The 131356-nt window shown below is 35.7% G+C and overlaps 1 protein-coding gene across 1 annotated transcript; it reads right to left on the reverse strand.

Moving 5' to 3' along the window:
- Positions 1-26008: 26008 nt before the first annotated feature.
- Positions 26009-121659, reverse strand: CUL3 (cullin 3). The gene is made up of 16 exons (XM_063096059.1): positions 121160-121659; positions 100435-100632; positions 81661-81774; positions 61742-61902; positions 60666-60780; positions 58310-58538; positions 54311-54456; positions 53524-53700; positions 52097-52267; positions 51247-51354; positions 47604-47728; positions 46898-46994; positions 45290-45424; positions 34031-34217; positions 29731-29876; positions 26009-26482 (listed from the first exon to the last, which is right to left on the reverse strand). The coding sequence occupies exons 1-16, from the start codon at positions 121223-121225 to the stop codon at positions 26351-26353; spliced, it is 2307 nt and encodes a 768-aa protein (XP_062952129.1). The 5' UTR covers positions 121226-121659; the 3' UTR covers positions 26009-26350.
- Between the last annotated feature and the right edge of the window lie 9697 nt (positions 121660-131356).

Below are 131356 nucleotides of genomic sequence, written 5' to 3' on the forward strand. Positions count from 1 at the left end.
TCCCTACTTTTCAGTAAATTTCTTCAACTTTATCTTCCAATCCTCCTATGGAGTCTTTCACTTCTATGACTATATTTTTAATTTCTAAGAGCTCTTCTTTACTCTCTAAATAACCTTTTTTTTTTTTTTTTAGCACATCCTGTTCTTGCTTCATTTATACCATATCTTCTCATAGCCCGCAGAAGATATTGATAGTTTTTCTGAGATTTTCTTTTCCCCGAAGACTCCCTCTGTGCCTTCCAAGTAACTTTGCTCTGTTTTTCTTGGTCTCTCATATTCCATACTTTCCCCTTAGGCTGCTAGAATATGTAACCAGAACGCAAACTGGAAGTTCTGAATATGTCTATGAGGTTTATCGACTGATCTTCACTTTGAGAATCTCTGGCTGAGCCATTTCTCCAGGACACCCTTGACATCAACATCTTTGTATCTCTTCTCTTGGAGGAATCCAGTCCATCTGCCTAGAAGGTATTTGGCTGGCTACCAGCATTCTGGGAGCTCTGTTGGGGAAGAGCTTTGCAAGTCTCACATTCAATGTGCCAACTTTCATTTACTTCTTCTATTTCAAGCAAAATATCCCCACCCTCAACTCGTTCTGGTGTTCTGTTTTATTCTCTCCAGGAAAGCCAATAACTCCAGTGCAATTTTGGAGATGGGAGAGAAGCAGGTAAAGGACTCTGTGGAGACCGTGAAGGGGATACTAATGTTATAACTTCTTAAGCAGACTAGCAACCAGTCCTCTCTGGTTTTTAGCTTCATCTTTCCTTCCACTTTCACAGGTTCCTGAAACGTCCAATCGCTGAGACTTTGAAAGGTTCTGTAGTGTAAATCAGGTTGCAGTTTGATTTTCTCCCCTGCCAGTTGAGGAGTCAGCTTTCTGGGCTCTGCTCTGCAGATCCTAACTTTGGTTACTGATTTCTTCTGCTCTCTGTGTCCTTGAGAATTATGCAGAAAGCAAACAAACAAATAAAATTCCTTTACTCTTATTTTTGTAGGATTTCAGGAGAGAGTGGAAGTTAAGTGCATGTTTTCATTTAGATCTCTTCAACCAGTGGTCTCCATTTACTCTTTCAGATGAACGTGAGAACCAATTTGTTTTGCTAATAATGTATCTGTTGACCACTCCCACCCAAGGCCACTTTATTGTGGTTTTATTCATCACTTCTACTTTTGCTTGCTGTCCATAAATCTCTAGCTTTATATTTATTACATCACTTTTCTTTCTTCTGTTTTGTTTTGTGGTTGTTCTATTACATGCTCGAATTAAATGCCGAGTCTCTTTCTTATTTAATCATGAAAACGTTTAATCCTGAATTTCCTTTATTGTATGGCTGTGGCCAAATCCCATAGTTATTGATATCTAATATTCCCATTGACATTCAATTCTAACCAGTAATTTCAATTTTGATTTCCTTTCTGACAGGAGTTTTTCAGAAAAGCAATCTTAAACTTCCAAATGGGTTTAATTTTTGTCATCTTTTTATTTATTAATGTCTCACCTCGCTTCACTCCTATCAAGAGAAAGTAGGCCTGTAAAAATTTTACTAAAATTTTTACTGTTTTATATTATGCCATTCTTATTTTTAAAATTCTTTTTTACCACCTATAAATTTCATAACTACATTATAAAAATTGTTTAGACTTAACCATGAAGTTTAAGTAGCATAGGGCAGATACCATTTTAAAAAAATACTTAATGCTTTTCTCTTCTGTCTTTCCACATATATGAGTCTAAGGTGTTCATCTGCTATCAAGAGATGTTGGAAAATGAGAATTATTAAGATTCCTTTGCAGAGAAGTACAATGACGAACAAAGAGTTTTCAGTTTCTGACATTTAAATGGCCTTTTGCAGTAAGACAATAGGCGAATATGCTTGAAAGTCAGTTGACAACAAAGAAATGCCTACATTCCTTTGCTTCCTCTTAATATATCAAATGCTAGGCCCGGACCAGAAAGATGTAAAATTTCTTCCAGAGTTCACAGAAAACCATCTTGTCTGTTCTTAGGGTTTGACCGGGAGGCTGGAATCAGAAAGGTGGAGGATAATAAACAGAGGACATAAATGAGGAGTTGGGCCCTTCTGCTCCTGGGAGTGGTTGAAAAAGCAAGACAGAGGCAAGGGGAGACTGAGGCATGGGAAGAGGAAGGCAAACGGGTGTCCCAAGTCCTCTTCTTGGAGCCTCAGCTCAGCAAGGAACACGTGTGTTAAAATAACGATGAGGCTCTGTTCCCACCTGGGATATGCAAGGAGACCGCCGAGCAGAGCAGCCCTGTTCTGACAAGGGAGGGTGGGCAGTGTAATTACATTTGTGGCCCCAATCTTTGTTCACATCTTGAGACGTGAGGACACTGAACTGACAGGCAGCAGGTAAGACTGTGGCTGGATGGCATGAGCTAAAGCTGGGATGGAGGATGTGCGTGAAGGTTTGCAGCCTTATTGAAAATCGAGGGGAGGCTGATGGGGCATAGGGAGGGGCAACTGGGCCCTGCTGCAGCCTAGAAAGAATAAACTATGAATTCATCTCTTCTAGAGGTCAGATGCAAACACAGCAGGATGCCTGGACTAGGATGGGACTGTCCATCTCAGCAGATTCCAGCCAGTGCACACCCAAGGACCAACTTGAGCTCAGGGGTCTCCTCTTACCCCCAAATGACATGAGGTTCCATGGGCCCCACCCCATGTTTCAGATCTCACGCTAGTAAGGAACAAGAGAGGTGGAATGAAACCAGGAGATTGCACGGTCATGCCACCTTAAACTGAGTTAAGCCTAGAGATTGCATTAATTATTGTTTTCAGCCAAATTGGCATAAAACTAAATTGGATTCAAATTTAGAATTTTAAATTTGTCTCACCACTCAGCAGGTGGGGATCGGAAGAGCACTCAGAGTTGTTTTAAGAGTGGAGCATCTTGCCTGGGAATTGCGTTTAATCAGAGATTCTGATTCAGTAGGTCTGGGGCAGAGAATGAGTTCTGTTGTTCATTATCGTTGGTTACATGTTATACTTTTCTCTTGCTTGAGTTTTTCAGGTCTGAATTCAGATTCAAATTTACTTTTGGCTGGAGAATTTTAAAGTAATTCTTTCTAGAGGAGTTGTGTGGCTGGTCTGTAAATGTCTTTCTTTGGCCCCCAGAGATAACCCATAGCTTGTCTGGTATAGAACTCCCAGCAAATGTTTTTTCCCCAGAAATTTGCCAACGTCCTCCACACTGTGTTTGGCATTTGGCATTGCAAATGAGAATTCTGATGTCAGTCTGATTCTCTTTCCTTCGTAGACAAATTGTTTATTGTGTTTGCTCGTTTGGAAAACACTTATTTTATCCTGAGAAATCAAATGTATGTCTTTCGACTTGTTTTAGTTTTTTTCAATAATCCTGCTGACATTTGTGCGGCATTGTGAGTTGGAGTTCGTGTCATTCTTAAACTTGGGAAATTGTCTTTGGGTGTTTGTTTATTGCTTCTCTTTCACCTGCTTGATCGTTCCCTGGAGCTCCGATCTCATGAAAATGGGGCTGCTTTGATCTAATCATTATGTCTTATCTTTTCTTTCATAAATTCTCTTTCTTGGTTGTTTTGCCAATTTGCACTCTGGAAATTTCTTTAACCTTCAAAATCATTATTTCCATTTTTGGGAATGTTTTCCCATTTACTGCTTCTAATGAGTTAAGCTTTTTTTTTTTTTTTTTTTTTTTTGACAGTAATGTTTTTTTTTTTTTTTGACAGTAATGTTTTTATTTTGAAGGAGTCATTCTCATTTTTGTAGTTAGTGTTTTTTTCTGACAATACTAATTTATTGTTGCAATATCCCTGAAATCAGTGTGAAGACACATGTTTAAATATTGTTAAATTGTCTTCTGCTCTCTGCATTAACTCTGTCATGCTGAGGCCATTTATTGACGATTCAGTTTGGCGTCATATTTTCAAGTGGCTGATCCTGCTCAAGATCCATTGATGGTGGCTGTCCCCATCCTCACCTGTGATGACAGAGCCTAATTGTATTGTTGGAGACACAGGTTCTGTCAGTACCCGTGTTGGTCTGACTGCAGGAGGCCCCAGCTTAGGTTTTACTCCATGTCAGAGAGTATGTTGGAGCAGTTTTATCTCTTGTGAACGAGAGGTGATTCGTCCTGAGTTTAGGAAGATTGTGGGGATTATTTTCTTCCCACTTTGGTCGGAAGGAAATTACTTGATCACTGAGCTCACCCTACAAGATAACCGATGGCAAATATGTCAGTCTTTTTTGTGTCATCTCATCTCAGTTGACGCCTGTGGCACCAGGATTGTAGACGGTACCCATCTCTAGTTTTCAGTGGTGAGAGAACATTTTCTTCCCACATTAGCTGAGACCCCTGGATGAAAAACTAGAAGAGGGATGGAGATCACGATAGCATGTTCTCAGGCTGAACTCTTGGTCACATCTACCTAATAATTAACCATTCGGGGTGGGAGGGTCTTAAGGCATACTACACTCAGCATAATAATCCATTTTATGCAAACAATCATAGTTTAGAAAGAGGACTTCCTTGTTTTGCTTACTAGGTGATAATCTTTTCCTATTCAAAGTTTATTGATGCAGGTAGAATTATTCAGCATGCAAATGAGGTTGGAAGAAAAAATCTCTTGGAATCTGGAGCTACGATAAATTGTAATAAGGTGGTGTTCATGATATAAAATAATTTTTTTTAATTTTCAAGAAAGAACGCTATCTAAACAGGCATATTTCATAGAAACATGTAAGAGCTGTATTAAAAATTACACATTCTTGTTAGAGGCCTGACACTACCTGACTTGAAGATTTATTGTCAGCTATAATAATCAAGACAGCATGGTGTGGGCCAAAGAACAGACAAATCTATGAATGGAACAAAATAGAAAGCCCAGAAATATACCCACACAAACATACTCAACTGATTTTGTGATAAAGGAATAAAGGCAATTCAATTGGAAAAGGGTCATCTTTTCAACATCTTTTTCCACATGCAAAAAAGAAAAAAAAAAATGAATCTAGACACAGACCTTGCACCTTTCACAAAAATTCACGCAAATGGACTATATAACTATATATATAAAATACAAAACCATAAAACTTTTGGAAAATTACTTGTAAGAAAACCTATTTGACCTTGGATCTGGCAAAGAGTGTTTTGATTCAACACCAAAAGCATGATCCATGAGAGAAACAAATGGAAGTTGGACTTGACTAAAATGTATAACTTGTGCTCTGGAAGATGCTCTGTTAAACAAATGAAAAGACAAGCACAGAGTAGGAGGAAATATTTGCAAAACACTTATATCCAAAGTATATAAAGAACTCTTAAAACTTAACAGTAAGAAAGCCACCCAATTTTTAAATAGGCAAAATATCTGGACAGATAATTCACACACACACACACACACACACAAACACACAAATGGCAAAAAAGCATATGAAAAGATGCTCAACATCATATGTTTTAGGGAACTACAAATTAAAAATAACAATGAGCTACCATTACATGCCTATTAGAATAGACAGAATCTAAAAACTGATGATAACAAATGCCAGCTGGGAAATGGAGCAACAGGAATTCTCATTTGTTGCTAGTGGGGAATACAATATGGTACAGCCACTTCGGAAGACATTTCGCAATTTTTTATAAAGCTAAAGATAGTCTTACCATATGATCCAGGAATCACACTCCTCTGTATTTACCCTAATGAGTTGAAAATTATGTTCTCCATGCAAAATTTGCACACTAATAGTTATGGGAGCTTTAGCCATAATTGCAAAACACTGGAAGCAATGAAGATGTCTTTTAATGGGTGAATCGATAAACAAACCATGGTACATCCATTCAATGGAATACTATTGAGCAATAAGAAAGAAATGTGCTATCAAGGCATGAGGAGACATGGAGGAACTTTAAATGCATATTGCTAAGTGAGCAAAGCCAGTGAAAAAAGGCTACATGATTTTTATATAGCATGTAGTCAACTGTATGACTTTTTTGAAAAAAGGAAAACTATGCGGACACTAAAAAGATCAGTGGCTGTTTGAGGGGAGGAGAAAGGGAGTGAAAAGACGGAGCACAGGGAATTTTTAGGACAGTGAAACGATTCTGTATTATGCTGTAATGTGGGCACATGACATTATGCATTTGTCAAACCCAAGCAGGAAATAGAAGGAGGATGTGGGAACTCTGTACTTTCTGCTAAATTTTCTATAAACCTAAAAATTCTCTTAAAAAAAAAAGGCAAATAACTATACCTTTCTATCCACTCTCTACACCTCAGGTTTTCCCAAGTGAAAGTAGGTTAAAAAGAAATATTGTAGGAGCAGGAAAAACGCGAAGTCTTTCTGGACTTACTGGCCCTTTCCTCAGTATCCCTGCCCGTCCCCCATCACTATGTGATCATGCCATTTGTCTTGCTTCTCCATTTGGACGGTATATTCTTTAAAGTGGTTAGTTAGGTATTTTGCATGCAGTGGATTCTTGATAGTTACTGCCTAAATCAACCTAATTACACCAAGTTTTCACATTTCTTTTGATATTTCAAACCCAAGCAGATAAATTGTGAAATATGTTGCCATCAGCATGAAAAGAATTAAGATATAAAGTTACGGTGTTGATCTCAACTTTACATATGTTTTCCACTGGCAAAACACCTTTACACAGCCTTCTTCAAATGAATTGCACAACCATATTAAAGGATGGCCTTCTGATAATTCAGGAATAATATTCTATGTTGTAAAGTAACAGAAGAAAGGAAACTGGTCAATATGAGAAAAAACAAAGGGACTCTACATGCTGATCTCAAAGTGATGTCTGTTGATCTTACTCTAGTCAACTCTCATCACATTACTGTATAGCTTCTATCCATAAAGAAAATAAACTTTGACCTATGGTTCATTAAACTAGTTATGATTTTTATTTTGCAGAAGAAGGGAAAATAATTTGTGGCCTTGGTGTGGTAGGCTGAATAATGACGCCCCAAGATGTCTCTATCCTAATCCCCAGAATCTGTGAATATGTTACTTTATATGGCAAAAGAGACTTAGCAGGTGCGATTAAATTAAAAATCTTGAGAGGAGAGATTATCCTGGGTTATCCAAGTTGGCCTGGTATAACTACAGGGTCCTTGAAAATGGAACACAGGAGGAGTCAGAGAGGAAGTGGTGTTACATCAGAGGCAGTGGAAGAGGAGACACACGTGGAGATGCTACATTACTGGCTTTGAAGATGAAGGAAGGGGCCATGAGCCGAGGAATGCAGGCAGCCTCTAGAAGCTGATGAAAGCAAAGAAAAGGATTCTCTCCTAGTGCCTCCAAGAGGAACCAACCCAACTGATGCTTTGATTTTAGACTAGTAAGACTGATTTGGACTTCTAACCTCCAGAACTGTAAGAGAATAAATTTAAGCCACTAAGTTTGTGGTAATTTGTTTACAGCAACAATAGGAAACTTACACACTAGGCAAAGACAACCCATTTAGTAGTAGTAGTAGCTTTTATTCTGGAACAGATTCAAATTTAAGAAAACGTCAATAAACAACAAGTGGATTTGTTGAGGGGGTGGGGGTGTATGAAAATACGTCCAGTCAATCCAGAGACTCTAGGAAATTGAAAGTCTATTTGGGGAGGACTAACAGATGTCTAGGAGTCTTGGGTTCTACATCACAAAACAACTCATACCTAGCCACAAGGAGTTGATTTATAGTGGTTAGACTTCCATTTGAATCAAGAAAAATGCAAATGTTTGTGACTATTTGTAGATCAAAATTTTCAAAGGAAAATGCTAATTAGTGGATGAATTGAATATGGCTAGTGAGTCAAATTTCATGGACTGAAGGCAAGGAGAATACACCTGGCAGTTGTGCCCTTTGGACTGTGGTCAAGTCCCAAGTTCTTTTCTGTATGAGGAGAGCATGTCATAGTCTGTTCACACTGCTATAACAAAAATATCAACTAGGTGGTTTATAAACAACAGAAGATTTTTTTCTCATAGTTCTATAGGCTGGGAAGTCCAGGGTCGAGGAACTGGTAGATTCAGTGTCTGGCAAGGGCTCACTCTCTGCTTCATAGACTTTCACCCTATGAGGATGTCCTCTTCCTGCATTCTCATGGAAGGAGCTTGTTAGCTCTTTTATAATCCATTCATGAGGGTTCTGCCTCATGACTTAATCATCACCCAAAGGCCCTATCTTCTACTCCTATCATCTCGGGAACTAGGTTTCAGCATATAAATTTAGAGGGGACACAAACATTCAAACCATAGCAGAATAGATTTATCCAGTGAGCAGGCAAGTTTTGCAAAGGAATTCTCTCCCTTAAGAAGCATCGACTCAGTTGGATACAAGAGGAATATACATTACCACAAGTTAAACAGGTAGAAGAAAGGAGTGTAGGAGTGAGACAATGTTTAAGTCTGGAAGAAACCTATAATGGGAGAGTGTTGTGATTTGAATTGTGCCCCCAAGCTCATGTTGGAGCTTAACCTGCAATATGGTGGTGTAAGGTGGGGCCTTCAAGAGGTGATTGGATCTGAGGACTGTGCCCTTGTGAATGGATTGATCCATACATGGAGTAATGGGTTGATTGTTTAATAGGTTGTCATGGTCATGGCTCTGATGGCTTTATAAGGAAACCAAGTGAGAAGGTGAGCTCTCTTCCACTCTTGTGATTCTCTCACCATGTGATACCATGCATTGCCACAGGACTTTACAGGGAGTCCCTATACGGAAGAAGGCCCTTGCCAGATGTGCCCTCTGATCCATGGATTTCCCAGCCTTCAAAACTGTAAGAAATAAATTTCATTTTCTTATAAGTTGCCCAGTTTCAGATATTCTGTTATAAGCAAAAGAAAATGGCCTAATACAGAGAGTTAAATGCAGATGTGTGGTTGGGGCAAACCTCATAAGATGAAGGGACTAATGAAACTCAGAAGAGGAACAGAAGGGGTCAAGCTAGAAGCTGGTCTAAGATGAACCCCACACACCCGTTCAGTCACAGGCATTGACTTCAGGTGACCTGTTTCTGCCAGACACCAACAGTTTGGAGCTAATTTTCTTGGTCCTGTTTTGCTTCACTTATGTGTGTGACCATAGCCTGAGAAAGCACAGGTAAAGAGATGAATGTGTTTGCAGGGAGGAGAAAAAAGATAATGTTGAGTAGAAAGGCAGGATTCATCTTCAAAGAGCAAAAATATACAGGAGAGGACTTCCAGTCAAGATGGAGGAATAGATGGTTCGCAGCATCACCCTGTCCCACAACCAACCAATTTACAACTATTAAAAAGCAATGACCACCAAGCTGGGGCTGCGAGAGCTCAGGGGAAGAGGAGGAGAGACCTACAGAGTTCATGAAAGTGGGAGAAGCCACGATGAGAGAAAGAAAGGATTGCTCTGACCATTTTGAGCCCTGGCCTTTTCAAGGCTGGCCCTGGTCAGCACACAGAGCAAGAGCTGGCAAAACACACAGTTGTCCCCTTTGTATGAAGTTGCTTGGAGGCTGTAGGGGAGAAGAGGGTCTTGGTGGCCCCCAGGCCAGCTAGACCACTAATAGGGTTCCTGTGGATCCACATAGGAGCAAGGAGCCACAAACAACAGACAAAAGGAGCCACTCAGAGGCTGGTGAGTCACTGCAAGGGACCAGCACACGGCCCATCCCATGGGAAGTGTTTGGAGTGTGGGAGGTGAGAAAGATGGGTACACAGGAGGAACACTGGGGCACAGCATGGACAGCTGATCTGCCCCCCAATCAGCACAGGCCCACTCAGTGTAGACTGGTCAGGAATATAGAACTGCAGGGGGTGCAGTTTGCTGAAAAGACTCAGGCCCAGACCAGTTTCCACAACCCACATGTATCAGACCTCACAAGACCTGGAAGTGCTTACAAGGTCAACAATTTAAATCTGAACTGCACAGAAAGCTTTCCCCAGAGAACCAGCAGCAAAGCAGCAATTTAGCTCAACCACAGGGCTCAAGTGCTGGTTCCCTTAGGAAGTTCCCCCGTTTTAGATGTAACCAAAAGACAACAAATTAGTTGCAGTGCAGAATTTAAGTGGTGGGAATGGCAAATAATCCAACACAGAACTGAAAGAAAAAACACAGTACCCACAATCACAGACAAAGTTTTGATATTATCCAGTAAAGATCTAACACCACCAAAGAACACCTATAAAACCTCGAAGGACTGGAAGCCCCTGGGCTGCCAAGCCAGGAAGTGGGGAGGGTCGTGGGCTCCAGCCATGCCCCCCACCCCAGACCACATCCAATCCAGCCCCTGTGATGTCTTCACCCAGCTCAGTGATGACCATCAAGCCGCAGACAGAAATGCCCCAGGCTCCTGAGTCTGGTCTCCCTTGTAGGAATGAGGGGGTGCCGTGGGCCTTGACCATGTCCCCCCATCCTCCTCCTTCCACCATATCCCTCTTTCCCTTCCCCTCTCCCCCTCTCCACCAACTGCTCCACAATAACATCTTAGAATGTAAAAAACAATAATTATTATAAATAAATACATTTTTAAAAAGAAAAAATATATATATGTATATATAGAAGAGGCCCCTCTAAATAGTAAGCACTTAATTTGCTAGTATTATCTTTACTTGATAAGGTCAAAATCATGAATAATTAATAAAATATATACTATACAATTAGCTCATCAGAAAATTCTTTTTATGATTAAAAAATAAAAAGGACAGATTGGGTGTATCAGTCTGTTTCTGCTGCTTAGAAAAAAATACTTGAAACTGGGTGATTTATAAAAAACGAAATTTCCTTTATAAATCTTTGGACTTTGGAAAGTCCAGAGTCCATCTGGTGGTGGTGACAGTGACCCAGAGGTCTCACATTGCAAGATGGTGGAAGCAGAGAGAGCAAGACAGACTCTCCTCTTCTTTTGAAGTCCTCAGAACCACGCCCCTGACCACCATTTTTAATCCATTCACTACTGCATGGTCCTACAATCCAATCACCTCTTCAAGGCTCCATGTTTCAATTACCATAATAGGATTTCCCACCCTTTTAACAGTCACAGTGGGAGCTAAGTTTCTAATACATAAAAGTTGGGGCACACAGTTCAAGCTTCAGTGAGTTTGGGGGACATAATTCAATTCATTATGCCATTAAAGAAAATGAGCATGTGAATGGTACAGTTTATCAGAATCTTTATGGTAATAAGGCATTTTGGGAAATAAGGGGACTGAAGGAATGGAAAGGGAAGTGACTGGTGAGGATTAACACAATATAATTATTTTATTTAACCTCCTTACTGATTATTTTTATGAGTGAAGTTGCCATTCAAAATGCTTTCTCACTCACTGTATATTAATTTTTAAATTTCTCATGAGAGGAAGAATTAGGCAAGAGTTGACAGTGAAAAACTAGATCTAAAAGAGTAATAATTTATTTTTTATATGACATTCAATTGTCAAAATGCTGATTTCTCATTAAAAACATCAGACAATAATGAGAGTGAACTTTATCTTATTACTAATTTAGTCATGCCTGACTTCAACTGCCATAACAAAAGGATTATTTGTACAAAACATTGTAATTTATCTTAAATACACCCAGCCAAATGAGATTTGGTTTTCACATTCTGGACTTTGCCTTTCTCCCCAGTCTTTCCCATCCCAGTACAGAGCACGACTGCCCACCTACTTGTCCAAGCCCCAGTCCTGGAAGTTACGTCTGGTACCTGCCTTGGCCACCACATCCAATCAGTCAGCAAGTTCGTTGATTCTACCTCAGAAACAAATCCCAAACCCATCTAATTCTGTTTTTACTGTCATCCTAATTCAAAAGCCACCATCATATCTCAAAGAAAATACTGCAAAAGCCTTTAAATCAGACTCTTATCCCTCATTCATGGCACCTTTGCCAGAGTGGCCATTTAAAAAGTAATAAATAAATAAGAAAGAAACAACAGTTACAATAATACATTGAACTTTCAAAAGGAGAGAATAGAACTGTGGTTATTAGAGGTGGGGGGAGGGGAGTTATCAAGCTCTTGGTTAAGGGTCATAAAGAATGATTACTTTTTGCAAAGATGAATCTACCAATTATCCTGATTTGATCATTATGTATTGTACACAGGTATTGATACTCAACTCTGTACCCCACAAATACATATAATCAATCATGTTTCAATTAAAAAAACAAAACTTCTAAATCAAATTGTCCGTCTTCTGATTAAAACTCTCCATTGACTTCTCACCGGTTACATTGAAATGAAAGTCAAACTCCTTCCTTATCAAGGCCTAGAAGATGTTGAAGTAGCCCTTACCTATCATATTTTTTTAAAATTAGCTGTACTAAAGTACAATTGACAACAACAAAATTTACCAATTTTAAGGGTGCAATTCAATGAGTTTTGAGAAATATGTACTATCGTGTGATGACCACCACAGTCATGACATAGGACATATGAGCAACCCAAAAAGCTCCCTACTTGCCCTCTCTTCCCTCATTCCCAAACTCTTCTGTAAAAGGCTACATAGCAAGTCTTTTAGTCTTTGCAGACTATACAGTTTCTGTCAAAACAGAAGCCATAGGAAATACATACCTAAGCATAGCTGTGTTTCAGTAGAACTTTATTTACAAATTTGGCCCATGCGACATAGTTTTCCAATCCCTGATTTATTGTTGTCATAAAATTATGAAAAAAAACTTTGTTCATTTTTTCAAATATGTTTTCTGTTTTCTCCTCCCTTCCTCTCCTACTGGGATTTCAATTACAAGTATGTTAACACCACTTAATATTGTCTCACAAGTCGCTCATGCTCTGTTCTTTTTTTTTTTTTTTTAATATATTTATGCTTCCCTTTGGATAGTTTCTATTGCTATGTCTTCAAGTTGTCTGGTCTTTTCTTCATGGTGTCTAATCTGCTTTAATCTCATCCAGTATGTTTTTCATTTCAGATGTTGTATTTTTCATCTCTAAATGTTCCATGTGGGTCTTTCCATATCCCATATTTCTCTCCTCATTATGATACTGTTTTTCTCTCCTTTTTGAATGTGTGCAGTGTATTTATGTATTTATAATAGCTGTTTTAATGTCCTTGTCTGCCAGTTCCATTATCTCCATATTCTGGCTCTTTCGTTTGTTTGTTTTTTTACTTATTTGGGGTCATATTCCACTTCTTTGCATACCTAGCAAATTTTCTTATTGGATGTTGGATATTGTGAATTTTATGCACTGATTGTGAGATTTTGTAGTATTCCTTTAAATACTGTGGGATTTTTTTTTTTCTGATGCAGTTAAGTTACTTGGAATCAGTTGGATCCTTTTGAGGTTTGCTTTTAATTGTTATTAGTGTAGGTCTAGAGCAACCTTTAGTCTAGAGCTAATTTTGCTTTGCACATGATATCCTTCTGAAGATTCTACACAATGCCCTGTGTTTTAAAAGACTTTTCCATTTTGTTGATGGGAACACAAAGTATGCCCAGACTTGTGTGGGCTCAGAGAACTGTTCTGCTTCCTCCTTTCTGATGGATCTTTCTGATGGAATTACCTTTAGGTAATTTCCTCTCACAAATGCTCAAATCAATGCTCAGTCAAAGACTGAGAAGACACCTCTGCAGATGTCTTGAGCTCTCCCTAGATGCAGCCCTCTCCTCTTTGGATTATGATCATTTTGACACTCCCCACACTCCGCATGCCCCCCCCAGCCCCCGCAATTCTGATTCCTGACTTTTCAACTCAGAAAGACTTCCAGGCTCTGTTCGAGTTTCTGCCTCTCTGCACTGCAGCCTGAAAACTGTCTCCCCATAGTTAGCTGGTGCATATGTAAGGATTGCTTATTTTCCCCTATTTCTCAAGGATCACAGTTCTGAGCTGCATGTTGTCCAAAATCTGAAAACCATTACTTTATATACTTTGTCCAGTTTTCTAATTGCTTAAGACAAGAGGGTTAATCTCACCCGTTACTCCATCTTGCTGAAATTGGAAGTTTGCTATCTTCGTACCTCATCTTTCAGTTCTCTCCCAGATTTTACACTGTGCTTCAGTTGTTTGCTCTCTTGGTGTCCCTTGAATCCACAAAGCTGCTTCTCTCTGATCCTTTTTATTTGCTACATGCTCTACCTAGAAAGCTTTTCTCCCAGATTTTTGCTCTGCTCTCTCCACATTTAGCTATCAGCTCAAATGCTACCTGTTCAGAGAGGACTTCTCTAACCACTGATAAAATTCTAGTGTAGTTCCCTCCTATTCCTGTCACTCACTCTATTTTTTTCCTTCATTGTACATTTCACTCCAAAACCACAGTAGTTTATGTGTTTGTTTACTAGTTTATTACCTTTCTCCCACCAAAATGTGAGCTTCACGATGGCAAGCTCTTTGCTTCCCTATTTCACTACTGTATCCCAGTTCTTAGAATAATTAGTAACATAATAGATGCTCAATAAATATTAGTTAAATTAATACATATGGAGAAGTCTTGGAAGACATCCCAGTATTCTGTGCTTTCTATATTTACAATAATTGATCTTCAATTGTTTTAAAATCATATTAAGCCCTAAAGTTTGCAAATACAATGACTTACCTAAATAGTAATATTCTGAGAAGATGTGGGTGTTTGTATACATGAGGAATGATCTGTCAAGAGTGTGTGGAGCAGTATTGCTTTGGATAGAAGGTTGGTAGACAATCTCCATATTACTTCTAACTTCTCGTCCACTTTTGTGAAGGTTACTGATGATCCCACGTTGCTAAATCCCACATTTAATCCTGAATTCTCATCATATATGACTCATTAGCAGCTTTTGACACAGTCAATCACTTCCTTTTTTTCTTTACTTGGCTTCTGTGATACAATGCCATATTCTTTTGGTTTTCCCCTTTCCCTGGCCACTTTTCTAGAGTCTGTCTTCCTAGTCACTCTTCCCAACCTCTTAACAATGAGGTGCCCCAGAATGCAGTCCTTAAATCTCTCTCTCTCTTTTTTTTTTTTTTTTTTTGTCTTTACTCTTAACTTTTGTGTTGTCTGGGTCCAATCAGGGGAAAGGTACCACACAGTAATTTAAACAGAACTTTAAAATAAGAAAATATTTTTTAAACTATTTAAAATAAGTAATTATTATTCCTATTATGGGAGAGTAACCGTGAGATGGCGGGAGAACTCCACTGGGTACCCTGGGGCTGAGGCAGAGTACTTAGAAGAGGACTAACTTGGAAGGGGTGTTAAACCTCACTGAAGAAGGCAGGCTGTGTGCAACACATTGGATGAGGAGAGATTTGCTGATGCATAGTCACAAGCAAGCAGGACCAAATCTCTGGGATGCAGGGAAGCTAAGGCTGGCAGGAGGGTGTGCAGAGGGAGATGGGATGCCACTGTGGGAGCAAGGCCTGGACACACAGTGTGCATGTTGGGAAGGCTGTGGGAAACATCTGCTCATGGTGCAGTGAGCCCAGGCTGGTGGGTGAGACAACAGAGGGAGCAGGGTATGCAGGAGGGGTTGGGGCACCACAGCAGATACTGCTGGAACCAGGAGTTAAGAGAGGTATCACTGGGCCTAACCTACTGAACTTCTGTGCATGGCTTGGCCCAAGTGGCTCCAGAATGCTATGAGGGATGGTCAGGTGGCCAGTTTCTACAGCCCCCCAGCATGTGCTGGGGTGGGGGGAAGGTTGCTGAGGATAGTATGAGGTAGCAGCAGTCTTGGCTAGAGCCCAGGTCCACACTGTCTGTGGTTCCCAGCTAAGCTGTTGAATCTGAGTCAAGGGCCTAAGAAGTCACCGGGGGTTGTCGCTAGATGCCTCAGAGAGCTACGCCCTGCAGGCACCTAGCACTGGAGGAGCTGCCCAAGTGGAGCAGTGGACCAAAAGTAAAAGTGCATTCTGCGGAGTGCTGGTGGACAAACACCAGGACAGAAAACCATTCTGCCTGTAGTGTCCCATCAGCTCCTTCTACTGATGAAGCTGAGCATCATGTCAGCAGGCAAAGGAAAACTTTTTAAAGGACCCAGATCCATTTGCACAGATGAAGGGTGCTTTTGGAGCTGAGAGGCAACATTCATACATTGATACCTGGAACAACGTCCTTGGTGAGTTCCTCCAGTCTCACAGCTTTAAATACCATCTACATAGTGACAATGCCTAAAGCTGTATTTCCAGCCCATATCCTGCCCCTGAACTCCAGACACGTATATCCAACTATTAATGTCCACACTTGGTTGCCTACTAGACACTGAAACATAACAGTCTCTAAACTGAACCCCTCAACTCTCCTCTATCTCAAAGTGAAATAACCAATTTTGCTGCAAATCTAAACCTGCTCCAAAAAATAAAGGCTATAAATAAATAAATAAATCCAAACTAAAAATGAAATTCAACAAAACTGTTCTACTAACCATCTTAGGTAATGACAACTCTATCTTTTTAGTTTCAAAAGGCTTCGTGTCATCTCTCTCACACCCCACATACTATGAGTCATAGTCTACTTTCAAATATGTGCAGAATCTGATGTTTTTCAGCATAGCCGTTCCCCCACCATGTCCACACTGTCATTGTCTTTCACCCCGGGATTGCTGTAGAAGCCCTACGACATAGCCGCTGTACTAGTCCTTTTTGTGTCGCTATAACAAAATACATGGAACTGGGTAATTGATAAGAAAACAAAATTTATTGCTTACAGTTACTGAGGCTGGCAAGTCCAAAATCCATCTGGTGGTGGCGACAGTGACCCAGGGGTCTCACATTGCAAGATGGTGGAAGCAGAGAGGGAGAGAGAGCAAGACAGACTCTCCTCTTCTTTTAAAGCCTTAAAACCACACTCCTTGGCCACCATTTTTAACCCATTCACTACTGCATGGTCCTACAGTCCAATCACCTCTTTAAGGCCCCACCTTTCAATTATCATATACGATTTCCCACCCTCTTAACAGTCACAGGGGGGCCTAAGTTTCTAATACATAAAACTTGGTGGACACAATTCAAGCTTCAGGGACTTTTGGGGGACATAATTCAATCCACCACAGCTGCCTTATAACATAGCCACTAGAGTGATCTTTCTAAAGCCTGTGTTAGGTTGCGTTATTCCTCTGCTCAGTCCCCTGCAATGGTTTGCCATTCCGCCTGGAGTAAGCCAGAGTCTTCTCAGTGGCCTACAAAGCCCTGCGTCACCTGGCCCCTCTTCCCTCTGGTGTTTCCTGCTTCTCTCTTCCCCTGCCTGACTCTGCACCAGTGATGTCAGCCTCCTTGCTGTGCTTGAACGCTCCAGGCAGACGTTTGGACCGTCTGTCTCATTTCTCTGCCGAGACCATGCTTCCTTTGGTAGTGGCATGGCTCACTCCTTCAAGTCCTAGCTCAAATGTCACTTTGTAACTAAGGTCTACATTGATCATTCTATTTAAAACGATGACTTAACTCTCTTTCACCGTGCCACTCCTCTTTCTCTTGAGCTGCTTTATTTTTCTTCCTGGCATTTACCACATTCTGCATGTTATGTAATTGATTATACCTGGCTATTATCTCCCATATAATCTTCTTGTACAAGGCTTTTTTCCTATTTTGCTCAGTGCTGAGTCTCCAGTGCCTATAATTCTATCTGGTACATACAAGTGTACTTCAAAAAGCTCATGGAAAAATGGAATTAAAGATAATATGAATTCTTCCATGAACTTTTTGAAGTACCTTCATAGAAGGTGCTCAACAAATATGGTAAAATGAATGAATCCCATGAAAAGCAAAATGTTACTCAGTATAGTTAAATAAATTTCGCTACATTCACGTTCTTTAAAAATTAGTAGGTTATGTATGAGACATGAATTAGGTAACCAATTGGGAATATTCATGCAGCGACATAACCCCAATTCCACCTGTGGATGGATGTGGGAGTTCACATCAATACAGGTAACTTTTGAAAGTATACATATCTTATAAATATGTTTGCACACACTCTGTCTTGAGTTAATCAAAGAATACACTAGAACCCTTTATGGAACTTGGTATTTTCATCCTGCCCTTCATGGACCCCTTTCAACTTCTTCCCTCCTTCTTAAAGGCGCTTTCCCTAGTAAACCTGGGCTGAAACTTATCTTAAAGTATTAGGATTCAATGTGGAGAGGCAGTTTTAAATTATACAGTAACACATTCTTAATCTAGAGGTTAGATTTCCTCTATATTTCAGAATCCAAACCCAAATTGCCTTGCCACAGCTAAACAAACTCATAAAAACCCAAGCCCTTCCTTCCTCCCTTCCTTTTGTTTCAGACTCATTGACTCCTGAATAGCAATTTTGCCACATTAGTTACTTTGTTTCCTAGTCTAGCACAGGAGAAGCAAGGAGGCTGTTAGAGGCAAGCACAATGAGGAAAGGGGGAAACTCACAGCCAGACTTGGAAGGAGGAGATAGAAAAGCCAAAAGTCACAGGACTTCTAATTGCTAGTTGACACCTGGGGACCCCCAAGTCATCAGAGACAGGTCAGGCTATACATGCATTCACCAGTTTTCAAAAAGATGTAGACGTGTAACACAGTTACAGAAAACTGACATCAGAAATTATGAAATGAATATAGATCATGTAAATATTTGGCTGCACTGGATAAATGTAACATTTTTTGTATACATGCAGACATCTTCATCTACTTATGCTGTTGTAGCATATTTTTTGCCAAAGGAGAAGGTAGGTATTTAGAACATAATATCTGATATTGATACACTTAACAATAAGAAATTAGCATATAAACTTTATCAGTAAACAAAGTTTCTAAAAAGTTCCATATATGTGGGCTTTTATGTATGTGTACATTTTTTGCCTAACATAGAATTTTATTGATATTTAATAATATACTATTATTAAAGGCAGTGAAATAAAACTAGGTTTTATAATCATCTCATTACTATGTGGTTTGCCATTTGATGAACAATATATCTGGTCATTTATAACAGAAATTATTTATCTACCCTTCAACTACCTACTACTTTCACGATCTAACGTCACTCACAAATGTGCACACCCATATCCATGTGCACACATACATATACACACACATGCAAAAACATTTACACAAAACTGGATTTTAATAATGTCGTTGTTTTATAACTGTTTTAGTAACTCATTTTTTGGTCATATTGACTGCAAAAAATAATTGGGGGAAAATGGGATTTTTAAAAAAAGACTGTGGGCAGTTCATAGTGATTACGTATATTTCAGGAAGATAGATTAGCTCAAAGGAGAGGGGAGAATATAATGATCTGGTTGAGTTTATAAATCAAATTTTCTAGGGTGATAAACTCAGTTGAGGCTAATGGGACCACCTGGGTTCATATGCAGTGCTCTTCACTCTACAGAAGTGGGGGGACTCCACCCTTTGTCTCACAAATGAGTGTTGTTGTCATTAATGAGTCAGAATGTAGTTAGCTTTTACTGAGAATTTACCGAGCGACAGGTACCATGCTAAGAGCTGTTACAGTGAGAGCATGCCACCGGCTGCTCCTTTGGTAAATTAAACTCCAATCTTCTAAGAGAGGCTTCAGAGGGGAAAATCTCCCGTGAGAGTGGCAATGCCATCTGTCACCCAGATCTGCCATTGGATTCATAGTTGAGTCGTACGGAGAAGGAAGAGTTATATAGAGAAGTAAACGTAAATAGGCTGTGTATCCTCACCCAGAATGAAGCAGCACGTGTGGCCAGGGATCTGAGAACGGCAATAATTAGTGAGAGCTCCGAAGGGAAGGTCCATCTTTAGGGTTCAAAGTACAGGCTGGCAGTGGGGCCCTCCCTGCTTTTCCAAGCTTGAGAATTGAGCTTGATTGTGTTGAAGAGTTTGTAGATTTTCTTACACACTTAGACTTTAATCCATGCATCAATCTGATGAGGGAGTTAGTTTTATGAGTCTCATTTTTGTTTCCAAGAATGAGAGTTTTAAAAATATTTATTTTGTGTAATTACCGATTTAAGAGAATATGGATCATTCTGTGAAAGCTCATTACTGAGAAATAATTCAAAGTTACATTTGGGTATCAGGGCGTGCGGAGTATCACGTTCTTAAGGGAGTCATCTTATGTCAGATTAAGTGAATGATCATCAAACCAAACACAGTCTCACTAGAAACACTTTGTGACATCTGGATTACATTGATAATAACCAAGATTATGGTCTAAGATTATTATATTATCTTACAAAGCTGGCAGCACAAACATCTCAATTTTTGTCACTCAGACCTCACTAAGTCGCTTCACAACCAATGTTCTAAGATTTGAGGATAAAAATTCAGAGCTGTTCAGTAGGCACTTTCTCTTAGAATCACTCTTTTAGTGTAATTATCTAAACTCACACTAATGGGATAGAGGTCACTGAGCTTTGAACACCTGGTTTCTAGACTTGATTTCTCCCAGTGGGAATGCCTAATTAAAATTGTAAAATCACAATTGCCCCTTGGCTGTGAAGATACTATTACTGATTCTCCCCTACCCCCCACTTGGACCCACTAATGACAATTACTTGGCTATGATTAATACTGTGATCTGTGACCATGACTAGCTTGAAATTAACTGGCCCACTTTGTAATCAAACCTCTTGACTCAATCAACATGTTGCCTTAACCAGCTAAGGCGTAATAAACGCACGTAAAGTATGTTAAAGAAAATCTCAGCATGTCATATCCATGTTCTTATCTACTTAGTGAAATTGGGAGTTTATATGTTTTATCCTAACACGTATAATCACCTCAGACCTATTAAATCCTAATCTCCCAAAGAGGCATTTTTTTTCTTTTCAAAGCATCCCTAGGAAATTCTGATGTGCAGTTAAGTTGGAAAGCACCAAGTCACATGCCACTCCCCTTTAGGAATTGCTTTTTAGTCTGTAGCACTCTTGCATAACCTTAATAGTTATAAACCTTCATTTCTTTGAGAATGGATTGCATTATTTTTTAATCAGCTCAAGGCAAGTCTGGTGAATAGAGATGCCTTATTACAAACTTGGATAATACTAATTTTGGTCAAAAAATAGTAAGGATGCTTTCCTTAGGAGTATTGCAAAATGGTTTTGCAGGCAAACTTAAGAGGGGAGTTTTTAAAATGTGATGAACATACCATGTATGGACTTTCTTGCTTTGAAGGGTACTCTCCTTAGCCTGCAATAGGGTTGTGACAGTCTCACTAGTTTATAATCACACATATACACGTTTCCTATTGCTATCTGCACTGTAACGAAATGCAGATTTTGTCCTTTTCCCCACTTGATTCCACACTCTTTAGGTAAGTTTTCTCCATCTCTTTCAAACTACAATTCCATTCCATCTAAAAAATCATGAGAGCACAGCTTTGTAACACTAAGATCAAGGGTTCAGATCCCTGTGCCAGCCAACCACTGACGGGGAGGAGGGCAGAACCAGTCGAGTGGTTATTTTTTAAATTCAGAGAATGGCATTATATAGGAAATAAAACAAGATTAAGTCTACAGGTATTGATACCTGAAATCAGTTCTATAAACTTGTTACAAACAAAATAGTCCACATTTGCCATATCCACTAACATGCACGGCTCATATCAATTTTCTCTTGTGCAGGATCCATAAAAGTTTCACATATTCAGGTTTCCCAGAAACAATTCCAAACAAACCAACACAAACTTCCACCAAAATATTTACCAAGAAAATCTACCTTCAGACCCAAATTCAACTTATAAAGTTCTGTCCAGTTTGTGAAACAACCAGTTACTAGGGACACATTAACAGTCATTAAAATCGGTTTTTGGAATCAGAGACTTGGGCCCAAATTCCTGCACCCCATTAATTAGGGGGATCTTGCATGAGTGTTTATGTCATTAGGCCTGACTTTTTTCACGGGATCTTGGAAGGATCAAATGAGCTAATACTAGTAAAGTGCTTATCATAGTGATGGTATGTCAAGAGGGCTTCAAAATCATCACTTAATGCCATCAGGAACAACCCAGCAGCTGGTCTACATTTTTCACTTTTTATCTAGTTGAAAATGAAAGATCAAATAATTTCTTCTTATAAAAGTCAAAAATATAATCCTCATACCACGAATATTATGTCATAACCCCAATAATGTGGTACAAATTTTGTCTTCTAAAGTTCAATTCTTTTAGGACTTTCAGAACACTTAGTGATCGTTAAGCACATTCATCTGAGACTTACTGAGTGCCTACACCCACCGCATTCCAGACATTGCACAACTGCAGAAAGAATCCTGAGACTTAGAATTTTAATTTTCCCACACTGCAAGAATTCTTGATATGCAATAGTTTTATACATTATTTAAACTGTAGTTTGTTATTGGAATATTGAAGTTTGATGATTTTTCATTGTTTTTAAAAATATGGAAGTTCACTCTGAGCTCTTCACGCATAATTCTAAAGCTATTTTTGCATGGCTCATTCGAGGTCAACTTAGACCCTAATACTGAGGACCAAATTACTTAAATGACATGTTTACAAACTTGCCATTTCTAAAATTATTAAATGAATGGGGTTTCAAGACGTCCTACTTGTGCATGTTCCCAAGAGTTAGCTTCATGATCAATCTTTGTACTATTTTTTGTTAAATTTACTGTCATTCTTAGGTCTTCTCTTCCTTCTGGCTAAAAATTGATTTGGTATAGGAAAAGCACACAATAAAGAAAACATTTTTTTAAAACTGTAGACTTAAATTTAAATTAAGCATTTGTCCGTGTTACCCACTTATATAAAACTAGTGAAAGTTTTATAAAAGTGGGTAACATATTTTCTTTCAGATGGATATATTTCTAGAATAGCAGCCATCACCTTCCCTGCTTTCCTTTCAACCAAAGTTGGTATCAGCAATTAATATAAAGCCAACAAAAATATGCAAAATTCCAAATTGAGGTGCTTCATGTATTACCTTTAACTGTAGTTTGCCATATTATTCATGTGAATAAGGCACAAAATAAATGATATTTTTAAAAACGGAATATGTCAATTTGCAGCATGGAATATAGACAGGCTCAGGAACCAGAACCTAGGATCAAACCTAGGTCCAACTCCTGGCTCTGCCATTTCCTAGCAGTAATCTTGGGAAAACACTAGTATAATAATGATTATTTTAAAAAGCTGATGATTCAACTAAATGAATATATGTAAAGTACTCAGTATCTAGCACATGGTGAACACTTATGTGTCATTAACATTTCTAATTATTTCTGCTTTGGGGACTAGAAATGACTTATAATTTTGCTAAGCTGAAACGTTTTAACATTCATATCAACAGAATACCAATGCACGATACAGTAAAATACATGAATTACAATTGATATGTAACAGATTCTTCTTCCAAGATTGAGACAATCTAGTAATAGTATACATCATGTAATAAATGAAAATTTTAGGCTATAAAAATAGTCTTAAAAGCTATAGCAGACAGGCAAAGAAAATCTTGTAATACTAGTCAGTTACTCAAAGCAAATGTTTAAAACTGTAAACATTATTTTCCAAATTGAGGAAGTAAATAATAATTAGAAGCCTGAGATGATGCCAGTGTACTAGTCTTAGAGATACAGGCATTATCTTAAGATCACTGGTTCTCACCTAAACCTTTCCTGCAACCCAACACAGTGGGTGAACAGAACATCAACAGTGCTTCACTATAACAAAGACTCTTATTGAGAAGGCATATCAGCATCCTGGGGGCTTGGTAGTGGGACATGTCAGTTTCCAACACTACACAGGTGACTCTAGGGTATCCTTAGAGAACCATGCATCCCTTCCCCCATCCCCTTTTTAAATTCACTGACATAAAGAATCCTTGCAATCACAACCACTTTTTATTTTGTGAGGCTGTGTGTTTCCTAATTGCAATGAATTTTTTATCTTTAAATAACATAACAATTCAAAATAAACACTGTCCTGGATTTGAAAATGATAGCAGGGAATCACAATTTAACAATTACTGAACAGTTTACATTATTTTTGCAGTTGAAAACTGCGCATCCACCCTCCTTAAAATTCTTCAAGACACCAAAATTTATTCACACCAACAGGATTGAATGAATGGTTAGAATGCTTCAATCTTCATTAAAAGCTGAGAAAAATACCATCAATGACTTCTTGCTGACAAAAAAGCAATGTCAAGTGAATCTTATATGAGCTTTATGAGCTAAAGTAATACTTATGAGCTAAAACATACATTTTAGGTGACCTAATTTTTTCAACGCAGGATCACGAGCAATCCCCAACCATTCCACTCAACTGCAATTCAGAAATGTGTTTTAATATATTTATAAGCATTTAATAGCATATCAAACCTGTGCTCCAAAACGTTATACAAGTATGTCTCTAAAAGCCTAGATCTGATTTGTACAGCCACACTCGAGACAATGACATAAACTTGACTGATTTTTAATTATTTATACTAGCACTTAAATTCTTGTTTAAATGTCTCATTTAGGATTTTTAATAAATGAAGTTTTTACATCTTTCATGTTTATTAATTCGACAATCTGAGTTGTCCTACTTCCGAAGGTGTTATATATATATCATTTGGGAACTGAGAACAATAAAAACATTCTCAAACCTGAAATACCCACACCTTCCTGCAGATAAACATCTAACCATTACAGAAAATTTCCATTAAGTAAAAATCAGAACGTGAAACCCTTCTGCTCTCCATGTTGCACCTGACTTACCACCACTTATGTATGGAAAAAGTGTCCTGAGAATAACGTTCATATTTTTCAATGGCATGTAAAAGTGGAAAATGTAGAGATTAAGAGCATAAGGCTTTTAATTCTACAGTACGGATGGAGACAAAATTAAGTGCAATAAAAGCATATTTGCAAGACTTAAAAGGAAAATTATAACCCAAGACGCATGGGGAAAAATATTTATGTGGAGTTTTTAATCCATATTAGAATTCAGTTGTTGTAACTTGACCATAAATTTTAAACAGAAACCAGCTTCTGAGACATACATTCTAATAAATGTATCAACAGTATTGATAATCAAAGAAGGGTAGGTTATTTAACCTTATTAGTAACATTTCACTTTCCTATCCAACAAAAATCTATAGTGGTTTGCCCCAATTACACATCTGAAACATTGTCTTATGAAAACAAAATTAAATAAAATTGAAGATAAAAATACTTTAAAGTTAAAATAAAGCAAACTATAATCCTTGGCAGATCAACCAGGTAAAAAACACTGGTGTAAGTTGGAAGCACAGGATAACTGACAAGAATCATCAGCAACAAAGCACATCTTTGAAAATGTGAAATGATGACTCTTTGGAGGACAACAGCTAATATCCAAGAATCATCAGGTTTGAAAAATATTGCTTGATCACTTTCCAAAACACAGCTGCATGAACTGAAGATTTCGTTGAAACTATCAATGTAATCATATTTATTGCATCTTTAGATTGCATTTTGAAACAAATTAATAGTGCACCACAGCTTCACCAAAATATATATTTAAAGGGGTGGGGGTGGGGGTGGGGGGAACCTAAGATATTTATAAACAAAGTATAAACTGTATGTGCTTTTCAAAGGGGCTGAATTAAATATAACCAGCTGCCAACTTTGTGCTCTGACATACTTGAATTAGTGGGGTATGTGTATACTAAATTCATTTGTTTGTCTACAACAAATGAAATAAAAACACCACCCTATACAATCCACTATTAGCAGTAAGTACAACAGCAAAAAATTATCATACAATTTATACATACTAAAATATTTTCTTTCTCTAGAAATAACTCAGAACAAAGCCTAATCATGATAAGACTTAATTTGGGAAATCTCAAATTACAATAGGGAAAAACCAAATCAGCGTGTGTAATGAGCCCAAAACAAAGGTTCCTGGTCATAAGGCTATAAGATTAGTAAGTGCAAGTGGTAGAATAAAGCATGCTCAAATTGTATGCTTGGGTCTTTGTATATTTACCAAACCTTTAAATTAAACAAGACTAGCTAAAGAAATGTCTTAAGCAGAGCAAGATAACTGGGAATTCTGCATTTCTTTTGCCATTTTTGTTACCCAACTTACACAATGTGCAAATGCTAAGCAACACTACAGAAACACATTTACATCAACACTGAAGACCTGGGGAAATGAAATTCAACAATTTTATTTTAATGAGCTGTATTTTCTAAATTTTTGTTTTATTTTTTCCTGTTTTCATACAGTATTGAAAACAAAACGCGGCACATTCACATTTTCCCGAGGAACTGTAAAGATGATCTCTACACGGATAAACGTTGTAAAGCCTGAAGCTCAATCAACTGATGTTGAAAACTCTCAAAGGGAGTAAAGGCTTGATCTGAATGGTCTAGAACATGTACTGTAATTTAATAGAAGAGATGGTCGTCTTAATATTTAATGATTTAAAAGAACTTCCCAGTCCATGCGAAGAGTACAGTCCAAGAATAAATCAAATTCCTGAACGCATTTTATGCTACATATGTGTATACTTTGCGATCCTCAGGTGTTCGTGCCAAATATTCTCTCTCAATAAGTCCTTCGATACGTTTCTTAATAACAACTGGACTTGGTAAGAATCGAGCCTTCAACTGCTGAGTTACCTGAAAAAGAAAATAGAAAAACTAATTCCTACCAGAAAAAAATTTTAACTATAACATTTCCATATAAACACACAAAAATTCTTATCTTTGCACAGAACCAATGTATCATTTTAAGACTCAGAGATTAAACTTTAGTAACTGAGTTACCAAAGTTAGAAGTACAGAAAATTTTAAAAGGTTTTATTTGAAAATGTAACGCATGGCTAGAATGCACTTCCTCATACCAGAATGAATGCTAAAATGGATTAGTAGTTGACAGCTAAATTAGTTGGAATACATTAGTACAAATATATACCACCCTATGGTTTAACCATTTTGATGCTATCATCTGCTGACTTTTGGGTTACTCTCCTAATTCATAGAACTTGAGCAGTATAATGTGACTAAAAACACAAACTCTGAACCTAGACTACCTGGGTTCAAACTTACTAGTTTTGGGGACTTCTGAATTGGCTGTAAATAGATGTAATGCCTTAGAATAATGCCCATCCATAGTAATAAGTTCTACTGCTGTTATTCTTTTTTTCAGCTGCTGTTAGGAGCCTAAGTATTGTGATGTCACTAAATAATAAAACAGTAATTACAGCAATAGCCAGTCTGACTGCACTATTTATCAATCATTTTGTATATATTAGTTTATTTAACCCTCTTAACCTTGTAAAGTAGGTTGTCTCATTTCACAAATGAGGAAAATAAACCAGAGACGAAAACTGAAATGGACAAGTAGTATAAATCACAGAGCCGGCAGAGACCTAAATACTCCTGACCTCCAAGTCCATGATTTTCCCACTAATCCACCCTCCCTCTCTTGTAGATCAACCAGCTATCCATAAGCCAGCTTTTCTTTTATCTTGTTGATCAGTTCATCCCCAAAGCCACAATGGACTGATAATTCTTTGAAATCTGAAACTTCAGCACCACTCTGCAACTGAAATCTATCACCCTTCCAGGATTACCACTCCAATATACACAAACTTGCTCTCAACCCATCTGGGATCTCCAAACCTCTGACCCTCTTTCCTCCCAGGCTCTTAACAGCTTCTTCTGACCTTACCTCCTTCCTTATGAGTCCTAGACTGTATTCAAGATCACTTCATCAGCTATCCTCTCAACAATACCTTCAACTCCCTGATTCCTTTGGTCCTTTTCTATAAACACCCTTTGATCAAATCTACACTCTACATCTACTACATAATTCTAAACCTACTACAGTGTTCCTTGCTCTGGTAAAGCTGTAGTTCTTACACCATTTGTGTAGACCAGGCCTCAGCAGGCTATAGCCACAGGCCAAATATAGCCACTCAGTGCCTGTTTTTGTAAAATTTTACTTAAACACAGCCACTCTTACTTGTTTATGTATTACTATGGCTGCTTTCATGCTATAACTGGCTGTTTACAAAAACGTTTGCCAATCTTTGGTATAGACCGGTAACACAAACATCACATTCAAGTTCAGTAAGTTCCTAAGCACCATTCTTTGAAAGATGATATTTCAAATTTCTGACAAGGTCCTTAAGCCCTGTACCATAACCTACAGAGGAAAAGAGGCCATTTCAGTTCAAAATTCCTTAAATTCCCACCCTACATATATACATTTATCCATACTTGTATCCTTGTTTTAGCGCACACTTGCACCCTGCCCTGGCTTCTCAGGAAGAGGCATATTCAGTAATACCCACATTAATATGTTTACCACCCACTTGTATTCTCTATACAATCTTCAGCTTTCCTTTTCTAGACTTTGGTATTATTTCCTCAACCCCTTATCTTTCCTTTTGTTTTAAGCATCCCATCCTTATCCTTAGGATATAAACATGCTCAGTATCTTTCCACCTAGGGGGAAAAAAAAAAAAAAATCCTATACTCTTCAATTCAACACTTAATCCTCTAGTACTGCCCTCTTCTTTGCCATTTCCCATGAGCCAATACCTCAAAGTACAAGTGCTCTTGGTGGTTTCCACCTCGATTTACTTCTCAAGGCTCTGCCATTGAATATCCACTCTCACCAGTCCAATGAAAATTTCTGGGAAAGTTTCCCAGTCATCTAACTGACAATATCCCTTAGTGTTTATTCTACTTGGTCTTTTTATGATTTCTGAAATCAGTTACTCCTTGTAATTCTCTTCCCTTGCCATACTATCTTTTTGTTTTGTTTTGTTTTGTTTTTCCTCTATAGCAGTGTTCTCAGATTTGAACATACCTCAGAATCACCTAGAGTGCTTTATAAAGCCAGATTGCTGGCCCTACCCCAAGTTTCTGAATCAACAGGTCTGAGAGGATCCTGAGAGTGTATTTCTAAAAAGTTCCCAAGTGATGCTGATGCTGATGCTGTTGGTCTAGGAACCACACTTTGAAAACCAGTGCTCAAAAGGCTTTTCTTTTCCTCAATGTCATTTGCTATTCTCACTGCTCTTTAAATGGCAAGGAGGGGGTCTACCCTATAGTTCTTTCTCTCACTCCCTCCATGCTATCCGTGAGCAATTTAATCCAAACCCACGGTTTTAACTACATCCTCACATAGTAACTTCCCAATTCAACTTGTAGCCCTCACTTTTCTCCATTCAGCTGGCCTAAGGATACCTGCCCCTGGATATGCCAAAATACAATAGTCAATTTATACAAAATGCTATCAACTGACATCTGGAGCACAGCAGCACATTACCCTTCCCTTTTTGGTTAAAAGGACCATCCTCTGTCTAGTCACTCGAGCCAAAACCTAAGAGGCATCCTCAACTGCTCCCTCTCATATCCCATTATTGGACAGTCAACAGATCCGGTCAATTCTACTTCCTAATTATCTTGATTCAGCTCTCTACCCGCTACCAATACTTTAACCCAGGCCCTAATCATCTCTTATCTATTTTAATGACCTCTTAATGAATCATCTCCTCTTTAGTTTCCTAATTTTTAAAATGGAAGCACTCAATAAATGCTGTTATTAATTTTTAGAAATAAAGGTAGTTTGTTTACACAATGGTTTTAAATAGCAGTAAAGTTATTTTCTTTGTTAACAATATTTTACTATTTTCATTAAAAAATATATTAGTTCTTAAAGTGTGGACATATTTTCATATATCATTATGTTTAATTATCAAGTGCTATGCTTCTAAATGAGAAGTGTTACATGACTATAATTTCCTAATTTTAAAATTATTTTTTAAATTAGCTGAATATATTTCCTAAATTTAAATAGTAACTAGAACTTTTATTCTATTTTTTCTACATTAACCCACTCGAAGTATCCTCACCTCTGCTACTAAAACATTGTGCTGCATCTTCTTTCTAGATTTCATTATTCTCACTATAGCAGCTTCTATCTCGTGTTTTCTGTCGTCGTCTACTTTCTGCCTTGTTTCTTTCCTTTCAGGGTCAGATTCACCTTGTTTGGCAGCAACTAAAATAGAAATAAAGGTATTTATCATAAATATAACAAAGAAATTTGGTTTATAAGCAAACAATATAATTTACTATTAACAGAGAAAAATCAATTTCGACCTGAGTATACATAAACACAGTTAATAATTCAAGTAAACACACAAAAAGTGCCTAATTCAATGTTTACTACAATTCTAAATTATTCTTTTCAAAATCAGAAATTTAATTTTTCTGAGATTAAAAAAATAAATTTTGTTTTTATGGAATATAGTAATTACTTTCCTGGAAGAAAAATGGTGGCTGGATATCTTCAGTAGTAAATTATCAGTAATCAATTTTCATTGCTTGTGACTTCCAGAAGTCAACTAATATTTTACATCATGACTCCAAGTTAAACCTCACAAAAGTATCTCGGACAGGTGAATATTTGTTGTCTAACTCAAAATGCAGCTGTAATATCTAAGGCATTAAGAGGAGGAAAGAGTATGTATTGCCAAGATTCTGTCAGCTAAATAAATTTAAAAGTATTACTACGACATCAGTTAAAGGAACTCCATTAACAGTGAAGTAATTCACTTGTATCTCTTGCCAAAATCTCCTTGAATTGTTATCTAACAATTTCTTGTCATATATTTTATTAATGTTTTTTTTATGTCACAACCTCATTATCACAAATTCATATAGTCTTTACAAGAGTCTTACTCTGTTTTCCCTACAGTCTTCAAAGCAATTGCTAAGGGATTAAATATAGAAGTCCCTTTCTCCTACGACTTTGCTCTAATTGAAGTAGCAGAGAAAGAAAACTAGATAACTGATTTTTTGTTTATTTGGTCATCAAAAAAAGTAGATGTGAAGTTTCTGGAGGCAGAAATTGGAAAATTACAAAGAAGCACAAAGGACACTGATGATTTAGGCTTGGGCACTGCCACGAGACAGTACACTATACAATTTAGAAGATCATTCTGGTGTGCATGTCCATTCAACTGTCTCTAATTAGAATACCTTGGTTAAGAATACTGCTTTCAGTATCATTTCCCAAGTAAAAGATAATCAATATCTTAGCAAAGAACAAAATTAGATTAAAATAGTTTACTCAGAAAGAATAATGCTTTTCCTCAAGCCAATGCCATGCAAAAAATAAATAAATAAATAAATAATAGAGGTAATGGTTTAGATTAAATTAAATAAAGAGACATAAAAATAAAATCAAATGTAATGTGGAAACCTTGATAGAATCCTGGATCCAAAAAGTAATGTACGGAAGGGATTTTTGTGACAACTGAAGGCAAATATGGGTGGTACACAGATAATAGGGAATTGATTTTCTTGTGTGTGATATAGTATTGCAGTGATGTGGGAATATATCCTATTCTAAGGAAGATGTGTGCATTAAGATGTTGGCAAATTAATTTCAACTGCTTAAGCAAATACACACACACACACACACACACACACACACACACAGATGAAAGGCAGGAGGGTAGGAGAGATAGCAAATGTGACAAAATCTTAATGACTGGTAAACATAAGTCATGGCCACACTGAAAAGCATTATAGTGCTTTTCACCTTTTCTGTAGATTTAAAAATATTTTAAAAGTTGGAGGAAAAAAGAATTTTTTAAATGATCCATTTGGTTCATCTGAATTTGGTCACCTAAATAGGTATACTCCTTACATATCTACAGAAAAAGATGAATGGGGAAGATTGTGATGGTGACACACAATGCATTATAAGGTCTTTTTAAAATGTGAGGGCAGGTACTCCCTCTCAGAGCCTAGCACAATACTGTGAACTTAACAAGAGCATAACAGAAGGTAAGCTTGTATATGTGCCTACCTATGCATCTATATGTATGCTGAGGGACAGGAGGTTTGAGAAGGCAAGTGATGGTGGTGGTGGTGGAGAAAACTCAATTATAGAAACTGCTATAGATTATAATGAATCTAATTCTTTTCGAAGGTTATGTTATTTGAGTAATTCTTTTAACTTCTTTGCTTGAACTCCTATTACTAGCTATAGCAAAAGCAGCATAAATAGGTACAGTCATAGTCTTTAAGTATTTGATTATGTTACTGAGCCTTTGACAATCTGACAAAAACAATGGATATGGGTGCATTATTTTACCACCAAAGAGAAAATTCTGACTTAAAATATAAGAGTGAAGATCATCAAAAAACCAACCCAAAATGAAAAACACTTCTTTGTGCAGAATTTTATCACTGAAGAAAAGAACTTTAAGAGATCTATCCAGTCAAATCCTTCATCAAATATATCTATATTCCTATTTTAATCATTCCTAGAATACTACACACACACACACACACACACACACACACACACACACACACACACACACACGCACGCACGCACGCACGCACATGCATGTACATAACACCAAAAACTAAAAATCCATGAAGACAAGACTTTTTTTGATAATACTAATATATGATAGTGTGGCTGGGCATGATAGAATCTGGGTTACAAAGACAGTTACTTATTTGAAGGGTAAAGCAGGGTGAGGCTGGGTAACTCAGATATATACCTCCATATACTCTTATTTTCCTCCAAATCTAGATACAAATGAGCCCTGAATTTCAAAACCTGTATCTGTCCTAATCTGTCGAGTCATATATCTTACCCTGGAGGAAAAAAGAAATTTTATTCCATGATGCCCATTAGCACAGTTTTGTGTTATTTCATATACACATGGGCCAGTCTTGGCTGATGAAGATTACAATAGATATAGTTTGCAACTATGAGACAAAGGAGTCAAGGGAATAACAGAAACAACCACCCTGCTTTACAAAGCACACACATGAAATAAAAAAGATCAAAAAAGAGAACAAATCAAACACATACATAAAGTTCTTGAGTCAATGTATTCTAGTAATCAATTATGTTTTTAAAATAAAAATAGCTGGAGAGAGAGGAGGGAAAGGAGGAATTGGTAAAGGGACATGAAAATCAACTATGCTGTATATTGATAAATTAAAATAAAAAATAAATATATAATTGAGGCCACCAGAGGTGGGAAGGCGGGAGGGGTTAGTGAAAAATTAGTAAAGGGCCATGAAAAATGATTACATTGTGTAATGTTGAATATACCAATTATCCTGATTTGAGTATCACATATTGTACACAGGTATTGACATTCAATGCTGTACCCCAGGGACATGTACAATCAATTATGTTTCAAATATAATAAAAAAAAAAAAGAAAAATTTTTGAAATAACGGTGAATATGATGTGCAACAAATATACTCTTCTGTGTTTTTAACTATGTATAAAATTTTTTTTAAATTCTACAATAAACTGCAAATTTTTTGAAACAAATAAAATAAAAATAATTTTTATAAGGCATTACACCTTTCATTAATGTACAATATAAATACATTTAAAAAATCAGATTATAGTCATTTTCAAAAATTCTTATTTCTCTTATTTTAAAATACCATTTTATTACACAGATATACAAGTTGTAATGGATAATTAGTACTAGGAAGCTTATCCAGTAATAAACAGTTTTGAAACCATGTAGTAAACTGCATTAGTTTTAAATATCTACAAGAATGGAGTGCCTTTTCTCTGTTAAATACATAGAAAACATACCTTACATTATGTTAAATAAATAATGAATATAATTTTCACTATCAATTTAAAAGCCTGTACTAAAAACTGTTCACCACAGTATCATTTCTATGTTTTCAAATCAGAGGTACCAACGGGCTTTAAGATTTTGAAACTTAAAATATTTATCAAAATATAAATAGCTCCATCTAAAGATCAATCTTTATATAAGTATTCCCAATTCTGAAAAATCTGTAAATCAGTTTTAAAAATAAGAGTTTCCCTGACTATTAGTTAACTCAACCAGTTAAAAACAATTATAGGCACTACTAACATGATCATAAAATTTTATTTCATTTATTGAAAAACATATAGAAAGTACTTTGTTCACACTATAAGTTACTTTTTAAAATGCTTACTGTACTTGGATTCAGTTACATTTTGATACACACATACTAATAAAAGCTGCTTTCTTTCTAAAGCCTAAGTCATGAACAATCAGAAGAACATTACCTTTTTAAAGACAGAAATCCGACACATGAAAATTTTTTCTAGATAAGAAAATATATAATTTTTTTTAAGAGGAAACACATAATTCCAGATACCTGTTTGAATCTTGACTCTGTGTAGTTTGGATGTGAACTGATCATTAACTGTAAATATGTGACCGTTTTCTATTTCCTTTGACTTGGGTTCTTTTGTAAGAACCCGCTGTGTTGGTTTACCACAGGCGAGGGACTGTAGGGCTCTAACAAGCTCTCTTTCAGGGATATCTGTCTCTTGTTGAATTTCCTGAAATTTCAGCAGATTGACATAATTAGACCTTTTGAAAGATTACAGTATATTAGTTAATTAGCAAGTAAACTGATCAGTTAGAGAGAGGTAATTCATTAAAGACATAATTTACCACACAGAATTCCCTAAATACTATGGCAGGTCACTAAAATTTCACTATTTGAACAAACTAGAGGAAACGTTGATCAAATTACAAAATATTTTAAAAACATGTAGATTTTTGTTTCAGGAAATACAATGCTTAAAAATGTCATTCCGCAGAGAGTATTAGGAATCTGCTTTAATACTTAGTAAAAATAGTGTTAACAAGCATATAACGTCTACTTTAGAAATAGTTTACAATCTTCCTTCCAAGATTATTCACTCTACTCTTTTGCTTAGTAACTTCTTTCATACAAACAAGCAAGGTAAGCCTAAGCACAGGCCTTTAATCATACAATCAAAATTTATAATCCAAGTTGACCATATTTACTGCCTGTAAGACCAAATAAAAAAAATTTTAAATACCTGGAAATTAACACTAAACATGAAAATCAATAAGAAATCTGTTTTGAAGTTCAGGTGATAATTTTTGCTGCATATTATGGTATAAATAAAATGCAACACTGGAAAAAAAAAAAAAGAAAGAAAATCAGCTGGGGAGAGAGTGATGTATAATTTTGTTTTACTATGGGCAGCTGGCCAATATGGGATCCAAACTCTTGATGGTGGTGTTGCAACACTGCACTCTGACTGAGCTAACTGGCCAGCCCTGTATAATTTTTAATTTACTATTCTCTCATATGTCAATGGGACAGCAAGAGAACTGTACACTTATACAGTTTAGTCTCTACACGTCTACAGGATGTGTATTGAGTAAAAGTCTTCACACTAGGATTTATCAATTTGATTCACTGCATAAAGCTGTTTCTTTCTCAAAAGCAGCTCAGGAAGAGTGGTCATGATGATGGTGATATTCAGATGACCTGAATAACTCACCTAGAAGTCATTCACCCTATCACCAGAGACTTTGAACAACATTTTGTTTTTTCTAAAGGACTGTCCGGTAAGTGAGGATTCAGAGAAATGTGAATTTCAGTGGTTATGCATATTCTTTTGCTATATGTCTACCCACTTTACACCTTTCAAATACTGTGAATGTTAATTCCGGAAACTCAAACAGGTGCCATTAAATTATTAGAATAAAGATAGTAATTATTACAGACATGCTAAAAGTGACTTATTTACATATTTTAGTTATTCTTTAATCATATTCAAAGAACTAGAAATACCTTCTTAGGTGATATTTTTAAATTACAGATCATTCTCAGAGGTCACTACTGTAATTCACTATGTATCCTTCCTTCCATGCCTTTTCCTATTCATTTATATATACACATGAATACAAATACACACATATACATGCATGTACACAAACACACCCACTTTTACACAAGTATTAGTGTTAAACATAAATAGGATCATAATATATGAATTTTTCCATTAATTTCTTCAGATTGTCCATGTTAGCATAGAGAGATTAAAGTTACAGGCAATTCCACAGTACTGCTCTAACACAATATGGATGAAAGATTGACACTGTATCCACTTTTGCACTGGTACATGCATTTCTGTTTTTGAACACAAATGTTAGTTTTACTGAAGCAGATTTGTAGAAATGCACTTGCTTCCTCAAATTTATAAACATTTTATATCTGATAGATACTGACAAATGGCCTTTCAAGTTGCTTAACAAGTATGAGACCCCACAACCACAGTATTGAGAATATCCACTCCCTCACTCTCTTCAATATCAGATTTTCTTTTTCTTTTGGGCTAAAATGATATCTTATTATGTAAATTTGTACTTCCCATGACCACTAGGAAATAAAAAACATCTCTTTATAGGATATTTGTAACTCTTCTTCTGTGCTTTGTTCAATTCCTTGCATGTTTTTCTACTCGACTATTTGTTTTCTTACTGATATATGGGTGCTTTTTAAATGTTTATCTGTTACATGTTGTAAGTAATTTCTCCCAGTCTCCATATCTTTTTAACATATATTTCATCGTATAAATGTTTTATTACATTTTATGTCATTAGATGCCAGACTTTTCCTTTGTGGTTTTTGTAACAGATTTTTTTTAAAGGCCTTTCTCATATCAAGGTTATAAAATACTCCATATCTTCTTCTAGAACTTTTATAGATTTGTGTTTATATTTAGATTTTCACATCTATCTGGAATTTAATTTTTTATCTGATGTGAAATATGGAACTAAGTTCCCAAAACTATCCTCCTCCCACTCCAACAAATAATAAAAATACAATTATTTTAATTCAGCTTGATTAGAAATGACAAATTTATCACATCCCAAACACCTACAAATACATATCAATCTGCTTCTGGACTCTCTATTTTGTTCAAATGAGCTATATGTGTATGCATTTTAAAAACAACTAACTTTATGGTATGTTTTTGTGTTAGGACAAATTCCTTCTCCTTTCATTAGGCTCCCCCACTCTGGAGACCTCCCATTCCAAAAAAAAGTTTTGCCTATTCTTATGCATTTTTCCTGTCCATATGAATTTTGGGATCAGCTTGTCAGGTTTCATTCAAAAAAAAAAAAAAAAAAAAAATCTTTGGATGATTCTGACTGTGATTTCACTGAATTTATAGGTGGCTTTAAAAAAAATGACACTGTTACAAAATGTAGTTTTCCCATTTGGGTACATTTACCCTTCCGTGTTCTTTTACTTTTATTGTCTTCTTTGTATAAGTCTTCTACATTCCTTGTTAGAATAATTCCTAGGAAAGTTATAATTCATAAAATATCATTTTCCTCATGTCATTTACTGATTAATGCTGATTTATAGAAAAGGTGACTTTTCAACGGAACTCATCTGAGAGAATGCTTTCTCAGTTAATTATCACGAATTACACGAAATTGACAATCATATTGTCTTCAAATTTTGAAAATTTTGTCAATCCTTCCCAATGTTTATAAATTTCTTAGTTAAGACCTGCAGAGGAAGACGGAATTGTAGTACTAAAGATATGCATCCTTATCTTGCTACTAACCTTAACAGGCAAGTGTCTAGTATTTTACTACTAACTACTGCCTTGCTTAAATCTGTCATCAGATACAACCTTATGACATTAAGGGCATTTCATTTTATTCTTAGGTGGCTAAGAGTCCCCCACCCTAGAAATAAGAAAGGGGGACTTTTATCATATGCTTTTTTGTATATCTACAGAGATCATCAATTTTTCTCCTTAAAATGGTGTCTAGCAACTAAGCAAGTGCTTAAATTTATTAACATCTTTTTAAAATTGTTATTATAATACCTTAATATCTATCTTTAACAAATTTCATTATGCTGAACCACCTTCTTTGTATTCCAGGAATAAATCCTACTGGATACAGTTCATTATTCTTCCAATACACTACTAAATATGACTTGCTAATATTATATTTAAGATTTACGTATTTGTGTTAAATAATCTACAGCTTTTTTCTCTTTCTTTTTTGTATTTTCCTTGCTCAGTTTTAGTAATATATTTATGTCAGCCTCAGATATTTCCCAAGAACAATATGTATATTTTGCTTTCTGAGTTCAAAATTTTCTATACTGCTTTAAATTTTCACTTGCTAATTGTGTTACTCAAATCTTCTATATTCCCCTTTTAAATTGCCTGGTTAGTCAGTAAATTTGGTATTTCTGTGGTTCTGAAATTGTCTATTTCTCCTTGTACTTCCAACCATTTCTCCTTATATGTTGTGAAGTTATGTCACTAAAGACTGTAATAGATTCTTGATGAAACAGCAAATACCACTGTTGTTTAATGGTTTTCTATTTAAATTCTACTGTATGACATTAATATGACATTAATATTGTTATTGTCCATAATTAGCTTTTATATTTGAGACTCATTCTCAGAAAAATTTTTAAAATATAATAAAGAACATTAAGAAAAATATGTATTAGTAATTATTATCCATCCCTCTTTCAAAAACCAAATGCTAGTTACTAAAATCCAAGGTATAGACTATCACCGTATATACTTCCTACTTTTAGCTACTGTAAATCACAATAAACTTCTATTCATTCAAAACATATATAATAAGAGGAAAAGGTCTCAGCAGCCTGACTACTATGGCTTACATGTGATACTACAATTTATCCTACCCGTTGTAGCCAGCTCCCAAGACAGCTCGTAATGATGCTGGTATATTTTAACCTTATGTAGCCCTGTTACCTATCAGGGCTGACTTGGGTAAGTATGTGACTTCCAAGAATAGGTCATAAAGACACTGCAGGTTCTGCCTAGGTCTCTTGGCTTGCTGACTCTGGGGAAAGCTAGTCACCAGGATGGCAGGACAATCAAACAGCCACGTGGAAAGGCCCATGTGGAGAGAAAGTAAGGCCTCTTACTAACACCCACAACAAACTCGCCAGCCATATGAGCAACCTTAGAAGGGTGTTCTCCAACCCCAGAGAAACTGGTAGATGACTAAAGCCCCAGCTGACATCTAAATGCAACCTCACGAAAGACCCCAGGCCAGAACCACTCAACCAAGCCTCTCCTGAATCCCTAATCCACAGAAAACATGAGAGATAAATTTTAACAGTTGTCTTAAAAGTTACTAAGTTTTGGGCCAGCTGTGGCTCACTTGGGAAAGCGTGGCACTGATAACACCAATGCCACGGTTCGAATCCCTATATAGGGATGGCCGGTTAGCTCACTTGGGAGAGCGTGGTGCTGACAACACCAAGTCAAGGGTTAAGATCCTTGCAATGTTTTCAGACCAAAATGGACTAAAACTGGAGATAAACAATAAGCAAATTGCTGGAAGCTATACAAATACATGGAAAATAAATAATAGGTTCTTGAATGACCCTGTTTAATTTCTTCTTGGGTCCAAGAAGAAATTAAACAGGAAATCAAAAAATTTCTAGAAACTAATGAAAATAAAGATATATCATACCAAAACTTGTGGGATACTGCAAAAGCTGTACTAAGAGGCAAATTTATTGCAGTAAATGCTTATATCAAAAAAAATGGAAAGATTCCAAATAAACGACCTAACGCTACACCTCAAAGAACTTGAAAAACAACAACAATCTAAACCTAAAGGCAGTAGACAGAAAGAAATAATTAAGATCAGGGCAGAACTAAATGAAATAGAGACCCAAAAAACAATGGAAAAGATCAACAAAACTAAAAGTTGTTTTTTCAAGAAGATAAACAAAACAGACACACCATTAGCTAGATTAACAAAAAAAAGGAGAGAGAAGACCCAAATAACAAAAATAAGAAAAGGGAGATATTACAATTGACACCACAGAAATACAAAGAATCATTAGAGACTATTATAAACAACTGTATGACAAAAAATTTGAAAATCTAGAAGATATGGATAAGTTTCTAGACACATATAAATTACCAAGACTGAACCAAGAAGAGAGAGAAAACCTGAGCAGACCAATAACAAGCAAGGAGATTGAAGCGGTAATTAGCAATCTTCCAACAAAAAAAGTCTGGGTCTGGATGGCTTTACAGCTGAATTCTATCAAACCTTTAAAGAGGAGTTAATACCAATTCTCATGAAAATGTTCTAAACAATTGAAACAGACGCTACTCTCCCAAACTCATTCTATGACACCAACATAACTCTGAAACCAAAACCAGATAAAGACACAACAAAAAAAGAAAATTACAGGTCAATATCCTTAATGAACCCAGATGCTAAAATCCTCAACAAAATATTAGTAATTAGAATACAGCAATATATTTTAAAAAATTATACACTATGATCAAATGGGAGTCATCCCAGGGATGCAAGGATGGTTCAACATACAAAAGTCAATAAATGTGATATGTCACATCAACAAGCTCAAGGACAAAGACCATATAATTATTTCAATAGATGCTGAAAAAGCATTTGACAAAATTCAACATTCCTTCATGATACTCTCAACAAATTAGGTACAGAAGGAAAATACCTTAACACAATAAAAGCCATTTATGACAAGCCCATCACCAGTATTACTCTGAATGGGGAAAAAATGAAGGCCTTCCCTTTAAGGACAGGAACAAGACAAGGATATCCACTCTCACCACTGCTATTCAACATAGCACTGGAGGTACTAGCTAGAGCAATCAGGCAAGAGAAAGAAATAAAGAGAATCCAGATTGGGAAAGATGAAGTCAAACTTTCCCTATTTGCAGATGACATGATACTATATATAGAAGAACCTAAAGACTTTATCAAAAAATTCCTAGAGCTGGTTAATAACTTAAGTAATGCTGCAGGATACAAAATAAATGCCCCCAAATCAGTAGCATTTATATACTCAAATAATGAATTAACAGAAAGAGAAATAAAGTAAGCATATTTACAATTGTCACCAAAAAAAATACAATACCTAGAGATCAATTTAACCAAGGAGGTGAAAGACCTCTACAATGAGAATTACAAACCACTTCTGAAAGAAATTAAAGAAGACACAAAAGATGGAAAGATATTCCATGCTCCTGGATTGGAAGAATTTAACATTGTGAAAATGTCTATACTACCCAAAGTGATCTACAGATTCAATGCAATCCCCATCAAAATACCAATGACATTCTTCACAGAAATGGAAAAAACAATCTTACCTTTCATATGGAAAAACAAAAGACCACAAATAGCCAAAGCAATCCTGAGCAAAAAAAAAAAACAGAGCCAGAGGCATGACTCTGCTTGACTTCAAATTATACTACAAAGCTGTTGTAACCAAAACAGCATGGTACTGGTTAAAAAAAAAAGACATTCAGACCAGTGGAGTAGAATAGAGAACCCAGAAATCACTCCTCAGGCTTACAGATATCTGATACTAGACAAAGGCAACAAAAATCTACATTGGGGAAAAGATCGCTTCTTCAACAAGTGGTGCTGGGAAAACTGGTTATCCATATGCAGAAGAATGAAAATAGATACGCATCTCTCACCATACATTAAAATCAACTCAAAATGGATTAAAGACCTAGGTATAAGCCCCCAAACTGTAAAATTACTAAGGAAAATATAGGTGAAACGCTTCAGCAGTTAGGTCAGGGTACAGGCTTTATGAACAGGAGCCTGAAAGCACAAGCAGCAAAAGAAAAAAATAAACAAATGGGACTATATTAAACTAAAAAGTTTCTGCACCGCAAAAGAATCAACAGAGTGAAAAGACAACTTACAGAATGGGAGGAAAATTTTTGCCAACTATGCATCTGACAAGGGACTAATATCCAGAATATACATAGAACTCAAGCAATTATACAGTAAAAAAATAAATGACCCAATTAAAAAATGGACAAAAGAGCTGAATAGACATTTTTCAAAGGAAGACATACAAATGGCCAACAGATCCATGAAAAAATGCAGAACATCACTAGTCATCAGGGAAATGCAAATTAAAACCACACTGAGCTACCACCTCACTCCAGTTAGACTGGCTATAATCAAAAAGACAGTGAATAACAAATGCTGGCAACGGTGTGGAGAGAAGGGAACACTACTGTACTGTTGGTGGGACTGTAAATTAGTACAACCACTTTGGAAAACAATTTGGAGGTTTCTCAAACAACTACAGATAGATCTTCCTTATGATCCAGCAATCCCTCTTCTGGGTATATATCCAGAGGAATGGAAATCATCATGTCGAAGAGATACCTGCACTCCCATGTTTACTGCAGCTCTGTTTACAACAGCCAAGATACGAAACCAACCTAAATGTCCATCAATAGATGATTAGATAAGGAAACTATGGTATATATACACTATGGAATACTACTCTGCCATACAAAAGAATGAAATACTCCCATTTGCAACAACATGGGTGAACCTGGAGAAACTTATGTTGAGTGAAACAAGCAAAGCACAGAGGGATAAATACCTCATGTGCTCACTCACATGTGGGAGCTAAGAGAGAAAGGAAGGAAGGAAAGAAAGACCACAGTACTGCCATGATCCAACAGAGGGAGGGAACATTCCTAGGGCTACAAATTGTAGTTGAGGGGAGAGGGGGAAGGGGAAGGAGGTTGGGGGATAATTGGGAGGGGACAAAAGGTATGCCCCCAGTATGAATCTGAGCCCCACATCATGGGCAGGAGGGGGGACAATCAGCTTTGTATGTCATGAATATTCGTAATAAGGAAGGAAGGGAAGGGAAGGGAAAAAAGAAAGAAAGAAAGGAGAGAGAAAGGGGGGGAGGGGGAGAGAGAGAGAGAGAAAAAGAAAAATAAATAAATAAAAGGTTGGGCTAAAAAATAAAAAATAAAAAAATGATCCCCTTACCAGTCATCTTTAAAAAAAAAAAAAAGTTACTAAGTTTTGAGATTTGACATGTGACATTAAATAACTAATGTACCATCTTACTGAACTCATAAGGAATATTCAAAGATAAAAGATCAGTTTCTTTTAAAATTACCAATCTTCTAATTTGTGGAGATGATTTCCGTAAAAGAGCTTAAGCAGCAGACTGAACAGAAACATACGGTAGAGTAAAGATAAACTGCAAGTGCTTATCACAATGCCCCAGGCAAGGTGTAAGTAGTCAGAAGACTTTGGAACCACAGGCATGGCTTTCTATATACACTGTGCTCAGGCTTCTTGTTTGTGACTTAGCTAAAATTTGAAAAATTAGAGGAATTTTCTGCTTAATTTTACCTTCTACTAATAAATGCTTATTGGCATCAATGATTGCAAGCTGGTTGGAAAAGGGAAAAGTAAGCTTGAACTGCTAAAATTTCTAGCAATTCCAGTAATGGCTTTGGAAAATGAATTTACGTTTTTGCTTACCCCCATTATTTTTTTGTTAGTTCTTTATAAATTAGAACTCTGAAGACCAACTTTAGCATTCATCAAGTGGCTTATTTTGCATAAAATATATTACCTGTGTGAGCTACAGATTAAAAATACCTATAAAAAACTATCTGTTAGAGACAATTTAGTTCTACCTCTGTTTGAAAAGCATTATAATGTCTAAGTAAGGTGCTCAATGCTTGCTTAATCAATATTCTTGGGACTCAATCATATATACCTTGTGCTTGACAATTAAGGTTATTCCCTAGGTAAAACCCACCTGGAAAATATATGCAAGAAAAACATTTTGACTTAGCCACTGAACTACAACACCTAGGATTCAAAATATTTACTTTTAAGTATATCACATAAAAATGGTAATTTCTTAATTATATTCACAAATGGTAGCATGAAGATGAGTATTAAAATAGACCTAGAATCTAATGTTCTTGCTCTTTATTTCTAACAACACTTTTTTCTTCCTATGTTCCCGTGTATCTGAAAATATAAATATGGCAGTAATTTTAGAACCTTATGAAATGTTCATTCATTACCTTAAATTAAACTTAAGAATCACAAGATCTTTATTTCAACCCCAAGACACCCTTTAAAGGTACAGAAAAAGACTAATAACCGAATTTAATGTAATCAAATCATGATTTAATGGAAAAAGAAAAAGGAAAAAAAAGTAGGCATATTACAGTAATTAGTTAATCTAAAGGAAAAAATGCTGTGGGTATAAAAAGAAACTGGACTACACTATCAAAATAGTGCAAAACTGACGTAAGGATAGACACAGCAATCAAGGAAATAGATCAGACAGCAAAGAAATAGACCCATCCATATATAATCAGCACCGCTCCGGGCGGCCCTAGCCATCCATATATAATCAACTGATGTTTTTTATAAAGGTGCCAAGGTAACTCAATGAGAAAAAAATAATGCTTTCAACAGATGATGATGTAATAAGCATCTGACTCTGTATGTGGGGAAAATAAACCTTAATCCTTACCTCATGCCATACAAAAAAAACCTTAAAATCGATCACACACCCAAAGGTAAAATTATAAACCGCTTAAAAGAAAACATACAAGATAACCCTTGCAATTTCAAGGTAGGCAATAACTCGTCAGGACATCAAAAGCACCAACTATAAAGGGAGAAGTGATTAATCGGATTTTGTCAATATTAAAAAACTCCGCTTTTCAGAAGACACCATTAAGCAAGTGAAAAGGAAAGCAACAGAATGAAAAAATATTCACAGCACATATATCTGACAAAAGATGTGTAACTAGAACTTACAAAGAACTTTTACAATTAAAAAAAAAAAGATATGAACAAACACTTCACCAAAGGAGATATGTGAGTGGCATACAAACACACAAAAAATGTAACATAATTAGTCAACAAGAAGAGAAATATTAAATCCACAATTACACACCAACTGAAATGGCTAACATAAAGACTGCAGAGGATGTGTAGCAACTGGGCCTCTCTTGCACTGCTGGTAGGAATGTAAATGGTACAGTTGCTTTGGGACACAGTTTGGCAGTTTCTTAAAGAGCTAAATGCACAACTCTATTCATAATAGCCCAAATCTCTTAACCTGAATGCCCATCAACAGGGGAACTGATAAAGAAAATGCAGCACATTCATACAATAAAATATTACACAGAAGTAAAAAGAAATGAACTATTGATACTATACGTGTAACAACAACACAGGTGAATCTCAAAACCCCTGTGCTATATGAAAGAAACTGGACACAAAAACACATATGCTTCCATTTATATGAACTTCTAAAAACGGCAAAACTAATCTATAGTGATAATAAAGTAGATCATTGGCTGCCTGGGACTAGGGGTGGTGGGAAGAAATCACAGAGGGATACAAATAAATTTTGAGGGTAATATTCTATATTTGGGAATACTCTTGATTGTCATGGTAGTTTTCACAGGTACACATGTTTAAAACTCCTGAAATCATGCACTTATAATGGGGTATGTTTTATTACATGAAAATTATACTTCAATAAAGTTGATTTAAAACAAAAACAAAATAACACATGGCCCAATAAATGAATAATGTTTGAACAGTTCCAAAGCCCATAATGGCCCATTATGGCCATGATGCAGTTTTCTCTAAAGGTATTATTCAAAGAGACTCTCTAAAGGCTACTCAAATAAGAAAGACTCAATCAACAAGTGAGAGAAATAATACAGTTGGTTAAAATGTATATAACCACAATTCTTACCTCAAATGTGTATTTTTCTCTATTATTAAAGAGCATTAATATGGTCATCTGGAAAGTGGAGACTTGTAATATGTGCTTCCGTGTGTTAGAGCCAGTTACTTGTGCACCTCCAACACCAACTTCAGATCCATCTTCCTGTGTCATTTTTTAAAAAATATAAACAAGACTATAATTACCTCCTGGTAACTTTAACAATTTGTTTCAGAAATAAGTCCTATAATTTCTATCCCTCTTCAAAAAAACTACACAACTTATTAAATCTATTGAGTAACAGATTAGGTAGGAAATCTATTAAAAGTGTGTGTACCTATGTATACGTGTACACATACAGAGTGTCTTTATTTAGGACTGTACCCTTTTTTACCCCATCGTGAACACTTTAATGTATCCGAGCAAGTAATAATCAACAATTCTCTATATTTAAAGCTAAAATTATTTCAGCAGTATTAATGGGATGATAATAGACTTATGAAACACCACTGCCATTACACTAACACCAAAAGTAACAGGGTTAGGTTTTTTTGTGTAATCTAATCACAGTAAAATATCAAAAAATAACACAGCATGAGGGGGAAACTGACATTCTCAAAGCCTGTTCCTGCTTTATGATTTAAGTGGTACAAAGTAGAGCTTTAAGTCTTCAAGAATTAACGTACGCATCATGTTTTAAAAACCTACTGATCTGCCTAATACATCTTCAAAAGAGAACATGATTATTTAGAAAATCCCTCCTTTAAAACAAAAACAAACAATAATTAAAAGCTGAGTTTTTTAGTCTCCTTTACCTTCCCACTTATACTTAATAGTGTCCAATATTATTCAATTAAATGAATTGTTAAGGACCATTTCCCATTTAATTAAATAGAAAAATTAGAATATTTACACACATTTTCAACAACACTAAAGAAACAACTTTGGTGATATAAACTTATATAGACTCATCATATAAAACTATTAAGATTCTAATTAAAATCTAAAATAAAACTTTTATTTGCTGCCTAGATGACAGCTTAGGTATTTTTCTTTAGCCTTTCATTATTTTTTGATTCTAAGGCAAATGACTCTGATTTAATTCATACAAAGTAATGAAAATAAGTTATTAATCTAGACTTCACAATTTTAGAAATAAAAGCAATTACTTTTTTTTTTTAAATGAAGGCAAATCATTGGTGCACTACTAATTCTTTAAATGACTTTAGTAACATTTGCACATCTTACGAATCTCAAGTATTAATTTTCTCGATTTTGATGTATCGGAAATAAGGATTACAGGAGACAGAATTCTCAAAAGAAGCTCACAGCTTCGTATGCATTCAAACCAACTTACATTTTACTATTTTATGATACTGTCTCACGTCTAATCTTATAAATAAAATGTGTAATTATCCTAATAGTATTTATTTCCTAAGGAAGGCTACTAGTATAGTTCTCATATTTTTAAATGAAATTTGAAGTAATAAATCAAAGCCAAGATTTTAATCTTTTTAATATTTGAGATAGGAAGAGAAGTAAGAGAGATAAATAAATCACCCAGGGGAACAAAATTACCTATCAATTCTACAGACTAATTTTATGTTACTTAATATGTTCAAGCTATCAATTATTTACCTTTTTAACTGGTCCATAAAAGGTAGCATTAAGATCTGCAGAACCCATATGATGCTGGAGTGTGAGCTGTCGTCCACTGTGTTTGGCTAAGTAGAACCTTCAGCAAATCAAACCAGGTTTTAGAGAATCAAATACTTTAACATATTTGAAATTACAAATCACAGGTTAACAACCCTTAACAAATTTATGTTTAAGAGAGACTTTATAAGTTAAAGGAAACTTTAGGGATTAAGTTCAGTTCCAACTTTTTACAGATGGGGAAATGGGGGGTGGAAGGGGCAGGAGAGAGACACAGAGACCCCTAAGCTACTTAGCTAGGTAGTAAATGATAAAGGCAGCATGGTAAGTAATTCCTCCTGTACACTTTGCCCCAGCTCACTGCACAGCCCCTGCTGTTTGTAAAACCATCTTTCTCCATAGCAACCCAATAATCAATTTGTCCTGAGCCAGCAGCAGACATCAACAGTACAATATATATATTCCTAACCATGCACTAATGCTGATGGACGTTAATAAAATATTCCTCTGAAAAGAGTTTCATGCTAGTCATTCTCACATATAAAAAGTATAAGAATAAAATCTCCTTTTAAACAGGAAGTAAAGAAAAGGAGTATATTCATCCTCAATGAGAGACACAACTAATATTCAACCTTTTTTCAAATTTGGACAGTTGTTCTTAGAAATACAAAGTCTGACTTCGGTTTACCTTCTGAATATTTCAAAAGCATGCCTTGGGGCGGGTGGGATGTTGCACTTTGGTGTGGCTGACTGAGTGGGCCAATATCCTGTCGTGAGCACCCGGACTGTGAGATCAACACCACCTAAAGATACCTAAATAAAACAGAAAAATATATTCCCCTCAAATTAACGAGGATTTGTTACCTGTTCTGTCTAGACACTGTTAGATTTATCAAAGAAGTTAGATCAATGTCCAACATCTAGTAAATAAAACAGATGTTCTTAAAGGTTAGATCTATCCAGTGTTTTCCAAATTTTAACTATCTTGGGAAATAGCTGTAATTACAGCTTAAGATGCTTACTTAAAAATACTGATCAAAGGATAGCTCTTAGCATGTGAATAAAGTTTAACTGGTATCACTGAGAACAGAAAAGTTTTAGTTTTTACGCTTTTTAGATAAAATGTCAAGGGGTCATGTATCAGTATCATTGTAGAAAAAATTCTAGGATAATATCTTTCATCTCAGATTTTAAAGATTTTTGACATCTTAACATACAAATGACATAATTCTAATACCCCACCCACATTTCAATTTCATTTACCAAAACTTTCATGTTTTAACATATAGCTCACCTTATAACAACCTCTGCCTAGGACACTGTAGATGATCCAGTGCTACACAGCAAGTGCTCTAAAAATATTTGTATAATGGATGACTACTTCTACAAAATGTATGCTAGCATCACTGTCACAGTTAAGTATTTTCTTCTTTCTAAACAAATTAAATTTTCAATAAAATAATAAAACACATCAACGGGAACTCTTAAGGATTGAAATTCACAACTTTTATAAACTATTATTCCATTTTTATCTAACCTGGATGATTCAGGGATATAGATTTTTAAAGAAGGGGTGAGTTTATAAATATCAAGAAACATTCCACACACAGATTTCTTCACATGTATCTTACTAAACGATTACCCCACTTTACAGAAATTGAAACTAAAAATCTTAGATGATGCACAGAAGAGAGGATCATAGCAGAGACTCTTAGATGATGCACCAGGGAAGGTGGAAAATGGTTTGTACACTTGCAAGTTGGGGAGCAGGGGGGTCACAACTTGGTCAATGTGTCCAATCCTTATACATGTCATGGGATCTACTATAATTTTAAAGATGAAAAGACAAAGTCCCTAATCTCCTTCAAGTCTCTCCTCAAAATGTCAACTTTTAAATAATGTGTTCCCTGACCACTCTTTCCTGCTACATATTTGCTCTACAGCTATGTATATACTTGTCTTGTTTATCATCTCTTTCTACCTGACTAGAATGTAAGCTCCATCAAGGCAGGGATTTTTGTCTGTTCCATTCTCCACTATATTCCCAATGTTTAGAACAATGCTTGGCACAGAAAGCACTTAATAAATTGTTAAATTGGGGTGGGGGAGAGAACCCAACAAAACCATTAGTCTAGTGGTTAGTGTCTCCTCTTCCTAGCCATTTCAGTAGTATTTTGAAATCAGTCAGCTTATATTCAAAAATAGCACATGACAGGGGCAGGTGCACAGATGATCCTGGCAGAAGAGTCTGTCAGAATAGTATATGATTTGCTGACATAAATAAATAGAAATATAATGGCAAGGTGGCTTTTGTGCCCCAGCCGTTTGAAAAATAAAAACACAGAAAAAAAAAAAAGGACAAATACTTAAGATTTCTTGTAGTACAATAAATAAGATTTGTCTAAATAAAATACACCACAGGTATTATTAGGATGTTAAGAAAGTACTTGTTATATAACTCCCAAAAGTAAATGAAAGAACCACTGTCTTGGTATATTTAATAGGCCAAGAACCTTAAAAGTTACAGAGAATCTTCTCCTTGAGGATTGGAAATATTTTAAGAGTCCAAAAACTGAGAAAACTGAAGATTTGTTTTGCTTATCCTGTCATTTCTCATCAAACCTTCTAACGTAAATTAAGGTTTAGGGGACTCAAAGCTTAAGGTCCTTAGCATAAACTATTATAAAAAGGGCAATAATTGCATGCAAATAATGGCTTTACAGTAAGTGGAAGCTGAAAATGTATTAGCAGATAAACAACTCAGCATCTTGGTAAGTCCTCTACGCTGAAAATGTATTAGCAGATAAATAACTCAGAATCTTGGTGAGTACACTACTTATTATAGTTATTAACAAATTATTAAACAAAAACCTATCACAGAGTAGAGGACGTATCTGAATAATTACCAAGATGAAAGACTATGAAAAATTAACAAACTACAACAGCAGCAAACAACAAAGGCAAACAGAATCAATGAAATCACCATGTTGACCAATCAGCCTTTTTTTCTTAATGAAACAATTGCAATAGGATGGTCAAGAGTAAAGACCATATTTTTCTTATAAAAAGGCCTTAACTTTCATACAAATGGTATTTATACCCTTAGAAAAATAGTAAAGGATAGTTAGCCCATCCAGAAACAATCCCTTACAGATGGTTTCAACAGAGTATTCATTCACACTAGGTTATATCCTGCAAACTCTCAATATGTGTAAGATTCGTGGGGGAAAAAAATGAACAGAAGAAAATTATTATACCAAATAAAAATTATATAAAAATATAATTGTATCAATGTATTAGATAGATTTAAGTTCAAATCCCTAAACAATCTAAAAAGGAAACTGAAAAAAAATCTAGGATAATCTAGCCCTTCTCCACTGTAAACATTGTAATTTATGAGGCAAATCATACAATTGTCTATAATGGAGTGAAAATATCTTAACATAAATATAAATGTCTATTCCACAGAATTAGGTATTTTCACATATCTTATTTGTGATGGGACTCTGAGACCAGAAGAAGTGATAATCTCATATTTAAATACCAAAGGAAACACCTTCAGATTTGTTAATGGTTGTGACATACCTTAACTGTATAGTGGTATGTGATCACTTAGAAAAGTTTTAAGACTCTTTACGGAATTCTCTAAACTTAAGGTTAAGTTGAAAAACAGTAAAAAAAAAAAAAAAAAAAAATTCTTTGTTTTGATGTGAACTTTGTTAAAGGCTCACAAAACAAACACCTACTTGACACTAAACCTATGAAAGTTCCAGCATACCACCTTCTGGAAGCAACCTATACATCACACTTATAACACACTAATTTCTGACTTTTATAGTCTCAGTTCATCCCCCACCTATCCTTAGGATGTGAGGCCCACTTATGCTGACCTTACAGATGAGAATGAGAACATGGAAGTACAGGAAGGTCAGGTAACTATCCCAAGATAACACAATCCAGGGGTAAAGTGAAGAGAAGAGTACTGAAATGCAGTAAACTTGTCTATGCCCAGGATTCTTCCCACATTCTATAATGGTTATGACAACAGAATAATTCTATTTATTAAATTTTCAGTATGTACCTTCAAAGGGGAGGATAATTTAAATTTTAAAATAGTAAAAAAAAAAAAAAGTTTTAACGTGTAAACAGTCAGAAAAAGAGATTAAATGGGGGAAATAATTTAAGTACTCACAGACAATACCTAAGTTGTCACTAATGACATTTAAAGAAACGACACCAGCAGATGAGTTATCTGCTAAACGGATAAAAAATATCCATTACAAAAGACTTTTCATAAATATATGTAAGTAGAAATTAATGCAGACTCTTACCCCAGTTGCCTGTAGATGTTGCCTGAATTCATCCATAGTTGTGTTTGAGATGCTCATATCCCTAAACATTCCTTCCAGTTTTGATGTGAACTGACATCCACATTCAGTCTGAGAAAGAAAAACAGAAATGTACACAAATAAATAGATTTTTCTATGACAAGATGTAGAAAGAAAAAAAACTATTCCATGTTATTGCTATCCCTGATAATCTCCTTTGTAAATCTTTCTAATGGTTGCTCTATACTGGTGGTTACAAACTTTGAAGTGTTTAACAACCACCCAAGGATTTTATTTTACATACTAATTCGGATTCCCAGACTCTTTCAGAGATTCTAACACACTCTCAGAAGGAGCGGCCCAGAACTCTGCATTTTTAATAAATACCTCAGGTGATTCAGGTACAGGTAGTCTACGGACCATACTTTATGAAAGAGAACTAAATGCCAATATTCTTTTTTGGGGGAGGAGGGTGGTGGTGGTGGTGAGGCAACTAGCTGATATAAGGATTGAACCCTGGACCTTGGTGTTACCAGCATCATGCTCTAACTAACTGAGCTAACTGGCCAGCCCCTAATATTCTCTTTATTGTACCCCTCTCACTAATCCTCATCCAGACCTCCATGAATGTATCCTGGCATACCAACAGAAATTCCACGGAACTACGAATGTCTCAGAACTCAAACAAATATAAGTATAGCCTGTGTTCTCCTCAAAAACAATCTAACTTTAATTTTTAGAAATAAACATTTAAAATCCAAGTAAATAATTTTCAGTTACATGTTGCTGGTGCACATTCATGTGATAAACACTAGTTAGGTGCACTCCATTTCATCTTATATATACACCTTACCTTTAACTTAGATATCATATTTTTTTCGGAGTCGTCAGAAACACTTTTATTTGTGAGAAGTCTCCTTGCCAAGTGTTGTTTATAATAACGTTCAAATACATCCTTTTCTTGCATAAACCTAAAAAGAACCATTGCCTTATCCAATATTGTTTCTACTTCTTGTTCTGTTAGCTGCAAAATTAATTTAAAAACAATTTAAAAATTATAAAATTTTAGGTCTACAAAAACAGTACTAGAGTTCATCTACAGTTTAAAAACACTACTGTTTGAAAACAAACATCTGGTTGACATATATCAGGAGAAAGGATCTGGTTTGAGAAAACATGTCCTACTTCATTCACACAGTGGCACAAGTCTATACCCTCTACTAGTGCAGCATTAATGAGAGGTTGGAGTGGAACTCCATTCCCTAAAAGGCTACCACTGAAAGGGAGGCATAAGATAATAAACATAGGGATGGATTAAGGGACAACTGAGAACAGATAAAATAAAATTTCAGTCACAAAGAAGACTTTTATGAAGCCTTTATATAACATTTAGGCTAAACCTGCATAGCCAAAAGACAGATCTTCTCACTTAAGCTCATTCAAAATCTACATTTTATAAACAGAATGAGAATAATTTATTATAACCCAAACAGTAAAAAGGCCCCTTGCCCTTATCTTTTAAATAAGAGTAAGATGCTACTGTGGCAAGTTGTATTAAGCTTATATTTTAAAAAACAGAAGATCGAAAGGCTGTGTAATTAATAGTCTTTTCTACTCGGTGCATCCTCACTCATCTTGTTTTGTTGTTACAGCTCCTGCCTGTAAAACCTGTGGCTATTTGTTGCTTTTCCCTTTTGTCTCACAAAACCCAAGATGATGTCAAAAAACACCAATTCATACGTGATTAAAATATGCTTAACTTGACTTTCTATGCTGCAGTGAGTTTCCAAGTTCCCAGAGATATAATAAACGCATGAAATTGAGTTTCAATATATGCTTTCAAACTAATTTATAAGAGCTGTTCTTCTATCTATGCTTTCCAATTCTTGGTATCCAAGAATTGTTTGATAAATAACCTCCAGAATCAGGTAAGATCAAGCAACATTCTGTATTACTGGAGAGTTATTTTCTAGTTTTTTGTTATTTAGAGCACACTTAACTCTCAAAGTCATAAAGACAACCGTTCAAAACTATAGCTGCTTAGTTTGTTTTTGATGCCAATTATGCATTAAGTGGAATGTCAAAGTACTTTTGATCATGTTAAATACTTTAAACAATACTTTTTAATAGATCACAGCACACATTTAAGCACACAGCAAAGGGTTATGCTTTATTTTATTTCTACAAAATTTCCTAATCTTGCATCTGATTTCCTAATTTTATATACAATCTTATACCTACGAATAAATTTAATGTATTTTCAAATGCATTACTACTTACCCCTTTGACTCCCTTTTTCAGCTTATCATCAATAAATAATGAGAGGTATTCGGGAGACCTGGAGTTGAGGTTGAGAAAATACTCAAAGTCACCAGCAATAGTTTGTTTAAAGAGCCGGTCATTATTAAATGATTCCTGGAGGAAGCGATCAAACCTACTCTTCAGATCCAATAATCCCTTACAAACGAAAACAAAAAAATTTAGGATACATTATAGAATAATTTATACAAACAATACCATGTTCGACCACGTACATTTATCATAACTTTGCTGGTAATAACCGTGTCTTCAGTGTTAAACTTACAGATTCTACATTATTACTTTCAACCCTATATCTAACTCATATTAAAAATGTCAGTGATGAGAGAAGTATTTTATCTTCCACATATGGATTAATATATTGAAGACAGACCAAAGAACCTCCTCATTGCTTCTCCTCACTCTCCTCTGTCTTGGCTGAATGGATTAACCAGAGAGATAATTAGCTTTAAAAAATACACAGAGCTGATTATTTAAATTAAAATGTGAACAACTTGGAGTGTAATTTATTTATAGTACTACTTGAGAGGTTAATAAAATGAACAGCAGCAGCTGAGTTTGGCTCCCTGATATAAATATGCATACCTTGCAAAATTCTAAGGTACTTAGGATAATTATACATATTAATTTACCACTAGGAAAATTAAGTAGAAAGTACATAATACAAAGCTTAGTAAAAGTGATCTTTTTAGCACCTGTTAAATTGACTTTATCATGAACTTAAAGAGAATGTTTTGTGCTCACTTACTTGGATATAGTCAACAGGATTCTTTCCTTCTCCTTCCTCAGAAACAAGGGCTTTACCTTGTTCCCTCAAATAGGAACTCATACACTCACACATTGTTTTCAAACCATTTGGCACACGACTAAATAACTTGTACATGCAAGCAAGGTCTACAATCAGAAAGAAAGCACAAATTGGATATAAGAAGATAAAGAAAAAAGAGTGAAACCTGTGTTTGAGCTGTGATACTTAGACAAGCTTATTTCTCCATTATAACCGTTGGCTGACCACATGACTATTAAAAAAAATAGCAAAACGGAAAAAAAAGATAGGCTATTCATTGGTGATTGCAATTTATGAAATAGTTTTTTGATAAGATGCTTTTAATGCATCAACGTCTTAGCAAATTTTTTAATTTACATGGAAGAAAAGATGCCTAAACAGCATAATAAGCAAATAACATTACCAAAAATGGAAACTGCAGTTTTAAGCTTGTGCATAACTTATCCCATGTAATTCTAATGTAGATCCTACAGACACTACAAAATGTCCAGGATAACTCTAATTATGTTGTAATTGACAGTCACCATTATAAGGAAGAAATTTAAAAGACAATTAAAGTCTTACAGGTATTTCTAAGCATCTTTACCTTAAAAAATTTAACTGTCAATCATGACAAGTCAAATGAAATACAGTAGGACTTACTTCATTACACTCCATGGTAAAATTTATATAAAATTTATAATATAACTAACTATTCTTTAATATTTTCCTCAGAGCAATCCCTAATATTTCTCAGGCAATATCCTATGCAAATATATGTATTTAAAAAATTAGTCTATCTCACTATATTGTTTGTATTCAGAACAAAAACTCTGGACCCCATCCCACCTTTTATATCACTTTTCAAAAGACTCAAATGTGGATTTAAAATATTTTTCCATATGTTTAGTGTTTCTTTAAGATAACTTACTGGGAATACTATAGTGTTAAAACTTTACAATGATATAAAAAAGCTTTATAATCATAACTTTTGAAGACAGAGAACAGTAGTTTTTAGATCAGGGGTTGGCTAAGTTTTACCTGTAAAGTGCCAAACAGTAAATGTTTTAGGCTTGTGGGCTGTATGGTCTCTAACGTAACTACTCAACTTTGCCACTGTAGCAAGGAAGCAGCCATAGATAATATATAAATGAATGAGTGTGACTGTATTTCAAATTAAACTTTATGGACACAGAAAATCTGGATAAATTTTCATGTATCATGAATTACTCTTCTTTTGATTTTTTTTTCAACCAAACTGGAGGAAGGCTAGACTTGGCAAACAGGGCATAATTTGCCTTCTTTGGTCTATATCGATAAGAGCAATCTAGAACCTAAAACTAAAATTGTGTGTATTTTTAAAATACCTTGGAAGCAAGCTTTACAAAAAGTGTCTCTAAAATGAATTTCAGTGACTTTTAATAGCAAATTTTATTAAATTTTTCATTAAAAATATATGCACAAAGTAACCTACAAATGGCAAATCTCACAGCTTCTCACATATTTGGTATAAATTACAACCAAATATCCTATGTTAAAAACAGGTATTACAAATGCAACAGCAATTTATGGACACATGCTACAGTAAATCTGGCATACCAAATACTTCTAACAAAATTGTTCCCAACTTGTTTATTTTTTTCCTATGTTTTTACAAGTTTTGCTTAGATATTACATGTTATATGTTTAGTTGTACATTTGTACAATTTCACTGTATTTAATTCACTGTATTTAAATGCAGGGGGTAGTAGAAAATGTGACAGAGTAAATTATGGCTTCTGTACAAGATTAAACAATAAAAATGAGACACCATTTAGATTTAATTTATAGTGTGTATTTGCATCTAATAATCCAATTTATCCTACATTTACAGTGAGAAATTTGTTTTTTACTTTCTGATTTATGAGAATATGGCTTTATAATGATGAAGTTGTGCCTCTGACATATTCTCGACATACTGCTCAAGAGCAGACCTATCACAATTAAAGTATTTCACAACAAGATTTCTAGTGGCATGGTCAGGTAAAATAAAGCCAGAATTTTAAAATGTAATTGAGAATCACAGATAGCTACTTACTTGCTGAAAACATAAAGTACTAAATGGCGAACTAGAGTAAGTAGCTATTCTGATATTCCTTCATTTATGTACTTACTAAGTGCTTGCCATGTTAGGCATACTCACCTTTAACAAAGTCTCCATGTGGGTTATAGAGATGTTATAATACAGGCATGCCCAAATAACCTCTCCATCAAACACTTCCTAGCCCTGAATCTCCAGCCCATTTGATCATGCCCTAACCACACATCCCAAGGTATACAGGAAAGCATTAATTCAATATCTAAACAGTACATTAGATAATCTATCTATACTCATTTTAAGCAGGGTAAAATGCTTTTTATAAAGTCCTAGTCTGCCAGGGACCATTTAGATCAGGGGTCATCAGATTATAAACCATGGGCCAAATAGAGCCCCCTGCCTGTTTCTGTACAGTTCATGAACTAAGAATGGTTTCCACATTTGTAAATGGTTAGAAAAACATGAAAGGAATAATATTTAGTGACATGTAAAGATTATATGAAATTCAAATGTCATGACCCAGAAATAAAAATTTATAGGAACAGAGTCAAACTTACTAATCTGTGTTACTGTCTATGGCCATTTTCGCACTATGACAACAGAGATGACTACCTGAATGTATGGTCCATAAACCTAAAATATTTACTATCTGGAACTTTACAAAAAAGTGTGTCAACCCCTGACCTTAATTACCCAGGAGTACCTTATTTATCCAGGGTAGTACTTTATTTTAGAAAACATGGCAAACACACTAGAAGATGATTTTGTTTTGTTTTTTGATTTTACAAAAAAGAAATACCAGAAGAGTACCTTAAAAAGGAATTTTCTCCGGTTTAATAAAAATGACAAATTTATATGCAAATATTCAGGAACTTATCATATATACAGAAATATGACAATTTCAAAACACAAGGCAAGGATTCCACTAGAGATAAAAACCTCTCTTCCACCCACTTTGTCTTTTCTTGTATCCTCCTCTCTTTACAATTCTTCTTTAAAAAAATTTTCATTCCCTAAGTCATGACCCAACAGGCAATATGTACTTCTTTTACTAAAAGTAAGTGGCTAAAATACTATGATTTCATATAGGAAGCAGGAGAATAACAACGATATCCATGATTATTTGTTCTTTAGTACCATATTAGTGGTTTATGAAGTGAAAATTTTAAAGCAAACCATCAGAAATTAAGAATAAAAACAACAGGATTTTTGTTCTTTTACTTATAATTTTTTTCAGGATATTTGTCAATTACAAATGTTTTATGCTTTTTTTTTCCCCCCAGGGAAATAAAGGTAAATAGCCATGAAGAATAAATGCTACAGTTATCTCAAAAATATTTAGTTTTACTTTTATGCGATTCTCCTTTTCAGTCTGTAACTTCAGAGGTCCCAAAACCAAACTACTAACTAATCTAAATATGTGAATATGGAAGACACAAATATTTTTGCATTTTCAGCACTCTTATCACAACTAAATCCCAAAGGAAAGTCTATAAAAAAATCTAAGATGGAAACTTAAGATTTTAAAAGCCATAGGAGAATATGTGGGAACAGAGAGAGCCCAAACCCTCTGGTATATAAAAACAATGTATAGGAATGGATGAGAGGCTCATGGGCCTCATGAATAATATCATCTTCTGTATTAAGAAAAACACAAAGTGAGGAGACTTAAAATGAAAGGGAAGTAAACTACTCAATTCACTAGAAATATTTAAAATCTTCATCAATGAGACAAAATAAAGGTTTACCACTAAATCCCATCAAAGTAACATCAGTGACAATTAACAACATACACCACCACTTCTTGAAAACTGACATTCATAATCTAATTGCAGGAGAATAAAAAAACTACTGACAATAAGATAAAATAAGGATTTAATTATTTTTCAGTTGATAACACTTACCTTCTGTCTTTCCATTTTTCAACATATGTACAAGCCCAGAATTCTCCATTTCTACTATAGTCTTCATGTGCTTAGAAATGAGTTCCCTCTCAACAACCTTTACAATGGGCTCTTCAGTTGATTTGTCAAGGCAGTGCATCACCCGCTCTATTTCTTCATTAATTCTAGCTTCTACTTTCTTTATATATACTGAAGCACTGTTTTCTGCTAAAAATTTCTGGCTTTCCATCTGCAATTAAGAAGCGTTGATTTTTTTTTAACACAGAATAAAAATGTGTTTCTGTGTTTAACTGGGTTTCTACAGTGTTCATCATAAATTAGCCCAAAAACCTAAGGACTATTAACATTTTATAGAATTTCTCATTGCACAGATTCATATAGTCTGAATTATATCCTTTAAAGCATTTATTCACATACGACTAAACTAACACATTATCAGTAAGCAGTGTTTTTTAAACTTTTCCAATGTACTCCCTATAGCAGAAAAAGTAAATACATGGCCAGTGACAGTCAAAAGTACAGACAGAACCATCTGACCTCAAATGAGAGTGAGAAATTCCTTGATTTGTTTTAATGTAAAATTATAACTAGAAAGATTCATCATGTTTACCATAAGTTTTGCTGGCATACTACTGGTTACTAAAGTCTTCCTACAACTCCATTCCCAATCTCATAGTATATATACTAAAGTTTGAGAAACAGAGCATTTAAATAACTATTAATAATGTCTGCTAACACCAGCCTTAAAGAAGTTTCTCTAAATTATAAATGTTACCCCAACTGATTTTAACCTATTTGATAGCAGCATTAACGAATACATTTAAGAACTCTATAATAGAAGACATGAACAAAATTTAATAAATAAATTTCCCACTTTCTTAACAAAAAGTAGCTTTAGGGCCAGCCCGTGGCTCACTTGGGAGAATGTGGTGCTGATAACACCAAGGCCATGGGTTCGGATCCCTGTATAGGGATGGCGGGTCGGCTCACTTGGGGGAGGGAGCGTGGTGCTGACAACACCAAGTCAAGGGTTAGGATCCCCTTACCAGTCATCTTTTTTTTTCTTTTTTTTTAAAGTAGCTTTAATACTTGAAAATAATCAAGTTCCTAAGAAAGAACATTAACAAACTAAATAAAAATCTTGCTGAGACCATTTATCCATTCACTATTAAAAATAGTATGCATATGTATTACACACACATACACATATGTCATTGTAGCATATTCTGGAATCTTAATTTACAAACAATGTATCTACTATTAGTGTATGTGTGTGTGTGTGTGTGTGTATATATATATACACATAGTGTGTGTGTAATAAAGATCAAAGATATTGTTTAAAGTATCTGGAATAGCTGACATATTATTAGAAAATAAAGACTGTTTTCCACATTACAAATTCACGAAGCATGGTCCAGGCTCACCAGTGCGGGCTACAAGGGTCTTCCTGATGGACCACAAACTGATTTGAAAATTTAAAAAACAAAAACAAAAAAAGCACCAAGTCCATTCTTTGTCTCTTTATGGGAACACACCAAAATTCACCAAGTTCCATTTATATATACATCCAATGGTTCTTATGAATGACCTACTAAATTATTAAGAGTTATTATAAATTTGTAGTTCTTTTTTTAAAAAAAGCATATTAGTGGAGTTAAATTAGTATTCTACTAAGACACCTGTTTTGGCAATACTACAAAACTACTTCAAATCACTCAGACAGTTGCAGTTTTCAGGAAGGATGCCTGATTATCATTAGCTTATAAATACTGTCTTACATTAGTCTGTACTAAGTTAGTGTTATTACCATCATTTCATTACAAATTAGTAGTTGTTCATCTTCCCTTTTAGCAATTTAGTTGATTTGGGGTTGTATATATTGCTCCAAATTTGTAACAATAGTACTTATTGGCCTATACTTTCCTAATCAACAAAACTTTAAGGTAAATATGCACTATTAATCATGCATATCCATGTTTTTTGTACTAGTAATTTATATTACTAAAAGTCCGTACAGTGAGACTTCATTGGTGACATGCTGCCTGTGAATTTATGGTACTTAGATAACTTGTAACATATAAGTATAATAAAATGTTAAGGGTATTTTTAAACTTTATGTTTTATAACATACAATAAAAAAAAAAATGTGTGTAAGTTCAAACTCCTCTATTTGCTATCAATGAGTTCCTTCACTGCAATGTGAGAATGTGGGGTAGGTGTACTGAAGGGTATTTTTTGCACCCTCCCCCCTGCAATGGACCTCCATCAAAAAGGTTAAAATGTTCAAATTAGTAATTACATTCAATAACGTTAAGAACATCCTAAAAGAGCATTTATTTACATCTTCACTGATTACCTGAAAAAATTCTGCAGACATTTCCAAAAAAGGAGCCTCAAAATCTTCTTCATAGACTGATCTTCCTTCAAGACCTAAAATCATTAACATCTGGCAAGCATTTCGTATTGCGCCTCTGTCAAAAGAAATTAAATCACTTGATAATTAAATTACATTGAAGATACATGCAAAAAATGCAAAGTAGGTAGAAATACCTTTAAAACATTTAACTTTTATCAAAGTAACCAATCTCCAGTTAGCAACTCGTTTACAACGTAAGAATTGAGAGTAATTTTAATTGGAAAGCATATCTTGACTGCACAACTATTTATCTCAGTTGTTCTTACTCTATTATAAAGTTTTTTTTTACAGAAAATATTTAAGATGTCTAAATATTTCTATGTATTTATAAACACAAAGAGGCTATTTATCTGGAAGCAGGGAGGAGGGAAGGTAGAAGAGGGAAGAAGGGATAGAGGAAGGCAGGGAGGGAAAGCAGGGAGGGAGGGAGGATGGCAGGGAGCTAGGTTAGGTTGTACTGCTGGACATGGGTCTAATAACATACAGCTATTCCTAGGCAATATAATTTTTTGCACTATGTAAATTCTGGGCATTCCTAATCAACCTTCAAAGCTGAAATAATAAGAATTTTACAAGTCTTCATCCAACAGCTGCTCTGAAAACAGAGAGGCAGAGAAAGCAATTTTACGTGTTTCAAGCCACTCTAGTGCGGCACCACAAAAATGGCATTCCCATCTTGTTAGGAAAGGGGGGTGGAATATGACTTTGAAGAAGCACAGTAGTTCTTAGTCATTTTAGACTATTTTCAACATTTTTCTTCAAAAACATTAAGAATAAAGGCTAGGCAAAAACTCTTAAAGAAAAAGACCAAGAGAAGAAATATAAATGTTATTACACACACATGTGCCAGCATGAAAAATTCTAGGTAACTTAGTTAACTATGGTATAAGGTTTTTGAAGATTTTCACAATGTGCTAGACATTCAAACTTTACTTTAATAAAACTGTGACAGTGAATCACTTCTCAAGATATAACCACTAAAACCAAAACCTCAAGAATAAACAGATAAATTTTACCTGTCTACAACTTCTCCTTTCCGCTCTCTTGCAATCATATCCAGTAGAGTTTGCCGTAGATGATCCCTAATACACCCATAACGTACAACTTGATCTCGAAAAATAATTAATCCCAAATTGTAGACATTCTCCACATTATTTTGTTGTACATATACACGGTCCTGCAGTTAAAACAAGATCATATAAACATGGATACAATTCTTGCAAATATAAAAATAACTATTGCGAGCTACAATAACAAAGAAAATAAAATTCCAAAAGCAGTTATTTTTCAGGTGAGAAACACTTCAAACTATCTTAAGCAGCATGGAATTTTCCAGTACCTCCCAAGTTATTTAAAAGTAAGTCTTTATAATTACAATGGTTACTGAAACAAATAAGGGCTATTGACGGTGCCCATTAACCCTAAGAAAAAGAGAAAAAGGCAAGTAGCACACCTAGGGAAAGGAAAGTAGGCAGAAAGCAGAGGGAAAAAAGGAAGCAGCAAGGTAGGTAGATCACACTAGTACAGTACTTTTTCCCTAAAGCTATACCATGCCAAACAAAGTTTTTTCTTAAATTCTGAAGGTGAAGATCACATTCTTTGAGAGCTAAATGACATACAGATCTACATGACTTAAGGTGATTGTTACTCGTAAATATTAACAGGCTCTAATGCATATAATAGAGCAGCACTAAATATTATATAATTAAAACACCTGTAGTTATTACTGTCACTTCAAACAGATTACTTACTGGTAATCATCTCACTTGCAAATTCTTAACCAACCATAGGTCACTTTAAAGAGCACAAATAATCTAGAATTACTGGCTACTAGAAGTCCTATTTTGTGCACTATTTGAAAATCCATATTTACACTAAAACACACTGAAATGAAAAGACTGTGTTTGATTCACAAAAGAATAAACAATATAATTCCCTTCTGTTCTTAACAAGGATCCCTTTGAGATCTGGTAGCTCTACGAACCTCCTAAGCTTACGAATTTATTGTATCTGCAACTAAGTACTTTGGAAAAAGAATCCACAGCTTTCACCAGACTCTCAAAGGTATTTGTAGTTTAAAAAAAAAAAAAAAGTTAAGAAGCACTACAAACTGATCTTTGAACTTTTTGAAACTCTGCATAATATATAAACTTAAATCACCACAAGCAACACCAAACAGACTATAAGGTGAAAATGAACAGAGCTCTACCATACTAACAATGTATCAAACTTTAAATTCTCTGTGTGTAGCCCTGGTTTTCTTCCTCCAATTTTCTCTTTTCATTCATTTTATACAAAGGCACACACATAATAGCCACAAGGAAAGCCACTCTTTTATTAGCATCTTCAGTGCTTGTATTTCTACATTCTACATAATCTAAGCACAAATTCACATTTTTCAAATTGTGACATCAAGTTTAGGGAGTTCAAAATTCTCATTGATGACTTCTCCAATAAGTCAGTCCCTGGACTTTACACTTCCACCTACAAGATCTTAAATTCTAAGTTTTCCTCTGACCACATCCCTCCTTTCTTTTGATGATTCCCGTTCTACCTGAACCTCCTCTTTGCTTTCATTGTGACCTCCAGGCCCAACCCTTTCCTACTGCCAGCCTGTTTTTGTCTTATATTTCAGCATAAGACAAGATGCATGAAATACAAATTGGCATAAATCTAGTAATTTAAAAAGAAATGAGAATCCTTTTTATTATGAACATAATCACTCTTATTTTTGCTTAAATAAACTATTTTATAAATTTGATTTTTAAAGTTCTGAATATAAACTTCTGTGGTATAGAAAAACACCATATATGTGAGAATCTCTCTTACCCAATGTGATCAATACCAGTATCTGGCTGATTAACTAAAGGCAGTTGTAAAATAGTGAAACTATTAAGCATACACCTGCATCTTAAACATTTTAATGTAAAACATATAAACGCTCATTCAGATATTAAAACTTTCTTTGAATGTGACTTCTGTGATTGAAGTTTAACACTGTCTTTCTTACATATACTCACATATAATAAACTGTCTAACATTTCTAGTCTCACTTTCATTAATGTGGAGAATGAACTAGAGACATTCGTGAAGTGATCTGAATGGAAAATCCTTCTAGATTTTTACCACTCCAATGTTTTAAATTACCACACTTAATCTGAACCAATATGTAGCCATTAGTTTTAATCAAGTCTTTCCAAAGCATTCAACCTAGTTTACCAAAGAAAATTGTTTTTCACACCACTTTATCAATTTACAAAATCTTAAATTATGTAATAATAACAAGAAGTACAACTGGCATAAGCAGATTTGAAAACAAATACAACTGACTTTCGGTAAGGGCAAAGCTCAATTGCTAAAAGCAGAATAGAGAAAATTATACTGGAAAGTAGCCTAATAGCCATGAGAGAACTTTGTTATCGGCAGGATGTTTTACGGCTAGAATAGAAAGCACTGATAATTCTGGCAAGTCCTTTAAGTTTCAACTGTACAAGCCTATGTGACATTAAGCAAATTTCAAAGGGGGGAAAAAAAGTGTGTATGTATACGTGTATGTGTGTGTGTGTGTAAAATGAGCAAGTTTAATACGTGTGTATGTATACGTGTGTGTGTGTGTGTGTGTGTGTGTGTGTGTGTGTAAAATGAGCAAGTTTAACATATGTCTGCTAAGACGATTAATCCCTTTCTTAAGAAACCAAATACCAAATGTTCTTAATTTAGGCTATGAGAATTGTCAAATAATTATTAGGTCATATTACATTGTTTTTGGTGAAAAGGCATTATGTACAAGAATTACAGAACCAAACGTGTATATAATGTAACCTTCAAAGAAAACTAGAGTGTTAGAGTGATATTTAACATTTTTAATTTTTGCTATTGCAGTATAATATCTATGCCATAAGATTCACCCATTTTAAGAGTATATAGTTCAATAATTTGTAGATTTCTATAGTTGTGCTACCATTGCCATAATCCAGTTCTAGAATATTTCCATCACCCAAAAAAACCCCGCAAGCCTATTTGCAGTCAGTATCACTCCCATTCCCAGTACCCATGCTTTCTGGGAAGTAGCCTCACAGCATTGTCTCTATACATTTCCTTTTCTGTCTCTATACGTTTCCTTTTCTGGACGTTTCAAATAATATATAACCTTTTGTGCCTGATTTCTTCCACTAAGCATAAAGTTCCTAAGGTTTATCAATGTAACATATATCAGTATTTCATTCTTTTTAGTGCTAAAACAGTACTCTGTTGCATAGATACACAACACTGCTTATCCATTCATCAGCTGATGGATACTTGGGGTTATTCCTATTTTTGTCTATTATGAATAATGTGGCTATGAACATTTGGGTACAATTTTTTTGTGAACATATGCTTTCATTTTTCTTGGGTGAATCCTAGGAGTGAAATTACTGGACCATATAAAAATTACCAAACTGTTTACTGAAGTGGTTATATCAGTTACAGTATATTTATTTTTTATTATTATTTTTATAATTGACATAATTGTACATATTTATGAGGTACAGTGTGATATATTAATACTTGTATACAATGTGTAATGATAAAATAAAGGCAATTAGCATGTCCATCACCATATTTATCATTTCCTTGCATTGGAAACATTCAAAATTCTCTCCTCTAGCTATCTAAAAATATACAATAACTTATTACCTATACTCACCCTACAATGCTACAGAACACTTGAATTATTCCTATCTATAACTTTGTATCCATTTATAAACCTATCCCTATCCCTGCCTTCCCCCTACCCTTCCCAGCCTCTAGTAACCATTATTCTACTCTCTACTTCTGAGATCAACGAGAACATGTGGTATGTCTTTCTGTGCTTGGCTTATTTCAATAACAAAATGTCCCCTGGGATCACCATGTTGCCACAAATAACATGATTTCATTCTGGTTTTTTATGGTTGAATAGTGTTCCACTGTGTGTGTGTATTATATGTCACATTTTCATCATGCATTCATCTGTTGATGGACACAGGGTGATTCCATATTGTGGCTATTGGTAACAGTGCTGCAATAAACATGGAAGTGCACATATCTCTTTGACATAGTGATTTCCTTTTCTTTGGATATATATCCAGTAATAGCATTGCTGGATCATATGATAATTCTATTTGTAGTTTTGGAGGACCCTCCACCCACTTTTTCATAATGGCTACACTCATTTACATTCCCACCAATAGTACATAAGAGTTCCCCCTTTCTCTGCATCCTCACAAGCATTCATTATTTTTTGTCTTTTTGATAATAGTCGTTCTAAGGTGAAATGACATCAGGAAATGTGCATTTCCCTGATGATAAGTGATATCAAGCATTTCTTCTCATACTTGTAGGCCCATTTATATTGTCCTCTTTTGAGAAATGTCTATTCTAATCAATCATTTGCCCATTTTTAACAGGATTACTTGGGTTTTCTTTCTTTTTTTTTTCTTTTCTTTTTCTTTCTTTCTTTTTTTTTACTGTCGAGTTGAGTTCCTTGCATATTCTGGATAGTAATCCCTTGTTGAATGCATAGTTTGCAAATATTTTCTCCCATTCTGCAGGTTGTCTCTTTATTCTGTTGACTGCTTCCCTTCCTATGCAAAGATTTTTAGTTTGATATAATCTCATTTGTCTATTTTTGCTTTTGTTACTTGTGCTTTTGAGGTCTTATCCATAAAATCTCTGCCCAGACCAATGTCCTGAAGCATTTCCTCATCTCACGTTTAAGTCTTTAATCTACTTTGAGTTGATTTTTGTATATGGTGAGAGACAGGGTTCTAGTTTCATTCTGCATATAGATATCCAGTTTTCTCAGCACCATTTACTGAAGAGACAGGCCTTTCCCCAATGTATGTTCTTGGTGCCTTTGTCGAAAATCAGTTGGCAGTAAATATGTGGATTTATTTCCGAGTTCTCTGTTCTGTTCCATTGGTCTATGTGTCTGTTTTTATGCCAGTACCATGCTCTTTTGGTCTGAAGTATATTCTGGTGTCAGGTAGTGTGATATCTCCAACTTTGTTCTTTTTGCTCAGGATTGCTTTGGCTATTCGGGGTTTTTTGTGGTTCCATATAATTTTAGGTCTGAGGATTAAGGATTTTTTCTATTTCTGTAGAAAATGTCATTGGTATTCTGATAGGGATTACACTGAATTTGGGTAGTATAAACATGGAAATTGTAATATTATTGGTAAGAACACTAAATGTGGAGTTAGATTAACTGGCAGTGTGAACAGTTATTTTACTGGCAGTGTCAACTTGAGTAAGTCATTTATTCATTCTGGCCCTCAGTAAAACAAAGGGCTGATAAAAATAATCTCTAAAACTTTAATACGATGTCCTATAAAGCTTAATCTTCAGTCCAAAAATTAACTAATACAGGGTATCAAGATACATTTCACTACTACTTCTTCCCTTTCTATTTGTTATCAGTCTCCCCCAGCCTGGGTTTTCCTCTTCCCATTCCCAAGCACAGTGATCCTATCACTACTGAAGGAGGTCAATCTATAACCTTGGCCTTCATAATGTTTCCTATGTCAAATGTTTCCTATGTCAAGCCCTCTGTCAAAAAGGCAGAAAGGAAACAGGCACAGCTGATGAATTCCTCAGGTATGCTGTGTACTGGAGGAAAGGATGCTTCAGTAAATGAAGCCGGGCACGATGAGAACACAGTCGGAGGGTGTGTGCAGAACACAGAACATTTATATCCACAGAACAAGGGAAATACAGATAATGTAGTATAAGAGCTAAACCCTTGTCTTTCAACTTGAGACTGTCAAGGTGTGTATAATGATTATAATTAAATGACATATAATATTAAGAACTGTTAACCCTGAAATTTGATTACAGATAAAGAGAGCTAATAAATGGAGAAGGGAAAACCCAGAAACCTAAGTGCGATTATATAAAATTAGCAATATTAGTCATTTATATTACATGTTTGATATGTATGATTAATTACCATCAACTAAAATGGCTATGCATACATAACCCGAGTGTTAATGTGTTAAAAGAAATGCATGCACACATTCACAGTACCTGTACATAATATATATTAAAATGTTTGCTGATTGAGCTTGCTAAATCTTCTGTCTATTGTTTATTAGCATTATCAGAAGGAATTCAGCCTGTAGGTATATAACAGCATTTTATTCATAACAGATTCTAATAGGAATCTCTCCTCATTAAAAAACAAAGTAGCTGATTTAATGTAATATAATATTGAAGTAGTTCTAATGTTCTAATCATTAAAATCACTGAGAGGTTTTTATTTTTGTATACCTTTCCATGATTTTTTTTTTTTTTTTTGAAAAAAGACTTTTTTGAAAATTCCAGTTCTAGTTAACCTCTAACTACCTAAAAGAATGCAATCTCAAAGTATGGACAAGATTAATAAAATCATCCAGAAAAACAGAAAAAATATTAAAAGACTAACTTTAAAATATTTTAATCACAGGCTTTCACCAAAGTGTAGTTGGTATGAGTTCAACATTAGTCACCTATCTATGGAAGAGAGCTCAGCAGAGACAGAAAGTTGGCAGCTGTATCTAATTTGCCTTTTTAAAAGCCAAAATAAAGATATTTTAAATATAAAATGTTCTGAAAAACATGTTTGAAAGCCTAATGTGAGTCAAACATTATATTTACATAAAAGGATGTGAGTTTGATCACCACAGAGATAAACCACATTTTAAATCTCTACTTATAGTTCTCTCTCAGTGGTTGCTATTCCTAGGCCAAGCAAAGCCTGCAATGGGCAAGCAACTTCACATGACCTGGGGTGAGAGAGAAAAACCAATGATGGAACCATCTCATGTCCTTCTTTTCAGAGAGCGGGGTAGAAGTCAGACTGCTTCTGCATCTGACTTCATCCATACAGTTAACTTCATCCATACAGTTAAACTAACTTATAAGCCTTATAAGCACTTCGTCTGTAACACAACATCTTATAATGCTATACCATTTATTTCTACTTCTAGTCTTCAAAGAATAGCTTTTTAAGACCAACTTCCCTGCCATGAACAACTACAAAGAAAAACATCAACTAGGACAGGCAGGTCTCTAGGAGTTGGGTTGAAGAGATAAGAGTCTGTCCTTCTTTGCTACATGAAAATGGAACCTCAACCAAGTGAACTCCATGTAAAACTCCTTCTGTAAATGCCTACTCAAGACTTAGGGCTCTTTGCATTACCAGGGGACAAGAAGATACCAGCAAACAAAGTGCTTGGCCCTATAGGGCCCATGGATATTACTACTTCCACCACCTTGGCAAAGATTTGTCCTTCCCCCTTATCTGATAGCTCAAAGCCCACCAAGGTATCTATATAGTTAACTAATATACAAAAGTTCAAATCAGCATTCAAAAGTATGCTCAGAGGTGTCAAGACATACTATGCAAAAATAGTTCCTATGAAAGCTCAAAATATGCAAAAACAAGGAGTGCCTTTTTAAGTGAGCTAAACAGCTTCATTATTCAGGGGATGATATTAAAAACAAATCAAAATAAAAATGAATTTGAAAATGCAGTTCAAAATATAATAACTCTTATTACTTAATTTACCTTCAAGAAAAGGTTCGATAAATATTTTCAACAGTCATTATACTATAGAAAAGCAAACCAGGATAAATTGATTCTGGGCACAGTAAAGTAATCAGTGGCAGGCCCAAGGAAAGAAACAACTTCCAAGTTTTTTCAGTTATCACTCATATCTAGTGTTTCATTTTGAACAATGTTTGCTTGCAAGATTAGGCAGATCTTTAGGAAGCAAATTCTAAAACCAACCTTTGGGTCACATTTAACTCTGAAACTTAGTACCACAAATATAAATATAACAGCCCTTTGATTCAATTACAAAGTTTAAGGTAGCTCTTTATAAAATTTTGGCTTTAAAGTCCAGTAGTTTAGTTCTTTTAACAATACCACTAATGAACCAAGGGTAGGTCATGTATTAGTACTCATTCATCTACACTTCGCGGCCTGGTCCTACTTATGGCCAGTGGTAGCTATTTAGTTAGGCAAAGATCACCGTTAGAAATGTACTGAAAGTCATGCTGTCAAATTGGTTAATCAAACTCTTAAATAATTCTTCTTTCAGTTTCTTGTCTTCACAATAAGAGTATCTATAATTGTGTTTTTGTTTTTAAAAAGAGGATACTAAAAGAACGTAAACAAGGGCAAAAATCTTTACAAATATTAAATATTTATCCTGCTAGTAAATTAAAGATAAACCCTAACAAGTTAAACTCATATTTTTTTTTAAAAAAGCCAATAACTCTATAGTAAGTCTGTTAGAACATGTTTGAACCTGCCTTTTCAAGCTTAATCTTCTATGTAGGTAATCATCTATCAACAAGTAATAAATTAAAGTGCTTTAAAGCAGGATTCACTTTCAAACCATGGAATAAATACAGGTTAAGAAGGCTTAACACAATGAGGAAAGAAAAATGGAAAAGGGGGGGGGGAAGAAAGTCTAAATAGATCAAAGTATTTTCAATGCTAGTAGTACCTAATTTCACTTCTAAAAGGGCGCTGGTAAGATATGAAATACTAAATTGCATGAATAGATTAACATTTCTGAATTTAACAATATTACTGCTAAATTCAGTAGAAAAACACAGGATATGGTGTCAAAAATCAAGTGTGAAGACTTACTTAACCACGACTTTAAGCTCAGAGTCATAGGCTCCACCATTTTAAAATGTACTCAAAAGCTCTCTCTCTCAGGGCTATGAAAGGTTTAAACGAAACGAATGTAGCTGTAAAAAATTCTATTTAAAAAATAATTTCCATTTAAAATTGTCTACCAAGATATTAGACAAATCAAAACCCTAAGCCATGTTTCTCTAAAGTTCGTAAATTGCACTAAATCATAAAATAAAAAGCACTGTTCTCTACTACAAAATTTAATAATCTAAGAATGGGAGAAAAAAAAATTGGGAAATAGTCCCTATTAAAACCATAAGAGTATTCGCCCTTAACGTCTTGGAGCAATGAACTTATAAGACGGTATTTTAGGAAAGAAGGCCTATACTTGAGAAGGGATATAATTCAGTGGTTAAGAGCACTGATTCAAGAACCAGACAGCCTCTGCTTCAATCCTGTCTCTGCCATTTACTAGATGTGGCTTTAATATTCGTGTCTGAGTTTCTATAAAATAATAACTACCTCAAAATGCTATTCCATGTATTTCCACTTCTAATGTTGAAAGAAAAGCTTTTGTAAGACAACTCCCCTGGCAAGAACAACTATAAAACCAGATAAAAATAAAAAGCTACCACCTCACACCCTATAGGATAGTTACTATCAACAAAACAGAAAACAATAGGTATTGGTAAAGATGTAGAGAAATTGGAACCCTTGTGCATTGTTGGTGGGAACATAAGATGGTGCAGCCACTGTGGAAAACAATATGTCAGTTCCTCAACAATTAAAAATAGAATTACCATATGATCTAACAATTCTACTTCTGGGTATATACTCAAAAAAATGAAAGCAGGATCTTGGAGAGGTATTTTGTACACACCAGTGTCCATTGGCAGTAGTATTCTTCACAATAACCAAAAAGTAGAAACAACCCAAGTGTCCACTGATGAATGAACAGATAAACAAAATGTGGTTTACACATACAACAGAATATTATTCAGCCATAAAAAGAAAGGAAATTCTAACATATACCATAACATAGATGAGTCTTAAGTACATTAAATGAAATAAACCAACCAAAGGACAAATACTGTATGATTCCACTTATATGAGATACTCAGAGCAGTCAAATTCACAGAGACAGAAAGTAGAATAGTGGCTGGCAGATGCAAGGCGGAGGGGAAAATGTTAAGTTATTGTTTAATGGGTACAGAGTTTCAGCTTTGTAAGATAAAGAGTTCTCAAGACGGATGGTGGTGATGGTTGCAGAACAATGTGAGTTAATACTACTGAACCATACACTTTAAAAATGATTACAACAGTAAACTTTATGTTATGTGTATTATACCACAATTTAAAAAACAAAACAAAAAAACTGCAGTTTGTTTAAAAGCATGGAAGAGCTACAAAGGCAACCTGGACTTGTAGGGTCAAGATTCTGGACAAAAGGCAAGTAAACCAAGAGGAGCCCCACATTAGCCTCCACTCGTTCACCTAGGTCATCTGCTATATTTCCAAGAGGCCAGGCAGAAAGTTACAGGCGGGGCTGACTACCCAACAGCTGAAACTTGAGGCTAAGGTTCCAAGAGGACAGAAATAAAGAAAACCAGAAATTCTGCAAGCAATTTTCCATTGAAATATTTAATGATACATCACCTAAGCAAGGGATGAGACACCAAAAAGCCAAACAGAAAGCAGTAGGCTAAAGAGCTAAACGAAGGCAACTGGCAGACTTGCAGCGCTGAAAAGACAAAAGTTAGAATTCAAGGCACAGGAATGTGGAAACTAAACTGGTAAACACCTCAGGCTTTCAGCTGAGACCCCAGAAAGTCTATGCCCTGTGAGTATACATTGTTATCTCTAAAGTAACCACTAAAATAATAATAAAAGAATATAATGAGCTAATGGGGAGAAGTACAGAATAATAAAAAATACATATCTAAAAGAAGGCAAAAAAGGCTGAGAAAAGCAGTGAAGAACAGATAAGACAAAGTAAAAAATAGGAGGATGGTAAATTTAAACTCAAATGTATCAATTACATTAATTGTAAATGAGCTAGATAGATGCTTCAATTTAGAAACAAAGATTGTCAAATGTTGTTATAAAGCATGTTGATGTATGGTACAAGTAACACACTTTAAATATAAGGATACAGAAAGGTTGAAAGAAAATGATGGGAAGAAACCCGCCAAAGAAAGTTTATAGTAAGGACAGACAAAGCAAACTTTAAGGCAAGAAGTATTACTGGAGAGAAAAAGAGATTTCATAAAAATAAAATAGTCAATTCAACAGGAAGATAAAATAATCCTAAATTTATAATCACTTTGTAACAAAATCTCAAAATATATATAAACTAAAGGGGAAAACAGACAAATCCACAAGCCAACCTGAAGATTTTAGCATTTCTCAATAGCTGACAGGACAAGCAAACCAACAAAAATAATTCAGTAAGGATGTGGAAGATTTAAACAACATGGTTAATGGATTCAACCAAACTGTTATTTGTACAACACTTCATCTAACAATTTTAGGTTGAAAAACTGAAATTAATTGAAATTAGAAACTTCTCTTCATCAGACACCACTGAAAAGGCAAGCCCAGAAAAGACATGAGCATGCAATACATGTATCTATCTGACAAAGGACTTTTATCCAGAATATATGAAGAATCCCACAAGTTACTAAGAAAAAGACAGATAACCTACCTTTCTTAAAAAATGGGCAAAACTCTTATGCACTTTTATATATCAACAAAAAACTTTTCAAAAAAATTAGAAAATTTCCAAGTTAGTGTAGGTGTTGTTAGACTATCAAATGAATACAAAAACTGTAATTGTATCTAAGATTTTTAGTGAGTTTCTATGTACTCCGATAATAATAATTTTAAATAACTTCTGATGATAATTGGGAATCTTCAGTCTTAGAAAGTCACTTCTTTAAAAAGAATTTTAATAGAAGATTCAGAATTAAAATGAGAAAAACAGAATACTAAAAATTTCTAATAGATCGCAGATAAAGTCACTGTTCTTAAATTAGGTGTGGGAAACCAGGATTATCTGTGCAATTGGATGTCCACATTGTAAAATTGCCCAGTGAAAGAAAAACTTGGAAAAAGGAACCAGTTACTTAAAATAATGCTGAATAACATATACCCACTCAGTTAATACTTACTAAATGAATTCATCATCATAGCACAAAGGTAAATGTTTGCTCAACCCTGTGTTTATCACAAATTCTATCAAACAGTCAATTAATGTACTTCTCCTGCACTGAGATGGTACAACAAAGTGGTGAAGACCATGGGCCCTGGAATCAAAAGAATTGGATTCAATTCTCTACTCCAGTTATTTATTATAATAACTGTATGATCATGGCAGGTTGATTTTTCCAACCTCAGTTCTTATCTTTCAAACTTCAGTTTCTTCATCTACAAAACTGAGATTACAAATACTCAAGCTGAAGGTCAGGTATTTAAAACATTTAGCACAGTGATACAGTTATGTAATAAATGATATTTACTGTTGCACCAGGAAAGTATTTTCACTTTTTTAAGGAAACACAATAAAAATTTTAATTTTATTGCTTTCCCAAAGTCCTGCTTAAAAACAACAAAAAAGGATATCATGAGGATTAAATTAATTAACATACTTAAAGTGCTTAAATGGTGTCTGGCACTAAGGACTAGCGGGTAGACTCATAGCCAAGGCTATATTAACTCACTTTAAGAGTCCTTAAAGAAATTGTGATCAACTTAATACTAATCTATCCACACCTCCTGTTTTTTTCCTTACCATTCCCCAGAAACAGCTGCTCAGTTTCAGTCTTACAATGGTATAAAACTTTAGAGCTGAAAGGGCTCTAAAATTTAAAATGACCTAACCAACACATCCTTACCAGATCCATAGACAGGTTCAAGCACCCATAAACTCCTTTTTAAACTGCACATTAAAGTATGTATTGTGTGGATGTACAAATGCCTACTTCTATGAGAGATTCCATGAATTTTAACCATTCTACAAAGGATCTATGACTCCTAAAAAGATAAGAACCAGAGCTCTTATCCAATATATTTATTTTACAGATAAGGAAACAAAAGTCTTAGCCAGAGGAGGTCAAATGACTTAAGCCAATTAATGACAAAGCAGGAACTAAAGCTGAGAGTCTCTTAATTCATCATTATTCTTTTCACTACTCCAAACTCCCCACATATTCGGCAGCAGTTCACTTTATGTACAGAAGTTTCATTCCCTTTATTCAACCCGGAAATATGTTCTCTATTTCTCACTACACCACAGCACCTACTTCCTTGTGAAGGGCAAAAACTGCCCCTATACCAAGTAATGTAAACACTGAATACTTGCCTCCCTAAACTTAATGTCATGGACTGCTCAATCATTACTGCTGCACACTCAAAAAATCAGTTCACAGGGCACAGTGATTGAGGTGTTTATGGTCCTATTAATTTGTTTCAAACAGGAACTGAAGAATATTAAATAACAATTTTAAATAACAAGAATAAAGCAATTAACGTATAATAAAAACAAATTAAAACAAAAAAGAAAAAGGAGCTGAGATGGAAGGCAAGGAAGAAACTCTAGTTATCAAGCTCACTCTTCCTAACCTTTACAGTATTTATGATGACATCCTGGTTGTATTTTACATAAGGGCCTAGTACTTAGCTTTTGATCTAACTATAAAAAGATGCCAGGGTATTAAACATTGTCAGTTGTAGATGCAAAAATTAGAGCACAAATGGGGAAAGCTTGTTTTAAACATACCCTTCCTGCAAAAGCAGAGCTGGTAAAAATGTTGAATGGACATGAAACTTAACAGCCCAAGTCACTGGATCCTGTTTCCTTCTAAGATGTCATTTTGAAGGCAGAGGTGTGCCAGGGCAAATCAATCTAGCTGTGCTTTTCCAGAATACAGCTATTTTCAAACTTCTCTAAATGTGTTATCTAGAATACTGTAAAGAAATGCTTTTTGGAGCTAAAAGCATCAAAATCTACAGGAGAAAATAGAGACCCACGAAGTCCATCACCTCCATGTTCTCATCCTATCTTCTGACCTCCAAGGAGGTCACACATAAATCCTCCTTGGCAGCTCCAGGCAAAGAGCTCACAGCATTTCTCTCAACTATGCTCCTTGCTGTGTTATTACATTTGGGAACTACAACATTCATCCTAAAGAGCAATCTGACACACTCCTCACAGATACTTAAATTTTCATCTTCCATTTTATCCTTAAGTCACATACTGATGTGGGCAAACCTTCAACCTCATAATTAGAAAACACCAAGTAACTCTGGCACTGACCTCATCTTTTTCTTCCTGCCTCTCCTACTCTGTTAAACTTAAAAGAAACTGCTCCTCACTCTTCACTGGGTTTCCAGGTCCACTGACCCCTAATACCTAGTATTTCTATTTCCTGGGACCTTATGATTCACTTGCCTCCTTAAACAGCACAGACCCATAATCAACCATTTCAACAATGTTACTTACCATCTTAGAATTCTCCCCATACCCAATATGGGAAATTCTAGCAGTGGGTTTTCCTTATTTTGAACATTCATTCTTCTCTGAGTACCTCTGGAAAAAGCACAGACTCTGCTAACTAATTGTACTATACAAAATCTGTGCTAACACAACTAAATTATCCTCTTAGAACTACAGATAATCCGTTACTTACACCTAGTTGACCTTAGCACAGTGGGTATTCCACATGTTGTCCTTGTATTAGTTTCTTATTGCTGCTATAACAAAGTACCACAAATTTAGAGTTCAAAAAACTGAAACCAGGTCAGTGGACTAATGTCACACAGTGTTGACAGGGCTGGTTTTTCCTGTAGGCTCTGAGGGGGAACCACTTCCTTGCCCTTTTTCAGCTTCTAGAGGCCATCTAAATTCTTTGGCTAGTGGTCATCACTCCAATCTCTGATTCCATCATCACATCACCTTTTCCTCTGACTCCCTCTTGTAATGACCACTGTGATTACATCAGACCCATGGAAGAGCAGAGCATAATCTAGCTGAAGATCCTTAACTTAACCATATCTGCAAAGTTCCTTTTGCCATATAAAGTAATATTCCCAGGTTCCAGAGATTAGTCACGTACATACATGGTGGTGGCAATATTCTGTCTACCACACTCCTCAAGCTCCCAACAACTCTCACGCTTCTGTCACCGTAAACTGATGGTCCACCTTCTACTTTATTAAGGAGACTAAGAGCATCAGAGGAGAATTCCTCAGCTTCTCTCCTCTTCATGAAGTTGTGACACTCTACCTCACCTCTTTATACATCCTTGATGACTTTCCAAATAGCTCAAAGCAGCAGCGACCCTCCTCTCCTGGATTACTCTAATCATACCTTTGAATTTATACCCTCTATGATCTTCTTAAAGGATTACCTGCAATACTACTCTACCTTTGTTGTTTGTGAAAACAACTGGAAATATAGACAAATTCAAGTAAAAATGCAAAAATATCTTTGAAATTCACCATGAAGTTTTATGTAGAAAATTCATCTAACCTTCTACTAATTCTACATTAAGATAGGAAATGATTTTCTATTTCCTTTGATATTAATTCTAATTGTTCAAGAGTAGCCTATAAAATACTATCCATAAACTTAATTTCCATTGATATTGTACATAGTTTAAAGGGAAAAAATGAACAAAACAGTAATAAATACTTACAGATTGTATCCATAATTAAGGCTATCACATAACCTATATTATAATAAACTTCCTTTCTAAAATAGTCAAATCTTTTCCCAATCATTAACCTTTTGAATAATGAAAACTGAAAATTAAACTTATATTAACCAGTCCCAAATTATGTTAAAAGCTGAACATGCAATCATTTATTTAAGACAAGAATGAACTGAAAATAACAAATTTAAATAGAGCAGGGATTACAAACTCTAATGCCTTCAGGGATCAAACAGGTAATGCAAGTCTCAAACATCTGGAAAGGGTGGAGTGGCAGAAACTAAAGTTCACATGTTCCATCAAGAGACATATACACTTTTCTTTCTGAAACACTGAACCTACCAAACAACAAAGTCATGTGGGCCAAATTTTAATCAACAGCTGCCTCCTTGTAACCTGTCATTTCATTTTCAACAGTCAGCGTGTCCCATGGTATCTGTACACAGAGACTCACACGTAACATTTTAGACACAGACACGTTCCTGTTAAAAATAAAAGTCAGCTTAGGTGGGTAAGTGGTAGGTGGGTACACATGAAGCTGCTTCCCTCTCCCCGCTCTGGGTCTGAGATCTAAAATTCCAACAATTAGACACAGTAATCACAGGAAGAAGAAACCTGTACAGGCTCCATGTAGGTAAAACCAGTACATCTGGGGTACATGCCCTATCGAGATAATGTGACCTGAGATGTCTAGGATAAGGGTAAAAATCTTCAAAGATAATAATATAGATGTTGCTAGGAAAACTTTTTTGATTCTTGAAAAATTAAAAGCATTTATTTACCTTGACTGGATACTGGTTACAGAGGTACATATATTTATCAAAAATCATTTTGTACACTTTAGTTTATGTCAATGTATGTAAATTTCATGTTAATTTTAAAACTGAATTTTAACTGCATTTTAATTAAGCCCAGAACACCACACATAAAAAGGCAAAATAAGAGAATGAATGACATGAAAATGAAAATCTTTTATCTTGGAATGTGAAGATTATCAATAATTTCTTTCTGAATCTAAAATAGCATATTTTTAGTAAGCATTTTCAAAAGGCATGGTCTAAGAACATACTATACAATATCTGTATTAATTCATTCAAGATATATGTGAGTGCCTAGTTTGTGCAAGGAGCTGTGCTATGTGGTCAGAGACACAATGATGACACAGACACTGTCCCCATCCTCACAGAGTTCAGTCTAGTGGAGAAACCACACACTAACCAGTTACTAATAATAATTGTGACAAATGCTGCAAAGGTATAGTACTAGGTACAATGAAAGCAATTGCAGCCAGTGGGGAATACATGGGTCAGGGATAGCTTACAAAAAATTTAAGCTGAGACTTAAAGGGTGAGCAGGAGCAAGTTACATCAAGAAAGGAAACATTGTAGAAACATTTCTAGACAGAAAATGTGTGAGGACTCCAAGTGAGAGGTAAGGATTTCAGCAGGGAAGTAACATGATCAGATTTGTGCTTTGAAATAATAACTCTGGGAGCAATATGGAAAACAGAACAGAGAAGAGTTCAGTGAATGTTATAAGACTACTTATACCGAATACTCCAAGAGAGAAATGAAGTGGTTAGGTCATGGGTAGTAATATGAGGGTACTTCAAAATGTTTGTAGAAAATCAGAATTAAAAGATTACATAAATCTTTCCATGAACTTTTTGAATACCCTCATAGACAAGAAGGCAGAGAAAAATAGCAGATTCTAGCAACAGATGATGCAGGGAGAGAGAAAGAAGGAACTGACAAGAAGGTTTCTGGTATGAACAATTGTAATGATAGTGATTATGAGCTCATTTGGACAGGCTGAGTTTGACATATGTCTTGGATAATGAAGGGAGCCATCAACTAGACAAATGAATATATGAGTCTGAATCTCAGAGAATGAGGCTAAAGACATAATTCGGGAATCATCTGCACAGACGTACATGAAGCTATAGGAGTGAATGAGGTGAAGAGAGTGTACCATGAGAAAAAAGTCTAGGACTAAGTCCCAAGAATGCCTTTCATTAAAATAGACAGAGGAGGAGGAGGGGCTGATAAGGAATAGTCAAAAGGTAAGAGGCATATAAAGAGAGTGCTCTGTCACAGAAAACATGAACACAACATGTTAAAAGAAGAAAATGGTCAACTGTGTCAAATGCTGCTGAAAAATCAAGGAAAATGAGGATTAGCAGTGATCTTTGCATTCAGAGATGCACATATACCTTGGGCAAAACTGAACAGAACTATTGTGGTAAAAGCTTAACTGGAACACAATCAAAGTGAATGAAAGGTGAAAAAAGGGAGCTAGCAAGTGTCAATATTTGTGACAAGACATTTACCTGTGAATGACAGACGAGAGATCATACAGGTATTCATCAGAAAATTTATTAAAATTTTTTTTGAGGATGAGTGGCTTGAACAGGTCTAATGCTGATTAATAAGATTTGGTAAAAAAAAAAAAAAAAAAAGGCAGAACCCGAAAATACTTAAGATTCCTGGCAAGATAGAAGGGGATGTGATTTATAGCATAAGTGGAGAACTGGCCTTTGACAGGAGAGGAGATACCACCCTCCATCAAAACAGGAAGGAAAAAGAAAAACACAAAAGGGAAGAAAACACAGGTAAAGTTTTAGATTTAGCAGCAAGAAAGAACATAGTTCCTATCTGATGCTTTCTCTTTCCTCTGAGAGGTAGGTCATTTACTAAGAGTGTGGAGACCAGAGGGAGAGCTGGAGGTTTGAAGTGAAATAACTGGTGGAATGAGCTTACTAGAGAAAAAGAGTGAAGCTGCTGGGCAGTGAGGTGGATTGAATGGAGGTCTGTGACCACAGACAGACAAGTAGTGGCACTGATGTACCCTGTGTGAAGTTTCCTCCAGCAGAGACACAGGAAAGGTAAGTCACCAGGTTTATCCAGCATTGTGGTACTATCAGATGGGGTTTGACAAAAAGATGACGTGATAAGAAATATCGATACTGGTTAATTTTTACTGAGTGTGTTACTATGGGCCACGCCCTATAAGTGCTTTACATGTTCATTTAAGCCTCACAGCTACCCTACCCAATTAGTACAATATTATTTTCATTTTATAAATGAGGAAGCTGAGGCATGAACTAATTAATTTCTTGACTATGGTGACATAAGAGGTAGAGGCAGGCTTCAAGGTTTGAGATTCCACTGCAAGAAAAAAAAAAGGAACTGAAAACAAATTTTTAAAATAACGTGTGTGTGTGTGTGTGTGTGTGTGTGTGTGTGCGCGCGCGCGCGCGCGCGCGAAATTTTAAAATACTTCTTTTGTCAATATAGCAATGGACCATGAAATTACATATGATTTTCTATCTTAGTGTTAGATAATGGGTACGGAATTTAAATACTCACCAAGACCAGCAGCAAGCTAACTTATTGCACATTTACTTGCCAAACATTATATGTTTCCACATGCAATCTCATTCACTCCCAAAATGATAATACAAGGTGAATCTATAAGCTCGTGAGGAAAATGAGGCTCAGAAAAGCTAAATAATTTGTTACACCTTTTATCAAATCCCTGAAAAATGAAGTGACCTTTCCCTGACCCCTTTGCCACTAAGTTCTTACAAAACCAGGGGTAACAGGCCTGACTGAATTCACTCAGCAGAACAAAAAACTTTACAGCTGTTTGTTCTCACTGGAAATTCTTTCTAAACATTGCTTTATTCTGTTAAGTAAAAAGAAACTAGGACAAGTTCTCATCTCTGCATTGCAACTAAAAAACAAAAGTAAAGAAACTGAAAAAAAAAATTGAACAGAGTAAAACTTTGGAAGAAAATCATTATGGCCAATTCCCAAACATAAGCACTGAAAAAATAAGTCATCAGATTTTTTAATTTTATAGTGACACAATAATTAAGCTTGATGAATCTAGCTTAATTCTATGATACTGAATTTTAAAAAATAAACACAGTTAAATCTTAGCTCAGGTCAATGTTTTCTAAATTGTCTTGCTGAACAGGATTTTTTTTGACTGATAAAAACAAGAACAGCAATAATAGGTCAAAAATTGAATACACTGATATATCTGAAGAGCCGAATATCCTTAAAAAAGACTGGCAGCAATCATACATTACAAGGATTTACTATTTGGAGTAACAAATGGCAGCTATTAAAAGATAATTATTAGGAAAATATTTGTATTAATATGACATACTCTGTCAATGAAGATATAAGGACTTAGGTTTTAAAAGACTGTAAGAGAATATTTAGCTTCTGTCTCTCATGTCATTTAACCACCATTACTTAAGGAGAGATGTTAAGTAATAAGACTTTTCAATATTTCACATTTTGAAGCATAAGTGCTAAATATTTTTAAAAAATTAAATCATTTCCTTTCATTTTTCCATTCTAATTTTGCAGTTTGAACAAATAAAAGGTTATTCACATGGACTGATGTTGGCCATCACAAAGGAAATACTGTTTGTTTAAAAAATAAAAACAAATACCACCTTCCATACTGAGGTGTAACATCCAACTAAATTTGACAGAAAGTCACTTTGTTTTAAAATGCTTAACTTCTTAAAGGAAAAGAAAACAAAAAAGCTACTTACCATATACATTAGTATGTCTCTAATCATCACCATAGCTGTTTGATGATCATTCCAAGCTTGATTTAGCGTTTGAAGAAAGTTGTTATTCAATGAATTTAGTACATCTTCTCGTACCTATTAACAGAAAAGATCATTAGTTTATTATACACACACACACTCATATATATATATATATATATATATAGTACATGTACCTATCTGTTTAATAAAATAATGAAGTAGAATCATTAATTTTAAATCAAAGAAATATGTTATATTCCAGTAGAAATATTTTAAGTTATAACCCATACACAGATGACTAAGAAATGTTTATGTATAGTCCTGAACCATAAAGTAACCTGGGTATTTCTCAGCCCTCCAATGACTTAACATCACAGTCAGAATAAAATCCTAAATTCTTATAATAAACACTAAGGCCTTATAGAACTGGCCCCAGGCTACTGCTGCAAGTAAATTTCCTATTACACCTTCCCTCCCCCATCTTTTTTTTAATTGATTATATATATTTGTACAAAATATACAGAATCAAATGGTAGAGTCAAATATCAATACATGTGTACAATATATGTGTACAATATGTGATCAAATCAGGATTAGTATACTCATGTTCACAAAACATAATCAATCTTTGTGACCCTTAACTAGTTTCTCACCAACACCCCTCTCCCTCCCCCTTTCCCACCTCTAAAAAACACATTCTGGTTTTTCTTGGTGGTGTGTGTGTGGGGGGCGGATTTAATGTATCATTGTGGTTATTTTTCTTTCTTTTCTTTCTTTCTTTTAGCTCCCACTTATGAGAGAGGACATGCGGTATTTCTCTTTCTATGTCTGGCTTATTTCACTTAAGATAATTTTCTCTAAGTTCATCCATGTTGTTGCAAATGGCAGAATTTCATTCGTTTTTATGGCAAAGTAGTATTCCATTGAGTATATATAGCACATTTTCCTTATCCAGTCATCTGTCAATGGACATTCAGGTTGATTCCAACTCTTGGCTATTGTAGATAGTGTTGGAATAAACATGACTCCCCCATCTTTTAATAATGATTGAGAGTGCCAATTTTGCAGCCAAATTACCTGCCCTCTAGTCCCACCTCCCTGACTAGCTGTGACCTCGAGTAAATTACTTAATATCTGTGCCTTAGTCTTCTTATATGTTAAATGGTATCTTTCTTGTAAGATTGAACTAACACTAGTAACACACTTAGAATAGTGCCTGGCACTCAGTAAACACTCAAGAAACATAAACTATTAACTTACTACACTCAGCTACAATGGCCTTCTTGCTAAATACAACAGTGCTCTGCCATTTCCAAGTACCTGGTATATATAAAACTGTTTATTTCATCTCCGCCCTCTAAAACCATGATTCACTTCCAACATGGAGCACACTTTCAGGATATCTGCTTTTGCATATAAAGTTCCCTTAAGTCTGAAATGCCTTCCTAGTCTGCCTTGGACTGAGTGTCCCCCCAAAACTTGCCCCCCACTGTGATAGTGTTAAGAGGGTGGGAAACCCTATTACAGTAATTGAAAGGTGGAGCCTTGAAGAGATGATTGGAATGCAGGACCATGCTGTAATGAACGGATTAAAAATGGTGGTCATGGGCATGGTTCGGAGGGCTTTAAAAAGAAGGTGAATGAGGAAGTTAGCCTCTCTCTCTGCTTCCACCATCATGCAATGTGAGGGGTCACTGTCGCCACCACTAGATGTGTTCCTTGGACTTTAGCCTTCTCAGCCTCAGAAACTGTTAAGCAATAAATTTTGTTTTCTTATAAATTATCTTGTTCCAGGTATTTTGTTATAAGCAACAGAAATACATAATCCAATCCAACAGAAATACATAATCCAACCCTGATAAGACTATTTAGAATTAAAGAATTCCTTTCCATAGACCACAAGCTTAGTATTTTTCCGATCAGAGGTTACTCACAACTACTCCTTCCTGCTATGCTAACAGCCTACTGGAAAAATTAATTGATTAGGAAGCAGAATCCAGATTCTGATTCTAGCTTTATCATGGAGAAGTAGTAGTATTTGTCCCCTAAGTTCTTACAACACTTTGGGACTACACTGCCAACCTCTCCAACTCTCATGGCCTAGCTCAACTCTCAATAACTCTAGCCTAAATAGACATTTTATATCTCCTTTTATATATCTTTTACCACAGATAATCTGCACTAGTGGTTAAATTTGGGGGGATTGGGGAGAATCTGAAGTTTTTTTGAAAAACGTAAACTATTTATAATGTGTTTTGACATATACAGATATTTATAAACTCAAATTGTAAATAATAGTCATGTATTGCTTAATGATAGGGATACATTCTGAGAAATGCATCGTTAGGTGATGTCTTCACTGTACAAATGTCATAGAGTGTACTTACACAAACTAGATGGTATATCCTACTACACACCTAGGCCATATGATACAGTCATTATAGTCTTATGGGACCACCATCAGAAATGCAGTCTGGGGGCCGGGCTCGTGGCGCACTCGGTAGAGTGCTGCGCTGGGAGCGCGGCGATGCTCCCGCCGCGGGTTCGGATCCTATATAGGAATGACCGGCACACTCACTGGCTGAGTGCCGGTCACGAAAAACGACCAAAAAAAAAAAAAAAGAAAAGAAATGCAGTCTGGTATTGACAGAAACATCGTTATGCAGTGCATGGCTACACATGTAAATAACACGCCATTCCACATTAGATCTAGTATAAGTAAGTGGCTGGAAGTGCCAAAGATTGAAAGAAAATATATGCAATACACTATGGGAGAATAAGTCCAAATTGAGATAAAAGCATCTAATTTATTTTTTCTTATATATTGGGAGGAAAGTGGTCATTAAATTTTAATAATGGAATAATACATGTAGTCTACTAAATGTATAGTATGAAAACTACTATCTAATTTAGTATTTTATTACATATTTAACTTTTGTTCACAAGACTAAGCTTCCTGACTTCAAGATACATCACCCAGAAATTATTCCATAAATACACTGACTGTTATCAAAAGAGATAAACATCTGTATTGGTTAGTTGACAGTTCTATGTTAAACAAATACTTTTATGCAAAATGAATAATATATCATTAGCTCCAATTAATTAAACCTAGCACTTTTCAGACACAAATGCCTAGGTAGTTAAAACTAAAAAAACCCAAAAAACAAAACAAACAAAAAACAGCAAATTGAAAATGTGCCTATTTACAAAATTCTTCACCAAGCTCCATATTCTTTTACTGAACTACTAAATTTTGAGTAGCAATTAAAATCGTGACAATGGTAGAGGAAACTATACTACACACAAGAATAAAATTACATATGCCAAACATGAGAATATTTAGCCAATTAATTATTCTTAAGGACTTAAGTAAACTTTTGTTTACCTCTGTTATAAAATCAAGTTAAATGTTAACTGTATTAAAATAACCCTAATTTTGGAACATACGAGTGTACCTGACATATTTGTTGAATGAATGAATGAAAAACTGACCAATTAAATAAAAAGTTAACATTATAAAATAAGACACGTTCTCTAAAATCGCTGATTTATATGACTGAAAATAAAATATAAAATGCTTATTTAGTATTTATAATTTATATTTATACATGTCTTTCAACAACAAAAAAATACAATCAACTAGCACAATGTGTTATAAATGCCTTATTTGCATCATACTTCAAAAAATTATCCTGACAAATCAATAACAGTGAATTTTACTAGGCAGAAAATAGCTACTGTTGGGCCGGCCCCGTGGCTCGCTTGGGAGAGTGCGGCGCTGGTGGCGCCGAGGCCGCAAGTTCGGAGTTCGGATCCTACATAGGGATGGCCGGTGCGCTCACAGGCTGAGCGCGGTGCGGGCGACACCAAGCCAAGGGTTGCGTTCCCCTTACCGGTCACAAAAAAGAAAAAAATTAAAAATTAAAAAAATTAAAAAATAAAGAAATAAAAAACAGGGAAAGACCTAAACAGACACCTAACCAAGGAAGATACAGAACTGGCAAATAAGCATATGAAAAGATTTTCAACATCGTGTGTCATTAGGAAACTGCAAACTAAAACAACAATATGAATACCACTACACACATATTAGAATGGCCAAAATCCAAAACGCTACCACCACCAAATGCTGGCGAGGAAGTACAAGAACAGGAACTATCATTTACTGCTGGTGGGAATGCAAAATGGTACAGCCACTTTGGAAGACAGTTTGGCAGTATAATACAAAACCAGACACATGTTTATTACCCAGCAATTACATTCCTTAGTATTTACCTAAATGAGTTGAAACCTTACTTTCACACAAAACTCGCACACAGATGTTTATAGTAGCTTTATTCATAATTGTCAAAACTTGGAAGAAACCAAGATGTCGTTCAGTAGATGAATGGATAAACTGTGGTATCCAGATACTGTAATATTATTCAGGGTTAAAAAGAAATGAGCTATCAAGCCATGAACAGACATAGAGAAAACTTAACTGTGTATTACTAAATGAAGGAAGCCAATCTGAAAAGGCTACACATACTGTATGATTACAACTACATGACATTCTAGAAAAGGCAAAACTATGAAGGCAGTAAAAAGGTTAGGAAACCACTGACTTAAAAGAGCCACACTAGCCTAGCCATTTCTGTTCCTTCCCTTTGCAGAATTTCTTCAACATGAACATGTTCTTATATTGTTGTAAAAATAATATTTATGCAATTCTGAGTCCTGATTTTTTAAAGTCACTGATTGACATTCAGCATTAATCTTTGCTTTAGAAGAATACCTAACTATATCATATCATTTTCAAAGAACCACAGTAATCCAAAGAAAGATTTTATTACAATGAAACGTAAGAAAAAAATGTCATTTGAGAATTTTAAACAACTACAAACCTGACACCAGTAGTATAATTTATAAAAGAAAAAAAAAAAGATAAATTGGACTCCACTGAATTTAAAAACTTCTGTTCTGCAGACACTGTTGAAACAATAAAAAGCTACAGACTAGGAGAAAAATCAAATGACTTGTATCCAGAATATATAAAAAGTCTTAAGACTCAGCAAAGAAAGTAAATAACTCAATTAAAAAATGAGCAAAAGACTTGAACAGACACTTCACCAAAAAGGACATGCAGGGGTACTTCAAAAAGTTTGTGGAAAAATAGAATTAAAAGATAATATGAATCTTTCGATGAACTTTTTGAAATACCTTCATACAGATACAGAAGGCAATATTGCACATGAACAGATGTTTAGCAACATTAACTATCAAGGAAATGTAAATTAAAAGCACAATGAAATACCACTACACTCCCATTAGAATGGCTAAAATAAAATATGCTGCCAATGATTCAGAGGAACTGGAACTATCATACACTGCTAGTGGGAGCACAAAATGTTATAGCCTCATAGGAAAAGAGTTTGGCAGTTCTTATGAAGTTAAATAGGCATTTACCATATGACCAAGCAATCCCACTCCTATGTATTTACCCTTGAGAAGTGAAAACTTATACATATTTACACTAACCTGTGCACATGTTCCTAGCAGCTCTATTCATAATCAGGAAAATCCATACAAAAAATGTCTTTCAACAAGTATATAATAAATGGATAAGCCAGTCATGGTACACTTATACAACAGAACATCACTCAGCCATAAAAAGGAACAAACTATTGATACATACAAAAAGCACTGATTAATTTCAAAATAATTATGCTCAATGAAAGCAGCTTTCTCAAAAGGCTACAAACTATGGTTCCAAATTAAGATTTTATTATCTATTAATTCTATTATTCCACAAACTTTCTGAAGTACTTTTGTATTACATCATAAACATAAGCTATGATGCCACAAGCATTATTCATAAAAGCAATTTAAATGCCAAACAATGTAAAATGTGAATTACAAAGTAAATTGAGTGTATCAACCTTATAAACCACTCTGCAACAATACAAATTTGCATACTACATTCCTCATTTCTGTGAATACAGCTTTCCTTGTATTTTTTAAAAATTACATCTTTAGCAAAGATTAAAGTGGAATTACTACATCAAAAGGAAAACTTTATTTTTCAATAATATAATAAAACCTGTTCACTGATAAACTTATGTCCAAATTGCAAGAAATACATTCTCAAATTTTTCAAATTACTGGTAAAGGAAGACAATGGAGTTGGACAGACTTCCTCCTTAAAGTCTTAAAATTCAGGACAATATCTGGTCCCAATACAGATAAATTTCTAAAGTACAAAAATTTATACTTAGCATTATTTGGCATTGAAAAAACACATATCATGTATTAGAAACATAAAATGAGCCATGAATAACATGGAGCACGTGCTAATTATGCAAAGCAGATTAAAATGTATCACTATAACTTCTGTTTCTAGAAGGTATATCCTTCTAGACATCTGTAGTTTTAATATTCACCAGAAGCTAAAATAATCAAAATCAGTACTTGCAGACAACTGCTCAGGGCAGTTACTAACTAGGGCTTTGACCAAGTCACTTAACCTATTTGATCTGTAGCTCCTCTCACCTATAATATGACTGTGATTGATTAGATCGATGGCTTTCACATCATGCTCCACTGAGATGTAGAGTACCACTGCAGGGAATGCTTTATTTCCCCTGATTAAATATGATTTACAGTGGTTTTGTACAATTTTTTATCTTTTTTTTTTTGGCAGCTGATGGTTTGGGGATCTGAACCCTTGACCTTGGTGTTATCAAAACCGTACTCTAAACAACTGAGCTAACCGGCCAGCCCTGATTTGTATGACTTTTTAAAAGAAGTTTTCCACTGTTATAAAATATATGCCTCTAAGTACCTTTCTGGCTCTAAATTCTAAACCATGTTGCTTGTTTTATCCAATGAAGCTGGTGTTAATACACAAACATGCAACATTTACCATGATCTATAAAAATAGCATTTATGTTTCCACTTACAACATTTACATTTTTTCAGAGTCCTGCATTAATCATATGTGAGATGGGGGGTTGTTTCCAAGGAATGGCATTAAAGAAGAATTCTTGAAGATCTCAAAAAACTTTCTACGTTATCACACCAGAGGAATATAACCCAAACCTATCAGCAAAAGTGGCTTCCTACAGAAGTAAATTTCAATGGGAGCCAAGCCATGGGATATAGAGGACATCTCTTCCAGGCTGACACAGAGTTTGAACAAAGCTCCACAGCTCTTTCCCTCACTCCAAAAATTCCTTATCTAAAAGGTTAAAAAGAGTGCAGTGTTTTGCTATTTTTACAGAACAGTCATATATAATGAATAGCTGCATAGGAGTACAGATGTTTGCGCTCCTTTCCGCTAAAGAACAGAAATTTCTTCGTGACTAGAAGGAACTCTTTTACATCATACTTTGAGTTCTTAGTGCAGCCCAAATCCAATTATTTGTATGTTCAATATAAATTTGGTGAACAGATGTGCTGTCTCTCATATAACATCTTAAGATTTCTGTATTTCAAAGCAAGCTTCTACTAAGACTAGGAGAGTCAATTTTAAGTTTTATGGATATTTTAAACTTTCTAAGAATTCACTAATGGTGAGATATCTAAATGATACAAAATTCATTGCCCTCTTGATATTTTCTGGATTGATAGTATTATTCTCATTTTTCACTAACTTTAAGAATGAAGGTGGCAGTCTTGATCAGAGAAATCATATCAGTATCTTTAACAAAACACTAAGATAGTCACTGCAGGGAAAACTTTTTTCTCAGTTGCTATCAGAAGATTCTTCTATAAGTAATTTTATTTATATGTATATAGATAGAGAGAGTTGGTAATTTAACTTCAAGCATTTTAGCAAGAGCGTACTACTCTCACTTTCAAAATCAAATTCATTCTTAGTGGCAATATTCCCTACTGTCATTCTCTGCTTTAAGTATTTAAGCTCTTAAATAAATGAGGTCCTAATATTAAATATCAACCACCCATCCAAAAGAATATATAAAAAGCTTTCCCCAAACTGACAATCCAAATATTTATAACTGCTGCCAACAAGCAAAGCAGGGTGCTAATAAGCCACTATTGGGGGATACAAGGTGCATTCAGTCACTTTACAATCTCTGTGGGGCAGAAGGGAGGAGCCGAATATTAGCAGGCATATGACCTCAGTACAAAGCAGAATACAATGAATATTACTAGAGAAGTCATGAGGTTCAAAGTAAGAGTACAGAACAGATATTAAGACAACAAATTTTCATAATTTTATACATAAAGACAATCTGCCACAAGTTGAAACAGATAAAAATCATCTAAATTCAACATCATTTTAAAAAATGCATTCTTGGTTCAAATATTCTTCCAAACTTTTTTTTAATATCATACCTTAGAAAATCAGAATTTCTCTGTAAGTACAAAACAGTTCCATGAAAATGGTTGCTTTTCACTTACTGGTTAGAAAGGCATGCAAAAAGCAAAAAAGTAGTATGCCACAGAAGGATGCCACTATAAATTATCATTTGTAAAGTACTCCATTCCCAATGGTTAAGATAATGATATACATTAAAAGCTATTATTATATTATTAGTATCACAGTTAAACTCTGAGTAACAGAGACACTGACAGAATTAAGTAACAAAATATATACAAAGCAGGGCAATATGGCAATTTGTATTTCTGTTCTCTTGAGTACCATGAAAAAAAAGAATCAGTTTCACAAGATTGTACGATCTGGTTCCCAGCAGATTGACAGACTCCAGTCTCAAAAAACCAGAGGTATACAAGCCTAAAAATCACACTGTGCTTTTAAATGGTGGTTAGATTCAGTAATTAACTTGGGTAGGTAGAGGTATCACTCCACATACAGAAGACAAAACAGATCTCAGCAGTCTGTAGCTATAAACTTATGGTGGTTTCCATTTTGACTGCAGTATTATTCTTAGGGATTCATTTCAACAAGACGATTGAATGCCAACTACATGTAAGAAGCAAAGAGACACAAAGATGAGAGAAACAGGCACTAGCTCATTCATTCACATATTTAATAATAAGGACATCACCAAAAACTACAACAGAAACATGACAGAGAGGGGTACCTGCCCTTGCACTGCTTACAGTCTACTCAACAACTTTAAACAAGAATAGCTGGTACTTAACATGGGCAAACTTGCTAAACAGCAACATTTTTAAACCTAGGTTTCCCCCAACATCATCTCTCTTCAAACCCTTTCAAAGTAGAAGCCATTCAACTTCCTATGTCCCTCATATCCCAGGATTGCTATCTTCCTGACTCTCTAATACCCCCTTTTCCCTCATCCTATCCCCAAAAGCTTCTTCCTCTTTCGGCCTTTTCCCCTCATATTCAGGTCACTCTCCCCACATCACATTCATTAAGGGTTTTCACACTCAGCCTTTCTCTTCTTTCTGACTCCTGTCATCACCCTGAGCAACTCCCATATTCAATATATTGTATTCTCAGTTTCTTCCAACAACTTTAAGTTAGAAAAAAGGACAGGACAAGATAGCAGGAGAACTATAGAAAGCAGCAACGAAGCACGGAAAATGGCATTCATACTAAACATTTTGCTCAATCTTCTTCACTGCAGTCAAACTCTTTTTGAATATGAAAAACCAATGGCTCCCACCACCAAAAGAATAAAACCCACATCCCCTACAATGTTTTCCCAAACCTAGTTCAAACTACTTTCCCACTCTCATTTCCTACAAATCCATCTGAAGACCCTTTATGTTCCATATAAACTGATCTACCTCACTATGCTCATCCCTACTTGCCTTTTTTTTCACATCATTTCCCCTACTAGGATTATATTTTGCCTTCATTCTCATGATGAATCATTAATAATCCTTCAAGGCTCATCAAAAGTCACCTCCTCTTTCGACTTTGCCCTGAATTCCTCAAGCAAAATAATTCCCCTTCAAATCCATTTATCTCACTAAAACTATTAGCTTCTTGATGGCAGGCATCATGTCTTATTTATCTTTGGATGGCTGAAATACAGGAGAAACTCAGCATCTGTGGGCCTCTAAACTAAACCTGTCTTTGCTAACAAAATCCTTATTCCCAAGTGTTTCTATCAATATCCCTCTTAATTCACTGAAGTCATATTTTGTACATAAATGCCATTATAAATATCTCTTTAAATTCATTCACATTTTCCTAGAAAGGAGGGAAAAGCACTGAAAAAGCTTTATTAAATAGTTGTCTGTTTAAAATAATCGGCCCACAAAATAGTCCAGAGCTAACCTTAAAATACCAACTTTGTTTCCACAGGCAATTAGTACCCTTGAAAAACATCTTAATTTACCCACAAATAAATATAATATTTAAAATGCTGGCTCTTCTTTCCCCTCTAAAAATGGGTAGAAAATCAATATATTGAAAAAGTAGTTACACACAGACATCATTTTCAGCAGTTGAGACCATACATACAAAAAATAAATGGTAGGCTGTGATTTGTTCTACAAAAAGACTTCAGTTAACAAAGATTCAAAGAAGAAACTCACTTAAAAACTCAAACTATGTCCAGTTCAAGGCTTCAATTTCCCCACTTGATCAGGATTACAAGGCACAGATCCAAGTATATAAATCCAAAACATAAGTTCTATAAAGTTAGGGATCTTTGCTTGATACATCACAGATGCTTAGACCAGTGCCTGACATGTTCTCAATTAGCAATTTTCTGAATAAATGAAAAGTGAGCAGGATGAAACTCTTCTGACTCTGCCTTCCTCCCATTCAGTCACAGTAAGATATTATTTGGAGAATAGTCTAGATAGACTTTGAAAACCACTGGAATAAATATTCCTTTTAGCAACAAGAAGCTGCTTCTAGGGGATTTTAAAAGTCGTCTTTTTTGTTCAGCTATTTTTTAAATAGGAAAACAAACTTTCGAAGTATAAGAACTAACATTTATAGGTTTATGAGGCTACCATATTATTCAGTTACTACTACAGAGTATTAATTTGAAAGAGAAGAAATTAAGCATAAGACAAATCTAAGAAAACTGTTAAGCATTACAAAATAGAGATCATAAAGCTCTTGCCATATTAAAACTAAAGTTTCTCTGCGACTTTAAGACACAACTAAAAACTGAAATGGTTTTATTCTGAACACATATTATGGCACAGAAATAAACAGCAAACTGCAAAAACTATGATCTGCCTAAGTCTTAATAACCGAAACTTATCAAATGATACATAATCATTACATAACTTTAAAGCTCTTTAGGCTAAAAAAAAAACCCAATTGTATTTTTATATATATATATATATATATAAAATATATATATATATATAAAATATATATATATATAAATATATATATATATAAAATATATATATATATAAAATATATATATATATATAAAATATATATATATATATAAAATATATATATTTATATATATATATAAAAAAATATATATATATATATATATATAAAAAATCTGAAATCCAGAAAGTTCTAGTAATTTGTTGAAGATTATTAGCAGCAGAATTACACCTAAATCCCAGTTCTCTGGGCCGAGCCCGTGGCACACTCGGGAGAGTGCGGCGCTGGGAGCGCGGCGACGCTCCCGCCGCGGGTTCGGATCCTACATAGGACTGGTCGGTGCACTCACTGGCTGAGTGCCGGTCACGAAAAAGACAAAAAAAAATAAATAAATAAAAAAAAATAAATCCCAGTTCTCTCTATTTTCTACCTAGTAGCTTTTCCACCAAGTTATTTCTTATTATTAAATATGGAGTGCTCAACAGAGGGTAGAAGAAGGTAAGTCCTTCTTTAGTACACCTGAGCTTAGAAACTGTCAAGTTTACATCCCAAACAGGAATCTATAAAAGGAAAAGGCTCTATCTACCCTTACCCTGCCTGCAAGGAACAGAACTGATTATCACTATTTCTGAATTTAAAACTGTCTTTTAACATTTAAAACACACACACACAAAATGAGTGTGAAAAATCACAACTCTGCTAAATAAATGTCAAAATTAAATTATTTTATAATTTAAAATCTTAAAGTACAACTAACTCTGCAGCCATTTTTCAGTCTACAAAAACACTAAATGTTTCAATTCCTCAAGGTTCAAACTTGGGCCCTCTTTTGTCTCTGTGATTTCATCTACTTCTAGGGCTTTCAATACCATCTGTATGTTCACAATTCCCAAATTTACATTTCCAGTTCAAACTTCTCAGAGAACTAGATTTGCATATCCAATTTTATAGGTATCTTAAAATTAACTATCCAAAATGAAGCTCCTTTTTCTACCCCAGTCTTTATCAGAGAATGGAATGACCTAGCTAGCTGGTCAAAAACCTAGAAATTATCTTGGAGTCTTCCCTCTTCCTCACTCCCTACAATCAATCTACCAGCATGTAGCATGCTTTCTACATCCAAAATATATCTTGAATTTGAAAATTTTTTCTGTATTACCTCTATCACTCACCTGAATTACTGGGTTACTCCTTCCTGGTTCCCTCACTCCAACTCTTGAAGCTTATTCACCACACAACAGCCACAGCAATATTTTAAAAACTTACATCAGAGCACTTCACTGTCTTGCTTCAAATCCTCAAATAGCTTCCTAACACACATGTAATTAAGCAGAAAGCCCTTCTGCCATGGCTTCAAGGCCTGGCATCACCTGGCTTCTGCTTCTCTCTCCAACCTCATCTTGTCCCATTCCTCCCCTCCACCAACTCAATTTGTCCTACAAAAGCAGAGTTGAGAAGGTACAACAGAGACTGTATGGCTCAGAAAAACAAAAACGTTCATTATTTGGTCCTTAACAGAAAAAACGTTGCATAGCTATTCTTTTTGCCTGGAATGCGCCTTACCACTTTTCTCATGAGCACTCATTCTTCAAGTCCCCCTCCCTCAAACAGCCTTTTCTGACCTATGTAGTTTCCCTCATCATTTTTTCTCTATCACTATATCCTGTTTTCTTCATTATGTTTTATAACTATACATTTGTTTACTTATTATCTGTTCCATGAGTACAGGAATCAGATGTACTCTACTTACCAACACATTTCTTACACCTAACTCAGAACCTGGCAAATAATAAACACTTCTGAAAGCTGAATTCTGTGATGAGAAGTCTTACAAGGATACCTTTGAGGCTTTTACAAAATAATACATAATTTTAAAGTCCTTAAATCTGAAAAGCAGAACATTTTTCTCCAGTGTAATCAAGCTTTTTAAGCTATTTTATTTAGAAAAAAGAAGTTAAAGAAAAAATAATCTCTGTGAAAGCTGAAATGTTGTAGGGTTTACTAAAGCAATACAAGAGTTTTCTTACAGTGAGGCACAAAGGCCACATCACACTAAGTTTTGCTTTGCAGTCTTGAGAAATTTACTGAATTCCTTTGGGTCTCAGTTTCCTCAAAGGAGACATTCTTCTAGATAAGAATAATATACTAGCAGAAGTGCTTTTTTTTTGGACTGCTAAGGGGATTGCAACCCTCAGCACGGTGTGCTCAACACCACACTCAGCCAGTGAGCGCACCGGCCATCCCTATACAAGATCCGAACCCGCGGCCTCGGCGCTCCCAGCGCCACACTGGGCCGGCCCAGAGTGCTTTAAGTTAGAAAAATAACATTTATATTTTCTATGCCTACTTTAATTTTGTGAACTTATTTGTAAAGTCAGGAATCAGCTACTTTCATTCCAAAGTGTCCTCTCTGGAACCCTCCTTCATCTGCCTTCTGGTACTTTGTACTGCTCTGCTTTACCAAAAATATTTGTCAAAATGTTCATTATTCTTACCCTGAAATCTAGGCACAAACTATATAACAAATCAGTCCTGATTCCATGTAAAAAATATATTTTGTTTGAATTCTTCAATGTGAAAAGATGGGTCCTGGCTGTCTATACCATAGCACTGAAGGTACTTTGCTTTTATATATACACACCTGTATGTACAGGTATGTTTGGTGTGTGTGTGTATACACACAGTCAGTTGCACAATACACACACACACGTGTGTGTATATATTTACACACACATGTGTGGTTATTTACACAATTCAGCTAACTACCAAAGCATAGCGAACAAAAAACTGATGAACAGAGCAAACAGTAATGCTTTCAGAACCACAAAAAAGAGTATATTCTGTGAAATTAAAGACAGGTATTTTGACACCACAGGACCCCAAACCATTCTCTCACCTTCCAATCAAAAGGTGAAATGCAGACACAGGAAATATTGATTTTCACACAAACTACACTTTTGCACATTATATCAGTAATACCCTTAAGACCCATTTAGTAGAACAAATTGAGACTTCCTACATCAAGAGACAAAGATTTTGAGACACTGTATGATGGCCCTGCCTGTTAATAGCCTTCTTTTGATAGTGTCACCTTCACACAGTAATATTATATTATAATTTAATAGCCATATTATTATATGGCTATTAAAATTTTTACATAAGAGTAAATATGAAATAAGGTAAGTAGAAAACACAAAAATGAAAGCATGAATACAAGCAGGGGCTTCAAAAACTTAATTCAATTGAAATAAAGAAATCAATCAACAGACATAACCGTAACTGGTACATTTCCTAGACAGAACTGACTGGTCAAATTAGTGTTTGTGAAAGATAAAAAAATTAAAGAACATTTTCAAGATTAGGCAATATATCATTAATGATTGTGTAAGAGAAGTAAAATTAAGAATTTAGCATATAGTTTTAGTATTTATTCAGCATAATCATTTTGAATATATTTAGGGGATTATATTATAGGGAACTGTCTATATTTTGAAAGGACAGTTGCTATGAACTGAATGTTTGTGTTTCCTCAAAATTCATATTTTGAAGCCCTAATCCTCAATGTGATGGTGGTATTTGGAGATAGGGGCCTTTGAATAGGATTAGTGCCCTTATAAAAGCAGAGACATGACAGAGATTATCTCTTTCTCTGCCATGTGAGGACACAGCAATGAAGAGGCAATCTGCAAAACAGGAAGATGGCCTTCACCAGGAACTGATTCTACAGGCACCATATCTCAAACTTCCAGCTTCCAGAACTATGAGAAATAGACACTTGTTGGTTAAGCCACCCAGTTTATGGTATTTGTTATAGCACCCCAAGCTGACTAAGACTACAGTTAATCTTAGATATAGAACCATTTTTAGCAACTTACAATATGCTAAAGCTCCTAGAATTTTCATGGAGATATTACTATTCACATGACTTCAATATCTACTTGACCATGTTTCAGAGTCCAAAAATCAGTCACTTAAACACTAACCTCACACTCTGGCCTTCCCTCCTCCTCACTTTTTGGACGAGCCAATTCTTAACCATAACACATGATTACAGATGTTTTTTTCTCCATCTGTGTCCAACCTGCAAAGCATTGCTTAAAAAAAAATGACAAATCACACATTCAGGCCAACTCCTACTATCTTTGTCCTCACTTGTGAATTCCTTAGTATATTCCCCACAAGGACAACTCCAAGTCGCTTCATCACATTTTCAGAAGATGGATAGTTTAATTATTAGATTCATAATAATTTTGGAAATAAAGAAACTCGGAGATATTGCTTCCAACTCCTTCATTTTAGACGTAAGTAAAATTTAAAGGAGTCCTGGAATTTAAAGGACTCCAGCTTTTCGAACAGTGAGTCAATTAACTTTCCCTTAACCACCCTCAATTTCAGCATATTTACTGCATCTTGATCAATTCATTCTGCCCCATGAACAGATCTATAGAGAAGTTTAGAGCTCAGCCTGAAGCTACCCTATCTGAATTCAGATCCAGCTAGGCCACTTACTAGCTATGTGCATTTGGACAAGTAGCCAGTTCTCTGTGCTTCGATTTCTTCATTTGTAAAATAGAGATAACAGTAGTACCTGGTGCATTGGTTTGTGACCATTAGTTAATACATGTAAAAGCACTAGAACTGGGCCTAGTGCATAGTAAATGCTAAGTAAGAGTTAGCTGCAATCATTATTATCATTCTCTATAGAACATCTGGAAATGAGAACATGCCCCTCTTCTAAATTTATTTCTCCATTATTCTTAACCCATATTCTTTCCATATTCAAGAACTTGTTTGCTCCAATCTTCTCCCCTTCAGTAACTTTAATCCAAATTCTTCCATTCTACTTTTCCTCTTTCTTTTGATGCCAAACTTCTTAAATTATTCTTCTTTATTTCCTACTCCTACTTACCATAGTTTGCTCCTGGAGATTCATTCCTTGGCTCTGGGTTCTTCGTTCTCTCAACTCCAACACTTCTCAATATGTTCTACGAAGTGACAAATCTCCATATCTAGTTTTAAATATCTGCCCTAGGTCTAAACCTATTATCTTTCCAAACATATAATATTTCTATTTGCACACCTTATTATGATCTCACACTCAATTTTCCTCACATGTAAAATAATTCCTAAGGTAACTTCCAACTACAAAAATTTTCAATATAACCTAAAACAAAACTTATCAACTCCCCTACCCATTCCAAATCAATCTTCCACTATAACTTCACTGGTAGCAACATAATTCTCTCAGCAACCAAATTCTGTCTAGTTTTACTTCAGAAGATATTACTGACATCATCCATTCATTTCTATCCTATCACTTTACCCAGATTTTTCCAGATCTTCTCCGAAGTAAACATCCTCCTGTTTCTACATTTATATCATTCCCATAATATTCTGTGACATTATCACCCACTTAAAATCACATCTTCAAATATTCTGTCACATTATCACCCACTTAAAAACCTTCATTAACTCCCACTGTTTAGTCCAAATTCCTCAGACTGGCATTTAAATTTTTCTACAATCTGTTCCCAAACCATCTTTGTAACACTATAACCCACTAATCCCCATAATCATTACATATCTCACTTACCACCTAAATGTAACCAGTTCATCTCTACATAATCCCACGACATCTGCCATCATGGAATGCCTTCCATGCTGTTCAATTTTATCCTTTCTCATGATATCTTACAATCCCAGGTAATCTCTCCTTCAATTGAGTTTCTAAACCATTTCTTGCCTATACACCTCATTTGCCACTTAATTACATAATTTGTCACACTGTTACCTAAATGTCATCATCTCTCACATCAGAGTAAAAACCTCAGAAAGAGACAGTTCATATCTCTTTACACCCACTATATTTTCATTGAAAGTCACGGATAGTAGGCCTTAAAAAACTGTTGATTATGTGAAGAACAAAATCAGTCTGCTTCATAAGATAATAACTACCTGGACCACGTAATCCCATTTAAGAGAAAGGAAGTATAAAAGGAAGAGAAGAAATAGAAAGTTACTGTTTTACAGCTACCACAGTAATAATGATTCATGCAAGAATCATCATTGGATGCTAAAACCAACACATGAAACTTTCTGGGGGAACAGGATATTTATACAGTCTCAAAATATATCTGAACAGATTACTTATGAATTACAAAGGGAAAAAAGGTACCTTCACAGTGGAGAAATCTGGCGGACACCAAATGATCAAAGTTAGCATCACCAATAATGGGATAAACTGACATCATGTGCCTCCTGATGTGATGCACTGAGGACACAACATCACTTATGTATTATTCCTGCCAAAAATGCATAACCTGAAACTAGTCATGAGAAAACAGTCAAACAAACCAAAAACTGATGGACAATCTACAAAACAACTGACCTATACTCTTCGAAAATGTCAGTGTGCTAAAAGATAAAGAAAGGCTAAGGAACTGAGTGTGTGATCCTGGATCAGATCCTTGATCAGAAAACAAATTGCTATAAAAGAAATTGCTACTGCATAAAACCGGTAAAATCTGAATATGAACTATATTAAATAACAGTATTATACTAATGTTAAATTGCCTGATTTTGATCACTGTTCTTTGGTTAAATATGAAAATTTCCTTATTCTAAGAAATGTTACGAAGTATCTTAGGCTAATTGAAATCTAAAACCTATTCTCTAATTGTTCAGCAATAAGTATCAACAGAAAGATTGGCAAAAATGTGGCAAAATGTTAACTGGTGAATCTAGTTTAAGGATACACACAGTTCACCGGACTATTTGTACAACTTTTGTTTTGTTTTCAAAATAAACTTTAAAAATGAATACCCTAATACCACACAAATCTATGCCAAGTTTTTATGAATCTGTGATATTTTACATTTTATTTGACAATCTTAAAGCAAAAGACTTTAGTAAATTTATTTTATAAGTGAAATTATATTTTATGTGCAGTGGAAGAGTCTGCCCTATAAAAACACTTGTTCTTAAAAAAAATACATCTTTTTGGAATCAAAAAACCATTTTATAATGTTAACAGCCTACCACTAATTTATCTTTAAAAAAAAAATTCACATTTCCCACAGTGGAAGTCAGTTATAATGAATAATGCCAATTTTAATTAGTAAAAAGTCTTAGAGAGTATTTTTAAAACAATGTAGGTTTTATTATTTCCAAATATACAGAGAAAGTAGAGAAAACTAAAATGGGCTAATTGATTAAAACATTTTAAGGAAATAATAATTATAATTAACATCAATAAATAAACATTTGTAAATTACTGAATGTTTGCTTTGTTAATTATGGTTATAGAAAATGTATTTAACATAGATCACAAACTTCACCTTCCCACAAGTATCAAAAATTCTGATTTAGCTGATAAGTTGAGTGAGGTTTTATAATACAGTCATGAATTAATAATTCCTATAAGCTTCCTGAAGCCCTTAAGAAGAATACTTCTGGTCAAAGTACAATACGGTATAAAAGATTTTCTACATTCAACACAGTATTAGCAACAGTCCTTTAAAGGTGGATACCTTATTTATGAGATGTTCGGTAACGACTTCTCTTAGTCCAGTGTAGAGCTTTTCTCCATGTTTATGCAAAACCATTGTATATGCATTTCTATAGAGCTCCTCAAAACTAAGACCACTGTTATTCTTACGCTGGATTTCTTGAATTGCATTTTTCAGAAGGTCCCAAATGCTGTTTACGTATTTTTCATCCATGGTCATCTGTGATATCCAAGAGAGAGGAGAGACAAAAAAAAAAAAAAAAAAAAAAAACACCAATGGTTAAAAATTCTTCTGTATTTGTCCACATAGTAAATACTTTATTATACAGCTATGATCATAAATCTGCATGACTTATAAGGATGTTAACAATCTGTTTTAACAGAAATAAAGGGATACATTTAAAAATAGTTTCTAGAGCTGATAGAAGCAATTTTTTTCTAATCCTTTAAGACCTCCCTCCATCCTTATCTATAGCAGAACTGTCCACTTTAAATAAAGTCATAATGATTTACACCCATAAATCACTTAACCTTTCCTCTTGCTCACCCTCCAAAATACTTGCCATGCCATCCCAACAGCCCACCTACTCCTGACACCCAGGGATTTCAAAGTAAATGAAGAACAACATATACCCACTGATCCATCTCAGTTTAAATTCATAAGCACAAACTACAAGCGTGCCTACCTGCAACCCCACTCCTACTTTTGTAGTCTACTGACTCTACTCTCCTAGATAATTTTATACCATTTTCTCCATCCTCACTCTTAAGATCACGAGTGCCTTCCTGTTCCACTGAGAAAACAGAAACAACCTGGAGAGACACTGCACAAATTCCAACCATATCCACCAACCTATTTAGTTTTATGCCAATTCTGCTAGTTCATGCACTCAAAGTACGAAGTTCTCGTACTCCAGTATAGGGACTAGAAAAATAGGCATCATCTAGGAACCTGTTAGAAATGCAGAATTTCAGGCTCCACCCCAAACCGACAGAAACAGTATCTGCATTTTAACAAGAACCCCAAATGATACATACAGAAAATGAAGTTTGACAAGTATGAGTACTTCTCTAGCTCTATCCCAAATCACCTATTCGAAGACCTCCCTTTAGCAATCACCCTTTCTCAGCATCATCAATATTTTTCCTCCCTGCTAGATGATTTCCATCTGTATTCGAAACTGTCAGTTTTTCATCTTAAAAACAAACCCTCACAACCACAAGTATTCCTCCAGAACCATATTATTTCTCTTTCCAATTACAGCAAAATCACAAGCAGGGGGAGGGGGAGATTTCTACATTCACTGTCTCCAAGTCCATCTTTCCATTATATCTTGAATCCATACCACTAAGGCTTTCATCTCTATCATTTCATCGAAACTACTCTTGAAAAGGTCACAAGTAACTTTACATTGCTAAATCTAATGGTCAAAGTATCAGTTCTCACTTTACTTGGTGTATCTGGCAGTGTTTGAAAGAACCGATCATTCCTACTCCTGGAAACAGATTCTTCACTTACTTTCCAAGCACAACAATCTCTTGTTTTTCTTCCTATTTCACTGGCTCTTATTTGTCAGTCTGCTTTACCACTCATCACCACAATCTTCAATCCTAAGGTTCAGGTTCTGGATCTCCTGTCTAGCCACACTCTGTTTCTAATGGAGTTGATCTCATCTATTTTCATGGCTTTAAGTCAATCTCAAAATTTATTTATTCTGTTTGGCCCTCTCCCCTGCATACCAGAGTCATACATCCAGCTATCTACTCAATGTTTCTACTTGAATGTTGAGTAGGCATCTCGAACTTACCAAGTCTAATACAGAAGTCCTAATCTTTTTCTCTAGTCTGCTTCTCCTGCAATCTTTTCCAACTGAGCAAATGTCTACCCCCGTCTTCCAGTTGCTATGACCAAAAAGCTTGTAATCATCTTTATTTATTTATTTATTTTTTAAAAGATGACCGGTAAGGGGATCTTAACCCTTGACTTGGTGTTGTGAGCACCACGCTCAGCCAGTGAGCGAACCGGCCATCCGTATATGGGATCCGAACCCGGGGCCTTGGTGTTATCAGCACCGCACTCTCCCGAGTGAGCCACGGGCCGGCCCTTGTAATCATCTTTAACTACTCTTTCACCTCACTTCTAATCCAAGAGGAAACCCTGTTGTCTCTACCTTCAAAATACATCCAGAATACAACTTCTCAACACTTCCACTGCTACTACGCTGGTCCAAACCACTGTCATCTCTCAGATTATTCCAACAACTTCTTAACTGGTCTCCATTTCTGCTCTTGGCCTACTACCATAGAGCAGCCAGAGCGAACTTCTGAAAACATAAATCATCTCTCTCATCTGTTCACAGCCTCAAATGACTTCTCATTTCCCTTGGAATTAAAGCCAAAGTCCTTACAATGTCCGATAAAGCTATAATTGATCTGATAATCTCTTGATTTCATCTATTTCCTCCCTTGCTCACTCTGCTTCATGCACAGCAGCCTCCTTGCTATTCCTTGGAATATATCAAACAAGCTCATTTCAATGTATTTGCTACTCTCTGTCTGGAATGTTCTCTCAGATACCCACATGGCTCAAACCTCTGCTTAACTGTCACCTTAAAATGAAGTTTTAAATGCCCACCTTACTTATAATACCAGCTTCCCCTCACCACAGACCCACAGCTCTAACCCCACATTCTTTCTTTTCCTGATCTCCCTCCCACCAGCCAAATGTCAACTTCATGAAGGCAAGGATATTTTTCACTGCTGAATTCCTCAGCCCCTGAAACAATACCTGGCACATAACAAGCACTCATGGTTGCTGCCTGAATGATTTTCTGCTAGATTTTATGCCACATAAAATCTACAAGTTATGCATTTACAACCTGGGTAACACTGGTCAGCTTCACACATACTCTGACCTGAACTGGATAAAAATTACCTAGTTAGTGGAATCCTCTCCAAATCATGTCTGATGTGTATGAATATGAAAGAGGAAAAAGTAGGCAAAATAGTTCTTTCAGTCACCGTAGCAGTAAAATACCAGCTCAGCTCTGAATCAAGAGGATCCTAAGCAGATCTGAGTAGTATTATTCTAAACATTTCTGGAGAGCCTTAAAAGGAACTCTTTAACAGAGCAACTTCTTTCCTTTCACCCAAATCCTATTCAAATCCTAGGTCTGTTAAAGACTTATCAAATGATCTGAAGAGAATTTACCCCTACACCTAAACTGCTACCTATAGGGTATCATCCATATAAAATGTAAAGATGTGGCCATCTCACTTTTCACAAATAAAAGATACAAGCCCACGTGACGATGGCCTCAAATACTCCACATATGTGTAATGTGCTTTTAGTTTGCTGACAGCATATGCTAAGACACTAGCCCTTGATATTAAATAACAAATACACAAAGCAGAATATTCTGAACAATTTCAAAAAAAAGAACAAAGTTAACGTAGACTTTAAACCCCATATAACAGCTGAGCAAAACATCAAATGATCTTTTCAGGCTCTATAACATAAGAGCCTATGAAAGCTAGAAAAAGTATTAAAAGATCTCTACCAACAGTAAATTACTGAATTTTTTATCAGAAACTAAAGAATCTTTTAAATATAAACCAAGCGCTTCAAATATTGTACAAGTACTCTCACATTATTATGATAAAAGAACGATTTTCACGTATAGAAATTAAGAGTTGTTTTATAATGCAAGATTTGTATGTAGTATTTTTTTTCTCAGTATTCAACAAGCCTTATGCGGTAGATAGAGCAGAGAGGGGGCCACAGGACAACAATGTTCCTTCTGGAGTCTAAGGTAAAAAAAAAAAAAAAATCAAACAAATGAGAAGAAAACAGACCCAGACAGACTAAAGGAACTTACCCAAAATCACAGAGCTGGGATTAGAACTCATGTATCCTGAAATCTAGCCCAAACCACTGGACTCACCTCACATTCTATTGTGCTAATATGGTCAAATAGTATCACAGTGTGAGTCACTGATTATCTTGGTAAACAGAGTATGGTATATTAGGAGAGAACAAACATAGGTTTGCTGTCAGACAGGCCTGGATTTGTGTCACAGTTTTGTTATTCACAAGCCATGTGACCTTGGGCAAATTATTTAACTCCTCTAAGTCTTGATTTCTTCACTTGTAAAATGGATTTATTAATAACAGTATCTATCTCAAAGGACTGTCATGAAGATTAAACGAGAATGTCAGTAGACTTAGCCCAGCCCAGGGCACGGTATAATTCCTCATGCATTGACTAACAAAAGTGCCCAACCAAACACACAGCTACAGGCATCAAGTAAGTGTCAGAAAGAAATACAGCTTTTCAAGCTTAGCAAATAAACGGATACATGAACTAAAACAAAAGCACCTTAAGACTACAACTATGCTAAATGCAAATCAATATAATGTAGCTTTCTTTGGGAAACATTACTCCCCTACACCTCATGTATCCTACTTTTCCAGAGACATTTAAATCATTTCCATCCCCAGAACTCTGTCCTTGACTCTTTCCAATCTATACGGGGTCCCTTATGCAGTTTTCATTAACTATCATGGTTACAACTGTTATCCATACATGTAGGGTTCTACAGCTTGAGACTCCAGATTGGCTGCAAGGGATTCTGGAGGTTCCTAAAACTATATACAAATTTTTGTAAATATAATGCGTGTTTACTTCTTTTTTGGAGGGTGGGGTCCCTAGCTTTTTTCAAATTTCCAAACTAGTTTGGCCTACATCTTAAAACAGATAAATTACTAGCTTATACATTATGGCTCTCTAATCTATGCTACCAGCTCAGATTTCCCCCGAAAGCCTAGAACTTGAGTATTCAACTGTATATCTCCAGCTAACCGCTCCAGACACAGATCAAACTCACTTATGTCCAAAATTCCTGGTGAACTCACTACCCAAACCTGCCCCAAAATTCCTGTATTCCCTAATTCAGTCATGGCAACACAAACCACCTAATTACATAAGCTAGAAGCACAGGCCTCATTTTATTCTTTCCTTTCTCCTCTCATCCCCTTCTTATCCAAACATCAAGTGCTAATGGTATTATCTCAAATACTATTGCACTAAAACTTTCACCTAGATCACTGCAAGTTTTAGGTCAATAGTATTTGAGATGAAAGAATGGGACATATTTGAGAAACATCTCGCGCCTAATACCTGGAGCATTTGGTTGGTTGTATCTGGTTAGAATACTGTCATCGTGAACTCCAACCTTGTGGAATCTATCTTCCTCAAAATCACCATTAAAAAAACAGCATGAGCAGCATGCCCCTGCTCAAAACCTTTCTATGGGGATTGAGGAGAGAGACAACAACAACATAACACCCTTCAAGTTCTAGTCTACGCCTCCCTCTACTCTCTCCACGCACTACTACCTGTCTTTCATTTACTACCTAACAACATTAAACCAATGAGAATTCTCAATAAATACACAACCTGCTGTTTCTCACTGCCACAGACCCTTCCCCACTCATTGCCCCCCATGTCTTCTTTATGTTCCCGTCTTCTGCCTCTTCTTTATCTGACTCTTTACATATCCTCTGAATACACAACTCAGGTGTCATATCCTCCAGGAATCCTTCCCTGACCTCCTCAAGCAAAGTTAGACTCCTCAGCTCTTCCACAACCAGGTTATATCTATCATTACACTCCTCCCATAGCGCTTCATAATGATTTGTTTGAGCATATTCTTCCACTAGACTATCAGTTCTTAAGGGATTGTGCATTTCTCTTCAATGCCATTTAGAAGGCTGCAATACAAATGTCTGCTGAATGAATACTATTTTACCCATGTTACACCAATGCAATGCAATTCTGAAAACACAAACATTTTGATTACTAGGCACAACGATATTGAAAAACATTTGAATGTGATCATCTACAGCAATTAATCTAATTTTTAAATAATCAAATGTCTTTCAAATAGAAATAAGGTACAATAATATACAAGCAACAGACTCTCAAATTTTATATATCAAGTAGTATTTTCAGATTTTCCCATTAACCTAACCGAAGGCCTCAAAAGGCTGCTTACTCAATCACTTATTTTATAAATAAATGTTAACTGGGAAGAAAACAGTGGACAGAAAAGGCCCTTCAGGAAAGGATCAATGAGATACAATGGTTCCCTAAACAAACAAGTTCTAAAACAAAACAACAAATAAGATAGGTTTCAAGTACAAATTCCTACACATGCATGAATTGGTCTTGGCATCAAACGAACATGTCAACAACAATGGGAAAAATATTACTGATGAACTTTAATCTCTCACTCACCCATCCTTGATACATAAACAACATTAACTGCCATTGAAAGTTTTTTTTTTTAAAGGACTAAATGTTCAACTCTCATCTCATCAACATGTTAAGCATAAAAATATCAGTCTATACTTTGTTCAGAAAGCAATAAAATTTAAAGGCTCTAATCTTATGTACATATTTTAAAAGAGTAACACCATCCTTTTAAAGTAACAGTCTAAGTTATTTGAGCAGGATTTTAATACCATTGATGAAAATACTTACTTCAGTAAACTGAAATAACTGCAAATACGCTCAGGAAGGGATTTGGCAACCAACACTTCAGCAAACCAATAAAATAATAAAATAAAATGCACCCACACACAAAAGCACTGAATGCTTGCTATCTAATTATTAGATGCATACAGTATCCTTCTCCAAGCCCAAGCTACAAGGTGATCAGCAAGCAAAGTACATTCAGTTAGCAGGAAAAGAAAAAAAAAAGCCCTTTTTAAAAGGAAAGACATAATTAAGCATTCTTAAATGCTAAGTTAGAGACACTTTAAAAAACCAAACCAAGACTTTAATTTCGAAAAGTGACCTTTGTCGCCTTACCCCCTCCAATTCAGGATTATAATTTCCTCATAAGTAAGTTATCAATAACAAAACAACTCTAACAGTTTTTGTTTTCTTTCAAAAACATCTCATTGTTTGCTACATTACTTCAAATGATATAAAAATATAACCTTCAAAATGCCTGAATTTGAAAGGATGTTAGTCTATTATATACTTACACATCTTGAAGGTTCTGTAATTACTAAGAGTTGAAGAGAACTACATCATAAGACAAATTAAAACTAAAATGAAAAGAACTGAATTCTTCACATCCACTACATACAAAGGACAAGAAGTCTTTAGTCCCCCGTGAATAATATTTTACAAGAAGAAATTTAGAACAGGGTGGGTGGGGGAAGAAAAGGGTGAAAATTTGAAATTCCAGGCAATTCAGAATGACACAGCTAGAACAAAATAAACAAGGAAAAATGCTTGATCTTAATTTCAAGCTTCAGCTTCAAAAAAAGCTGCTTTGGTACAAATATCTGAGAAATGGCAATATTCTAATCAGATACAATTAAGCCATTAATTATGTGAGGAAGCTCCCTCCCAGACACTAAGCACCTAAGAGTAGATAAGGTATCTCCTCCTTTATGTTATTGTATGCCTTATATAATACATTGCAGGATGCCTAGACAACACTCAAATAATACTATTTGAATACAGTCAGCTTATAGTTAATAATGATAAGGAATCTTATTTGATGATCAACAACTATGCAATGACTTGGGACATCTACAACAATTCCATTTATCTATGTTATTCCTTAAAGCAATGTCAACCCGCAAAAATAAAGCCACAGATCCAAGCTTTGAGGAAAAGAGCCCATTGGGACACATTCAAACAAACTTTGAACAGTTACTTAATTTTCCAAACCTCAGTTTCCTCATCTGCTTGTACCTGGAGAAATGGGAGATGGTGTATTGTACAGCAACTAAGAAAGTTTGTGAAAGCATCTGACACATAGTACTTGCTCAATAAACAGAAGTTTGTTTCTTCCTTTACTACACACAGAAGAAACTGGATATAAAGACTACTGATGTTTGGTTAACTGGTTTCTCAGACAAGAGTGAAATAACTGATGTCAAGGAAGAAAAAAAAATTATCAATTAGAAGAGCACAGCAGTCTGGGACAATTCCTTGAAATCACAAATTAAACCTGATCTACATTCAACTGGTCTCTAACATTAAATAAGAGAACAGTAACATTCATAATGAAAAAGTTAAATCATTAATAGACGGTTCAATTATCATCTGAGCAGGCTGTCCAAAAATCAATTTGAAATTTTGTTTGAGAAATACGGAACAAATTTTCTCAAAGACACAAAGTCAAGATTCCAGATTCACCTAATGAAGTCCATTTAAGTCACAGAACAATTCACTTGAGTACTAAGAACCCTATTTTCAATGATATCTCTGTGAATGACTTTTGCATATATGAAAAAAATGTATGTATAACATTTCATACTCTGATGACCACAACAAATGAGATGCAACCATATAAGTATTTTCATTGAGGCAAAAAGTTTGTCACTGTCCTACTATTGGTGCTGTTTTCCCCAATGAAAACAAAGATATGTTACTGGCCTTCCAGAAACACATTTTATCCAGAGAATATAATATTCATCTTGACTGAAGCTCTTCAAACATTATACTTACAGACCCTCCCTATTAAGAAAATTAGTTATTACATCTATAAAATCAACACTTTAAAATAATAAAACTTGCTGTATTTCCCAAGATACTAATAAATCCAAAACACTGCTCTTAAAGGGTCATATGTATAAAATTGCTCTTTAAATATTCATCTGGCAAATGGAAACAAGCAAAAGCAGGAATCATGTATTCTGGATAGAATCTCAAAAGAATAATAATGTTACAAAGGAAAAATACTTTATATCTAAGTGCATGTTTGAATTCCAAATGTCTCCTCTAAAATATAAAATTATTAATTTTAATCAAAAGTGATAATACTTTCTTCTCTTTAGCTTAAGTCACTAAGGCTTTTTTTTTTAAATGAGTAAACTTACCAGCTAATAACCACAGTTATTAGCTTTGTCTTTGAATGGGCCTAAATGTAACTAAATGTGATATAAGAGCAAAAGGCCTGTCCCATAAAATTATAAAAATATGCTATCAAGTCTACTCAAACCTTCTCCAGGGACGGTGGGGAAGATCCAGGAAAGGTTGGTAGACTGGTACAAAGTTACAGTTAGAAAGAATAAAGTTCTGGTGCCCTAAGGTGACAATAGCTAATAACAGTAAATTGTATATTTTAAGGTAGCCAGAAAAGAGAATCTTGAATGTTATAACTACAAAGAAATGAAAAATACTTAGGCGACAGACATGCTATCTACTCTGATTAAGTCAAATAATATATGCATGTATTGAAACACAAATTATACCCCATAAACATGTACAATGAAAAAAATTAAAAATTTTTTAAAAACTCTAAAACTGCCAACTCACAAAAAAAGTATGCAAGAAAGTAGCTAACTCTCCCACGGCTTTATTAGAATTTAACCATCATCACTGAAATGTACTATTTCTATTTTAAGGAAAAATCTAATGCTGAAAAGATATGTGATTTTTGCAACATCACAAAATGTTTTAGACAAAGTCCACAAGAGAAGACAGTAGCTAGCATTCAGTTCCTAAACTTATGTGTAATCATACTGCTTTTACTGAAATTTTTAGAGTTAGAATGAGCCTACGGTAACCCCTAATTAAATCCTGTTCATTTTACAAAAGAGGAAACTGAGGCTAAGTGGTTTATCCACCATCACATAGCTAGAGTAATAAAGTACAAGTACCATAAGCTAAATGTCCTCACGTTGTACCATGTCACCTCAAATCATCAGGGTGCTCAATATCGAGAAATAGTTTAATAATTAAATAGGCCAGTGTTAACATTAAGTTACAATGGCTATATGCTTATTTCAGTTTTGAGAGAAAAGAGCTTTTAACCAGAAATCAGGCTTTTAGTCCTGGCTCTTCAATACATTCAAGTCAGGAGTATATCCCTTGGCTAAAACACCTTCTCTAATGTTCCAGTTCCTCATCTGTAAGGAAGACAAGATTCTCTCTGAAGTCCCTGCCACGGTTTGAATGTCTGTGTTCCCTCCAAAATGCATTTTGAAACTTAATCAACAATGTAATGGTATTGAAAGGTGGAGTCTTCAAGAGGTGATCAGGTGGCCTTATAAAAGGATTTTCATGAAGGTAGTTTGTCCCTTTTTGCCCTCCCGCCTTCTGCCATGTGAAGACGGTGTTCCTCCCCTCTAAAGGATGCAGCATCAGATGCCATCTTGGAAGCACAGAGGAGGCCCTCACCAGACAACCAAACACACCAGCACCTTGATCTTGAACTTCCCAGCCTCCAAGTGTGAGAAAATAAATTTCTGTTCTTTATAAATTACCCAGTATGTGCTATTCTGTTATAGCAACACAAACAGACTAAAACAGTCACTTCTAGCTTCTAAAAATTAAAATACTAATACAAATAGGAGCAAATAAATTACTTGTTTATTTGGCTAGTGACAGTATACTTCAAAAGAAATACTTCTTTCATGTCTCATTTACACATCATTAGAAGTAAATTATTACTAATTTAAACTATCTAATTTTTATGCTTCAAATTCATTTTACTGATTTATATATTACTTTAGTATACTCTCAAAAACAAAAAATAAAAGATTAAAGTATTTAAACATGTTAACTTCAAGGAATCACTTTTTTCTAATACGAGGGTACCTGAAAAAGTTCGTGTAAAAATTAGGAATACTATGAGGGAGCTGGCCAGTTAAGAGCTCAGTTGGTTAGAGCACGGTGTTATAACACCAAGGTCAAAGATTCGGATCCCTATACCTGCCAGCCACCAAAAAACAGACATAAAAAAGGAAAATATAACACAAATCTTTCCATTAACTTTTTGAAGACCCCTCATATATACTTGATAAATTTTTGAAAAAAAAAAAAAGTTTAAATAATTGTGTTCTCAGCCTTATAATTTAAAATAGGAAGATGTCAACTCATAAATGTGTTAACTAATATGTCCTTAAAGGTTATGATTTTGACTGCTTTATTCAAGTTAATACACACTAGGGCCCCCTTAAGCAATTTATATATTCAAATGTTACTGAATAATACATATTTCAATTGATAAAAAGTTTTATAACTTTTATTCTCATATAAGTAGTTCATTTAGCTTGAATCTAGTGACCCTTAAGCTTGTAAGAGCTCTTTCCAAGGCCCAGAACCTAATTTTCAATTCTTTTGGTAAAAAGAGAGTATTATTGCACTGTATAAGTTTCAGGGTCCCTGGATCTACCCTGCTCCTGGCTAATAATTTAAATGGCAACCTTAGAATTTATTTTCCAGTATGTTCCAATTAAGAAAGTAATATTTTAGAATCTAGAAAAATTCTTAACAATATAATTAGGCAGTATGGTAAAAGAGAAAGAACATGGACTTTGAGTCAGGCACACCTGGGATTTGAATCCCAGCTCTGTCCTTTCCTAGGCGTGCAGGTAATGTCATACATATTTTGCTAGGTCTCTCTGAGCCCTGGATAGATTTAAAACAGGAGTAATAACATCTAAACTTAAAATTGTTTTGAAGATTTGACAGAATTAGCTCAAGGTACCTATAACAGAACCTAATACAAGGCAGACACTCAACAAGTTGTAGTTACTAATTTTATAAAGCAAATTCTCATTACTGGAAATGGAAAAAAATCAGAGATGAAAGGAAAAAGGAACTTCCCATCATTACTTCGGAGAGGACAGGGCAAACAGAAGACGCTAAGTGTTGCTTTGCTAAGAGCTGCTTTAGATAAGAATGACTTGCAAGCCATACGTTATAGAATTCCTCCTAGCAATGATGGTTTGCTTTTTATAAAAAAGTATCTCTAAGGAATCTTGTACTTTCTTAAAGGAGGTAAAGATTCCCCTTTGAAGTCTTTATTCTTTTGCCCAGCAGGAGGCTTCACACTTGAAAGAGCAAAGTTGAGTCCATTCCTTTCTCAATAATTATAAATATTAAATGAAAGTTAAGTCAAAATTAAGAAGTTTTACTTAATTACATTTTCAACTTTAACACTGACTAAAAAAAATTAAAAGGAATGCTGTCTAGTAGCCAAAGTTCTGAATTAGGAGTTAAGACACCTACAGATTAGTCCTCAATTTCTTATTAACTGTTATCAAGTCAGGCAAGTAAAGTAGGGATCTACTCATCTTTAAAAAGATTAGATTAATGAATAGTGATTTTAAGCAATGGATAACAGAACTCTTTAAAATAAAACCTTTAGAAGACCCCAAACATAAATGGCAACATAGGAGCTGCTTCTAAATGACTACAGATGGAGATTTTGAAAATACCCACTTTACTCCTCATAGGAGGCCTTCCTAGGTCCTAGAGACCTTCCAGGCTCCCTGTAAGAGTTTGAAATAACTGTCCTACATGAAACATATTATTTTCAGTTGAAAATTCTGAATTTATGACTAGAAAATTTTTTAAATGTCTCACTGATACCACTGTTTATTAGAAAGCACTTTCTGACTTTTCATTTAATCCTATTTATCTGTGAAAGACTGCTATAGGTCCCATCTTAAAGATGAGGAAACAAACTAAAGAGTATTAGTTCATTCATTCAACATTGTCTACTACATGTTGGGTACTATTACTCCACACTGACAAAGGTCAATATAAATAAGACTTGATGCCTCCTCTAAAAAAAATTATGTTCTAAAAAAGGAAACACAGACTATAAAAAATCTTGTCTGTGAAGGAAGACAGTATAGTAGTTACTATGATGGGGAAGACAGGAAAAAGAACATCTTCCTTCTCTGAGACAAGGGAAGGAGTCGGAATGAGTAAAGACACAGATTAAAGAATATAAATGAAAAGGAAGAACACTGAAGAAACTTTCAGATAACAACATTAATTTTCACAGTGAAGCAGTTTTAGGTTTTTTGAAAATGAGAAATAAGAGATTCTCAATAAAGAGCTTAAGGACAGTGATTAAAGTCTGAAACAGCTCATGTAGGAAAGGGGAGAGGGAGTTAATTATGGATACAATAAAGCTGCCCAGAGGCACTGAGAGTCCAGCTAAGTTAGAGACCCCTGGTCTTGCAATATTCTCCAGAAATGCACAATAGTCTAGAAAATATGAGCAGTGAAGCCAGATGAGTGGAATGATCCAAGATGCTTTTTGCTGATATTTCTGGCCTTGTACTGGTTCTGGGGAGGCAGTAGGAAGGAAGCAACTGGTAACAGGTATGGAGGTGATGGCACCACTGCTTGGGAGAATTAAAGGGGTCTTCTTGAGATCCAAGAGCATATTAACGTGAGAAGGAAACAAGCAACATTAGGATAGAATAATTAAATAATAATAACAACTAATAACAACTTGCATTTATTTACAATGCTTATCATGTGCCAAGCGCTATCCTAACAGCTTTACATGTATTAACTCTACCTTTAAAACAATTTTATCAGGTAGTTACTATTATTTTCTCATTTTTACAAAAGAGGGAGCAGACAGAAGTTATTTACTCAAAGTTCTACATCTAATAAATGAAGGAGCTAGGATAGAATGTATACTGCTGCTTTAAGATTTCTAAAATAGTGTGATGACAAGCTCCAAGATATGGTGAAGATCACTGTAAAACAAAAGGGGCCAGGTGTTTGATTACTGTTGTAGATCCAGTGCCTGACTCATTGTAGGAACACACAATAAATGTATTTTAAATTGAATAAATAAATGACTATTCCCACATGCAATGGATAAAATTAAGATTTGGACTGGAAATAATGTCTGTGAAGAAGGTATTAAAATCTTCACTATCTGAGAGAGCATGAGTAAGAAGTTAGTAAGTGGTCATAGGGAGAGAGCAGAACAGTTCTCAAGAGCCTCAGCCAAAAAAGAGGATGATGGATGTGGCAGTAAATTGCATCTGGGCCCGGTGATTCGAGGATTATAAGAAAAATAGACACTTCAGTTCAAGAAGATAAGCCTGTATCCTCAGAGCAAAGGCAGTTTTCAGATGGAGAGAAAGCAGAGAACTCCGAGAACAGGCTGAGGATATAGGGGAGTTAATCTGCAATGGAAGTAAAGGATAAGAGCGTACACTGTAACAGGTTGAGAGGAAGAGATATATGCAAAGAGGAGTCCTGGGGGAGGAAGTGAAATGTGGAGTATATCTAGTAAACAAAGACTGGACTAGACATCAAATCTTCTTATGCTCAATCCAGGGTTACTGACAATGCATCATACTACCTTTACCTTCAAGTCACTATTGTTCAGGAACCTAAGCTGACTACCCATCTAAGGAAGGTGCCACAAGATAGTTAATGACTGACTACTACATCTTAAGACTTCACTTAAAGCTGCAAAAAGAGTTCAAACATTTCAGAGCACCATTTGCACTGACTTTCCTAATTAATCAATTGCTGTGGTTTGGCTTAGACGACTAGTTTCTCATTTAATCAATCATTCACTAACCACCCACACTGTGCTAAGTGCTCTGTGTGTTCAAAAGGGTGTCCAGCACAAGCTTTGGGCAGGGACCAAACTAAAAGTTAAAAGTCGGGGCGGGGGGGGGGGGGGAAGAGAAGGAAGAAAAAGGATGGACAGGAAAGAAAGAAATAAGACAAGCATGTTTTCAGACTAACTGAACATTAATGTACATATTAGAATGTACATACCACATTAGCATTTACCCCTTCATTAAAGTTACCTGGAGAGGTTACACACTTAATCCAATGATCATGTGAGAATCATTATTGGAACTTCTCTTCTGAAGCCATCCCCCAAGAGCCAGTAGCATTATTTTTTAAGTGCCCCAGTGGTACCAAGCCTCTATCCTTTGAGACTGATTTCTTAGTCTTAGTGTGGTTCACAAACAGGCTCTGCAGGTTTTTCAAAACATAAGTTCTAGAAACTGTACAAAAAAAGACATCATCACTGAAATAAGTATATAGCATTCCAATGTAACTACTTGCAAAAACAACATTCAATTTTAGTATTTAAATTTTGGCATAATCATAGCTAAATGTTGGTATAATAATAGATAAATGTGTGTTAGGTACTGGTCTAAAGCTTTATTTTCTTTATTGCACAACAACCCTGTAAGGAGGCTATTAGTATTCTCATTTTACAGAAGAGAAAACTGAGGCTAGAAGAGGTTAAGGAACGTGTTAAAGATAAGACAGCTAAAAAGAGGTGGAGCTGGCATTCAAACCCTGGCAATCCAGAGCCCCCACACGTAACTGTTATACTCTCAGTCTCTACTTTTTAGTCATACTCTTAATACATATATTGAATACTCTAGCACAAAACTAAATGAAAATTCTCTAGAGACTATCCACAGTTTGATTCTTAAAAGTAAGTCAAATAAAAAGCCAATTAAAGCATTAAAGTACTATTTTTTCACCAATGAAATTAAAGATATAATATGTTGGCTAAGACACTGCTACGCATAAGTTAAACTGATACAACCTCGTTAGGTATAGTTAATTCTTAAGAGTATTCACTTTAGAGCCACAATGCCTGGGTTAAAATGCTAGTTCTGCCACTTGCAAGCATAGCAACCTTAAGCAAATTACTTAGCCACTGGAGGCTTCATTTGTAAAACATGATAATAGTAGTTGCTGTGTGTTGAATGTGTCCCCCAAAGGTTCTTGTGTTGGAGGCTTCATCTCCACCGTAACTGGGTTAAGAGGGTGGGAAGTCCTACTATAGTAATTGACAGGTGGGCCCTGAAAAAGTGATTAGATTATGAGGGGACAATACCCTCATGAATGGATTAGTCCATTGATGTATTAATGGGTGGCAATGGGTTTGGTTCTGACGGCTTTAAAAGGAGAGCAAGTGAGGAGCTTAGTTCTCTATTGCTCAGCCATTGACCATGTGATACCCTGAGTTGCTGTAGAGAGTCACCACTAAGAACAAGGCCCTTACCAGATGTGTCCCCTGGACTGTGGACTTCCCAGCCTCCAAAACTGTAAGAAATAAATTTTATTTCTTTATAAATTACCCAGTTTCAGGTATTCCGTAACCAGCAACAGAAAACATACTAAAATACAGTAGTATTCCATAAAGTTGTGTGAATTAAATAAGTTTAGACATGCAAAACGCTGAGAACAATGCCTAGCACATGATGAGCATTCAAAAAGTGCTAGCTATTATTACTAACTTTCTGGAGGTCAATTAGGCCTAAATGTATACATCAATTATGTTTAGCCTATTAGTTCCATAACTATAGATGGGCTCAAATATTTACATGCCTAAATAGTCATAGTTACATTCTTTATAATAAAGAAAATATAGACTCCTCGGAATCAATCAAAACACCTGGCAGTAGGAAAATGGTTAAGTGATTTGAGGTAGGGTAAAGTTTTACAGTCATAAAAAATCATGTTTTCAATTTTTAAAATGGCAGCATACGAAATGATATGGTTTCTTAACTTTACTGTGTGCTCACATATGCATAAGTAAGATTTAAAAAAAACACAAAAATGTTAATATTATTTATTTCCAAGTGGTAGGATTACAGGTGATTTTTATTTCCTTATGAATTTAGATACTTATCAAGTTTTCTATCATGAATATGCATCACTTTATAACTACAGAAGCTACTAAAATGAATTCACTGCTTTGACAGACTAAGATTGAATAGTTTTCACAATACACTGATAGACTAATACTAAATGTAATTAATAGCTTATCTCAGTGATTTGTTCTTACTATTAACACCTTTACTTTTGTGCTCCTTTTATTTTTTTGAACTTCTAAAACCAGAGAGATACTAACAGGTATAAATACAGCTGGCTGTCCCAAAACTATTGCACACAATCAGCCTAAGTGTAAGCAACACTAATGAATCTGTTACACCTTACTCCATAATTTCCCCGTAAGAAAATACATAGAGAATTAAAAACAAATTTATAGTTAATTTCCTGCTCTGTGTGATCTGCAAGACTATAATTCAGCTCTACTGTACATATGCAGTCCAGGTAATTTTATCCAATAATTTACTTTCATAAGGAAGGAAACCGTATGAAGATCAAAGCTGTTCCCCCAAATCTGGCAAATACTACTGTAGCTAGGGGGGAAAAAACCCAAAAACCATTAACTTTGCCCTTAGACTCTCAAATATTACTGGAGCTGGGGTAAAAAAAAAACCCCACAAAAACCATTAACTTTGTTTTTAAACTCTTCGTGCTCTTAAGCACATCACAAATGATCTTAAAACCCATCTCTTTCAGTGATGTCAGTCATTTTGTGGGTTCCACCTAACAATAATCTTCTCATCCTTTACTGACCATGCTACACAGGTGGAGCTCATCCAGAAATATGGAGTGAACGTTACAACCAGAGAGATTCTTTCTTGTCATGACCTAGCATGCTTTTATAAACTAATAACTGAAGCTATTTCCAGGACCCCAAGGTAGAAGTCTTAAAAACCTGATCACACTCTAGAGACACTTTGATTCTAGTACTTGTGTGTCTCTGAAACTCTGAAAGCTAAGCCAAGAAAGGCAAATGAGAGGACAGCACTTTCATTCAAACATTATCCCACCAATTCCAATCAAGTTTGTCAAGCCAATGTGGACTAAGCCCTGGACAGTACAAACGGAGAGGAATGGCTTTTCAAAAATAAGAACAAAAGGTTTACCTGACATCAACCAACCCTACATAGTTCAACAAAAACTCAGTAAGACACATAACAACAAGGAAGAGACTTATTGGGGTAGAATTATTTGGTCTAAGCCCACATGGTTTCCAGGAGTTTCACAACTACAGCCTCCTTTTAAAAAAAAAAAGAAAAGAAAAAAAAAAAGTTTTGTGGCCTTTGCTGTCATTTGCATACAAAAAAAATTTTTTTTAATTATTAATAAAAAGATGTGAAATGACATATTTTGTACAATGCAGGAAAGCTTACAAACTGGAATAAATTTTTCCTCTGTCAACAGATATCCACAGAAACTTCCTTATTGTTTTCTACATTAAAAAGAATAAATTTATCTTACAAAAAGGTCTACATAAGAATACAAATTGTGTATTAAACTATGGTATGGTAGAACTTTTACTCTTGTGAACAATGATGAAGGCATACTTAAGATATGCACTCAAAACACTAAATAGAACCTGATTTTACTGATGGGACTATATCTGAAGTAGTCACTTCCCACTCTATTTTGCAAGGACAACAAAACAATCCCCAAACATTTATACGCTTTTTACACATTAATTTTGTAAAAACATAATCTGAAATGATTACTTGAGACTTTTAGTTAAACTACAATTTCCCTTAAATTTTAGTAACTATACATTGAAATGGTATGTGTAAAATACAATACTTGTTAGTATGTACATATGTATAACCATAGACAGTATTTTTTCTTTATGGCATACTATGCATTTACTACTTCTTATTTGCTACCCAAGTAGACTAGTTATGTCCAAGATGGCTAACCTAGAAGAAAGGAATTCTGATGGACTGACTGTAAGTACTCACATGTTTATCAAAGGAAAAATAAGTCAGTGAAATACCATACTACTGAGGCATAAATCTATCCTAAATGAAGGCTCAAACAATTGTGACTTAAAAATTTATATACTAAAAAATGATCTTTTCAATGGGAATTATTTATAATGATGCTATTAATACTTATGAAATAATACTGAAAAATTCTTATGCTTTTAAAAATTAGTAGCTATTAACTACAGAATATCAAACACTAGTCACACACTTCATTAAAGGATTTTAGAAAAACTTACAGGGCAACAAATTATCAACAGAATGTGTCCAAATTAGCTTATATTAAAAAAAATGTGTGTGTGTGTACAGATAGATAGATATCAGTTCCAGTACTATGTACTAAACTATCCCACAATATTATACTCTTCAGCCAAAGGAAAAATGAAATTCTCTCACATCTCTTCCCCCCAACAACACTAGCTCCAGAAAGCTATACTGATATACATATCCCAAACCCTAGAAGGGTGCCTGGCACACAGTACTCAGTATTTGTTGAACCAATGAAGGGATGAGAGAACAGGTAAGAGCAGGCAAACCTAAAGAGATCAAAGAGTTGATTACACATAGATAAAAGTACAACTGGTTAATCAGAATAAAATTAACATAAATGAGTTGATGTCAAATGTGAACTCCACCTTTTAGCAAAAAATCTTAATTAGAAGATCTAAAGACTTCAAGAATGAGCACTATAAGATAGCAAATATTTCTTAGAAACTCTGTCATACAAAACTACTGACTTCACAAAATTTTGAATAATTCTAAATTAAAGTGGTGAGAATTGACTTAGTAGGAAAATTAACATTACTCACAAATTCATAAACCCAGCTCATTACCAAATTATAAGAGAATGCATGCTATTGAAGTGAACTCAATTAGTGCTCTTCTGTCAACATTTCTCACTTTCTGGTGTAGATTCTCACGTTTACTCAGAAAAAAACTTCAAACATTCATAACCTTTTAACTAGTATTAAAACACTTAATTGTCTTCAGTATACCCTACCTTTATTTACAAAAAGGCGGAAGTTTCTCCACATTGACATCCTTGCAATTTCAAAATTCTGCATCAGGTGTATTCTTTTAAATTTTAAGAATTCAGAGAGGTTCTCTAGTTCTCCAGCACTAAGATATTTACTCAACTACGACAATCACATTAAGACAGTAAGTCTTTTCTTCACCACAAACTGCATTTCAGAAAAAGCTTGCTCAAAAAAGTGAGTATAAATCCCCTTTCCTCCCCATACTATACGCATTTAATGATTCTAAGAAGAGAAAACCAAGATCTTTAATTCTACTTTTTAAAATCTATCCAATTGCTAGTTTGTCTGTCTTGACGTATGCCTGTTACTGTAGCGACATAAGCAAGTATGTCCAGTTTCTCTGTTACAACAGTACATTTTAACTGCTTGCCCATTGGCTATCTGAATCACATATGACATCCAAAATTATACCCTATATGCTAAACACTGCTAGTGCACGGCTCGATGTAATGCCAAAAAAGAAAAAGTTTCTGAACAGAAAACGTTTGTTGTCACTCAAACCGCCGAAGGAAAGCAACTCTGCGTGGTGACTATACTCATTCTTTTGGGCTTCAACGGCTAAGAGATAGAGACCAATTGTCCAATTTGTTCTCTTTGCTTCCCTTCGCCCTCCTAGGAGTGGCAAGGCAATTCCTGCACAAGAGTTTGTAAAGTGTGTAAAGTGCTTAGGAGGCTTGTGGGATGAAAGATGCTATAAATACACCTGATGTTGTGAGTATATAACCATTGAGTGGTCCTGTCATTGCGTTAGGGGTAGGCCGATGGTATAACCCTTTCTGAGGAAGGGGGGGAAGTCCCCCTCATCACCCTACAACAAGCTGGGCTGGATCATTTTTTAAGCAGCAGCGAAGCCCCATGTGAAAAGTTACACACACACACACACAGGGAGGACTTCCACAGTCCCCATCCCTGCAGGGATAGAGTCCCGGGGACCCACCGGGGAGAGAAGTGCTGGGGTTTGGGCCTACACCCCAGTAACACGCCGAGGTGCTGGGGCCGCGCAGGGGACCCGGCCGCAGCGGAGGCCCGCGGGGCAGCTGGAGGCGCATGTCCTGGGCGGGGGCGCGGCGCCAGGCCCGAGCGCGGGGCGCGGGGAACGGCCCCGGGGGCTGGCCGCGCCGGAGCCCCGCGCCGCCCGGTTGCCGGGAAGGCCCGCGCCCCGCGGCCGGCGGGCGTGGGGGAGGGGAGACCGGGCCTGCGGCCTGTTGGGGGCGTTCAGCCCGGGGCTCGCGTGCGGCTCTCGGGCGGGCCCCCAGCCCGGGGGTCCCGGACGCCGAGGAGAGACTCACCGGAAAGGCCCGGATCCGCATCTTGGTGTCCTTCCGGCTGCCCGTGCCTTTGCTCAGATTCGACATGGTGCTCGTCCCCTCCCCGGCGGCGGCTTCGGGTCGCACTCCGAGGCGCCGGTGTCACATTTAAGGCGGGCGGGCAGGAGAGGGGCGACGCTGGGGGCGGCGGCGGCGCGGCCCCCGGGCTGGGCTGGGGAGCTGGCCGGCCCCTGCGCGGCCGCGACGGCGGCGGCGGCGGCTCGGGCTCCGGCGGCTCGGACTCGGCCGGGGTGCTGCACTGGCGCTGCGGCTCCGCGGGGTCCCCTCACGCCCGGCTCGGCTCCCTTTATCGCGCTGCTCCGCGATGGCGGCGGCGGCGGCGACGGACAAACATCTCACTGCGCAGGCCGAACGTCCTCCTCCTCCTCCTTCTCCTCCTCCGCCTCAGCGAGACGAGATCCGGCCCAGAGGGTGGAGGGGGGAGGAGGGAGGGAGGAGAGCCGGAGAGCGGAGAGATTGGGGGGAGGAAGGGTGGGAGGAAGGGAGGAGGAGGCGGGCGGCCTCGGCGGGGACGCTCAGATCTCGCGAGATGAAGGCTAGCGCGCTGTCCCGAGAGGGGCGGGGCTGAGCCCGGGAGCGAGAGGGCGCAAGAGAGGGGCGGAGGGGAACCGGGAGTTGGGTAAGTGGGAGGGGGCAGTGGGCGGGGAGGCGGTAAAGGGGCGGGGCCGAGGGCGGGAGGACTATGCGGCTCTTTTGAAAGAGTAGCGTCGGAGTCGGGGTTCTGAGCGAAGGCGCTTGCTGATTGGTGGAGCGCGAAGCGGGCCGGATCACGTGGGCGGAGTGGGCGGGGGAAGTTCGGAGGGCCAGAGCACAGCTGTGGAAGTCTGGGCCTGGCTGGACTCGGCTGGGCTGGGGCGGGAGGACGGTAGTCCGGTGGGGGAGCGTGGCGTTTGAGATGCATACGTCCTAGAACAGGTTCTTGTGTTTTTTCTAGGGCATGTGGACTAGGAACGGGTACTAGAGCAGAAGCCAGCAACTTGAAAGAAGAGTTTGTGCAGGAGTCACCTGCAGTGTCGGAAATTAGTGTCCAGTGTGCTTTGACAAGATATTCACTGTGTATGTGTACATCCCAGCGCTCAGAACGGAGGAGGGAGATGCTCATCTACAAAGTTTCCTTAAATTGCAGAAGCGCCTCTTGATTTACTGAAATTTTCTGAGCAAATTTTCTGAGCAAACTTATTAATGGACTTCTTAATGTTATACCTGTTTTTCCTTACAGTTGAAATGACAGCTCCCTTAACGTTGTGCAATACTTTAGTAAATGATGTTAAATAGAATGATAGATACACATCTTTAAGCTGCCAAATAAATCATTTTTACTATTACCAAGAGCATTGGAGGTTTGTAAAGCCAAAATTACTGTCTGACTTAGTTTGCTGTATATTTGGAAGGGTGTGTTTTTTGATTTTTTGTTGTGAGAGTTTTTTTTTTTTTTTGGTCATATAGTCAAAAGGTCTAGTTTGACTCATCAGTTTTGCTTTTCATTTATTATGAACTGTACTTCCTGATTTACCTACTTATCCAATTGCTGTTATATTTGGGTTTCCCACTGCAGGGGAATATGAGAGTTCTTACTAAAGTTTGTGATCTTCCCATTTTAAATAAGCTGTTGTTGGGATGAGTATCTAAATTTGGAAGCTGGGATTTTAATACTTTTCTTAATAGCAAACTCAATAAGTAAACTGAAATATACTTACCTGTTGACTTTTGGGTTAAATTTGCCCTCAATTAACTTAATCCTGATGACTAAACTTATGGGTGTTGTGCTTTAAGCCCCTCCTAGGTGGAAATGTCCCATAAGAAATAATCACATTTTCTTGTTTTGTTTTTTGGTATTTGCTAATCAAAACAGGAGCTTAAGAAATGAGAATGTTGCTTGAGGCAATATCTGTGTAAATATCTGTGATTCTAAATATAGGTCATAAAGAAGTGGGTTGATAAGGTAAGATTGGGAGTGGCTCTGACTTCAATATAAGATAATAGCCTCCGATAGGAATGTATAATCTGTATGCTAGTTGAACCTCCATTTCCATAATCATTAGAATATAATAACAACCAATGTTTTTCTATTGGTTATACTGTCATGGCCCAGTTTCTTTGTAATATAAGAATATATGTTCTGGAGTCATTGCTTTGAAACCCAGCTCTGCCACTTTATTAGTTGTATTATGTGTCTTTTGGGGCAAAGACTTGATTTTTTATGCCTCGAGTTCCTCATGTGTAAAATGGAGACAGTAATAATACTTCCTCTTTGGGCTACTATGAAATTTAAATGAGTGAATACATTTTTAAAAGCCCTGAGAGCAGTGTCCAGCACAGAGCAGCTTCAACATCAACACCTGTTGGCCGTTTTTATCACGGGTTTTAAGGCTAAGGATATGTTATCGTCCTTTATTCAATATGTGGTTTCCAAAAAAAACCTTATATACATTTATAAAACTGAATTATATTTTAAAACTAAGCCAATCTCAGTCCAACACTTAGATTTCACAAACCAATAAAATATTTTCAATAAGCTGGAGTCAACTTACTTTTGGCAAGTAAGGACATTAAAAGGAATAGCTAGCATAGATTAGCCCCATTGTTTTATTAAAGAAAAAGTATTTTAACCTCAGAGATGGGGGAAGGTCAATTTCTGAATAAAGGACAGTTCTTTAAATTGATTAATTTAGCCTTATGATGAACAATGCCTTGCACTGATTTTTTTTCCAGTGAGAAAATATCACTGGCCAGCATTTAGCAACCCACTACTTTAAGGTTTATTTTGATTTAATGGTAAAGTGTTTGTCTTGTCAACCCAGATTTTCATATGCTGGTGTTGCTTAAGCAAAATTTGATCACATTTAAGAGAATCTCTAGCAACTGTGTCTTCCCTTAGGCTTTTAAGCACCAAGAACCAGAAAAATGCTTCAAAATGAATTTGTCATTAAGAAATCTACTGCTCATTTATTTGTTCATATTATTTAAGAAATGTTTATTGAATGGCTGTTATATATCAGGCACTGGGGTGAATAAAACCTGCCATCACAGAACATATAGTCCTTTTTCACATCTCAAAATTTGGAGACCACAGACCATGCTGGATATGGCAACAACTTCCTAGATACATCAATCCAAAAATCAGAGATTTTCTTACTTAGGACTTAGGGAAGCAGCGTCCTCAAAATGTGTGTGAAATACCCTGCAAAGCAGCAGTAGACTATTCTTCTATGCCCAGTGTTATTCCCTGACTTGCAAAAATAGCAAATGAACTTTCAGGATATTAGCTTTTCTGCAAACTGCCACCTGATCTAGCAGAGAAAGCACCACTGGAATAGGAACTCACTAGATCTTGCAGATCTGAGGGTGGGTATTCCTACTCATGCTGACAGTGTCCTGACACAGGAAAACGCTGGCCCCATTTCTATTTGTTTGTATGGACCACGTGCAATCAGACAGGTCGGGCCAGCCGTTTTTCTGCATCCCAGTCTGCAAAAAGGCAGTATGAGGTATGAGGAGCCAGTAAAAGGGAATAGCCTCTTCCTGGCCATGAGCTTTTAGGTATCCAGTATACCAAGCCACTTTAATCACTGTTTCAGACCCGCTGATTTGATTGTGCAGGTATTGGTTATTAAAACAGCTCTCAGCCTACCAGTTCAATTAGAGAGTCCTGTTCAATGGATTTGAATAGACCAAAACTGTGTTAGGGAGAGATGTGTTAAGTCTTTCAAATTGGAAGGCAAAGATGTATAGATTTTATCGGCTCCTTGAATAGAAGGGCTAGATCTACTTTCTTCCTGGTTCCTATCAGGTGACAAATAAGTATTATACACCATTAGATGTGGTACATATTTTTTTTTTTTTTTTTTTGTCTTTTTCGTGACCGGTACTCAGCCAGTGAGTGCACCGGCCATTCCTATATAGGATCCGAACCTGCCCGAGTGCGCCACGGGCTTGGCCCAGATGTGGTACATATTTAAGGTAGTAGCATGCTTATGTGCGTTATGATATGTTTTTGGAAAGAAATAAGAATACCCCATTGAGAACATAACCACAGACACTTAAATATATGAAGACCATAGGCTTTCTCCATGCACCTTTTCTATTTTGTCCTTACTAATTTCCTTATATCATTGAGCAAGAAGTACAAGAGACATATGAACATATGAGACAAGTAACATCTTTAGCCAAAGAAAAATCTTACATGTCCTATAAAAACGCATCTCAATTTTTCATCATACTGTCATGCTGAATAAAATCATCTCACCGGCAGCTCTGGAAACTTTCTACTTGACTTGGACAGTGTTCTGTTTATTCCACATTTACCCAGTAAATTAATATTTTGGGAATAAAATGATCTATGTATACAACCAACTAACCTAATATAACAGAATATAAATTCTCAATTAAAAATTATAGGCATTGCATCCATGTAATTTTATTTTGGAGATAAAGAATTTCCTCTTATAGATACTGTTACAACAGTAACTATATCAAAAGACCTCCAGGGGACAATTATGAGTATGTATTGCTTTCATTCATGGTAAGTAAAGTATCTGTTGAAATTTATAACTTATCATCTCTGTCTTTGTGAAGTAAGTTAATTTGGGAATTGATATAAAGCACGTTACCAAAGAGCTATAAAAGTAAATAGTCTGAATTTTATGCTAGAATTAATAATTGTGTGAGTTATAAATAAAACCAAACCAATGTAATAAAATTACATTATATTGAAACATCTTCAATATGCAAGCTATTTGTCTTTAGTTCATAACATTTTAAATTCTTAGATCTTAAACTGGTGTACATCAAAATCTGAGCAATGTAAAGGACTGCTGATAGAGAAGAGGAATAATCTTTAAGAGACTAAAAAATATAAAAATTGTTGAAGCCTATTTCTAGCCCTAAATTGATATGATGAATTGATTTCTAGAGATAGGTTGATTTTAAGTTACTGTTTTCTGAATCTTCTCATTCATGTGTGGCTGGTTATTGGGCAAAAGATTCATTGAATGGGCAGTTTTGAGATAGTGGCAATATGGATATTTTGTTAAGATGAAACCAGCAACTTTATATCTAACCCAGTCAAAATCCTTTTAAAGAATTTTTATTTATGAGACCATTAGAAATGGTACTTCTCTGTTACTGAAATACTCATTGAGAAGGGCCTGTCTCTACATGAACCTTCAATTTTTTGTGAGAAAAGTTACTTTAGATGCTTTGATTATTAAGGCAGTTGTACACAATTTTATTAATTATTACAGTGATGTCTGTCCTTTTGTGGGGCGTGTTTCCTATTGGCACCTTGACCTCTTGTTTTGAAGGAATTGCCCATCGAGTGTGGTCTTAGAGGACAGTGGTTTCTACTTCCTACCACAGTAGCCAAAGAGGCCTGATCCTCGTCTCCGCTGCTCCTCAGCTTAGCGTGGGAGTGGATGTATAATGTGGATGCAGACAATCAGACCCTCTCTTAGAAACTCTGACTCTTGAGTAAGTCACTGAAGGACATGGGATAGTTGAGGATGTTCAGGCAGTGGCAATGGGTAGCATAGGCTTTTCCCATCAAATGACTTTTGCTGTCATTGCTGCTCCTCAGCTTTCCAGCTGTTTTCTGGTCCTCCCACTGCCCCTCATTGCTATGACTCCAAACATGCCTTCCCCAAATTCCATTCTTGCTTAAAATAGTCAAAGTTTTTTTCCACTGTGTATCAGTCAGGGTCCCAGCAGGAAACAGATGGCTCCCTCAAACAGGGAAATGGAGGAGAGTTTAATGAAGGGACTGTTGACAGAGTGTTTAGGGAGTGATCAAGGGACAATGAAGCATCTTGGAACTAACAACAGCCCACTTGTAGGCTCGAAGCGCTGACGAGAGAAGTGGCCACCAGAAATTCCCATTGTCACTGTGGGAGAGGGCTGTCTGATGAGGACTTACAAGAGAACCAAAGCTACTGCTGATCTCTGGCGCAGTGGAAAGGCAGCCAGGGGACAAAATACCCTGGCCTCACTGTCGTCTTTCCACTGGACTTCTGGCTGGTACCTCCCATTGGATGAATCCAACTGGAAGCCAGAGGGCAAGGGAGCCATTGGTGGAATCCATGAAAGTCAGCCAGGGCACAGCTTTCCAGGGTGGAGAATGGTAGAGAAGGGCAAAGCCTAGACCTGGAGAGGCTAAAAAGAAACATCCATGTAGAGTGCTTGTGAACAAGACCTTTGGCTAATAAAAGTAAAATATATATTCACGTCTACATTAATTATTTTAAAGCCCTTCATATGTATGGTTGTAGAGTCAGTGCACTGTGCAGTGGTGTCTAGCTAGGGAGGCAAGTGGAGGCTGACATCTGAGGCATGTGCCCTATGAGTGTCATCATTACCTGGAGGAAGGAGCACCTGCTTCCTTGATCGAAGGTGCCAACTCCACTCTAAGCTCTGAAGCTATGGGGGTCCCTCTGTTCAGGTGGTGGACAGGGCCTCTGGCCTTTTCTAATTTGCACAAAGCAGCCATATAGACTAGCAGTGACTATGCATTGCCAGCCCACTAATATTTTAAACTATAAAATAACATAGCACTAGAGTTAAGAGTGCCAGCTCTGGCGTCAGACTCCCTGAGTTCTAATATGGATTCTGCAGTGTATTAAGTGAGACTCACTTATTCTCACTGGTAAAATTAGGTTGATAATACTTAGTAATAGTAATCAACTTCATGAGGCTAGAGGATTAAATGAAATTGTAAAGTGTTCAGCACATCTGACACACACATAGTTTTAAGTCAAAGAATATTAGCGGTTATTTTATAGTTAATTTCCAATCCTGTTTTTATCTTTTCAGTATAGATTTGGTAAATGACAAATGAGTGTTTCCTAGTTTCTGCATTCATGCATCCACCACAGCATCCTATTGCTCTATCTCTTCCCTGATGCCTGGTCCCATCAGCCCTTATGCAGTGACCTCCCTGTCATTTGTGTCTGGTATTTGTACTTGCATCTTCTCTCAATCACATCACTTTCCAACCAGCATTCATCTTTCCCTGCAATGCTCACTTCTCTAGGCCTGTTCACTAGCTCTCTCTTATTTATGGAGAGAGTTCCTGGTTATCTGTCCTCCCAGAAAGACTCAAGGGCAGCAAGGCTCCCAGAAACTACGGAAAAGAGGGAACAGTTATGAGAACTCAGCTTCGACTTTCAAGCCAGGTCAAAATCTTTAACAAGCATTAAATTGTTAAGACACTTTCTCTCCACTTAGATCAAGATTTGGTTCTACCACAATTCTGGGATTAAAACTTTAAATCTATTATGATTATTTTAAGATGAAACAATGGGCTTTTAAAAATAAACACACAAAGCACTGTCACTTTCTCATCCTGTCACTTCTCATGATCTTTCGTATACTGTGTTCTTTCTTTCCAAAACATAAAAATTATGAACTTTGGATATGTATATTACATGTGGTTCAATTCATCATCATTAGTGCTCCTGCATTCCTTTCTGTACTGCAATGATACTTTTGTCATGCACAAGAAGGCAGCAAACCTGCACCTTATAAACATTACAGTGACAGAAATATTATGAGTCTCATGTTAACATTAAGTACATCGTTAAATTCATCATTAAGAATTTGATAAAAAGTATGATGCCGTATTATCTGAAGTACTTTTTATGTCTATTGATAAGAAGGCAGCTCTTTCTGTAATTGTGTCACAACTTTTACAAGTAATAGGGATGGTCCACGTGGCTCTGGTTTAATCAACTCGTTAACCATCGGTTTTTGGTGAATTTACACAGCTACCACCTGATGTTACACTAACAAGTGCTACATAGTATCGGTGACCATGGGCAGAAGTAGGGAAGGATTACAAATTAGTCAAATACAAGCAATATCGCTTTTCAAAACAAGCGAGCAGACTCTTCTCTACATCAATACCTGGCATTCTTTGAACATTACTGTGATCTTTATTCATGAACACCTTCTCTGCAAGGGCACATCAAAAAGTTCATGGAAAGAGTCGTATTATCTCTTAATTTGGTTTTTCCACAAACTTTTTGAAGTACCCTCGTATGTAATTTAAGACATAAATTAGTAAGGAAAAATTTAGTTTTGCTGAATATATTCATCTCACTATGGTAGACAAAGGAACTAAAGTTTCAACAAAGTTTTGGAGCAAAAAACTTTCCTGAGTTCACCAGAAAATTTAGATATATGAGTGTCCCAGCTACAGTTAATCGATGCTTTTTTAGTAACTACGGTGGAATTTCTTTTTATTATAGTTTATGTTTTATGGATTTGGGCATACTGTGGGTCATATTGCATGTGCCCAAATAGAACTACCAAAGAGAAACTCGATGCGACTCAGCTGACCCATAAGGTAAGGTTGTCTTTCAACATCAAGATTTTAAAGACATTCCAATGCATTATGTTACAGCAAATATAATTGGTTATTCAATTTTGGATATTTCAATGATCCCAAAATATAAAAGTAAATACATAATTTTATTGTATGTTAAATTTTAACTCAAAAGGGAAAAAAAGGAACAACAAATTGTGAATCCTATTTAAAAATATGGAGGCTGACATATTTAAGGTGAAGTATACTTATGTTTTCAACTGAATTTGAAATACTTCAAAAAAATAAGGACTGTTGGGTAGATATAGGGATAGGTAGACAGGTATGTGATACATATCATTCTAGTAAAATGTTGATTGTAGAATCTAGGTGGTGGATACATAGGTGTTCACAGTTCTTTCAACTTTTGGGTAGATTTGAAATTTTTTATTAAAATGTTGGGGAAACATGAATGCATGGATTAAATTACTTATAGTCAGACTTTAAGAGTTCAGAAAATGCTTGTATGAAGTCTGACATTAAGTGAAGTCAAGGCATGAAAATGTAGAATTAATAATGAGATTGGTTGCAATTTATCAAGTGCCCAGTATGTGCCAGGAACTGTACAAAGTGCTTAATAAGTGTTATTTAAATTTAATACAAGTATCCTTTGAAGTATGTATTGTCATCTTTATTTTACAGGTTAGGAAACAGGTGGAAAAAGATTACATAACTTGCAGGAGGTTGTGTATCAAAAAAAGTTACAGCTGAGAATGAAACCATATCTTTCTGAGTCTATAGCCAATACTGTGAGCCACTGCACTCCAGGTAAAAGAAATCTGAATTGCAGACCTTTAGAGATTTTCTAGTTCAGTTTCATCACCCCTTATTACAAATGACACAAAGGTGCAGTAGCGCTAGAATCCCAGAGTTTCTGCTCTTTGGCTAAGGCTTTCCCAATAATCATGATGTCTCTCTAAGTGCAGTCGTTTTTACAAAATGGATTCACTATAGGATTCTTTTAAATAACAAATTTCCATAATGCACTTTAAGTATAACTTTATATAGTAGAATTTGATCTCCATACTTTTTTCAGGTATCCAATATGTCATAAACAGAGGCACCCTGATGCTATAAACAGTGCCCAAAAGTATAACATTACTTTGAGCTTTTGAATGCACGCAAATTGTGCATACTGTTCTGTTGGGGAAAATGCATGCAATCCTGAAATAAATATGTATTGCGCTCATTTGTGTGAAAATTGTATAATTCTGATAATTCTGGAAATTATTTTTCCAGCTCAGTTTCAAGCCCATAGCTTTTCTGAAGCTTTTACAAAAACTTTTAGCAGTGACTGATTTAAACTGTGCAAACCACCTTAAAAAGAATCATGAATGAGGACAGGGGAGGTGAGCATTAAAAACCAAAAAGGACATTTTTATGTCCTTTCCTGCACTTGCATCTCTCTCTTTTCCCCCAGATATGCCTCCAATACTACTCTTGGAATCCTGACGTGGACATGTGGCAGCACTGAAGATATGAAGAGATCCACTAAGTCTCTTAGGTTTTAAGTTCTAGGCAGTCCTCCATCTACCCTAGTGCGATTAAGCAAGTGTTTGGCAGCTTTGGAGTTACAAGTCCTGGGCTTAAGTTTCAACTCCATCATTCACTAGATGAGTGTCAGTGAAACTCCTTATCTTCTGAGTCATTTTTCCATTAGCTATAAAACACTAACCTGACAGGATTATCGTGGGCATCAAAGAAAAACATATTTAGGCTTTGAAACAATAAAGCAAAAACATAAAACTAAGCACAATTCAATAGACATTTTGAAAAATTCGCCTTTTGTTTGTTTTTGCCAT

Source organism: Cynocephalus volans, chromosome 1 (genome assembly GCF_027409185.1).
Source record: "Cynocephalus volans isolate mCynVol1 chromosome 1, mCynVol1.pri, whole genome shotgun sequence".
NCBI classification, from domain to species: domain Eukaryota; kingdom Metazoa; phylum Chordata; class Mammalia; order Dermoptera; family Cynocephalidae; genus Cynocephalus; species Cynocephalus volans.

Coding starts and splice junctions, on each gene's coding strand:
- CUL3 (XM_063096059.1), bottom strand. CDS start 121,225: ATGTCGAATCTGAGCAAAGGCACGGGCAGCCGGAAGGACACCAAGATG. Junction 61,903..81,660: donor GAGACATACTAATGTATATG/GTAAGTAGCTTT, acceptor TTTTAACTGCAG/GACCGTGTATATGTACAACA. Junction 52,268..53,523: donor TGAAAAAGGGAGTCAAAGGG/GTAAGTAGTAAT, acceptor TTAATTTTGCAG/CTAACAGAACAAGAAGTAGA.